This window comes from Schistocerca cancellata, chromosome 4 (genome assembly GCF_023864275.1).
Source record: "Schistocerca cancellata isolate TAMUIC-IGC-003103 chromosome 4, iqSchCanc2.1, whole genome shotgun sequence".
Lineage (NCBI taxonomy): Eukaryota > Metazoa > Arthropoda > Insecta > Orthoptera > Acrididae > Schistocerca > Schistocerca cancellata.
The window spans coordinates 440,016,770-440,160,948 of NC_064629.1; the positions used below are offsets into that span (position 1 = coordinate 440,016,770).

A 144,179-nucleotide genomic window follows, 5' to 3' on the forward strand; every position below is an offset into this window, starting at 1 on the left:
CTGAAGGGAAAGAATATGTATGCGTGTACAAAACAGAAATGACGGAATTAGAAATGTGCTACGTGTAACGTAAATCGGAAAGGCACCGGTAAGCACCAACATAAACCCCTAATTCATTAAGTATGCGACTCTTCCCGGCCGCGTCGGAGATTTTCACCGCTCGGTGACTGAGTGTTATATTCTCCTTATCCTCGTACCGTCATTACTGACACGAAAAAGCCGCCTAGCTGGTGGAACATGAGAAGTCTTCAGCTCATGTAAATTCGTACCAAGGTACGAATTCAAACTGCTGTATATTCTGAGTTTCCAAAACAAACACTGTCGTTTCTTATTTTCACTATTAAAATTGTCGTATAGGCACGAACCTGAAGCAAAACATTAAAAAAAAGGATTATGCATCTCCTCTCATGTAACACTGAGAGTATTATTGGGGCATCTCTTTATTCAGTACTAGATATAAAATATTTTCTAAAAAATGGTTCAAATGGTTCTGAGCACTATGGGACTCAACAGCTGAGGTCATTAGTCCCCTAGAACTTAGAACTAGTTAAACCTAACTAACCTAATGACATCAGAAACATCCATGCCCGAGGCAGGATTCGAACCTGCGACCGTAGCGGTCTCGCGGTTCCAGGCTGCAGCGCCTTTAACCGCACGGCCACTTCGGCCGGCAAAATATTTTCTAAAAGAATAACACAAAGATTTGCAGCAATTTTAGAAAATATTTTGTTCGAGGAGCAAGCTATGGTTCAGGAATTATCTTTATTCAAGTACTAATCTTCAGGTAATACGTCTGCCAGCAGACAAATAATTGAAAAGTATGTGGAATTTAATAGATAAACGCATCTGCTATTTGTTGACTGCGTGAAAACCTTTGATAAGCTAGATAAGAGAATGTTGTGGGAAATATTAGACGGGAAATGCGTACCATAGCACGTACTGACAGTAATTCAGCAGATGCACGAAGACTGCAAAAGTGTCATTGCCAGAAAGGAGAACGTTAAAGTAACAACAAATTTAGGGTAATGGGAAGGATGCAGTTTGCTACCAATACTTTTTAATATGTATGCTGATGATATGTTGAGATAAATGCTAAAATAAATACAGTTTTACACCCATAACTTTTACCGAAGACGTTATCTAATAACAACAATATGTACTGATGACTAGCTTCTTATAGCTGACAGCGAGGACACCTTTACAAAAGATTTAAAAAAAAATTAAGTAATACAATCTCGACCTAAAAGACAAAAGTCATGGCATTTAATGGTCAAGATCACGTTTCAAGAAAAATTAAAATAAACGACGACAACATAGAGAGAATGAATGAATTCAGCTTCTTGTGAAATAGTGTCTCCTACACAAACGAAAAAGACATACCGAAAAAATCGAAAGATTCAAGTATGTTAATGGGACCATATACACAACAGCGAATGAAAGATAAAGGAAGAAAGCCTTATAAGTATGTACAGAGCACTGACAGTACTATCTATACTTTATGGCAGTGAGACTTGGACAACATTGTTTAGCATCTAATCCGATCTGATCCATTAGAAATGGTTTCTGAAAACCTGTGACTGTGAAAACAATAGGTTTTCTTATAAATAATTTTATAAATAATTTTTTCCAAATACAGTTTTCAACAATCTACCTGCTGAAAAACTGCATATTGGCTTCTGTCTCTGGCTCTTCGGCCGACGTTTGTTTGGTGGTTTTTCTGACGTTTCGCCACCAGAGTAGCTGGCATTATCAAAAACTTCACCCTCAATTGCTGGCGGTGGACTGGAGTCAACATCGCGGACGCAGATTGTATGTACCTGGTGCTCCAACGACCAAGGGCTTTTCCTTGGTCATTTCCGGTGCGGTTCTCCTCTTGCTACCTACAACGGACGTTCGCTGGAACACAGGAATGCAGGATCAGTCCACCTTGAGGCTTTCTTCTTCCTTGTTGAAGGTATTCTCATGTTTGTAATTTCTGTAGCTTCTCTGAACAACCGGGTGTGATAGCTCTTCTCTACAACCAGAACTTCTGTGCCGCCGAATTTTAGTATGAGCTCGCCCTCACACACTGCGTGCTCTGTTTGCCACGGTTGATTTCTCCACCTAGCCCAACATGCATTGCCACTTATGTCCTGTGATACTGGCGTTGACTGATCGTCCAGTGATTCCAGCATAAAGCGCATGTGCATGGTATGCGGTATATCCCGACAAATATGTGGGTCCCTTTTCTCCTTTTCCGACCTGAGACAATCTTTAATCTTCTCTGTCGGTTTATCAATAACATTCACGTCGCGTTCGCGCAATATATGGCTGATTCTGTCCGTCAGTCTGGATGATGGCAGAAAGGCCGCGCCCAACATTTCTTTTTCCGATGAATAATTTCGCCAGCTCTGTCCATGCCTGATATCTTGTGGTAGGACACTGCACCAGGTGCATGAAAACTACTACAACAATCAGTTTCTGTTTATCGTCGGATCACTACTGCTGTCGGAACCCATTGCTTCGTTTCTGCAATATACATTATTGTAACCTGTTGCGTGATAAAGTTTCAAGGATTGTTTTCACATTATGGTAAGTAAAGTTTAATATCGGTAACAATTACTTTGTTGCGTGATAAAGTTTCAAGGATTGTTTTCACATTATGGTAAGTAAAGTTTAATATCGGTAACAATTACTTTTTAAATAAAGAAAAAATATAAATATAAAACAGGAAACGCTGTTTATAGCACATAACAGCCCACAAAACGGAAGTGGGAAACCCATTTACCATCATAGTTTTAATACCTTACAAAGGTGTCGTGGTGATATATGTATCACCATAGCTTTTGGTCCTAAATCACAAAAATAAAATTAGCAAAAAATAAATATAGTCAGTTGATCACAATTCTAATAGGATTGCAAAATCTTTTTTTCGTTGAGTTGCTGCAAAAATTGCGTCCGTGGAAGGGTCATTCCTCTTTTCTAGCTCGGGTAGTGATTTGACGGTTTGTGCAAGTATCGGACCGTATGTGCCGGTTTTAGATATATGCTGTGTTCCAGGTGCTCACCATCCTTTGTGATCAGTAAGGGTAGCTGTTTGTTCTTTTCTACTTCCATCGCAAATTTTATGTTGGCATGGAGGCTGTTTAAGTGTCTTAGGAATTCACCGAGCTGTTCCTCACCGTGGCTCCACAAAACGAAGGTATCGTCGACGTTTCTGTACCACACCTTAGGTTTACAGGGTGCCAAGACGAGTGTCTGTGCTTCGCAATGTTACATGAAGAGGTTGGCCACCACTGAACTAAGAGGACTACCCATGGCAACTCCTCCAAGTTGTTTGTAGAAGTTACCATTCCACGTATAATAGCTCGAGGTGAGACATACATGAAAGAGCTTGGTAATGTCTTGCGGGTAAATGGAACCGATGTGCTCCAGAGGGTCACTGACTGGCACTTTGATAAACAAAGAAACAACATAAAAGCTGACCAGGGCATGGTCTGGTCCAAGTTTTAGTTTCTTTAGCTACTCAACGAAATATCCTGCGTCCTGTATGTGTATGTCAGTGTTCCCCACATGCGCCTGGAGCAGAGAAGCCAAGTGTTTTGCTAGTTTATGAGCCGGTGTGCCAGGAGCGCTAATAGTCGGTCTTAATGGAACATTATTCGTATGGGTCTTTGGTGATCCATCCAGCCAATGTGGTAGTGCTTCTGAATTGCTCAGGTACCTCTGTATGTCTGCAGAGAGAGAAGACGCCTTGAATAACCGATCCGTATTCCGTGTGATCCGCTGCCTCGGCTCTGCCCTTAGTTTCTGTACGTCGTCGGATCTAATAGGTTCCGGATCTTCTGCTCATAATCTTCGGTCTTCATTACGATGGTTGCATTTGCCTTATTGGCAGGCAGTGCCAATATACTCTTGTTGGTGTTAAGACTCTTTACAGCTTGTACCTCTTCTTTCAGGTTGCAAGCTTGTGGTTTTACTCAGCGCAGTATCCTGATTGTTTCAGTGCGTATTTCCTCAGCTATTTCTCAAGGAAGGGTCGAACTAGTCGCTTCGGTATTAGCAATGATGCCCTCCATAGGTACAGTTCTCGGGATGTTAGCGAAATTTCCTCCATTTTGAAGGACAGACTATTCCTCTTCGGTCAGTTGTTGCCCTGTGAGGTTGATCATTGTGTGTGACGTGTCGGGTATCACCTTGGCAATCTGCTTACGGCATCTTGCAAACTTTGTCTTCTGTCGCTCAGTGCAGCGCTCAAGTTCGTTCTGCATGTTTCATTGAGTGATGCTGTCGATCTTATCCTAGTCATCTCATTGTTATAAAGAAGTTCACGAAATATAAGCGCCTATTCGCCACCGCCCAAGCACATCGTATCTACGACAGAATGGGACTAGCTTTTCCTCCTGAGCGAATTCATGCAAACGGAGACACTTGGCAAGAACGGCTGAGGAACGTTTGGATATTTTCTATCAACAAAGTAGCAGAACTGACGTTGGTAACGGAAGAAACGAATCTGATGCACCCTAAGAAAGACAGACACGTTTAACATGTACAACCATTGCAGACTTTGGAAATTGTAGCTTCATAGGTGAAGTAATTTCAATTACTTGATACAGACCTTGATACCAGATGACGAATTTCTTCATTTTTCCTTTTGGGGTGTATGGGCTTACTAATGTCGCCCACTGTCCTACACAGTAATAAGGTAGCTATGCATTTAGCTACCCCACTCGTTCCTGACATATTGGCTTTTTGCACCTGCTTCCACATCTCTCATAATGCCCTTGGGACACTCCACACTGGCTCGCCTTTCTTCCTCACTTTTGGTTTGATTACCTTAAACTGTGACGGCATTTTTCAGCCATATATTACTTTGCATAGTGACTTGCCTGCGCTTTCATGGATCTTAGAATTATAAACTGTGACAACATATGGCAATAGGGTATCGTAATCCTTGTGATGATTATTCTGCGAGTAGCTTAGCATTTTTCTTATTGTCTGATGCATTTTCTCTGTTCTTTCGTTCACCTGAGGATGCAATGCACTTGTTCTAAACTTATGAGCACACAATATATCCATTCTGACATAAAATTGTTGCCGTGATGCAAATTAACGTTTCCAGAACACAAAACTTCGGCAACCAATTATTCACTATTGCAAGTTGCATTCCTATGATTTCTACTAGGTTTATGGATAACTTCAACATCAAATTCGCTTAGCTCCAACACCTACCACATTAATCTACTAGATGGATCCTTTAACCTTAATAACCATTTCAGAGCCAGATGAACCATTACTGAAGTAAACTTTTTACCATATAGACAATACTGTAAATACGTCATGCCATATATGAGGCTCAGTATTTCCTTCTATGTAGGAGAATAAATTTTATATGCTTCATTTAACTGATTTGATGCAAAGGCGACCTTATGATCACTCCCCTCGCCTGCATCTTGACTTGAAACTCAATGCAACACATGATTACTTGCATCACATGATTTGGAAGGCCAAGATTGCACTAATACCAAATTGTTAAGGCTTTGATGGTCATTTGTTGACAAACTGCCTGCTGGCCTCGGTTTCGGGTTCTTGGGCCAACGTTTGTTTGATGATTTTCCTGACGTTTCGCCCCCACGAGTGGCTGGCTTTGTCAAAGCATCACCCTCAATTAATGGTGGTGGACTTGTGTCGAGCTCATGGCCGCAGTTTACATGTTGCTGGAGAGCCAACGTCCAAGGGCTTATCCTCGGTCATTTACGGGTCGATTCTCTTGTTGCCATCTGCAACGGACGTTTGCTGCAGCACACGAATGCAGGATCCGTTCACCTTGAGGCTTTCTTCTGTCTTATTGAAGCTATTCTCATGTGTGTGTATTTCTATAGCTTCTCTGAACAACCGGTGTGATAGCTTTTCTCTATAGCCAGAACTTCCGTGTAGGCGAATTTTACTATGAGGTCGGCTTACACAGCGCGTGCTCTGCCACTGCAAATTCTCCATCTGCCCCAGTCTGCAAAGCTGCTTATGTTCAGTGATCCTGGTGTTGATTGATCGTCCAGTCATTTCAACACAAATTTTTTCCCATGTGTATGGTATGCGGTATATCCCCCGCATGCTAGCAGAAGTGCCGCAACACGACGTGGTATGGACTCAACTAATGTCTGAAGTGGTGCTGGAGGGAACTGACTCCATGAATCCTCTTCTGAACAGCACGTTGCAAGGCATCCCAGGTATGAACAATAATTCTCATGTCTGGGGAGTTTGGTGGCCAGCGGAGGCGTTTAAACTCAGAAGAGTGTTCCTGGAGCCACTATGTAGCAATTCTGGACGTGTGGGGTGTCGCATTTTTCTGCTGGAATTGTCAAAATCCGCCGGAATGCGCAATGGACGTGAATGGATGCAGCTGATCAGACAGGACGCTTACGTACGTGTCACCTGTCAGAGCCGTATCTAGACGTATCAGGGGTCCCATATTACTCCAGCTTCACATGCCTCACACTAATTACATGACTTCCACCAGCTTGAACAATCCCCTGCTAACAGGCAGTATCCATGGATTCGTGAGATTGTCTCCATACCCGTACGCATCCATCCGCTCGATGCAATTTGAAACGAGACTCCTCCGAAGTTGCAACATGTTTCCAGTCATCAACAGTCCATTGTCAGTGTTGACATGCCCAGGCAAGACTTAAAGCCCCGAGTCATGCAGTCATCAATAGTACATGAGTGGGCCTTCGGCTCCGAAAGCCCATATCGATGATGTTTCGTTGAATGGTTCGCACGCTGACACTCTTTAATGGCCCAGCATTGAAATCTGCAGAAATTTGCGGAATGGTTGCACTTCAGTCACGTTGAATGATACTTTCCAGTCTTTGTTGGTCCCATTCTTGCTGGATCGTATTCCGGCCACAGCGATGTCAGAAATTTGATGTTCTACCGGATTGCTGATGTTCACGGTACACTCGTGAAATGGTCGTACGGGAAATTCCTCACTTCGTCGCTACCTCGGAGATGCTGTGTCCCATCGCTCTTGCACCGACTATAACACCACGTTAACACACACTTAAATCTTGATAACCTGTAATTGTAGCAGCAGTAACCGATCCAAGAACTGCGCCAGACACTTGTTATCTTATATAGGCGTTGTCGAATGCAGGGCTTTTTCTTGCCTACTTACATACCTCTGTATTTGAATAGGCATGCCTATAGCACTGTCTTTGGTGCTTCAGTGTATTTCCTACTTACAGAATTGTGTTACGTCTGCGGTCTTGAATTTTTGGTCGGCAGCCTAGTTTTTAATACTAAGCTGTGAATGGCTGGAATAAAGGGGGTGAGGAAGGGGATGGGAGGTGGAGTGGAGCATTGGAGCAGAGGGGAGGGGCTGGGGAGGTGGAAGGGGTATTGCTTGATAATGTCACACATAGGAGTGAAGATGTCACTGATGACATCACTAATGAGAGTGATGGCATTAGATCAGTTACCTCGGTCATGTTGTGATACCTATTTTGACCTGTTTTGTTCAAAATGGCTCTGAGCACTATGGGACTCAACTGCTGTGGTCATCAGTCCCCTAGAACTTAGAACTACTTAAACCTAACTAACCTAAGGACATCACACACACCCATGCCCGAGGCAGGATTCGAACCTGCGACCGTAGCAGCAGCGCGGTTCCGGACTGGAGCGCCTAGAACCGCACGGCCACCGCGGCTGGCTACCTGTTTTGTATATGTATCGTTATTTCTATGTCAGTTTGTAGTACTGCTTATGTATAATGTTGTATCTGTCATGGAAATTCTTTGACTATGTATACATGTTTCAGTTATGTGGATCTTTTAAACGATGTTGTTTAAAATGAGCTTTTGAATTTGAATAACACTGAAATAATTGTTATGTAATGCGCTGTAAATGACTTGGTCCATAGTTAGTGAACATAGGGTTGAATGTAAAAGATGTGGGGAAGCCCCACAGCTACGGAAGTAGCCTGGCGGAGTGGAAAAGGTGTGGTTGGTGCGCAGGTGGCAACTCGTCCTTTGTGATGAGTAAGGAGTCTGGGCTGAGCAGTGCTGTGGTTAACACTTCTCTAGCAGAAGCGGATCATTGTGGCTCCTATTCCTGGAGTTTTGAGGCAAAAGAGCTTAAGGGCAGAATTTAGGGGCCGCGGGTGCTGCATTATATAATTCCGACGCCAAGAAGATATGTAACAGGGCGAGACCAACAGTATTGCTATGACTGCATCGCCGCCAGGTTGATAGCCACTGCAAATTATGCAACCAGTGCCACCAGCCTTCCACTAAATTGTTTATATTTGGCACTCAGTAAATGGACTAGGTAGCTGTGAAATTTTGTTGATTTTATAGTATTAATTGTGGTGTTGCTGAAAACTCTGTCTTACACCCGTGATTATTCCAAATAAAAAACCTGGATAGGAATCCTATCCTAGTAAATTTAATTCCGAGTGTCCTAGTTTCTTATGAGAAATTGGTTGATCTTCAATTTAATGTTGAGTTATCATTTGCACAGTGAATTATAATTTTGAGTAGGTCAATAGACTGTTTATGGAAGCACATTTGTTATTTAAAGAGTTATAGTTTATTGTGATTTACTTAATTAATAACTAATGATAATAATACTTACCATTTCTAATACATACTGCTGTAGTCTTGTTAATCAGCATGGTTCTTCAAACCATGAAAGTTTAAGGGTCTTCATACACAAGGCTAGTTAGTTAATGAGGCAATGCAAAGGCTCCTTCAGAGCCAGTGTAATTAGATTTGCATTCTGTTTACTTGCTTAAATCCGAGTTTAAGAAAGAAATATTTACTGTGTTATCTATTCTAACGCAAGCTGGTTTATGCACAGGATCAGAGACTCTGTATTAAGCAATGAAGTTATAGGTTGTGATGATTATCAGACGCCCAGATTTAAATTCAGAATCATTTCAAGGGTAATTGGTTTTATAAACTTTTACACCTAGTTCATTTAAGGTATATGTTGTTGAGAGGCATCTGTTACTGTTTACTATCTCATTAGCCATTTCTTACTAGCCAATTTATCTGCAAGGTTAGATTACTGTGTTGTAGTATGAGCAGTTGTAAGGAAAGAGTTTAGTCTGTGAGTGTGTGTGTGTGTGTGTGTGTGTGTGTGTGTGTGTGTGTGTGTGAAGGAAAGTTAGGTTAGCCTTAGCACTGCCTTCTGTTTTATCATTTTTCTTGACACAAGAATGCCTAATTAGGTTGCGATCGGTTTTAGTACGTAATGTTACAACTTGCTTTTGTACTGGAAGGACGTCTGTTATTGACCCACCGTTTACTGTTGCTTCCACTTTGCTGGAAGATTTTGGAAACGAATCCCAGTTTCATTTTTCTGTTTCCATTAGGTTATCTCACGGTCACATCTCAAACATTCCTCGCAGAGGTATAACGCTAGCATCGATTGTAGATTAAGGTGGTCGGTGGTGCCGTTACATTGTGACACCACAAGTGTTAACAAGATGAGGCAGAATGCCCAAGGCATAACTACTTTCGTGTTTTCCCATTATTCTGCATATAATGCGTATCAGTATTTTGCAACCACGACTCTTAAACTGATGGTTTGTTAATATTCAAACCAGTCAGCAACTGCCTTCTTTATAGTTGGAATTCTTACGTTCTTGGTTCAAGTGGCTCTGAGCACTATGGGACTTAACATCTGAGGTCATCAGTCCCCTAGGACTTGGAACTACTTAAACCTAACTTAAGGACATCACACACATCCATTCCCCAGGCAGGATTCGAACCTGCCACCTTAGCAGTCACGCGGTTCCGGACTGAAGCGACTAGAACCTCTTGGCCACAGCGGCCGGCTATTACGTTCTGCTACACATTTGAAGGTATTTCGCCTGCCTCATACATCATACATATCATGTTGCATAGTCGTGTCATAGATGGCCCATTTAAGGATCTCAATAATTCTGAGGGAGTATCGTCTACTCCAGGGTCATGTTTTGAATTAGATCTTTCAGTGCTCTGTCAAATTCTATTCACAGTACCAATTTTCAACTCTTTCTTACGTACCTCCTTTTTCATAGCTACAATATTGTTTTCATATTTGTTTTCATTGCCTAGCTGTTGTTTCAACAATTCAACATTCCCATGTTTGCCTAGCACTGACATGTAATCTGAGCTCCTGATATTCGCACAGCTACTTGTCCGAAACTTTTCCTATAGACTATCTATATCTCTACATAGTCACATATATTTCTATAGCCTTGAAATTATATTCTAGCCATTCCCACTATGCCACAACTCACCAGATGAGCGTACGTAAGTAGCAGGGGGATTGCGGCGCTAGCGCAATTTTGATATCAAATAGATACGCAAATTAAGTAACTGATCGATTAATCTCCCTCTGACCCTACCCAGCCCCACACCTGGATGGCGTCATGTGTTTTTTCTGAACCTGCAGGTGGGCTACCATCTCATCCCCCTCCCCCTCTCCCCCACCAACCCTATTGTCGGGAATTTCGAATTTTGGCGGGAGTTTGGAATTTTGGCGGAAATTTCTTTGTCCCACGGCTGTGATGACGTCCCAACCCACCCCCCAACCCGGGAATCGGCGGGAAATTAAAAATAGCGGTACGCTTCCTGGGACTCGAACCCTGATCCTCCTGAAAGGAAAATCCAATTCCACTCCCCTAGCACAATTATATCATCAGAGCAAAAATACGACCGTGAGCTTAAGGCCCATGGTGCGTGGTCTGACCAAGGCACAAACGCAAAGTTCTTACTGAAATTTGACTAAATTATGAAATTAAACCCCCTTATGGGGGTTTGGTGGTAATCTCACACCAGATTTCAACATCTGGACTTTATTATTAGCAGTTTTGAGATATTCTGATACCTTCGTTAACATTACCAAAATCGAGAGCTGCGTTTCCAGGTATGTCCAGCGCCGCTACCCAGGAACAAGAGCGGCTGCGAACACCTCGCATATCGTAGTTCGTTCAAAAGGTGGTGGAGGGGATGGTTCGCCAACCTGACACAGCCAATACTCGTGTCTTCGCGACCTCTCTGACCTGACTTGCACACTATCTTTGCCAAACTTGTTCGCGTTTAGGGGTTGGTACTATCCTACCACAGAACCACTCTACTCATCCAATGCTACGACCTCTGACCAAAGCTTTCTGCTATTTCACATTATATCTCCTTCATACAGTCCAAGGTCGCATAAGGGAAAGGATGCAAGGAAACGTGGCACACACGAAACAAAAATAAATAATTAAATAAACACCGCTTGGCCCATTCTCTACTGCTTGTTACTCACAGACGTACTTCTGCAGAGTAAAAACACTCTCGCTATCATTCTCCTGTGCCGGAATTTATTGAGAAAAATATGGAATGGGACAAGAAATGGCTCTGAGCACTATGCGACTTAACTTCTGAGGTCATCAGTCGCCTAGAACTTAGAACTAATTAAACCTAACTAACCTAAGGACATCAAACACATCCATGCCCGAGGCAGGATTCGAACCTGCGACCTCAGCGGTCGCTCGGCTCCAGACTGTAGCGCCTAGAACCGCACGGCCACTCCTGCCGGCTCGGACAACAAGTTCCGTTTCAAAACTACCAGTCAAATTACACATTCCTGGACATAACTACTGCGGACCTGGAACAAAACTTAATAAATGCTTGGCACGCGTTGATGAGGGGATAAATCTACTCGACGAAGCGTGTATGGAACACGACATCGCTTACGCAGCAAATAAAGATCGTCATACCACCGATCGAATTTTAGCTGATAAAGCTAAGACAATACGTACGAAAGGGATATTGGTATAGGTTAACGCACTGCAGCATTTTCAGCTGAAAAAACTATGTGTGGTAAAGTTAAGTTAGGCTTGGGCGTGAAGAAGTTCAGCTAAGCTACGAACGCTGCACGTAGGGCGCCAAGGAGCGTTGTATGCAGCTAAAAGCGCCCTGAAGCAGAAAGAAGAGAGAAAAAAAAGATCAATTAAATCACCCAGTGTTCTACCAATACCCAAGACGTCGGGTGGAATTATTCCCTTCTTCATTCCTGCCCTTGCCGGTCTCTCAGTGGTTGATTCACTGGGTGGGGGTGCTAGGGCTATTGCCAGGACAGTCAAGAACGCACAAAACTCTCAGGAGCAACTTCAGGAGGCATGAAGACATAACCGCACGACTGAGGCAGCAGACAACGGAATAGGGCTATACTTGAAACCATATAAGAAAGGACTAGGTGTCTTCAAAACCAAGGCCCCCTAGCAGTCCTACCAGACAGGGCGCTTACAAATACAGATCTACTATTTCGACTCATTCGGCGACCTGCGACCCCAAGAAGAATTTCAACGATACTTCACAGGCAGAAGACATGTGTTATAGAATTTTCGACGCTACCAAGACTTTAATACACTCCTGTGTGGTCATCTATGCATCATGTCGCTCCTGACGTTTACGAATGATGCATTAGGACGGGTATTAAGCACCCACCTACCGGTCGATGTTTGGATGCAATGTTGTACACTCTGACTTTAAAAGAACGATCGTCTGTACTACGTGCGAATTACTTCCCACCAATTGATTTAAGCGTTGGAGATTGGAGCATCTCGCTGATTGGACTGGAGACATTCAGAACCATCCCAAGTATCACAAAGGCTAACAATAAACTGCATCTGGAAATTATTGGTAAAAACGAAATTGTGGAAGCTGAACCTGGTGCATGCAATGTTGACGGTTTAAACGAAGTTTTAAAACAGTCTGGAAAAACGATTGAGCTCTGTGCAAACATCAGTACACTTAAATTTGAAATAAGGACGGTGAATGCATCGATTGACTGTAAGCAAAAAGGTTCAATAGGCCCACTACTGGATTTCACAAAGGGACTTATTTTGAAGACGGATCCCAATAAATTTTACAAATCTGATCAGACAGTGGATATTGTCCCTGTCAGTACAATCCGTGTTGAGTATAACATCACAACGAACTCATATCTCAACGATAGATTGGTTTATTCAATTTACGGATTCTTCTCATCAGTTGGAACAGGGTATAAGATTGTTGAGACTCCTGCCAACGCTAAATACCTTCCAGTGGCAGTTCAGACACTGGACTACCTGGAGCTGCGTATTGTGGATCAGAATTATCAACTTGTTGACTTTCACGGTGAGGAAATCATTGTGCTACTACATCTAAGACAATATGGGCGTAAGATATAAAACCAGGCACACAGCGCACAGCACCGCACTTTGCAGCAGAACGTGCGAACTACGAGTTTATTAAATCAGGAGACTTGAAACCTCGCAATGACGCCGTCGCTCAATATATCTCACCCAGTGGAATATGATGAGCGAATCATACTCCAGGAATACTTCTCGCATAAACCTTATGCTTCAGCGGTATTTAACAAGAACACACCTGCGGGTGTCCTGTCATCCAGCACCAAGACGCTTTAACTCTTCCATGCAAGAGTTTCATATATTTGGATGGATCCTTTAAGAAAAAGGATGGTAGTCATACAGTGGGATCAAAGTTTACACGTAATGCCTTGGCATTCCTGTTCCAGGAAATACGCTATGGGGTAGAGATTGAGCTCACACGTTATGATATCATAGCATCAATGCTTAAAACATATGTCTCATCATCACCCTCTAATTTGAATGGCTTAGAAAACGCAGAATGGTTCATAGACGAGCCTGCGGCAGAACAGCCCGCCGGGGTGGCCGAGCGGTTCTAGGCGCTACAGTCTGGAACCGCGCGACCGCTACGGTCGCAGGTTCGAATCCTGCCTCGGGCATGGATGTGTGTGATGTCCTTAGGTTAGTTAGGTTTAAGTAGTTCTAAGTTCTAGGGGACTGATGACCTCAGTAGTTAAATCCCATAGTGCTCAGAGCCATTTGAACCTTTTTTTTTTTTTTTTTTTTTGCGGCAGTACAGCAGAAGAGTACCACCTATTTACTATATGCATACCTCTAAAAATGCATATAGGGTACTTGAGGACATGCAGTGGATTATTATGAATGCTAAACAGGAGCTTATTCTGGTACGGAGCGCAACGGATAGAAGCTCATACATTCAAGGAGCTCAAGAAGAGAATCAGATCATCATCAATAAAATTGTATGGAAAATGCCGCACATCACTGTGGCGGACGAGGAGCGTTTCAAGGTTTTAAAAGTTCTGAATACCGGTACATATCTGCCTTTAACTTTCTGCTCATTGTAAGCTTTTGAGTACTAGTGCTATCGACAGCGATCAGACAAACATGGGCTATTAGAACATCAGTGCAGCTGTAAACACCAAGATTCATCACACTTGCATTCCAGACCAATAGAAGGTGGAATTTAGCAAATGATTCCACAGTATTTGACAACTGTAATTTAACTAATGCTAGAGTCTTCTTGAATTCCGAATTCCGTACGTATGTATGCAAGGTTCCGTGCTTCTTACTATGAAGGTGTTGAAGAGGAAGGCTGCGTACTCAGTCCACGGAAATCGAAGGAGCAGGCACCAGCCATCGTGATAGACTGTTTTAAGTAGAATGAGATAATTAAATCAGGACCAATAGATGTACGAATCGAATTTGAATCCTTATCAAATTTCCAATAACACATTGCAGTCTATGCTCTAGTTCTACATGGCAGTGTGATTAACTATTGCCCACTTACTGGTGTTATGCAGCGTACTGTATAAATGATGAAGTGCTGTGGCATGCCCAAAGCATTTCACAATGACAATTTGCAATGTGAACGCCGTTGCCGACATTCAAGGTTTCCATGATGATGAGTGTAGACAATTCACATTTAAAAATGTTGCACTCATAGTATACACAGAACATGCTGTTGTAATAGAGACATTCTCAACAAGAATTGCATCACCAAGGCCTTTCAAGGGCGTGAACTGTGTTACAGCACGGAGGAGTGTAAAGTGGCTAACACGTTTCTTTCATGGACTCTACTGGGACGATTTGAATCCTTATCAAATTTCCAATAACACCTTGCAGTCTATGCTCTAGTTCTACATGACAGTGTGATTAACTATTGGCCACTTACTGGTGTTATGCAGCGTACTGTATAAATGATGAAGTGCTGTGGCATGCCCAAAGCATTTCACAATGACAATTTGCAATGTGAACGCCGTTGCCGACATTCAAGGTTTCCATGATGATGAGTGTAGACAATTCACATTTAAAAATGTTGCACTCATAGTATACACAGAACATGCTGTTGTAATAGAGACATTCTCAACAAGAATTGCATCACCAAGGCCTTTCAATGATGATGATGATGATGTTTGGTTTGTGGGGCGCTCAACTGCGTGGTTATCAGCGCCCGTACAATTATCCAATCTTTGCTCAGTCCAATTTCGCCACTTTCCCGGATGATGATGAAATGATGAGGACAACACAAACACCCAGTCATCTCGAGGCAGGTGGAAATCCCTGACCCCGCCGGGAATCGAACGGCCTTTCAAGGGCGTGAACTGTGTTACAGCACGGAGGAGTGTAAAGTGGCTAACACGTTTCTTTCATGGTCTCTACTGGGACGATCCTGGTATACCTTATAAAGAAGTGATGACGTCACTTCGAATATTCGATCATCGTGAGACCATCATCTATGTCAAAGGCGAGGAGAAGATCACATGGATGCAGCGAATCTTCAAGTCTGCATCTATTCAAGATTTGGAATTCTACGGGTGTCCTGCTATCCGTAAGCTCAAGAAGAAGAAGATGTGCGAAAATAGTGCAGTATCTGCTTATGAAAATGTACAATTACTTTTAAATTGGATTAATGAAAATAAATGCAGTTTCTACCTCACATTCTGTGTTTTTATTTCTTTCTACCTAGCTCCTACTTAGATAGTAAGTAGCTTTGCCCAGATCCTATGTCTGTGGCTTTGTTCAAGCACAGAAGATACAATTTCAGCCATGTTTGTTATGTGTCTTTGGAAGCGGACACGAATACGGACCGCCGTGCAGCACGATAGGCGAAATACCATGCAATCGTTTGCCTCCATCTTGAACGTCACGTCCCCCATGCTTTAAACTAATATCTTGTGCATCTTGCACAGCCTTTATATACATCTGGATGTTGTGAAGCAACAACAAAGATGTACGGTAACGAATAATAATTTTTTATTTGGACATAAAAACTCACAGTAGTAATACAGCTTTACATCCACAAATTTTGTTGTTTTTACAATACACGAAGTAATACTGATTTTAAATTCACAGTCCCTGTTACTATTTGAATTATTTTTATTTGCAGTTCTTGATTTTAAAAATAATAGTACTGACTGAAAAAAAACTTTACATTGCAGTACTAATTACAGCTATTGCAGAGCTATAATTCTTCTCACGCTAATACTACTAATACTGAAAGTCCACCCAAACACAAGACTTAATTTATACTTTGAACTGGGCGACTCCAAACATTTCCCACCTCAATCAGCTGAAATAATTTAATAATAAAATGAGGCGGTTGGCTCTAAAATGTTCATCCCAAACATAATGCTTATATATTCGTGCCTAGATATTATGCTACTTATTCAGAAAAAAGCAGAATATATTTATACACAGGTATACATATTTGCACAGGCGTCCACACTCAAACGCACTCACATGCATACACACAGACATACATAAGCACTCACACATGCAGGCACGCCATACATCACACATACAATATTTAAACTACGATAAAAGGGCCATACTATTAGGTACAAGCTCTCACTCAGCCAGTCACTCTCTCTCTCTCTCTCTCTCTCTCTCTCTCTCTCTCTCTCTCATTCACACCATCAGAGTTCTCCATCCCCTCTCCCGCTTGAAGTGAATAGTGTGAGTAGGGGAGGGTTTCAATCCCATCATCAGAAATGGCTCTTTTAACGTGAAGAGGTGATAATCTGGCTTTAGACTGCAACACAGTGTACACCTCATGACCTCGCAATCGAATACTAGTATGCTGTGCCAAATGCGGAGGTTGCGGCGGAGCACCGCGAACGCCACTGTACAGGTACTGCAAGTAGTCTTCGACCGTGAGGACACGTGATGCCGCATGTCGCACACTCTTAGCCCACCTCTGGCTCCATCTATTGTACGATATGCATACATTTTATATCTTAGACCCACAAACTCCACAATCGGTAAACCGTTGGCCTCTTCTTTCATTAAGTCGATAACCTTCTTGTCCTGAGGAACAATAACGTAAGGATTATCGGCTGCGTATCCCGATACGTCGAATACATTACCGTGACACATGATTACTTCATATGGATCACAGTTCTTCACCCAATACATGAAGCTATCTGTATCCATATAAAGTAACTATGGTTCCACGAAATGAGTTTTAGCAAACTCATAGTGGAAGCAGTCCATGTGGAGTTTGGGAGTTTGGGGATGTCCAGTACACACATACCAAAATAAATTGGTTTTGTAAATTCTACTGAAACCTTCGACATCTCCACAGCAACAAATTTCTCATTGAAAATAATGACCTGCTTAAAATTTGGTCTAGCGATGCACTTTCTGACACCACACGACCCGTCCCATTTGGTCCTAATCAAAATACCGCATTCATATCTTACATTCTGTCTGGTTTTACTGAAAATGAAATTATTCATCTATTTTTAAAAATCTTTTTCGAAATCACTAGTCGCGCCCGCCCTCTTTTCGGTATTTTATTCAATATACTCCTTCAACAAGGTGGAATGATTGAAGGAGATAGCCCAGGTGATTCTACCTAGCTCCATTCCTAACCTGAGACACTGATGGAGATTATGATAATGAATTACACATACCTCTGCTTGAGTCCAACAGAGATCATCAGTTTAGTGATAATGATTCCTTGCGGAACTTGTTGTTCTGGACATAATGTCAAATACCTTGTCATTTCAAGAAAACTAACAGTATATATGAGATCTGACTCCACCACATACCCTACATCAGAATCAACTGCCAGACTCAATATTTTTTCACCTAATCCCTCTAATTCGTTTTCGGGCACCCACTGAAACCCACCACCCAGCAATGGCTGCATTATGGTGTGCCCATATAAGGCATTCAAATCTAAATACAGAATATAAGTTGAATCGAGGGATACGTTGAACCCTGCACACATACGTAGGTTATTTGCCTTGGAGTGTCTATGGACACATTGGCAAAGCCTTCCACGGATCCCGCCCTCAAAGAAAATAAGTATATCAGCATCAGTCAAAAGTTCGTTGCTGCACCTCCTTTTCTTGAGTATTGCATCCAAGGACAACTCAGGTGCCATGTAATAAAAGATGGTGTCCAGAGAGTATGTGGCCATGCATACCCTCCATAAATTTTCAGAAACATCCACAAGCAACTGCACGTCGGTGTCCACGTATAGTCTTGCGTATTCACCAAAATTTAGAATTTTGAATTCCCGCCAGACATTCACGGCATGCTCATAATCTGTACTAGTCATGGCATCGCTTGTGAGAGTACTGGTAAATGGAGAGATGTTGGGTAGCCTGCTTCCATCGAGTTTCGCCTTACTATCCAGATACTCATAAGGGAAAAATCCTTTCCTAGCCACAAACTGAAACTTTTCCTCATTGGGGTATGCAGATCGGGTGATATGCATATCCTCCTGAGGTAGAGTTTCAACGAGTTTCTGCAGTGTAGCCTGCATAAAACGTAGCGTGTCAAGGAAGCGGAGCGTAATTTTTGGCGTCATTCGTTTGGAGAATGAAATATACTTCTCAACACTCTCAGGCAGGACACTGACCTGACTTTTCTCCCAATCGAAGTTAACCAATTGTTCAACTAGAAAGTGAGCGTCTTACCCACGTAAATTATGGAAGAAAACGGGTATGTGCCATGATAACTGATACCTCAAATTGCATGCTCTGTGAGCTGCACTGCGGAACTTTTCCGTTAGATAACAATGACCTCTATGGGGAGTTCCAGCTTTTCTATCTAACGGCAGCCCACAAATATGACAGTTAACCGCATCATTATATAACTTTTTATCTTCCTCTGACTCGGTCATGGGGAAGTTGGTGCTGTAAAGCCCATCATCACCCCCCGAGAGTTTTTCAAGTTCAGTGAGCAACCAAACCACAGGAATATCCCCGACATAAGACTTGAACATACGAACATGCAAGTTGGTGTGCCACTGCATGCGGTACATGCTTTTGCGTGAAGGTGGTATGTGAAGCTAAGGGGTTCTCTTCACAGCAGGTGATAGGGGCAAGGAGACATTCTAAGTCTGTGTATACAACAAACAGATATCGTTCCTGGTGGTGACCATTCTTGAATTTAATGAGCTCGTTTTCTTCTGCAGGCACAACAACACGTACCGGTTCCTTGGATTCACAGTCCTCTAGATGCGTTTTTAAATACTTTTCTTCTGAAAAGGTGTTTAGAATCCTAAAGCAAATGTGTTTTTTATGTTCATGTTTCGACAATTGGCTTTAAAGTAGGCGGGCCATGTCTTTGATCCATATGTAATGCTGGTTATCACCTTCAGGGAAGAGCAACATGTTTACACGAATATCACGCTCACCTGCATATTTCGAAAAATGGAATAGTGCATCTAAAGGATGCTTGTCCTGCTCGTTTGGCTTGCTTTTCTGATTCTTCTTCAGGCCATAAACATGAACTGATATTCTGGGATTTTGTGTCTCAAATTTTGGTATGTCCTGAATCTTTACAGGGAACTCAATACGGTCAAAGTTATAACATCCATGAATGTTAACATCTATTCCATATCGAGATGTGCCCTCTGGATTTTGTTTAATTTTTCTTTCACAAGCCAGGACTGACCATCCAAAAGAAGTGTTATACTTTGCATTTTGAATGTTAATACATACATGCCTATTCTTAATATCCTCAGGGAGTTTGCTATAACTAAACAGTCCATTTAAGGGACCGTAGACACGAATATGGATGTCGAGATGTGGTATTTAGCTGAGTGCTTTAGCTGATCCTATCATTTCCATCTCGGAAAACCAGGCCAATATAGCACCCAAGGTGGATTCACTATGCCACTTGGCTATTGATGGACTCCAAAGCCATTAACACCCCAGTTGTAGTGCAAGTTTTCTCCTCAGCAGCTCCCTGCAGTTTGGGTGGGTGAGTCAACTCACTGCAGAGTAGTGCTCTGAAGAGCTCTGTCTCCAGCACTGGGAGGCATGCTTCTAGAAACCTGACTGGGTTGCGATACTCCCCCAACCGGATCCTCAATTCCATTAAATGAGATACTCCCTTCAAAGGCCCTAGCAACCGTTAAATATTCTAGAGGGCTCATGACACCGCCAATCTGATGTCCTTCACTATCAGGATGGGATAGAGCACTACCAGAGCCGCAGGTTCATTATCATTAATACCACAACTAGGAGACGACTGCGTCCAGCCGGTGGATGACAGCATTGGGGGCGTGGCGCTTTCAGGTTGTGGCGAGGGTGCCCATTAATGCTGTAGCATATTGAAACCTACACCATCATCAACCTGTCGGGTGGGAGATCGTTGCTCTGACTGAACCACACACAGTCGCCAGAGGGTATACAGTGGTTCAGGAGCTGGTACTGGAGCAGCTGTGGGCACATCTCGCACAGCAATGAGTGGCACTTTGCACAGCGGTGCATGCTGCTAGGGTGCATTTTTGATATCTGCCCCCACAACCACCACTCAAGGTGCACATACCACAGCAAGCTGTTGTTGTGGCAGTGTTGGTGGCACCTTTGTGACATGAATAACAGAAAAAATTAAACACAATGCTCAAGATTTTTTGAAATATATGCTGTAAACAAACAATAACAATTAAGTACATAAGCATTCCAAAATAACAATTATATGCTGTAACGATAATGGTCACATTATAATCACCTTTTACACTCTGGATTCCAGGACTGAGCAGTTCAGACGATCTTCCTGGTAGTTCTCCCACCTAGTCAAATATCTCCAACTCCTGTTCCAGAATGGAGAAATCGCATTGCCTTTCAGGAGCCACCATCCCACACTCTGACTCAGGCATTTCATCCTTGCCAGAAATGTGGTCCTTATGGAGCCACCGATCCATCTCATCAAAGTCGTTTACAACAAGATATTGATTGTCAGAAAAAACAACAAGAAAGTTTGTACTGAATTTGACTACAGTGAGATATTGCTTATACATAACTACGAAAAAATTAAATAAGTAGATTAAATAAATAAAAATTTCGTACCAGATGAAATTGGTAACTCCTGATCATCATTTTCGACGCATACCCCTACTAGAATCTCATTTTCCTCTTGATCTGCAGCATCATCTACAACAATGAGTAATATATACCTCGCAAAACTATATACAATGAAAAAAAGTCTAATGGCTATTTATTAGAACTGTACTTACGTTCTGCTGCATTTCAGTCTGCAACAGCAGCTCAATGTTCATCGGATACTGCTCTAATGCTGCAACAGTGAGGTCAAAAGTTTTATAAACACTTGTTACGATCTGAATACATCAAGAGCTGTTTTGAGAACATGTTAACTATCACACAGAATTTGGAGATGTAATTACATGATGTTAGCATAAACTCTTCCAGCTGCTGCTGCTCTAATGCTAGAACAACAGTAGAAATGTTATAAACACTTGTTACAATTTTAATACTTTAAGAGATACTGTCACACACAGAATTTTGAGATGTACTTACATGATGGTAGCACAAACTCCTCCGCTTGCTGGAGACTTTCAGCTTCCAGCTGGCGTTCTAGTTCTAACAAAATTTCGGAAATGAATGTTGTGATGGTAATGAAAAAGAACTTTTATAACCATTTGTTTCCAAAATGTATAACAATTTCGAAAAATTTGATTACTGTCGCAGTTTGAACTCATAATGTTTTTTTTTTATAAACTCTTACATGGAAATTGCCCCAAATTTGGCCTTTCCCACTAGCACTAGCGCTGGCATCACTGCTGGCTGACCATTTCATATTGTAAGAATTACACTGACACAACTGGGCAGCCGGCCGCTGTGGCCTAGCGGTTCTAGGCGCTTCAGTCTGGAACCGCGCTGCTGCTACAGTCGCAAGTTCGAATCCTGCCTTGGGCATGGATGTGCGTGATGTCCTTAGGTTAGTTAGGTTTAAGTAGTTCTAAGTCTAGGGGACTGATGACCTCAGATGTTAAGTCCCATAGTGCTTAGAGCCATTTGAACAATTAGGCACTGTCAAAGACTGATGATTATTGTAGTTGGAGTTGCGTTTCATATACCTTCAGACTTCACCCTCTATTTTGCAGAGGACCAACAGGAACAAAGAGGGCCAACCAGTAGATTACAACTTGACTTATTTTTTTCTTCAACCAAGCTTGGTGCAGGCGTTTGAGGAAAAAATTGCACCTGTGGGGAGAGGATAAAATCTAAGAAAAATATCCTTTGTTTGCTGGTAAGTGGCACCTTTCATGTCAAACTGCCTGCAGCAGGCCAGAAGACAGGGGTAGGCAGCCGTCATGGATGCGGCCTTGCTGGGAAGGGCCCGAGCCCGCAAGATTAGGTGACACCTGCTACCTGTTGTGGGTGGGATGGGGGAGGGGGGGCTGGGGGCGCAGAGGCAGCTACAACAGTATTGGACTAGCCTGGCAGCGCACCGCGGAGTGTCTTATTGACTTGCAATCGCACTATAAAAAGCAATGAAGCTATCGAAAGTTAAACGAGAGTATCCCTGTCCTTTGAAATGCAAAGCAAGGAAGCGATTGGAAGTCAAACAAGAGTATCCGTGTCCTATTAAATGCAAATTACGTCCTTCCCAGAGCATAATTCTCCAATTTCCCATCCTATGAATTGTTTCATTCTTTCGATTTCTACCATCTATTTCGGTTTTAAAAACAATTTCTGTGAACAATTTCTGTTAATTTTATGTCCTCTGAACTGACAATTGAACTGTACAGCGAAAATTCGGAATTGGTGCCAAAATTCGAAATTCTCTCCAATACGGTAGGTAGGAGAGGGGAGGAGGGGGCGGGTGGAGAGGGGGAGGGGGCTGGGGCCCACGTGCAAACTGGAAAAAAAAGTTGAAATGTGTGTGAAATCTTATGGGACTCAACTGCTAAGGTCATCAGTCCCTAAGCTTACACACTACTTAACCTAAATTATCCTAAGGACAAACACACACACCCATGCCCAAGGGAGGACTCGAACCTCCGCTGGGACCAGCCACACTGTGCAGGCTGAGGAAAACACATGACATCGTCAAGGGGCGGGGGTGGGAGTGGCTGGGGGGACTAATTGATCAATTTCATTAATTTGCATATCAATTTTATATCAAAATTGCACCAGCACTGCCATCTCCCTACTACTTACATAATTCATACAGGAACATAATCGAAAACGATAGTTTTTGCGCTCAGTGTGTTATGATGGGGGGAGCCATAATGTTGTATGGGTGTACTGACCTCGAAATTTTTTTAACCTGGTTCACTCAGTGGTCAACGTTATTATGACACCTCACTGCTTCCCCATGTGCATCTTTTCGGGATGGTATTTAGCCCTGAATTTATTTAACGAATGACAGTGCGCCAACCCATCGAATAGTGCAGGTGCAGGATCCCTTGGCAGGAGAGGATATCGGCGAATGGACTGGTCTGCCCGTTCCCTAGACGTAAATCCCATTGAGCACGAGTGGGGTGCCTTGGGGAGATGTATTGCGGCACCACCGTCTATATTTTGTCAACTGTGCTGGCAGAGGAATGGAGAGCTCTACCCCAAAAACTCCTTACCAACCTTGTATCCAACATGGGAACACGTTGCAGAGCATGCATTGTCGTCCATGGTGATCACTCAACCTGTTAAGAAGCAAACCGGCCCTTTGTATTGTCCAGGGGACAATTATAAATCTTGGCGACTTCTTTGAATAAAAGCGTCGTTTCTGTTTGTCTCATTACGCACTTCTTTCAGTTACTTTCTGTGCTGCACTGTAGCAGTTCTGTCTTTGGAAGGTCCAAGTTTCAATGAGGTATGTTACTTTTAATTGATATGGCATGTGAAAGTTACTTTCGTCCTTCAGTTTAGCGCACCAATGAAATACATTATCTCCACTGCATTTTAGGAGTAATTTAGTCCCTCGGATTTAGTCGCAAAAGCTTCGCTAGTGTATCAAGTAGGATATTTATTAGTCTATTCGATGTCTCTGGCTGTAGTATTCCATTCGACTTGGAACCAATGGGCCACGATCAGTTATGGGGACAATGTTGCATTTTGTGTGCTTCGTTGAAATTCCGAAAACAATAAAGGCTCAATCTCCTCTGCCAGTCGCTTTAATGGTCAAAATACAACCTCTGATCTTAGATGACAGGCAGCTATTGTTCTAACGTCTGACTCTTACTGTAGCTAGTTGAACCCAACGATACGCAGCAGGAAAGGAGAGGTAGTTGGAATTGTGGAAAGAGGCCAAAATGAGCGGCTGTCAGTTACACTAGAACACATATAAATTTAATTATTTGGCCAAACATTACAGAACAAATCCTTGAACTTAGTTATCGGCTGAATACGACACACTATCTTATGCCTTAAGGGCACAACCAATACAATTTTAAAAAAAACGGCTAAAAGCCATTAACTCAAAATTCAGACGCCAAAGAGAATATTTAGAAGGCAGAAGTCCTCGCGTCAAGTAAGTTCTATAATTTGGCTGAAGGCCCAGAAATTTAACACTTAAAAAGCAACAACCTTAATTTAAAGACGGCTGAAGGCCCATGATTTAAAACTCAAGGTAAAATTAAATAAAAAAAAACACAAGGCCGAAGGCCTTATCTTCAATTAGTCTTAAGGCCCCAAACAGTCTGATGCTCGAAAGACAAAGACCCTTAATTTAAAAACGGCTGAAGGCCCCATGACTTAAAACTCTAGGTAAAATACACTATTGGCCATTAAAATTGCTACACCACGAAGATGACGTGCTACAGACACGAAATTTAACCGACAGGAAGAAGATGCTGTGATATACAAATGATTAGCTTTTCAGAGCATTCACACAAGGTTGGCGCCGGTGGCGACACCTACAACGTGCTGACACGAGGAAAGTTTCCAACCGATTTCTCAAACACAAACAGCAGTTGACCGGCATTGCCTGGTGAAACGTTGTTGTGATGCCTCGTGTAAGGAGGAGAAATGCGTACCATCACGTTTCCGACTTTGATAAAGGTCGGATTTTAGCCTATCGCGATTGCGGTTTATCGTATTGCGACACGTCGCTGCTCGCGTTGGTCGAGATCCAATGACTGTTACCAGAATATTGAATCGGTGGGTTCAGGAGGGTAATACGGAACGCCGTGCTGGATCCCAACGGCCTCGTATCACTAGCAGTCGAGATGACAGGCATCTTATACGCACGGCTGTAACGGATCGTGCAGCCACGTTTCGATCCCTGAGTCAACAGATGGGGACGTTTGCAAGACAACAACCATCTGCACGAACAGTTCGACAACGTTTGTAGCAGCATGGACTATCAGCTCGGAGACCGTGGCTGCGGTTACCCTTGACGCTGCATCACAGATAAGAGCGCCTGCGATGGTGTACTCAACGACGAACTTGGGTGCACGAACGGCAAAACGTCATTTTTTCGGATGAATCCAAGTTTTGTTTACAGCATCATGATGGTCGCATCTGTGTTTGGCAACATCGCGGTGAACGCACATTGGTAGCGTGTATCCGTCATCGCCATACTGCCGTATCACCCGGCGTGATGGTATGGGGTGCGATTAGTTACAGGTCTCGGACACCTCTTGTTCGTATTGACGGCACTTTAAACAGTGGACTTTATATTTAAGATGTTTTACGACCCGTGGCTCTACCTTCATTCGATCCCTGCGAAACCCTACATTTCAGCAGGATAATACACGACCGCATGTTGCAGGTCCTGTACGGGCCTTTCTGGATACAGAAAATGTTCGACTACTACACTGGCCAGCATATTCTCCAGATCTCTCACCAATTGAAAACGTCTGGTCAATAGTGTCTGAGCAACTGGCTCGTCACAATACGCCAGTCACTACTCTTGATGAACTGTGGTATCGTGTTGAAGCTGCATGGGCAGCTGTACTTGTACACGCCATCCAAGCTCTGTTTGACTCAATGCCCAGGCGTATCAAGGTCGTTATTACGGCCAGAGGTCTTTGTTCTGGGTACTGATTTCTCAGGATCTATGCACCCAAATTGCGTGAAAATGTAATCACATGTCAGTTCTAGTATAATGTATTTGTCCAAGGAATACCCATTTATCATCTGCATTTCCTCTTGGTGTAGCAATTTTAATGGCCAGTAGTGTAAATTTAAACAACAGAGCCTTATCTTAAATTAGGCTGAAGGCCCAAAAAAATCTAACACTTGACAAGCAAGGAACTTTAATTTTAAAGCGGCTGAAGGCTTCAGCTTTAATTCAAAACCATCGGCTATGAGCCATGCAAATACACACAACAGAAAATAAGAAAAGGCAGTGCAGCTAACGGCGCTCTGAAGTTTCGTAGGACAGACAGCACTTGAAATACTAACGTTCACTTAGGTGAGACAGGCAGTCGGCTCAACCATTCTCGATCCGACGACAACCCAACCAACAGACTGTCAACAGACCCACCGACAAGGTAACTTGCGCTCCACTCGACTAAAACACAACCGGGAGTTCAATGCAAACGTAAAAGGCATGGACGCCCACAACCACCCACATTAAGCTGTCGAACTACACACCGTGCTGGACAGCGACAACACGATGAGGAAAGGACACTGCCTAAGTTTACGTCAACGGCCAGGGCAGGTAACCGGAACGTTAACGGCCACAAGGCAGAAAATTCCGCTGGTGCACTTCAATTGCAAATAACCAAATTTTGTTAGACTCCACCGACCAAACCTTCGTCAACTCGAACACATACGGTGTTGCTCATGGGAATGTCCCAACAGCCAACGACGAGAACCAAATGGCACAATCTGTACTGTCTTGACTTGCTCGTAACTTAAATCCAAACTCAACTTTCGTTTCCAGGGTTGCGGTGAGCCACGGACCTCGTAGCAATGGGAACAGCACCACACACTCCAACACTGCGTAGAGACCGCCAGCGGGGCCCGGCCAAACCAAGCCCCGCGATTTCCTCGCTGCTCCACGCCAACCGACCGACTCCTTACACACCAGCATGGAGACAGCACAAAATAACTGAGCAGTCGACATCACAAGCTACACACAATTTCACAAACACTAGAACGAAGAACGCAACCAATGCTAGAAGCAGTGACCGAGCAATGACATGGCCAAACCACGAGTTGAGACACACACCACCCGAACATAAGGGACCGGCGAGCAAATACACGTCGTCCGGTAAGCCGACCAACCGACGATCAACCAAGACCGTCCCCAGTTCAAGACATGTGTGCCGGCGACAGTCGGGCGCGTCATGGTTATCCAAGCCTCACTACTGCTCCAACCTGACCGACTTCCGCCGCGTCCCATCTCTACGACTCCCAGGTCCGAACTGCACTGCAGGCGCGTTCCAACTCGCTGCACGACAGATGTCAACGGGGAACTAATAGCAGTCTGTAAAGATAATACGGCAGGGCTATATTGATCAGCACTGCTGCTGCCGCTCACGGGCAGGCAAAGCAGCAACTCAGTGACAACAGAAATTGAAACTAACATAACGAGGTGGCAGTATGGTAAAAAAAAAGGATGTAAAATAAGAGATGGCGCGAATACGAGCCACACATGGCTCACCCAGTTCACCCAATGGCTGCAGAAACAGCCTTTTCAACATGTTGAATGAGGCTTCCAGCCACACACACTGAGTGCTCTAGGTGAGCCTTCCTAACCCTTGTGCCATTTTCCCATTGGGTATCAGGTTCCATGTGCGTTCCTGCTTTTGATTCGTAGCATAAATTAAGACGAAAGGCAGGATGATGTTTTGATGGGTTTTCTGTCAAGTATCGTCGTGGGTGTATCCACTTGTAAACAGCGGGTCTTGCAAACAAGGAAGTCTTTCTCTTAGATGTTGTTCTCCTCCCAAGTATTACCGATCCTTCAACAAAGTATGGGCCTCTATTCTAAAAAGGCACACGTGTCTGCAGTGTTAAAGCTGTTGTCACAGCTGTTCATACATAAAAAAAATGGTTCAACTGACTCTGAGCACTATGGGACTTAACTTCTGAGGTCATCAGTCCCCTAGAACTTAGAACTACTTATACCTAACTAACCTAAGGACATCACACACATCCATGCCCGAGGCAGGATTCGAACCTGCGACCGTAGCGGTCGCGCGGTTCCAGACTGTAGTGCGCAGAACCGCTTCATACATCATTACTAGCAACTTGTAAGTTAAGAAGTATGTGTCATAAGGCGACCGGCAATGCATTCCACAAGTGGAATTTGTCGACTAGCGAGGAAAGAGAGTGGCTGTAATACACTCCTGGAAATTGAAATAAGAACACCGTGAATTCATTGTCCCAGGAAGGGGAAACTTTATTGACACATTCCTGGGGTCAGATACATCACATGGTCACACTGACAGAACCACAGGCACATAGACACAGGCAACAGAGCATGCACAATGTCGGCACTAGTACAGTGTATATCCACCTTTCGCAGCAATGCAGGCTGCTATTCTCCCATGGAGACGATCGTAGAGATGCTGGATGTAGTCCTGTGGAACGGCTTGCCATGCCATTTCCACCTGGCGCCTCAGTTGGACCAGCGTTCGTGCTGGACGTGCACACCGCGTGAGACGACGCTTCATCCAGTCCCAAACATGCTCAATGGGGGACAGATCCGGAGATCTTGCTGGCCAGGGTAGTTGACTTACACCTTCTAGAGCAAGTTGGGTGGCACGGGATACATGCGGACGTGCATTGTCCTGTTGGAACAGCAAGTTCCCTTGCCGGTCTAGGAATGGTAGAACGATGGGTTCGATGACGGTTTGGATGTACCGTGCACTATTCAGTGTCCCCTCGACGATCACCAGTGGTGTACGGCCAGTGTAGGAGATCGCTCCCCACACCATGATGCCGGGTGTTGGCCCTGTGTGCCTCGGTCGTATGCAGTCCTGATTGTGGCGCTCACCTGCACGGCGCCAAACACGCATACGACCATCATTGGCACCAAAGCAGAAGCGACTCTCATCGCTGAAGACGACACGTCTCCATTCGTCCCTCCATTCACGCCTGTCGCGACACCACTGGAGGCGGGCTGCACGATGTTGGGGCGTGAGCGGAAGACGACCTAACGGTGTGCGGGACCGTAGCCCAGCTTCATGGAGACGGTTGCGAATGGTCCTCGCCGATACCCCAGGAGCAACAGTGTCCCTAATTTGCTGGGAAGTGGCGGTGCGGTCCCCTACGGCACTGCGTAGGATCCTACGGTCTTGGCGTGCATCCGTGCGTCGCTGCGGTCCGGTCCCAGGTCGACGGGCACGTGCACCTTCCGCCGACCACTGGCGACAACATCGATGTACTGTGGAGACCTCACGCCCCACGTGTTGAGCAATTCGGCGGTACGTCCACCCGGCCTCCCGCATGCCCACTATACGCCCTCGCTCAAAGTCCGTCAACTGCACATACGGTTCACGTCCACGCTGTCGCGGCATGCTAGCAGTGTTCAAGACTGCGATGGAGCTCCGTATGCCACGGCAAACTGGCTGACACTGACGGCGGCGGTGCACAAATGCTGCGCAGCTAGCGCCATTCGACGGCCAACACCGCGGTTCCTGGTGTGTCCGCTGTGCCGTGCGTGTGATCATTGCTTGTACAGCCCTCTCGCAGTGTCCGGAGCAAGTATGGTGGGTCTGACACACCGGTGTCAATGTGTTCTTTTTTCCATTTCCAGGAGTGTAGTTCAGTAATAGTTTATGGAAGTTTGAAGAAACGGAAGGTAAGGACGTCAACTTGACATCGAGGTAATTAGAAATGGTTTTAATATTAATATTATTTTTATTGATTGATTGGTATAGTTTTGATCGTTGAAAGTTTAGATTTCACACCCATGCGGAGACAAAAATACCCTGGTTGAGGGATGGTGGAAAGTGAGAGACTGAGAGCTTGGAACAACTGTAAGTGGCAAACATATTACTGCATTCCTTGAAATGGAGTTGCAGCTCTGAACTAAATTGGCAGGAAGGAGAGCAAGATGAGAGATTAGGGTTTAGTGTCTTCTAAACATTAAGAACATTATGGGCGAGGAGAAGCTAGGAGCGGAATCAATGTCGGCTGTGTCCTTTTCAAGGGAACCATTATAGTAACCGGAATACGACACGATCGGGAGATATTGGCGACCGGTCGAGAGCGTAGAAAGGTGAGTAGCCACAACCCACCAAGGACAAAGAACAAAGCACAACGACAACGACAACGGTGGGCGAACAACAGGACAACAAGACGGAATGACAAGTCCTGAGTGTAAACCAAATCGCGAACTTAGGCGTAGCAATATGTGAAGCTAAAGCAACGTTGCGTACAACGACCGATACGTAGGCGCTGTCGGAACACGACTGAGATCTGGACCCCGCCGCTGTTGACGGGTGGCGATAGGCTGGCGGCCCGCGCCCTGCGCTGAGGTTTGGACAGCAGCGCACGCTAATAAACACAACAAAAAAGTTTCGCATCACCCCGGTTCCCAGAACTCCTGAAGATAGACGTTGACTGTGGATATTGTATCACAGTCCCTTTAACTGTTCAGAGATGTCACTAAACACGCCCAAAGATGTAAACAACCATGCATGAACAACACCTGTTAGAGGGAGGGGTCCGAGAGCCGATCAGTTCCAGTCATTCCACCAGGGAAAAGGTATACGGCTCGTGTTGACTGTAGTTCAACAACGCCTGGACGGTCAATACTGCGTTTCGATCGCGTCCGCGTTGTTACTTTGTACCAGGAAGGGCTCTCAACATGGGAAGTGTCCATGCGTCTCGGAGTGAAGCAAAGCGATGTTGTTCGGACATGGAGGAGATATAGAGAGACAGGAACTGTCGATGACATGCCTCGCTCCGGCCGCCCAAGGGCTGCTATTGCAGTGAATGACCGCTACCTACGTATTATGGCTCTGAGGAACCGTGACAGGAACTCCACCATTTTGAATAATACTTTTCGTGCAGCCGCAGGATGTTATGTTTCGACTCAAACTGTGCGTAATAGGCTGCATGATGCGCAACTTCAGTCCCGACGTCCAAGGCGAGGTCAATCTTTGCAACCACAACACCATGCAGCGCGGTACAGATGGGCCCAAAAACATGCCGAATGGACCACTCAGGATTGTCATCACGTTCTCTTCACCGATGAGTGTCGCATATGCCTTCAACCAGACAATCGTCGGAGACGTGTTTGGAGGCAACCCGGTCAGGCTGAATGCCTGAGACACACTGTCCAGCGAGTGCACCAAGGTGGAGGTTCTCTGCTGTTTTGGGGTGGCATTATGTGGGGCCGACTCATGCCGCTGGTGGTCATGGAAGGCGCCGTAACGGCTGTACGATACGTGAATGCCGTCCTCCGTCCGATAGTGCAACCATATCGGCAGCGTACTGGCGGTGCATTGGTCTTCATGGACGACAATTCGCACCCCCGTCGTGCACATCTTCAGGATAACGACATCGCTCGACTAGAGAGGCCAGCATGTTCTTCAGACATGAACCCTATCCAACGTGCGTGGGATAGATTAAAAAGGGCTGTTTATGGTCCTCGTGACCAACCAACCACTCTGAGGGATCTACGCCGAATCGCTCTTGAGGAATGGGGCAATCTGTATCAACATTGCCTTGATGAACCTATGGATAATATGACACGACGAATACAGGCATGCATCAATGCAAGAGGACGTGCTACTGGGTAATAGAGATACCGGTGTGTACATCAGTCTGGACCACCACCTCTGAAGGTCTCGCTGTATGATGGTACAACATCAAACGTGTGGTTTTCATGTGCAATAGCAAGGGCGCAAATGATGTTTATGTTGATCTCCATTCCAATTTTCTGCACAGGTTCCGGAACTCTCGGAACTGAGGTGATGCAAAACTTTTTTTCTATGTGTGTATGAGGAGCGCCGCCTAGCGGCTGGCGTCTTGGTTCACGTATTGTGGCGGGCTTTCAGATTTGTCGGCCCGGTATACCAGAATTATCATCATCATTATCATCATTATTATCACCATCATCATCATCATCATCATCACCATCAACATCCTCATCGCCTTCGTAAGGTATCGGACACTCCGTTTTCCTCAAATTGAGAATCAAGCTCATTCACAGGCGTTCATCATGTCTCCAACCAGTGTGTTTGTAAAGTAAAGCCTTTTTCGACGTCTTTTCGTCTCCCGTTCGTAATAACTCCTCGTCCCAACTGCAATTTTGTTCTACCTTTCATTCTACCTTTCTTTGTATTAGATATCTTTAATTCGCATAATGAAAAATGAATTAGTCACCCCCTCGAAAAGTAATTCTAATACCGTGTAGCGCCGCCTCCAGTCATGATAAGGGCTTGAATTCGGTAAGAAAGAGTCCACGAGTTTCTTGATGCGTCAGATATCCAGCTCAAGACACTCGCACATCCCGTAAAGCAACTAAATTGCGGGAGCGATGTTGATTGCTACGTTTGACCCGCTTTTCCAAACAGTTCCAGGTATTTTATATGAGATTAAGATCCAGTGACTTACTGGGCCAGTCAAGATGCGATAAGGTGCCTGAGTTTTCATCAAACCAGTAGCGTATCCGTACAGCCACGTGCACATGGGTGTTGTCATTTTGGAAGACAGAAGTTTGCACAGCATAGTCATCATGTTTATGTAGAAGAAAGGGCAACACCTGAGTACCGATAATGTTGAGATAAACATCCTAGTAAATGTTTATGATAACCTGAAGGCATGGGCTCAAGCCACGGTACGAAAAACATCTTCCGAACCTCACAGAACAATTTCCAGTCTGAACTGCACCCTCCAAACATTGCTGATTGAAGGTCTCATTGGACGTCCCGTGCTGTATCAATTGTAAAGGCATAAAACTCGTCGGACCACACTACACACCACCACTGTTTGTTATTTGGTCCATTGAATACGTGCAGATTTATGTGCTGCTGTCTGCAATGACCATTGGCGAGGTAGCCGGTTCAATTTGGCCACTGCATGCTGTTTCGCAGCGTGAGCTTGGAAACTGATTGGGCTGGACGTATATTGATTGCTAGCAGTAATTCGTCTCGGATTTGAAAATGGCTCTGAGCACTATGGGACTCAACATCTTAGGTCATAAGTCCCCTAGAACTTAGAACTACTTAAACCTAACTAACCTAAGGACATCACACACACCCATGCCCAAGGCAGGATTCGAACCTGCGACCGTAGCAGTCCTGCGGTTCCGGACTGCAGCGCCCGAACCGCTAGACCACCGCGGCCGGCGTCCGGATTTGAAACCTATTGTATATGACAAGGAGTGTCATTCATCTTCAGTCTTAGTCAGTTACGATCTTCATACAACCACTGTTATTACACAGTGTTACATGGCTGTGAGTGCTTGGACAGTCCGCTTTAGTACACAAAAATATCGGACAATCTCATTCACGGCGCGGTCAACGGTCGCATTGAAATACGATTGCTCCTTTCACCGATTTTTTCACGACTCATCGTACCGCGGTGATTCCATACAACCACCTGCCACGTGGAGGGTCACGTGATCGCCTGGTACTAGTTATACACCATCGACAGAGTGGTTATAACTAAACTTTCGCTACTTGAGTTAGTGTAGCAGGAAAGCTATTTTACGTATGGTTAGCCAACTTAATAGGAATGACGCTTAGTCTGTGTGCTCCAGGATTTGCGTCGTTAGTAGCGTTAGTGTCATGACTTGCCGTTAGGCACCGGTACTCTTACGGGGACGTATAGGAAACTCAGACCTCCAGGATCAAGGGCAAGCAGTGTGAATGGCAAACGTTACTGTGATCTGCTTCGCCAACACGTGATCCCTGCCCTACGCGAGAGAGGTACTTAGACGACTCAACTGTTTTGATACACGATCGAGCTCCACCTCACGCTGGACGTTAGGTCACTCTGCTACTTCTAACACATTTGGAGAAAACCGAATCATTGGCCGATCATTCCAAACTGCGTGGCCGCCAAGATAACTAGATTTGAACCCGAGTGATTTCTGACACTGTGGGGTTACCTGAAGGACAGGGTTTATCAGTGGTACACTAACACATGTTGGATGTTGAAGATGAGCATAGCGAGAAAGGTAGACAACGTCACATGTGGATGTTTTGGGCACCAGTAGTGCGGTTTCAGACTGTTATCGATACAGATGATCGTCACACTGAGCAACGTTTCTAACCTGGAACGTGCACATGGTACGCAATTAACAAATGTAAGCCTCTGATTTGGAAATTAAAATGTGTTTGTTTCATTGGTTTATTCGTTATTTCTCTTCCACATGTCCTTATAAATGTTTCCACGAAGTTTCATTGTCCTACGATCACTCGCTTTCCATGAAGGCCCTCTCAACTAGGGAAAGTTTAATTATAACCACCCTGCACGTCAGTCCAATGCGACCAAATTGCTCTTTTAACGGGGCGATTAAAATTTTATCCGGTGAGCTTATTAGTCACTCACTGAAGTAAGATTTTACGCTTTATAGTGAGTTTAGCACTCTACTTAGTTCTTTTGTCCGGAAGTGTATTCCTCCGTTACACAGCCGTTTTATCGGTGCCCTCGCGCTTCTTATTACATATATACTGTGTGTGTGTGTGTGTGTGTGTGTGTGTGTGTGTGTGTGTGTGTGTGTGTCTGTAAATAAGTGAAAACAGAGAAAAATAAATCCATTTGGACAAATTTTGAAGCAAACTTCCCTCAGATATATTTCTAACAAATTACCCTGTGACAGTACGTTTTTTTATATTAATTTTTGTTTATGCACATTCCAATTTGTAGCCGCGTCGCTTCCCTTCACACTTTTTTTCCTCATACTGCCTTAAGCTACCATCATTTAGAGTTACACCAGTGAGTTACTCAGTGCTCATGATAAAATTTCAGTTCAAACAGCACATCACAAATCCTTGTCCCAATCTTGTACGTTAGTTTTCTTTTTTAAGAATTGTTTGCCAGTACGTGCTAATCTCGAAAGACAATCGACTCGGCTTTAACACGTGAGTCGGCTGAGAGCACGTGCTGGCGCACGTAAGACGACGGAGAGGAGTCGGGATTAGGCGCCGGCATGTGACACTGGGCGCCAAGTACATAAGTGCCGGCACCTTGAGCCCGCCGGGAGTCCATCGCAAACGTCGCGGCGCGGAAGATGTCCATCAAGAATAATTACGGCTCGCCCACGACGCAAGATGCGGAGGCACGGCCACATGGCGACCAACCGACCGCGTTCAAAGTCTACCGCCGGCGATGGGTCATCCTTGCCATCTTCATATTGTTCTCCATGTGCAACACGTGGCAGTGGATACAATACGCAATAGTTGGAAACTTGATACAAAAATACTACAATGTTAGCAGCTACGCCGTCGATTGGACTTCAGTGATTTTTATGTTGGCCTACATTCCATTTGTATTTCCGGCATCCGCCTTCATCAAGCAGAAGGTAAGCGTAATTTCGATTTGGCTTCCGATAGTTTCATCTGTTTATTTATATTTAATCCAATACGCCTCCTCTTCAATGACAAGTGGTGATGGAACAGATCATTAAACTCCTAAAACTTAAAATAATTAGAAATATAAAACTACTGAACAATGAAATGCCAAAATGAAAATAGTAAACGACGTAGTAATAAATCAGTATAAGATTTTTCCTGTTTTAGAAAGGTTAATAATGCGAAAGGTCTCGTCCATGGCCTCTCCATAGGAACCACCCCTGAATTAATATAGAGTGATCTGGGAAAATTGCGTTCAACTTAGATCAGCGTAGCTGGGTCACGAAATAAGCCTTATTCCTTTTTCCAAGAAAGAGTTTCCATTTTCCACTTCAGTTTGGTGTGCTACAAACCCAAGAACAATCGAGCAGACGTGAAGAACTCGTATATGCATTTCAGGGAACTACAGTCATCGTACCACAATTAATTAAACCTCACGTTTTTCGTCAAGGTATAGGTGGTGTTGGTCAGGAGAGAAGTTTTTATTTTGACTCTGAAAACTTGTGATTTGTCATTAACAGTCTTCTGTACATGCAAAAATCTACTGAAAATGTTCGTTGAATAATGCTACACACTTTGTTGATTAGTACTTGGATGTGGTTGTAAATTAAAAATCGTTCTTCATTCATATCTTTAATTATGTTGATGAGTTGGGAAATCAAGTGCCAGTATGAACAGTAACTTAAAAGTTTATCTTCTTATTCATTTTTGTGCAAATGACATTTCAAAGCTAAATGTGGTTTCGCTCAGTAATATCTTCAGTGGGATATGAATGGATGAAAACAGGGAAATGAGCATGTTAACGTTCTGTTATTTTCATAACACTGCATAATATGCAGTACATAAATTAGTAAATTTGTCTGAAGAGATGTGGAACATGATTTCAGTGCCAAGTTGTATTCAACATACTAGTGAAAAATGTTTAATTCCATTTTTAGTACCGATATTCATCCTGCTTATTCACTATTGTTGGGTCTATGTCGAGAATAGTACAGAATTTTGTCCGAGCTGGAGAACCGTCCATTTATTAAAAAAGTCACCATAAGTTTTGTATTAATAGCATTTGTCATCCCTCATGTAGAGGCTTCTTCACAGCAGATTTAAAATGGCTGAAACATCCAGATCACACACTATTAAGACACAAAAAATGCGGTTAAAGATTTTATGTGCACAATTAGGACGTCCTTAAAATATACAAAATGCCCGTGTTGTTTGCGCAGCACGGTCGATTTTATCTTAGACATGAAATGGTTTGGTTTGGAACAAGTTATGTCAACACAGAATATGATTACTTCAGAGCAGCTTAAGATGACATAACGCGATGTGTGGTTGTGTAAGTAACAATGAAACGAAGTGAATATCATTATTAGTGCGAAGATAATATTATTATTGCGAAACTAATTTCAGCACAACAGGTTACAGGTGGATAACTCCTAGCAGCAAGGGGCCTCCAGAGAGAATCTGAAGACATTCTCTTCTGTATTCACGTCGGGAGATCAATTTTCAAGCACCTAGCGTTGAACTGTTTGATGTTTAAGATATTTTTTAATAAGACAAACTCTTTGTGCCCATACGAATGTTCTTTTAGGGTAAAATGATCGTCCATTTACCTAGTACGAAAGCGGTACGACTATCAGCACAAAAGTTGACGTATGAATTTTGTATAAGTCCTCGTCGTGAGACGTCACCTTCTCTCAGACGATCGCAGTGCCCAATATTCAACCTGTGATAATAGTGAATAAATACAGAAGAAATTTCGACGTCGGCAGCGTTGTTTTGGTCATCAACGCTAACGTTGATTTGATGCAGATGACCATTTCCGTCCTTTGCCACATACACTATTCATTTCAGCATAACTGTTGCGTTCCACATCGTCATTGAACTTCCATATCTAGGCCTGCTCCTGCCATTCTTTCCTTCCATCATCCATTTAGCTACAGTTTTCATACCAATGCATAATAATTATTTGTTCAGTCATTCCATATCTTCCATTTATTAAGTACATCATTTGATATTTTTATCGATAACTCGTTGCATTAAGTTTTAATTCCCTACTCGATCAATGCATCTGATCTTCGATAGTCTTCTGTAAAACCTATTTTTACAGACTTATGATTATTTCATTTCTGTCTGCCAGTCGCTATTTCGTACCCATACAGAGTTGTGTTCCAAACGTAGCTTTTTGTCACATTTTTCTGATCTCTAAGACTATAGTTTTGGATATTAGCAGCAGTTACTTGCTATACAAATCATTTTTACCTCGTGCAATTCTTTCTGGTATGTCTTTCCTAAATATTCCTTCTTTATCCATACTACATAACAGATAGAAAAATACGTCCTGTTCCTCTACAGTCTCTTTTCCACATTTAATATTTCACAATTCAGAATGTCCACCCCCTACACACACACAGTTACCTTTGTTTTAGTTTCGTTTATGTCTGTTTTATCTACATACGTACTCCGCAAGCCACCATTCGGTGAATGGCGGAGCGTGTTCTGTACCAATGCTAGTCATTCCATTTCCTCTTCCACTCCTAAACAGAGAGGGGAAAAAGCTATTGTCTACACTCTACAGCTACAAGGTGGGCAAAATAAAAGTGCCCCATAAATTTCTTCATGCACAGTAAAATGGACGAACCAACTTACATCATCGGCTTTGAGTGCAAATGATGTAATTTGGGTTGCGTATCTTAAGGTGCATGAAATATACACTCCTGGAAATGGAAAAAAGAACACATTGACACCGGTGTGTCAGACCCACCATACTTGCTCCGGACACTGCGAGAGGGCTGTACAAGCAATGATCACACGCACGGCACAGCGGACACACCAGGAACCGCGGTGTTGGCCGTCGAATGGCGCTAGCTGCGCAGCATTTGTGCACCGCCGCCGTCAGTGTCAGCCAGTTTGCCGTGGCATACGGAGCTCCATCGCAGTCTTTAACACTGGTAGCATGCCGCGACAGCGTGGACGTGAACCGTATGTGCAGTTGACGGACTTTGAGCGAGGGCGTATAGTGGGCATGCGGGAGGCCGGGTGGACGTACCGCCGAATTGCTCAACACGTGGGGCGTGAGGTCTCCACAGTACATCGATGTTGTCGCCAGTGGTCGGCGGAAGGTGCACGTGCCTGTCGACCTGGGACCGGACCGCAGCGACGCACGGATGCACGCCAAGACCGTAGGATTCCCGCAGTGCCGTAAGGGACCGCACCGCCACTTCCCAGCAAATTAGGGACACTGTTGCTCCTGGGGTATCGGCGAGGACCATTCGCAACCGTCTCCATGAAGCTGGGCTACGGTCCCGCACACCGTTAGGCCGTCTTCCGCTCACGCCCCAACGCCTCCAGTGGTGTCGCGACAGGCGTGAATGGAGGGACGAATGGAGACGTGTCGTCTTCAGCGATGAGAGTCGCTTCTGCCTTGGTGCCAATGATGGTCGTATGCGTGTTTGGCGCCGTGCAGGTGAGCGCAACAATCAGGACTGCATACGACCGAGGCACACAGGGCCAACACCCGGCATCATGGTGTGGGGAGCGATCTCCTACACTGGCCGTACACCACTGGTGATCGTCGAGGGGACACTGAATAGTGCACGGTACATCCAAACCGTCATCGAACCCATCGTTCTACCATTCCTAGACCGGCAAGGGAACTTGCTGTTCCAACAGGACAATGTACGTCCGCATGTATCCCGTGCCACCCAACGTGCTCTAGAAGGTGTAAGTCAACTACTCTGGCCAGCAAGATCTCCGGATCTGTCCCCCATTGAGCATGTTTGGGACTGGATGAAGCGTCGTCTCACGCGGTCTGCACGTCCAGCACGAACGCTGGTCCAACTGAGGCGCCAGGTGGAAATGGCATGGCAAGCCGTTCCACAGGACTACATCCAGCATCTCTACGATCGTCTCCATGGGAGAATAGCAGCCTGCATTGCTGCGAAAGGTGGATATACACTGTACTAGTGCCGACATTGTGCATGCTCTGTTGCCTGTGTCTATGTGCCTGTGGTTCTGTCAGTGTGATCATGTGATGTATCTGACCCCAGGAATGTGTCAATAAAGTTTCCCCTTCCTGGGACAATGAATTCACGGTGTTCTTATTTCAATTTCCAGGAGTGTATTCCGGCCAAGTTTTATTTTGGCCACTGTGCATATGCTGCCGTACTAGCCCTGATTTCTTTTATCTTGTCTTAGTCGACCTTACTCCTTACTTGGTGGCAGCAGAATCGTTCTGCTGTCTGCTGCAAATGCCAGATCTCTAAACTTTGTCAACAGTTTTTCATGAAAAGAACGCTTTCTTCGATCCACGGTTGCCATTTGAGTTCACGGAGTATTTCCGTGGCGTGTTGATCACAGCTAGCGGTAATAAATCCAGCAATACGCCTCTGAAATGCTGCAATGTTTTCAGTTAATCCCACCTGGTGGGAAGCCCAAGCACTTGAGCAGTATTCAAGAATGGGTCACAACTCTTCTGTACGTGGGCTGATTCATAGACGAGCTACAACTTCCAAGAATTCTCTCAGCAAACCGAAGTCAGCCATTCGCTTTCCGTACTGCCGACCTTACATAGCCGTCCAGTTTCATGTCGCTTTGTAACGTTACCACTAGATATTTAATCGACGTGGCTATGTCAAACATCACACCGTTCATACTCTATTCCAATATTACAGGATTGTTTTCCCTGCTCATCTGCATGTTGGCGGCACACAACAATACTCGCTGCGACGAGTTTTTAGGTACCTAAATTTGAAGGTATACTGGCTCAAACCACTCATCTAAAATAAATAATATTATGATCTAGGCTCTGTTACTCAGACAACATTTTTCCACATTTAGAGCAAACAATCACTTATCGCATCATTATAGAAATTCTGTTCAAGTCATCTTGGATCCTTCAACAGTCACTCGGAGGCAACACTTTACCGTACACTAGTTCGACCCCGGTAGCTGAGTGGTCAGCGCGACAGAATGTCAACCCTAAGGGCCCGGGTTCAATTACCGGCTGGGTCGGAAATTTTCTCCGCTCAGGAACTGGGTGTTGTGTTGTCCTAATCATCATCATTTCATCCCCATTGACGCACAAGTCGCCTAAATGGCGTCACATCGAAAGACTTGCACCCGACGAACGGTCTACCCGAAGGGAGGTCCTAGTCACACGACCGTACGCTACAGCGTCATTAGGAAACAGTTACAGGCTGCAGGTCACCCAATCCGTCAGATTGTTTTTGCTTGTCTGGAAATGGAGGAAAAAAGGTCCTATGAACATGTGTCCGGAAATACATCAGTACCACGATAAATGGCGCTGACGAATGAAAGTTCCTCTCATCACATGCCATGTCTGTATTATACAGAAGACGATTATGCAGACTGATGATGCTAGTTCTAGTAAAGGTTCCTCAGTCGGTAAAGAGGACTGATGACAGAAATTCCATAATCATGATGGTCTGGTGCAAAATCAGCTATAAAATCCTTCCCACAGAGGGAAATCCGCTCGTGATAATCCTTGCACTCGTTGCAGATGATAGGGAAAGTAGCTGTTGTCGTGAAGTATACATAATCGTACTTTCGCTTACACCATGTTGGCGGGGCACTTGCCTGGGACTTATACTAGGGTTCGTCTCAATATCCTGGAGAACCCGGTTCTCCAAATCTGGTGTACGCACAGTCCGCTGCTTCTCTGCACGTTGATCTGTCTGAAATGACCGATGAGCAGACAAATGTCCAGAAAAAGTTGAAACGTGTGATGTGATTGGGTTCTGTGATGGCACTTGTTTTGGTATAGACGTACTGCCTTTCGAACGTTTCCATCTGCTTGGCTGTACTCAAACACCATCTCGGTTTGTTCCCGACGTGAATTCCGGACCATTCTTCTACTTACAGTACGCTGCGTCAGACACACAGCCTGCAACACACAAAGAACACACTGCAAGTGTTTATAGGACCATTTTTCCTCCATTTCCAGTCAGCAATCCGTCCCTGCAGTTTGTCGATTTTATTAATGTTCATCCTGTATAGAGAACAACAATGTTCCTACCACACCAGCCCTTTAACGGTCTGCAGCTTGGTACTGCGTAAAACACTTTCTGGAAGTCAAGGAATGCGGCACCTGCCTGTTGCCCTTCAGCAATGGTTCACATGATATTTTGCGAGAAGAGGGAAAGCTGAGTTTCGCAAATGCGATGATTTCTAAATTCTGCAGAAAACCGGCGTTAAGAATGTTGGTCTATAATTTTGCGGGTCCGTTCTTTCACCCTTCTTGTATAAAGGAGTCACCTGCATGTATTTCAAGTCGTTTGAGACTTTGCTCTGGGCGAGAGATTCGAGATAAAGGCAGGCTAAATAAGTGGAGAATGCCAAAGAGTACTCTCTGTAAAATCTTGGGATACGCATCAGCTTCCACACGCTCCATTTCATGAAGCACTCAGTTCAATTTCTCTTCACTTTTGGCGACCGCTGTTATGTCAACAGCGTACCATATCATGCTGATTTTCTGGCTGCTACAAGTAACTTCCGCAACGAGACAATTCTTTACTTCTCTGATTACCTCTTCAACACACAAATTACATAGCTATGTTGCCAGTGATCAACCTGACCTTACACTTTCCTTGACTTTGGTGTCATGGACCATTCCGCCAGTGCCTGCTGCTGCAATTCGCCCTTCTATCCAAATAGTTGATACTACCATTTCACGTTATAAAAATCTTTGTCGAACTCCAGAAACGAATGTATGTGTCCATGTTCTTGCTATATATGCCCTCTAATGTTAATTGTAGACCTAAAACAGCTTCTCGGGCGCCTCTGCTTCTCCTGAAACCGAATTTGTCGTCTGGTAATCTACTTTAAATTTTCCAGTTCGTTGTTCCATACAATAACCTATTGAATTATTTGGTTACTGTCCATGAAAAACTGATCCAATTAACAAGTTCATTAATGCGGATGAAAGATTTCTTTGGTGCACAAGCATTGTAGAGCTGTCAGGCGTTGCTGAGGAGCAAAATTCGTACGAGTACGATTAACTCAGTTTCAGCGATGTCATGTTGTGCATGGCTGAGTGTTGCTTCGAGCACTTTTCCAATACAACGGTTGAGACGTGTTAGTTCTTTGTCAACATTGGTTCTGCGTTCCAAGGAAAGAGGACATATTCGTCGTCCTGTTTCCGGTAGTGCCTTACACATGCTTGGTTGGGCCGCTCCATGAAACGAGCAGCCGTTGCTGATGACACGTCGATGGCCGCGATATCACACTCACGCTATCCGACTAGAGCATCAGGAAATGTATATCGCAGGCTGGGCTGCGAGCAAGAATGCCAATCGCCGGCTTCCTCTCACACTTCATGATTACACAGCTTACTTCCGATTATATAGAAAGAGATAAAACTGGACGATGAATGATGCAAAGTTGTATTTAGTGATGAGAGGAGATTTTGCCTTGGTGCCGTTGCTGGTACAGTGGTGTGCAAAACTTAAGGAAGGATGTAACTTCCACATGATATGTCAGTGGTAAGTAACATAATTCGATGAAATTTGGATCATACGTAGAAAGAACTGCTGCAGTAAAGTACAGAAGGTAACTGAAAAAAATAAGCAGACTGACAAATAGAACTGACACTTTTATTCCGTGACAATAATAACACTGAAGTCACAGGGAATTGTGATGGCCCCTGGACATTACAAAAGCCGGTCCATGATCCTTAATGCGATGAATGATCACAATGGACAGCAGTGCATTCTCCACAACGTGCTCCCATGCTGGCCACAAGGTTGGAAAGGAGTCCTTGTGGTATGGTGTTTGATTGCCCAACAAGCGCGGCTGACTAGTGTTGGACGGTAGTTGGAACATATGGACGTGCTGCAGTACGTGTACCCTACGCATATCACACGTGCTCGATGGGATTTGAATCGGGGGAATGGATAGGTCAGCGCCTACGTCGAATATCATCTCGTTCCAATGGGCTCCTCCACCTGCACATTTAGATGCAGTCACTGATTGTCATCCATAACAATGAAGTGAAGCCCGAAGACATACCCGAAAAGACGCACATGGGAAAGGAGTGCAGTGTCACAATAACATTGACCAGTGAGTGTACCGTGTTCAAAAAACTAAATCTTTCATATTGGACAGTGCTGGGTCTGCCATCATATGGCCCTAGGAACAATGTCGAATATGATCGCCTTAGTGGTCCAAGCTTTACGATCTGGGACACACAATGTTGCATGGGCGTAATGACCTTCGAAGTTTTGAACACGGTACGCCTACCGCTCAACGTCACTGCGATGTTGTACTCCTTCTCCATCTGCATCTTTTTCAGAGGTGCCATCGGCCATGACTTCACTTTTTGGACGACAATGCACGAACAGCGCAGTCGGAGGCGTTCATCTACATCTACATTTATATTCCGCAAGCCACCCAACGGTGCGTGGCGGAGGGCACTTTACGCGCCATTGTCATTACCTCCCTTTCCTGTTCCAGTCGCGTATGGTTCGCGGGAAGAACGACTGTTGAAAGCCTCCGTGCGCGCTCTAATCTCTCTAATTTTACATTCGTGATCTCCTCGGGAGGTATAAGTAGGGGGAAGCAATATATTCGATACCTCATCCAGAAGCGCACCCTCACGAAACCTGGCGAGCAAGCTACACCGCGATGCAGAGCGCCTCTCTTGCAGAGTCTGACACTTGAGTTTGTTAAACATCTCCTTAACGCTATCACGGTTACCAAATAACCCTGTGACGAAACGCGCCGCTCTTCTTTGGATCTTCTCTATCTCCTCCGTCAACCCGATCTGGTACGGATCCCACACTGATGAGCAATACTCAAGTATAGGTCGAACGAGTGTTTTGTAAGCCACCTCCTTTGTTGATGGACTACATTTTCTAAGGACTCTCCCAATGAATCTCAACCTGGTACCCGCCTTACCAACAATTAATTTTATATGATCATTCCACTTCAAATCGTTCCGCACGCATACTCCCAGATATTTTACAGAAATAACTGCTACCAGTGTTTGTTCCGCTATCATATAATCATACAATAAAGGATCCTTCTTTCTATGTATTCGCAATACATTACATTTGTCTATGTTAAGGGTCAGTTGCCACTCCCTGCACCAAGTGCCTATCCGCTGCAGATCTTCCTGCATTTCGCGTTCTTGGTAAGAGAGTATATTCAACGAATGGACAGACCTGCCCGTTTCGCCGACTTAAACCCCATCGAACACGTATGGGATGCACTGGGAAGACGTACTGCAGTATCTCCACAGGCACTAACTACCATCCAGGAGTTGTCAACCGCCATGGTGGAGAAATGGAGCGCCAAACAGGACTTCCTTACTCACTTCGTGGCCGTTGCAGTGCATGCATATCCGTCGGTGATGATTATACACCCTTTTGTAATGTCCATGGGACCATTGTAAATAGCAGTGACTTCAGTGTAATTATTGTCTTTGAATAAAAGTGTCATTTCTCTTCGTCTCATTACGTATTTCTTTCAGCTATATTTTGTGCTGTAAAGTAGGAGCTCTTTTTATTTATGGCCCAAGTTTCATCGAGATATGTCACTCGTCAGTGACACATCATGCGTAAGTCGTTGTTGTCAGCCGCGCTGGTTGAGGAATGCAACGCCATACCACAAGGACTCCTTTCAAACCTTGTGGCTACCCTTGTGGCATGGGAGCACGTTATGGAGAATGCACTGCTGTCCACTGTGATCATACATCCCATTAAGGATCATGGTCCAGCTTTTGTAATGTCTAGTGGTCATCATAATCCCTTGTGTCTTCAGCGTTATTATTGTCATTGAATAAAAGTGTCAATTCTATTTGTCTCCCTGCTTATTTTTTTAGTTACCTTTCGCACTTTACTGTAGCAGTTGTTTCTACGAATGGTCCAAGTTTCATCGAATTATGTTACTTACCAGTTTTGCTCGACAGTGTTGTTACAAATATTGCAGCCACGGAGAAAGCGAAACATGAAATAAACAGTTTCCATCTAGATCGCTTAATTTTGCACTTGTTAAATGTAAGATTCTAAATATTTCTTCTCAAATTTGTCTTCGGTTTTAAAAAAACTATGTTAACTCAGTTTTACTCTATCATCACATAAACGTATTAAGAAATGAGTAGGTTCCAGGTATGAGTTAGCGACAATTTTCCTATTCGACTAATTAATCTCCGTCTCCACTTTCTCATAAACTGACCAACAGATTTTTCCAATAGATGGATCTGTGTATTGTATATTTAAAAAACAGGATCTTTCACTGCAAACCTATGTCATAAGCTTAACTTAAACAATAATTCCAATCGCGAAGCCCTTTTAGGTACTGAATATAAGTACAATATGGCCGTTTTTTGTGATGTGGTAACTTTTACATCTACCAGATGTTTCAGAACAATACATTTCTTACTCTTATAATCATTAACGTAGCCGACGTCACTAAGGCATGCCTGTACGACAGTGCTCTATTTGGATGTAGCTGGACTGATTGCTGCTCGTGAAAAAACGTTGAGTGTCTAGCAGGCAAGAGGATAGGTGGAGGTGGGGCACAACCTCAGGTCACCAGACATTACGCGGGGTTCTAAGTTAAATTCAAAATACCTCCACATTGTCTCAGGGAATAAGGACTTGTGACACTATTGATGACCATCCGTCCTTCCGATGGGTGCGTTAAGCTAGACGAACTTGATGTTACTCGAGAGGAGTGGGCTTTTTGCTAGCTCCGGGTTTCATCCTCTCCCTAGTCATTAGCAACATCATCATCATAAACAACAACAACGTCCTACGCGCACTCACTACAGTGTCCTATACACAGCAGTTTACTGTTAAAGACATCTGAAAAGCAAGTCGCCCAAGGGGCGTCTGCTAGAATACTGCACCAAGCCGTACTCCACCCGAATAAGCAAGAAAGAGAAAAAGTTCTGTCATAGACAGAAAGTAAGACATACTTTTGCATCAGTACAAACGAAGATGTCTATCAGAATGAATTTTTGAATCGGGAAGAAACGCAGAGTGAAGTTCCATAGTTTCGTGTGACCACTTACGTAATGGATGAGGCAAATATTAGAGCACAGTTGTGCCTTACATCACTCAGATTCCAGGAATAAAATTCTGGTGGGATTTTTGTGATTAAGACGATGAGATTGCGTGGTGACTCGTATTTCATTGTCTTGTTTACGCGCTGCAGGCGGACTCTTACAACCGCCAGATACGTATGGCTACAGCTCTGCAGTCACATGGAGGAAACACCATCTCTCGAGCGGGTGTCAAGCACAACTCAGAGTCTAGTAACTTCACGTTTTTTCAATGTACAGCTCCAACTTATTTTATCCGTTACTCGCGGTAACAATCAGACGCCGTTTACCATGGACCTAAATAAGTAGTTTCGACAAAACGTTGTACGTGCATGTCGATAAACAAAGAATTAATCTTACCTTCTCTACCCTTGATGCCCTAAGGATAGTATAATTTTTATGAATGCTCAGGTCACATAGACAGTGAATTCTTTTGAGGCCGACAGTTAACTCATTTCAGCGGCAGAAGTCAGCCACAATATGGCTTTAGGAAACATTATAAGCGTAAGTAGGATGTAGTGCATGTAGTACACATTTTTTTTTAGTTCCTAGCATCTCTGCGGTTTTCTACTTAGAATCAAAAGCAAACCATGGAACTGCTGCTTCTTCTTCCTTCTTTTACGTAGCGTTTGTCTAGTGTATCGTGAGATCTGCTCTTTCAGGATATGGTAAATTTAACTTTATTATTTAACTTTGTGGCCAGATGCCCATTAAGACACAACAGCTGTCAAGATAACCTAACAGAGGGAAGTCATGTGTGTCATCCGTCTGTGAATCGTGGAAACTTTGTTCTGTATGTAATCATATTCAACTGTTGGTGTATCGCATTGTCAGAGGTGACTAGCTCAGCGTTTGGCTAAACGAAAGTGGGAAACCACCTAAAAACGACACACAGGCGTGCACGTCTACCAGCCCACGGTTGTTTCTGCCGCGCGAATTCGGTCCAGACCTGTCTCATATTACAGGTCTCACAAGCTAGCGCATTGCGTGTTAAGCACTCGGCACATGGGAAGAAACAGCTAATGTACACATGCATGCAGACAGGATATCCAGCGTCACAAGACACAACGCCGTCGGCACACGGGCGATCTGGTTAACGTGATCTTGCGCTCTCAGTGCTCTCCAACGACAGTTGTCAACCTTATTTGGCCCGCAAACAAAATAGTTTGTTCACGGAAAAGGACGCGCGTAAAATTTCTACGTTAGCTCCATCAAAACCCACATTTCCACACTTCTGATAGAGAATGTACTTATATTTACATAAAATCAAGTATTAAGGAAATTATTTTTATCACCTCCGTAAGAAAGTCACATTACATTTTACGTGACAGTTAAAAATTTAGATACAGCAGGACTCGAACTCTAAATAACCACATATGAAAATTCTTTAACCACCAATATGATGTTTCACGTCTTTTTATTACAACAAATCGTAGCAGTAACGATTCGTTCTCGAGACATTCATTGTGCTAGTGCTTAGAAACAGCATATATTCATGGGATGTAAGGTGTAACATAAAACTCACCGAATATACGCTCTTCTACTGAACGTGACAAATACAATATGGCGTCTTGCTTTCTGCAGATTTCAGGCTTTCTACTTGTGACCTACAGAGCTTTCTTGCTCCCTATTGGTTCTATTCTACGTGACACGTCGCCAAAATATCTCAAACCTCACTTTGAATTTCACGTGACGAAAAGGCTCTTCAACATGAAATAGCATCATTAGGTAGCTCGCCCTGTATTCCGACAGCTTTACGCTATACGAGCAGGTTCATACAGCTGCTACTATAATCATTTAAATGGGAGAAAGAGAAGAAAATGTATATTAATTACATAAAAAATGAAGTCTAGAAATGAAAACTTACTATCTAATTTTTTTCTTTATAGTTATTTCATACCCCTACACCATGTGGGTAGGGGTGGGCTGGCAGCAGCACAGTTCGCCACTCTTCAGCCAAGAGACTGAATAAAATCGCAGGAGAAACAAATATATAAAATATGGGAATAACAGATGAAGTTGATACAAGGAAAGGGGAAACAGAGGAAGTTAAAAAATACAAAAAAGGAGTAGTTTGACAAGGCACGTTCACATAAAATCCATGTATAGATAAAATGACACTGGACTAGGATGTAGCAGATAAACACTGGCGGCATGAAGAGCGCGATTAAAACGGCAGTCACAGTATGAAGGCCACAAGGGACAATAACACTTCAAACACACTGGACTTGAGTGACAAGCACGGGAAGCATCAAAACACGATGGAGAGTAACTGGACTAAAACTCAAAGGACCTGCCAAGGGAGGGAGGCCAAAGAGGAGGGAAACAATAGGGAGAGGAGGGGGGTCGATGGAGGAGGGGGAGCTGGAAGGGACGGAAGGGAAGGGGAGCCAGTAGCACACCAAGTGACAGGAGATGTGGAGGGTGGGGAAGGGAACAGCCCAAGAAGGACCACAAGGACTGGGAAAGGGGGAGCTGGAAGGGATGGAAGGGAAGGGGAGCCAGTAGCACACCAAGTGACAGGAGAGGTGGAGGGTGGGGAAGGGAACAGCCCAAGAAGGAGCACAAGGACTGGGAAAGGGGGAGCTGGAAGGGATGGAAGGGAAGGGGAGCCAGTAGCACACCAAGTGACAGGAGATGTGGAGGGTGGGGAAGGGAACAGCCCAAGAAGGAGCACAAGGACTGGGAAAGGAGGAGTGAGAAAGACAGGGGGTGAGAGGGGGAGCAACAATGAGGGAGAGAAAGACGAGGGAGCCCTCGGAATGAGGGGAGAGAAAGAGGAGGGTCAGAGTTGGAAGGAAGGATAAATATTGGGTTGAAGTCATTATCCAGGACGAGGAGACACCAAACGTTTCTTTGGGAGAGGAGATGGAAGGTGTGGAGATGCAGAAACGGCGGGACACATCGGTAGAGACATGGCAGCAGGCAAGGGGTGGAGAGGAAAGGCGACACCAGCGTGTGAGGGGGATCGAGGTGGAGTTTGGTGAAGCGGATATGGATGTGTTCGAGGAAAAGGAGATGTACGAATGGGATGAGGTCATAGAGGATTCTTATGGGGCACTGGAGGCGGATACAGAAAGTGAGGCAGAGCATATGGTGTTTAAGGATTTGGAGGGCTTTATGTAACTTGGGAGGGGTGGAGACCCAGGTGACTCTGGCGTAAAAGAGGATGGGATAGATAAAGGATTTATAGGTATGAAGGATGGTGGAAGGATGCAATCCCCATGTCCAGCCAGACAGGAGTTTCAGGAAGCAGAGTCTGTTGTGGACTTTGTGTTGGATGGTAAGGAGATGGAGATTCCAGGTAATGTGATGGTCAAGGGTGAGATCTAGGTATTTGAATGTGAGAGTAAGTTTGATATGATGGTCATAGATAGTGATGTAGAACTCATGGAGTTAGAACGAGGAGGTAGTACATCCTATTATGATTGGCCGGCCGCGGTGGCCGAGCGGTTCTAGGCGGTTCAGTCTGGAACCACATGACTGCTACGGTCGCAGGTTCGAATCCTGCCTCGGGCATGGATGTGTGTGATGTCCTTAGGTTAGTTAGATTTAAGTAGTTCTAAATCCCATAGTGCTCAGAGCCATTTGAACCATTTTTTATTATGATTGCCTGGGTTTTTGAAGGACTGATCTGAAGAAGCCACTGGTTGTACCAAGCAGTAAACTGGTCCAGGTCGGTTTGGAGGGAGCGCTAGAACCATTGAAGGTTAGGATAGAGGGCAAGGAAAGTTGTGTCATCAGCATATTGAAGGAGATGGACGGATGGGTGTGGTTTTGGTATATCAGCGGTGTACAGGAGGTAAAGGAGAGGAGAAAGGACAGAGCTCTAGGGCACAGCTGCAGAAGGGTAGAAGGTACAGGAATTGGTATTCTGGATGGTGACAAAGGAAGGACAATGGGAGAGGAAGGTGGCAATGTGATGGATGAAGTTGATAGGAAGGACATAGGTCTGGAGCTTGAAAAGGAGCCCGGAATGCCATACACAGTCGTAGGTGTTCTGTAGGTTGAGGCAAATAAAGTTAGCAGACTAACAGGTGTTAAGTTGGAAGGAGAGGAGATGCGTTTCATATCTAACAAAAAACTTGCGTAATATCTAATTCTAAATGAAAATTATCACCTGAATACATGAGCTCACCCACAGTAAATTCGTTTTCTCACATTATTGTCTCATGCTCCGGTTCTCTGTGACACATGCTGCTGGTTCCCAGGTTTACTACCTGCCTATTATGTACCACACATCTTCTTGCTGTATACACAGTCCCGTCTGATTAATGTGATTATCGCCTATGTTCGACGTAAACGTGCAATAACCACTCATAGACGGCAGATGGCAGCACTAGCAGTGGAAGGTATATAAATCATGTTGGAGGGACACGGAAAACAGTGCAGCAGCTGTTGCTATGGGCAAATGGAGCGATTTATCAGACATCCAAAAGGGCATGATCATCGGAATTCGGGCAAAAAGTTGAAGCATTTCCGAAATGGCAAAGTTTTTAAACTGCTCGGTTGCTGCCGTGGCTAAATTACACTGTGCGTGGCAAAATGATGCTATCCAAAAGCGGCGCTGAGGCCACAGTGGTGTACCACGGGCCATAGATGACAGGGGCTAACCACGGCTGCGGAGATGTGTATGGGCGGATAGATGTGCAACTGTTGAGCGACTGACCTCTCAGAGTAACCACTGGCCTACCAACAGGGTCTTCTCAAAGACCGTTAAGCGAACTTTGGTGCGTATGGGCCTCTCTACAGCAAGCGCGTGGTCCATACATTCATGCTGACTGCTTTTAATAGACGACGAAAACTGAAATTTGCAAACCAGTACCGCAAGTGGGCTTCCACTGAGTGGCACCAGGTAGCCTTTTCAGAAGAATCACATTTTATACTCCATCAGACAGGTGACCGTCAGCGTGTACGGTTCGAAACGTCTGTAAACCAACATCCTGCAACCAGGAGGGAATATTATGATTTGAGGAATGTTTTCGTGGCATTCTCTGAGTGATCTCGTCATTCTGGAAGGCACAATGGATCAACAAAAGTACGCATCTATCCTTGGGTCTGTTTATTTTTCCTCGGCGCGATGACATCTACCAGCAGGTCGATGCGACATGTCACACAGTTCGCAGTGTACGTGTGTGGTTCTAAGGGCAGCAAGATGAGGTTACCGGGCTACCGAATCCTCAGGTTTTAAACCCAACCGATAATCTGTGGGATCGACTCGATCGGATTGTTCTCGCCATGCATCCTCAACCGGGAAACTTATCGCAGCTGGCCACGGCACTGGAGTCGGCTTGGCGCCGCATCCCTGTCGTTACCCTCCAGAACGTCACTGACCCTCTTCCTGCATGTCTCGCGCTGCAAAAGGTGGTTATTCAGACTTTTGACAGGTGTTCACATTAACGTAATTAGGAAGTGTATATTCATTTTCTTGTAATTGTTGTAGTGATAGGAAATGTATCAGGATGCTCGCTTACAAATTTTGTGGACTACCACGTCTTTGTATCACCTTGCGTCCACTAAGATAAGCCCTCACCGGGTCTATGTTTATTGCAACTCTTGAACGCTGCTTCAGAAACTTGACATCGACCTGATGTTTCCACTTACTCTGAAACATGTAGGTTCAAAATGGCTCTGGGCACTATGGGACTTAACTTCTAAGGTCATCAGTCCCTTAGAACTTAGAACTACTTAAACCTAACTAATCTAAGGGCAACATACACATACATGCCCGAGGCAGGAATCGAACCTGCGACCGTGGCGGTCGCGCGGTTCCAGACTGTAGCGCTTAGAACCGCTCGGCCATATCGGCCGGCAAACATGTAGGAAGTGATAATCTAGAGTGGCCCGCAAAGGGTTCTCCGTTTATCGACAACCTTACACGCTGCAAATATTATCCAACCTATTTTATACACTGCCCAATGGAGCATTATTACTTAAAACTTAAATACTATATGCAGTTAATGATATAGGTATTTTTACGTGCCATGAGCTCCTTATTACTTACGAATTGTGTAGTACACTGGACAAAAATGAACACCGTGTTTAACTCATTCATGTGAGGTGTTAACGATTCTCCTGACTCGAAGTGTCGCTCACGATTTTAGGCGTTTTATTACTATTGCTTCCCTTGGACGGTGTCTTCCTAAATGTGTTTCTATGACATACAGTATCACTGGCTCTAGCTATGGTGCCTGGTATCTTCTTGTGGCCAGTCACTAACGACTGTACATTAAACTCTAACCTTCCTTCCTTCGCGTCGGCCTAGTGGCCGATCGGTTCTAGGCGCTACAGTCTGGAACCGCGCGACCGCTACGGTCGCAGGTTCGAATCCTGCCTCAGGCATGGGTGTGTGTGATGTCCTTATGTTAGTTAGGTTTAAGTAGTTCTAAGATCTAGGGGACTGATGACCTCAGCAGTTAAGTCCCATAGTGCTCAGAGCCATTTGAACCTTCCTTCCTTCCTTCTTCCTGTGGCTGCATCTTGTATTGTCAAATACAACCAAACGTCGTACAGTTTGCAACTGTTAATCGATAGACTCTTCTCCTCCTGCAGAGACTCAATGTTCCGCAGGTGTCATCTATAATTAAATCGACACAGCTGACCAATGTACGGGATTCAAACGTCTTTTCCCTCCTAGGAGCACACGTTTTTCATCGCTGGAAGCTGTTATGGATTCGCGTTATTACGGCCACCACGGTAATATTCGATTGCACTATGCGTAGCTATTTGATGAGCTGGCAGTAGTCAGGAAACAATGGAAAAGTATGGTTTAACGCGATGTCGACGATGAGCTCAGTACAGACTAAGCACATTATGGATTGCAAAGGTATACGTCCATTTCCTTTTTAAAAGAACCATTCCGATATTTGTCTTAAACAATTTAGGTAAACCAGAGGAAACATAAATTTGAATAGCTGGACTGGGATTTGAAAGGCCGTCCTCCCGAATGCGTGTCCAGTGTCTTAACCATTGTATCACACTGCACGTAAGTGAGTCAGATGGCTCCCATGCATACCTGGAACCAGTTTGTTTGCAACGACTACTACAGCTATTCAGAGATGCGTGACAGAGGATTCTCACAGTGTTTATGAAGATAGACATGGACCCTCAGATTTTCAGTCGGATTATGATACTCATAATGCGTGACCCTAGGAAGTACTCTGAAGTCTTGATCATGTTCTCCCAACAATTTGCGAACTCTGTTACCCATATGGTGGATGACATTATCCTCTACATGTTTTATATCTTTATTTACTTTAATCCAGATATTGTTAGGAGAATGACCAGTCAGGGAAGTGAATGAGGGAGTCCAAAAGCAGAGGGCACTATACACCTATCTGTCAAAAACTCATTGTATACATCTCTAGAGAGACCAAGGTGCAACGACACCTGACGAACGTAGATGATCTCATGTTACGGTCTGTGAAATAAAAGCACTTCTGCTAATCTTCGGATCAACATCCATCAGTAGTGAATACAAACGATGCATCAGTGCAGAGGTGCAGTGGCTACACTTCAGGCCTAGCACAATACATACAGGCTGCCTCTTAAGTACGGAACACAACATCACAATCAAATTCTGGGACGACCATGTGAACCTCGCACTTGAGAAAGAAAATGCCTTCCTTAGGAAGGATTCTGGGGCAAGCAGCTTCTGTACGAAACAAACGTGCGACACTGGTAACTTTTAGCATTCTGTATTGGTAGTTTGTCGAGAAAATTATCAAGTCAGAATAATTGGTGAAAAAAAATGGCTCTGAGCACTATGGGACTTAACATCTAAGGTCATCAGTCCCCTATAACTTGGAACTACCTAAACCTAACTAACCTAAGGGCATCACACACATCCATGCCCGAGGCAGGATTCGAACCCGCGACCGCAGAGGTCGCGCAGTTCCATGTTTGATGAAATTGCATCTAAAAATAATATAGGAGGTGTCAGGCATTGCCTGACACGATCAGAGGTATTTTCGTGAAGCCGTCAATCATTTGTAGTATACTGAAATTAAATAAATTTTTGGAGGTTGTTGGCGTAGGTAAAAGTTCAACAATTTTGTCACTCCCCCCTCCTACATATTGTGTATGTCAGGTGGGTCCTATTGGTATAATTTAACTACAGTCTACTCTCCATGTCACCAGCAACTAAATTGCCATCCATACAGACTGAGAAACTTCACCTGTAGCCGTAGTTCTTCGGACGCGCTTATGTTTGCTGTATTCGTGACCGTACTGCACGCTGCGTTTGGGCCCCGGTCTACCGTTTATGTTGTGATAATCTCTGGAATTTTTCAGCTCTAGACACTACGACCGATTATTGCAATTCTGAAAGCACTTTATCTTCGTGTATTGCGACATTTTAAGAAAAGCTTAAAATTTTAAAAACTTTTGAAATTCCTAAACTTCTCTCGTTTTCAAATTCTCGTGACGATCACTTGGAGGGCAAGACAGGTTTTAGTGCATGCATCCTTCTTCAAAATAATCACTCGGGTCGCTGGAATTGGGAATAAATCTCAGGCAAATGATCACGTTCATGTACACATGGTGAGTTCGTGAAGTCCTTCATAATGATTTCACATAATGCGGTCGGAATTTCGGATGTGACACTGGCACTATCTTTCATCATTCGGCATTAAAACGAGACTGAAATGGAAGCACTATGTCTTGTTTTAATGAATTCAGTGGAATTTCGGATTACTTCAAGAAAGTCTGTTCCTTAACTGGGTGTGAATTCTCCCCACATCTTTTCTATTTTAAAGACATTTAAACATGAAAATGGGAGTGTCTTTTGTGACCGATTTACTTTACAGGTATTCATGCACCACACAGTGACATACACTTTCATTGACCTTCAGTCAAATATTTTATCGGTTTTATCGTAGCGAGCCATACAAGGAGTTACTTTTAAAAACGCGAGGTCTTCACTGCACAGTGTATTCTGAGAACATAGACTTTGCTTCACAACTCGAACGCAAGGACACCAATGATACACTAAAAAACAAATACTGGATCACGTATGGAAGTTGTCAGGTGGTTGCTTACCCTGTGTGACCTTCTTGTCTGGATTATTAGAGGATAAGATAATGGTGGTAATAGTCACCCTCAGTCACGCGGTCTGTGCTGGGTGTGTAAGCGCTTACCTTGCTACCTACAGGGCTTGCGGCTGTCGATCGTGGTGGGCGCGGCTATGAACGCTGCGGCGACGTGGCTGAAGGTGCTGGCGGTGGCGCCCGACCGCTTCTGGCTGCTGCTGCTGGCCCAGTCCATTAGCGCCGTGGCGCAGGTCTTCGTGCTCTCCGTGCCGTCCACCGTAGCTTTTGTCTGGTTCGGCGCGGAGGAGGTGTCCACGGCCTGCGCGCTCGGCGTCTTCGGCAACCAGGTGCGTCGTTAGTGTTTAGTTAGTCACTTCATACTAAAAACTGCATAAAGGAAAAACCAAACCGTTTGTGTTGCTATTAGGAAATGGCTACCTTGAAACTATCTTACAAGGTGCAAGCAGTGCATTACGAAAGATGCACTGAAGATACAATGAATATACATATAGTTAGATGTTCCTCAAGGATGAGTTTTAGAGCCACTGTTATTTTCGTGTGGGGGGGGGGGGGGGGTGTCTGTGTGTGCGTATATACACTGAATACACTGGAGCAACAAATCGAAGCGAAAAACACAGTGCATGCATACGAGACATCTATACGCGATTATTCTTTGGACATATCAGGGACAGGTATTTCCTGCACTTCTATGCATTTCTTTCTCCCCAGCTAGCCCTCAGTACACGCTGAGACGATGACACATCAGAAGAACATTGTGTACATGAAGTGCAGAATGTTTCATAAAGATTTATCCTATTTTACAAAACTACATATTTTACATTAATGAAGATAGAAACTTCAAGTGAATTTTAAGTTACGCATAAGATTAAGCAGTTTTATTTTAAAAAAGTACCTGCTTCTACTATGGTACTTCTTTTACGTGCAGGTCTTTTTAATATGTTCTATGTGCCTTCCAACGGACGCACAAATAACATCCAGACGATAGTAGAACTCGACCCATACTTTTGCAAGCATGCTTAGAGTTACTGCACCGAACGTGGTCGTGCAGTGGTTAGCACACTAGACACGCATTCAGGAGGACGGCTGTTCATATCCGCGTCCGGCCAATCAGCTTTAACTTTTCCGTGATTTCCCTAAATCTCTCCAGGCAAATGCCGTACTGATTCTTTCGAAAGGGCCCAGCCGATTTTCTTCCCCATCCTTGAAACATTCCGTCTCTAATGACCTCGATGTCGACAGTCTATTAAACAATAATCTCCCCTCCTTCCTTGCCTTGAAGTTACCGCATTCACTGCAGCTTCTATCTAGCATCGCTGCTCCCTCAAAGTTGTTGGAAGGGGAAGCATATCAACTGAGTCTGTGACGAGACCTGCGACAATTTTGATGCCACTGGAATCCCCTGGTGAACCAGACGTCGCTGCATTGTCTGATACGCAACATCTGACTGGTCCATCTTCACTCCAGAGTGGGTGGCAGACAGTGGTGGGTTCGCGTGTCACTGGGCGGAAGGCGAGCGAGGGAGCAGGCCGTGCGGCTGGCTCCCTACGTCTAAGTAACAGGTACGAGGTGCTACCCAGTGTTGATGATAACTCTGAGCCAGCACGGGATGCCTCTCCTGTTGGGCCAGTGGTCGAGTTTCCTGCCCAGTCCGGACAAGTACAGAGGGTGGGTACGCTAGTCATTGGGAGTTCCAATGTTAGGCGGGTGATAGAGCCCCTCAGGGAAATAGCAGGCAAGGCGGGAAAGAATTCCAGTGTGCATTCGGTATGTTTGCCGGAAGGTCTCATCCGTTATGTGGAGGAGGCCCTGCCGGCGCCTATCGAGCGCACTGGGTGCAACCTGTTGCATGTAGTGGCACATGTCAGCACGAATGACGCCTGTCGCTTGGGTTCTGAGGCTATCCTCGGCTCCTTTCGGTGGCGTCTGTGTGTCTTTATTGGTGGATCATAAAGTGCAATGAATATTCTCCTAAGCATGATAAGGTGGTGGACCTGTAGGAAGAGATGCAGGTATGTTCCTCGAGAGTATATTCAGTGGGAGCATACCTAGTACTTGGGATGACAGAGAAGCTATTAATTAAGCAGCTGATAATGGTATACGCTGATTATATAATGTCTTGAGGAAAATAATAGACTATTAGGCAGAAACATAATGCTTAACCCGAAATTCCTTCTAAACTGCAAAAGATTCTGTCTCTTTTTGAAATATAGGTACCAACTGCAGGATGAAATTAACAAGAGTAAAGAGTAGGACATGAAGTTCCTGAAAAAAATGACATTCCCAAAAAACCTGTTGTGTTAGACAACAGATGTGTTATCACACTGCACCTAGCCACAGTTGCCAATCAGTGTAAACTTCCATCACTCTTCAATAAAGATCAGCTACTGAAGCGCTATTAAAGCTAATGGACGATTTGCTCTATACTATAGACATCTAAGAATAGAAAGCATTTTTCAGGGGCAAAGAGCTTTTAATCCTGATCTAATTAGCTGTTACGCAAGGCGACAAAAGTACAGCTCACGAAAGAATGGATGTCTGTTGCAGCTTGGAGTATCCATTAGCTTCCTAGTGAACCCCCTCGTAGTACGGGATCACGAGAGCGTGGAAGACATTGGATGGGACCTCAAAGTGGCAGCCTACGCCTTCGCTGGTGGATGCACGTTAGTGTTCCTGCTTGCCCTTGCATGTAAGTAACGCCAGCCCGACTAGCAAGTACATTTAAATTTATAATAACATGGGTGCCATTAAAACATTTGTAACATTGTAAACTGTTAGGTAGATGTTGAGAGTTGCTACACATAGCACTCGAATTTCAAAGACATCTTGCATTCTGTAGGTTTCCAGTAGTTTATGAAGAGGAAATACTAAGTTAAATGTATCATGTACTCCACCATAAAGATCGACCGAGGGAGATGGAGGCTTCATTAAGACCAATGGAAACTCTAGTGACAGTTTTTTAGGAGCTCACTTTGGATGAGACTTTTGCAAAGATCGGTTTTTGTGGTCAGGACAACAATGGGAGGCTACGTTAGGTAGTGGTCAGTATGCAAGTGCGACTCTAGGAGCTAATTTATGTAGTGGTGCATTTATTATACTACCAAGCCTGATAATCTCTTTTATATTGATAACGTTTATTAACTATAAACTTTTTCTCTTGAGTGACGCATTTGTAATTAATATGAGGTAAATGGATTAGGTGTGCTAGCTGCAGGAACGTTTTATTTCACTAAACTTCAGCTGATTCAGGCCTACAGATTAACTGATTCAGTTACCCTTTGGAAAACTTATTCTGAAACAATTATCCTCTTTTCGCCATCATTAAAATTAAAAAAGATAATATACCCATTGTTTCATTATTATCTCAAGGTCGCTTTCCCGTCAGTTAGTTACAGAATAATTGCAAGTGGACTTCTACTTATGTGCATTAATAGATGGGTGTTGACAATGTGAGGTCGTGACGATTTGTGGACAGGACAGATTATCTTATGTAGCAGGTGCATGAAGACGGCAGCGAGCTGTGTGTACAGTGGCTGTGTCAAACTAGGGTAGGCATTTAGTGGCTCCAAGTGATGGACATAATTTATGTCCACGACCAAAGTCTAGAGTCATCGCCTAACAAATGTTGAAATATTTTACATCTGCAAAAACAGTACGGTGTCCTAGTAGGATATGTCACACACGACATTCCACTGAAATATGCCATTGTAAAACCATTGCATAAAAAGGGGGATACGTCGGAGGTCAACAACTATCGCCCAATCTCTCTTCTGACAGCTCTATCAAAAATTTTTGAGAAAGTAATGTATTCAAGAGTAGCCTCCCATATTTGTAAAAATAAAGTACTAACAAAATGTCAGTTTGGTTTTCAGAAAGGCTTTTCAACAGAAAATGCTATATACGCTTTCACTGATCAAATATTAAATGCTCTGAATAACCGGACATCACCCATTGGTATTTTTTGTGATCTCTCAAAGGCCTTTGATTGTGTAAATCATGGAATTCTTTTGGATAAGCTAAATCATTATGGTTTGAGGGGGCAGTGCACAAATGGTTTTAAAAAAATGGTTCAAATGGCTCTGAGCACTATGGGACTCAACTGCTGTGGTCATAAGTCCCCTAGAACTTAGAACTACTTAAACCTAACTAACCTAAGGACATCACACACATCCATGCCCGAGGCAGGATTCGAACCTGCGACCGTAGCGCTCGTGCGGTTCCAGACTGTAGCGCCTTTAACCGCTCGCCCACTCCGGCCGGCACAAATAGTTTAATTCATACTTAACTGGAAGAATGCAGAAAGTTTAAATAAGTGGTTCATGTAATGTTAAAACAACAGCTGATTGCTCAAACTGGGGGGGCTATCAAGTACGGGGTCCCACAGGGTTTGGTCTTAGGTCCTTTACTGTTATTGATATACATTAATGACTTACCATTCCACATTGATGAAGATGCAAAGTTAGTTCTTTTTGCTGATGATACAAGTATAGTAATAACATCCAAAAACCAAGAACTAAGTGATGTAATTGTAAATGATGTTTTTCACAAAATTACTAAGTGGTTCTCAGCAAACGGTCTCTCTTTAAATTTTGATAAAACACAGTATATACAGTTCCGTACAGTAAATGGCACAACTCCAGTAATAAATATAGACTTTGAACAGAAGTCTGTAGCTAAGGTAGAATTTTAAAAAATTTTGAGTGTGTCCATTGATGAGAGGTTAAACTGGAAGCAACACATTGGTGGTCTGCTGAAACGTCTGAGTTCAGCTACATATGCTATTAGGGTTTTTGCAAATTTTGGTGATAATAATCTCAGTAAATTAGCTTACTGTGCCTACTTTCATTCACTGTTTTCGTATGGCATCATATTCTGGGGTAATTCATCGTAGAGCAGAAAAGTACTCATTGCTCAAAAGCGTGTAATCAGAATAATTGCTGGAGCCCACCCACGGTCATCCTGCAGACATCTATTTAAGGATCTAGGGATCCTCACAGTAACCTCACAGTATATACATTCACTTATGAAATGTTTTGTTAATAATCCAACCCAGTTCAAAAGTAATAGCAGTGTGCACAGCTATAACACCAGAAGAAAGGATGATCTTCACTATGCAGGGTTAAATCTGACTTTGGCACAGAAAGTGGTAAATTATGCTGCCACAAAAGTCTTTGGTCACCTACCAAACAGCATCAAAAGCCTGACAGATAGCCAACCAACATTTAAAAATTATTAAAAGAATTTCTAGATGACAACTCCTTCTACCCATTGGCTGAATTTTTAGATATAAATTAAGGGAGGGAAAGAAAAAGAAAACCAACTTAAACATTAGTGTCATGCAATATTTTGTTTAATGTAATATCTTGTACAGACATCTTTTATTAACCTGACACGTTCCACATCATTACGAAGTGTCGTATTCATGATCTATGGAACAAGTATTAATCTAATCTAAACTAATCTAATCAAGCTGTTCTTTGGGAATGTCCCTACATTTTATTGGATAATTTGTATTCTGAGTTCCGCCATTGAATTTATTTTTTAGGAACTTCCTTGCTTTTGCGTAATGACCTTCTTCCCTGTGTGAGGAAACACACAATCAGCAAATACGCTCATTTCAAAAAGCATATTAGTCTTGTGTAATGTTTAATTTCTGTGATATCTGCAAACTCCGTGTCCTGTTGGGTCAAAAATTTTGTCAGAGTCCTTGGACTGTCTTATCCATTGTAATATTAGTGTACTGGCGTACAGGTAAAAAAGTAATAAGCACCTATTCGATTCACAGGCTACTTTGGTAGTATTCTCCAGAAGGCGACTGCAACGTCATTGCCTGGTGAGTCCCTCTGCTTCCCATGCCTGTGACTCAGTTGGCTTGGTGCCCCTTCAAACAGACATGCAGACATGTTAAGACTCGTATTTGAGGCACTCGTGGTTCAAATTCCGGTGTGGCCGACTAAATTTAGCTTTTATGACTTCTCTAAATCACTTGAGAGGAATGCTGGAATGATTCCTTAAAACAAGACCAAGTGCTTTGTCCAGTCCTAGCTTGCGCTCCGTCGTTGATGACGTTGACGTCGATGGGACGATACAGACTGACCTTCCTTCCTTTATCAGAGCGGCTGAGATTCTGCACTTGGCACATTGGATGGCTGTACAGACAGCCTAGTGATGTGTACAGTGGTAGAGAAGCTACACTGCAGAATCACAGTTGACCTCATTGCGGCATTATCATCCATATGTCAAGCACCTCTGTGACACAGAAGAAGCATCTAAAACGAAAGCATATGGTTGTACAGCGTCTAAGATTCAACAAACTACAACGACCGCACAATTTCTGATTCGACTATGGATTTCGTCTCGATACATACCATAGTACGTAAATACATAATACATTCATGAAAAATTAAGTTACAGACTGCTGATTTGTCGGAGAGAGAACGTTTGTGTAGCTGCAGAGAATGTAATGGTTCCACGTATCACGTGACTGGGATGTCAAAAGACGTTATACTGGGTATTTGTGTGACAGATGGGCGAAATATGGGCAAGATGTGCTATACCAAAGCATTTCCTTGTTGCGATATAGTGGGTAGCTGATGCACGGCATACTCTAATTCCGATCTCGCACAGACACGAGACCTTTCACGTGCAACCGTGTCAACGGTCTTAAATGAGTACCTCCATTCGTGTAAAACAGCTTGCGTCGTATAAAGTAGCCTGGACCGACCAATGCCGAAGATACAGGGTGCTGTCGACTATCGCGGGTCGCAACAACGGTTTGACATGCAGCAGTATCGAACATCAGTCGCCAGTTCGAAGATGAGAGATCTGCCACATCTGGCTGCAACAACGGCTCTTATCCGGCTGGACATCAAGTCGATCCTTCTTTCCCGAAAATATTTTCCGGCCTTTGTTTTCTCCCTGTAACGTAATGCTTCTCAGGATGTTCTGAGTCATGAAGAGATGCGGCGCGTTGCCGCAAGAGATCCATTTCCCACTTAAGATTACTTTCTGTGGTACACAAGAATTGCTGATGATAGTAACAGTACTAGTTTACCCCCACCCAGAAGGAGGAACTTATCCCAGTTTTCATAACTAACAATAAGACAGCATCAAACCACATAAAGTCAAAAAATCTAACAAGTACAAAATATGTTATCACAGCTGTGCTGTTCAAAAACCAGCGACACTGTGATTTGCTGGAGTCCTCTAAAACAGCAGAAAATACCAAATTTAACGGAAGGGTAACAGATTAAGCTTATCCACTATAGATGTTTATTCAATATAAAACAGAAAACTGCGACAAATAATTTGCTTAAAATACACGTTTATCCCATAAACCTGTTCTGAACTTTTCAGGCTCATCTTCAGATGGTGCACATGGAAGCTACATGACTATTTCACAGCGTGATACTGGGTAATGGCTCTGTGACAAGAAGAAACAGTAATACACACATCAAAAAAATTTTTGCGTCACCTCGGTTCCGAGAGTTCCAGAACCTGTACAGAAAACTGGAATAGAGATCATCATAAACATCATTTCCGCCCTTTTTATTGCTCATGAAAACCACAAATTGCATATTGTACCACCATACAGCGAGACCTTCAGAGGTGGAGGTCCAGATTGCTGTACACACCGGTACCTCTAATACCCAGTAGCACGTCCTCTTGCATTGATGCATTCCTGTATTCGTTGTGGCATACTATCCACAAGTTCATCAAGGCACTGTTGGTCCAGATTGTCCCACTCCTCAACGGCGATTCGGCGTAGATCCCTCAGAGTGGTTGGTGGGTCAATTCGTCCATAAACAGCCCTTTTCAATCTGTCCTAGGCATGTTCGATAGGGTTCATGTCTGGAGAACATGCTGGCCACTCTAGTCGAGCGATGTCGTTATCCTGAAGGAAGACATTCACAATATGTGCACGATGGGGGCACGAATTGTATTCCGAGAAGACGAATGCCTCGTCAATATGCTGCCTATGTGGTTGAACTATCGGTCGGAGGATGGCATTCACGTATCGTATAGCCGTTACGGCGCCTTCTATGACTACCAGCGGCGTAAGTCGGCCCTACATAATACCACCCCAAAACAGCAGGGAACCGCCTCCTTGTTGCACTCGCTGGACAGTGCGTTGAGCCTCACCGTCTTCTCTCCAAACACATCTCCGACGATTGTCTAGTTAAAGTCATAGGCGACACTCATCGGTGAAGAGAACGTGATGCCAATCCTGAGCCGTCCATTCAGCATGTTGTTGGGCCCATTTGTACTGCGCTGCATAGTATCGTGTTTGCAAAGATGGACCTCGCCATGGACGTCGGGAGCATCATGCAGCATGCAGTATGCCCATCATGCAACCTATTGCGCACAGTTTGAGTCGTAACACGAAAAGCATTATTCAACATCGTGGCGTTGCTGTCAGGGTTCCTCCGAGTCATAATCCGTTGGTAGCGGTCATCCACTGCAGTAGTAGCCCTTGAGCAGCCTGAGCGAGACATGTCATCGACAGTTCTTGTCTCTCTCTGGATCTTCTACATGTCCGAACAACATCGCTTTGCTTCACTCCGAGACGCCTAGGCACATCCCTTTTTGAGATCCCTTCCTGGCACGAAATAACAATGCGGCGCGATCGAACCGGGCTATTGACCGTCTAGGCATGGTTGAACTACAGACAACACGAGCCGTGTTCTTCCTTTCTGGTGGAATGACTGGAACTGATCGGCTGTCGGACCCCCTCCGTCTAATAGGCGCTGCTCTTGCATGGTTGTTTACATCTTTGGGCGTGTTTAGTGACATCTCTGAACAGTCAAAGGGACTGTGTCTGTGATGCAATATCCACCGTCAACGTCTGTCTTCAGGAGTTCTGGGAACCGGGGTGATGCAAAACTTGTTTGATGTGTGGATTTTAATATATCGCCATGAGTAATGTTGATATGGTATTTGTAGTCAAAAATTAATTCTGTACTTACTGCGACAGTATGGGCGCCTTTGTAATTAGTATCCATCTAGCAGCTTCCATTACAGATCATTTATTTTTCACTAGATATGAATATATATACAGATTGTCACAATACATTTCCAACATCTAGCATGTAATGTACAACTGGCGCTTGTTACAAAGATCCCTCCCTTTACAACCTATACATCCTAACTACATTTATGTCTATGTCACTAACCTGCCAAAGAATACATCTTGTACTATGGAGATAAATATTCAAGCCTTCTATTGTTAAAATAATTTAATACTCATATACATATTATCATGTTAGGTGCAATAAACCGAATTTGGTTTTATATTAAAATATTTTTCTATCTTGTTACAACAGAACCAGCACCTAGCATCACGTTATGAAATGTTCATTTAACTTCCGTGTACACAATCTGAATACCGGCCTGAAAAGTTTAAGAAAACTGGTTTATGAAATAATCGAATATTTTGAAGAAGTTACTGGCTTCAGTTTACTGTATTTGTGTAGAAGGAAGACAGTTGTTATTCTGAGAGCAAAACATGGCAGTTGGAGTAACCAAGTTGGTAGAATGGCACCAGATGCAATGGAAGGTCATTGGTAGAACAGCATCAGATCAAACTCAGACAGCTGGTTAGATGTTCGTCCCATTGTTCACAGTGAGTGGCAATAATAGCTAAATATAAATGGTTCAAATGTGTGTGAAATCTTATGGGACTTAACTGCTAAGGTCATCAGTCCCTAAGCTTACACACTACTTAACCTAAATTATCCTAAGGACAAACACACACCCATGCCCGAGGGAGGACTCGAACCTCCGAAGGGATCAGCCGCACAATTCATGACTGCAGCGCCTCAGACCGCTCGACTAATCCCACGCGGCAGCTAAATACAGATACGGAGCCTCTCTAAAATAGTAAAAGGGCTTGACGACCGACGTGTTAGGCTGAGAGATCTGAGAAATAGAACCGCAACCCCGTAAACTACGCTGTGCTCACCTTCAGGATTGGTGATATGATCAACTACTGTCTACAGAAATCTTCATGACTATGGCGTGTATGCGGTGAATTATCTTCATTGAAAGGGTCGTTTACAGTGGCCACGTAAACATAACCACGCGACTTCAGAACAATAAGCGACGGTACTCTTCTCGGTTTAGCGTGTAAAGTGATGGTGAATTTTGACTTGTTGCGAGAGTGGAGCACATAATTATCCAAAAGGCATCCGTGAAAGGAATGTTTTCGGACGTGACATGATCTGTTTGTGGAGTGCCATGCGTATTGGTTAAGCGAAATTTTTCAGCTATGGGAAGACGACTAGTTGATCACGAGGAAAAACCAAAGAACGCCGGGGCAGATTGGTCTGGAACGAGGATACAATTTCACAGCGAAGGAATGAAATAAACGTGGGCACAAATTAAGGTCAAATGACGTTTCCAAGTACTTTGTGCAGCTCTAAATAGGTTCATTTGCATAAAAAATATGTAGGTCCCCGATTAGACTAGTATATCTTCCCGCGTGGAGCTGTAACTGCTCAGATATGCAGAGATAGTGTCTTTTTGCATATGTACGTCCGTATGTCAGTGAAAACGCTGATGCCATTATCCTTGAACGCGACAACGCTATGCGACATATATTTTCCTTGGTGAATGGCTTCATCAACAAACAATTTAGTGAATAGAGTGGCGAGCTCGACCTCTGGATTCGGAATAAATGGAATAGAGGATCCTCAGTGTTGTTGATCGGTCAGCCCTCAGCTGCTGATAATATTATATTGAGTCAGCTTTTTATTTTTGTCTTTGTAGAACTGAATAAGTGGTATTTAAATTTATTCAGATGCGTTTCTCCTCGGTTTACTGAATCATCAAACACATATATTCTACAGGTGGCCACACTGCAAAAACTAAATATAATAGCATGTGGAAAGGTATGTATACAGTTTGTATTGCTGGAATGACAAATATTTTTAGTGGTTGAGGCAGAGGAACAGGTCACCTATAACATAACATCAAAACATACTCTGACTTACAAAACATACCTCATCAGCGAGAAAGAGCCGGGGCCCGACTTTTTATATATTATCCTTATAATGGAACAATAACTATATCAAAAGTCCTGCATTTAAACGAAAACGTGCAGTGATTTCATAACAATGAAGACACCTCAACATATAGCGGCGACCCGCATTTGGTAAAATGTAAAGTACATTTATTCCATTGCACATAGTCACAAGCTAAAAATAATTAGTATAATGAATAGTACAACTTCAGCACGCTCTCAGATGGCATGTTACTGCTTGCAGTGCACTTCTCCAAAGTTTTGCAGAACCGAGTGCAGCTTTACAAAGAGTGGGAAATTTATTTACTATAGAGCTCGCTCATGAAAGTTAACAGCACAACAATTCAGGCTGAATGTGGTTTACTAATGCACGGAGTAACAACACTCTATGGCCTTGAAAGATCCACTTTGAATACTTCAAAATATTCTATGTTTGAAGATAAATTTTAATTTAGAATTGTGGTTTTACTTTCATTTATGCCGTCTTATGTGCTCTACAATACATTTTGGTTAAGTTTCATCGCATGCGAAGTACGAAATTTTGAGTTATTATTTACGGAAACCTGCAAGTAATTAAAATCACAATGTGGAGTTAAAACACAAACCTGATAACCATAGCTCCGTACGTGCCCAGTAGAGTGGCTATCATTGCTAATATTTCCAGAGCAACGTGGTGTATTTGTAACGGCAGTGATTAACTGATGAGCACTGAGTGGTAGTACATCAGAAGTATGAATTTAGAAGCAAGTGAATCATTGATAGTTACCACCACAACAAAATGGGAGTAATAAAAGCTAAGCATCAAGAAAGAGATGTTCATCGTATGAAGGGTGTTGGGCACGATTGGACACTATCACTACATTTTCGCTACGCTTTTGTCGAAGAAGTAACGAAGGAAGTCAAAAAAGATTCAGACCACAAAAACATGAAGAGGGAACTGCAACCTATGACTAACCGATGACGCAGTCCTGTACTAGAGGAGGGATATCGTAATCGATTGAATGAGCTGGTAAGGTAACTTGGCAGTCTTTCGGTTAAAGGTAAACAATTTAAGACATAGTAGACAGTGTTTAAATCGCATAATTGGGGTGATGGTAAAAGAAGCAGAAGTTATAATCTATCTAGGAATCTAAACCACAAAAAAAGAATAACAGAAGTAGATTCCTATAGGCAAAGAAACCTTACTTTCACAAATGCACGTTACCAGTACAAAATATCTACATGGAATTAAAGAAAACATTTCTGAGACTGTAGATCTGGAGTACAGGGTTACTCGCAACTAAAATATTGCATATGGGGAAACTGGCTAGGAATAGACTGGAAGCATTTATTATTATTACTACAAAGGGAGCTGGAATGAAGCAATGAGATAAAGGACGAAACGAAGATGTACCACTAAGAACTAAATAAGAATAAATTTATCAGAAGCACTTATAAGAAGAAAAGGCTGGCTCTAACACATTTTGGATAACTTAGTTTGCCAAAAAAAAAAAAAAAGAAAGAAAGAAAAAAGCTCTGAGCACTATGGGACTTAACATCTGAGGTCATCAGTCCCCTAGAAACTTAGAACTACTTAAACCTAACTAACCTAAGGACATCACACACATCCATGCCCGAGGCAGGATTCGAACCTGCGACCGTAGCAGTCGCGAAGTTCCGGACTGAAGCGCCTAGAACCGCTTGGTCACCGCGGCCGGCTTTAGTTTGTCAGTGGAAGGGGAAAATCATTGTGAGAGACAAAGATTAAAATACATGAAACGGATTACTGAGGATGTTGCATGTAACAGATATGAAGATATCTAATGTGTGCTACAAATGGGAAGTGGTGGAGAATCACGTCAGTCACACTAAGATAATTGAAACAGAAAACAGGGATATTTGTGCCGTTTAGACCCACGTCGTTTTGCAAGACTTCCTTCCTATTTCATTAAATAAGTGTTTTTCATGTGTATTTCAGCTTCGTCCAATGCGTGTGAGATATTCAAGGACGTATACGACGGCAGGAGACTTGAACAACAAAGAATGTTTTACTTCTCGCTTGTGACAAGCTAACCATTTCATGAAACTGTCGAGATAAGCCTCCATGATTGCTTTATGAAGTTCCTGGCAGACATTCCCCCGAAGGTCTTCTACATCTGTGTATCTACTCGACAAGAAGTTATGATGCTCATGGAGCAGAATAAGTTGTAATGCGGTTGGGCAAATTGTTTGGAACACCGACTCTGAATGCTTCCGAAGGCTCCATAATCTTCCTTATCTTGACGTCATTCTTCTTGCTCGAAATATACTTTGGAGGCCACAATATCGCTCTGCGGTCTATCTGTCGTAACGGTTCTCAAAATATACTTTCCATTGTTTTACGCGATGACTATGGCCTTGGACTGGCGTTCGAGAAGAGCAGAGTTCAGAACCCCTACCTGACATTTGTATTTAGGCAAGGAGTTACAGAAAATGTCGGAATGCTTACTCGAAAGCTCTACAACTTACTTCGTTCCGAGAGTACCCTTTAGGTATTAACAATATTCTTCTCCTTGTAAGACGTTTTCTATAGAGTGAAGCGGAATGCATGGTTATCACACAAATATCGAACACCGTGATAGTGGACGGTGATATTAACGATTAAGGTCAAGAGCGTAACCAATATCGCACTTGAAATGAAAAACCTAGGCAGGCTTGTAATATTTCTATCCGTTCCTGGAAAGTAATCTCGGTTATTGCTGGCAGCAATCAAGTCAGATAGTGGAAACATGAATATACAAAAGTTGTGGTGAGGTCAGTTTCTCAAGGAATATGTTCAACTTCGTGGACGTGTCCCGGGAATTATGAGGTGTGTCAACCCTAAAGACGCAAAAGGTAGCTCTGTGAACGTCTCAGGGTATGAAACATAACTATATGGCATGTGTGACACTTTCATAGTAAACTGGACAATTCAGCTTCTTTAGCAGACGACATTGCTACGAGAAAGAAGAAGCGTCGATGTATGTGAATAAACATTGCATATTACTTGCCTCCGAAAAGATGAAACGGATGCGGAACACTGCTATTTTTATACGTATCTTAATAGTAAAACGAATTCTGTGGTATATAAAGGACCTCATTGCAACGATTACCTCGGAAAGCTAGAGTGAATGCAACTCCCTAAATTACCACGTCTGTGGCTGTAGGTGGCAGACCTTGCAGGCATTCGGATGCAGCAACTTACGAAGTTCCCTCAGGCAGCTTAACGCGGTTTCCGATTGTAACTGCGACTGGGACCTGCTGCTTGACGTATCTCTACTGAAAGGAAAGAATCACGTGTTCTTCCTTCGTACAAACGCGTACAGCCACTCGTCAACAATTACGATTTTCACACAGAAACCGTTTTCACAATGTTTGCTTGAACGTTTTGTTGTATAGTTTCCTTCGTGTTAGTTTTCGATACTGTTATTATACACTCTGTATTTTAGTGATGAACAGCTGATTAAAGAAGAAATACATGGTAAATATGACCCAGGTTACGCAAACTATAACCGCATCCTTCACAGTCAAAATGACTGTAGGTTTTTTCTGCGTTATTGTATTAATCATATTGAGTTACGAAATAAGAAGTGATTATAAATGAGTAGCTTAGAATCCTCTGCTGAACTTACGTAGAATATATTGCCTATTTAAGGCCACAGAAACATGGTCTTTTCCGAATGCACTTCCGACTAAAAATTGATTCTGGCAGCTGAAGTCAGAGGTTTCTGTTCATCCTGCCTGTTGCGTTTCCTTGTGGTGATATTTCCATAGGAACTTTCATCCACGAACACATATTTCTTTATTTCTAACCGAGATCCTTTATTTCGCCACATTAATGGCTGAATTTCCAAAAACACTGAAACACATATTTTTTAATTTCTAACCGAGAAATCAAATACCAATTTTAATAGATGTAGCTTTTAGTAGTTCTTTAATAATGATTTATTTAAAAAAAAGTCCACACACTATTTCACAACCTTAGGGATTGGATTACCAAAAATGCTGAAACTTATTTTTTTTACTTCTGACTGAGAGGCCTAATATCAATTTTCATAGGTATAGCTTCAAAATTGCCTTTAAGCGAAATATTTTCGAAATCCTTTCAACCCCGATTTTCTTTATCCCCATAAGGGTGAAATTCCTAAAACTTCCTTCTTAAATGATGCTTACAGTATAACTTTAACACCCTCAGCAAACTTCAAGTTTCTCTCCGTAGCCTTTTGGTCTTGGTGATGATGAGTCAGTGAATTAGGCATGACATTTCCTTTTACATATAATTATATTTTTATTGCAAGTGATTATCTATATTCTACTTGCAAGGAATACAGGTACACGAAAAACTTCGTCATTTGTAAAAATATTTGCCTGTTTATATATCAAAACAACACTAAACGAATTGCATCATACATAAGGAGTGCTGTGCCACGGCCTCCTGCAGATTTACCGGTTGTTCGCTTGAAAATAATTCGAAAGTAGAGAACGTTTTCCATTTGTAACACTTGTGGCAAAGCATTGCTCTCATCAAAAACACTATACCTACAACGAGACAACAAATTCGCTATTCCCAAGACGACACCTGGAGGAAAAGTTTCCAAATTGCTAGCGAGAAGGTTGCTGACAAGACGCTCACCTAGAACACTCTTCTGTAGCAGTGTCGCCAACGGATGCGTATGCAGTGCTTCTCTGCCCGAATATAAACAGTAGGAATCTAAATAACGAAAAAAAGTAATCATGGAGTTTGGCCACGAAGGGAAGGAAACATTGTGGCATATGCTTCCTGATCAACATGCGAAACCCCCGCTCTGCCTCCCTCTCTCTCGGTATTAAAAGAGCATGAGAAACGATGCTAGTTAATTGTCTATCTAGATCTCTCCCCTGTGAACCACGCCAAATAACCGTGCGAAATTCAAAGATACGGTAAATTCCTGAGTTTATTAGCACAAGTTGATTTCGTTAAAACTTTGCGAAGTAATTTATTAAAAGTTACTCCAAATACAACGACAACAATAAACACGAACAAGAAAAACTGAAGTGACTTATGGTTGGCAAAGTCCAAGAAGGGAAGCACGTGACAGTAAGTTCAGCTCTCGAACCCATTCAATTTTAACTGAATCAAATCCGCGACTCGACACTAGTGATTGCATTCATACTTGGAATATAAATAAAGTTGTGGAGCTGTGCCTGCCACAGTAGCCAGGTAGAACCTAACTGAAATTGTTAAAGGTTCGCAAATTCTTAGCGACCTATACCGCTGGTGTTGCCCGTAAATCTCACCATCACTGAAGTGTGAAGGCGCTGGCTTCGGGAAATACTGATGGCTTGCTAAGCGCGGCTGCGTAGACACTTCTGCTGCATCGCCCTCGGACGAGTTCTGACACAATAGTATGCTAGAGAAGTTTCCACCTAGAGCGTCGTGACCGCGAAGTGCCCCAGCTGCGTGCGGAACCCAAAGTATCTCTACCGAGTGTACGACGCGAAGTGACTTGGTGCAAACAGATGCCGAAGTGTCCCCTCTGGAAGCAGAACCTGAAGTCACTCTGCACAGAGCAAAATCCAAAGTGAAGATAAAATCGCAGAGCGCGTCATTACTGAGGACGTTTCCCGCGTCTCAAGCAGAAAGTAACATTTTTGTTCCGCCAATGAAAAGTTTGAGCAGACGCCACTGTACTCCCAACTAGGTAGGAAAGTTCGCCTCCGTAGCGTAGCGATAGCGTTTCCACCTACCACACAAGGGGCTCGGGTACGATTCCCGGCAGGGGACTGGGTGTTGTGTGTCTTTCATCATAATTGACAAGCAAGTAGTCGAAGTGGCGTAAACTAAAAAGGACTTGTCATACGGCGGCTAAACTCCCCCGCATGGGGCCTCCCGGCCAACAATGCCACACGATCATTTCATTTTTAGGTAGGAAAAATGCCGCCCTTCCTGTTAAGTGTACAGAAGCCCCTCTACCAAAAACTTACGCGTAAATAATACTCCATACAATCCAGAAGTCTTATATTTGGCGCCTTTTAAGTGTTGTTTTTTAGCGTAGGAACGTATAAAGAGAAAAAAGAAAAGTGAAAAATGTTGAGTTAGATGCTGAACAGGCGGCGAAGCCTGTGTCCGTCATTTCGAGGGACTGCTCGTGTCTTAGAAAGCTTTTAGATCGATATCTCCCCTGGAAAGTGTACGTGAGCGACAATGCCGAGCTCTTTCCGATTTAAACTATTACTAAGTGCAAGGCGGCAACTGTCTACAGCAAAACGCGTCCGCGACGGAGACGCTGCATCTGTTGGATGACATCAAAACGGAAACTGAATGGACTGGGGCGGTGACGGTCAGGCATTTTATGACTTCGGAGATGCCACCCCGTAGTGAGTCACCGACCCAAAAAAATAGGGTAATTGCCAACTTACTTGCAGGAGCAAGGTCCAAAGCCTACCTGCTGTCATGTAGTGAACTGACCAAGTATTTTGCTGGCAGAAGTTTCACTTTATGGCTCTGTCCCAACAGTGGGAAAAGCGGTTCTCATTTTGTTCCTATATGCCGTTTTGAGTAAACTAACAACTCTAAAAATGACCGCCTCGGTTGCTGCGTGGTAGCTGGTATGGTTCATGACATAGAAAACCTTTGGTTCGCATTGTAAGCTGGTAATACCCTTTGACTTGTAAGGTACTATATTTCTACATCTCTACAACCTCTGGACGGTGTGTGTTGTCGTTTCGTGTTTCTGTGGCACATAATGACGAAAAAGTATGTACATGACGTCAGTCAGGATTCTTTTAGCTCGACCACCTTACAAATAACTTTGTTATTGTTTTAACATATATAACTGAAGTGCTATATTACAACAAAAAGTAGCAAATTATACCTTATTTGCATCGAAATGAAGTCCAAAACAGACGCTTTGCTACACCCAGCCAATGACATTGGAAGTAAATAAAAGTGGCTGTCACACATAATTAGTTTAATTTTTCTTCTATAGACCTCTGTAGATTGAAGACCCAGATTCTCGGAAGGTTCTATGAACAGCGATAAATTTCTTCCAGTTACAATGACGCCTGTTTTGAAAGTTTTCTATTTCTATTCATTCGATTTTCGGGGTACAACATGCTGTTGCATCACACATTATGAGCCTTGAGTAAAAGTTCCTTTAATGACCATATTCAACAATCAGATACAGACAATAAACGTTGGTAAACCACATCGTGGACACATCACAGACTATTATGCATTGATTTTCAGCATCCTAAGGCCGATAGTCATGAAACGTTGGCAGTTTACGAAGACGTGCCTCGCATGCATAACTCATGAAAGACCACGAAAAGCCGGCCGGGGTGGCCGAGCGGTTCTAGGCGCTACAGTCTGGAACCGCGCGACCGCTACGGTCGCAGTTTCGAATCCTGCCTCGGGCATGGATGTGTGTGATGTCCTTAAGTTAGTTAGGTTTAAGTAGTTCTAAGTTCTAGGGGACTGCTGACCTCAGATGTTAAGTCCCATAGTGCTCAGAGCCACTTGAACCATTTTGAACCACGAAAAAGGTAAAATATTCATTTCCGGCTATTGTTTCTTAATCTTAGAATGCTCAATTTAGGATCTTCTACAGTCTGTATATTTTTAAACCTACAGGTTTGGCGTAACATATATAACGTTAAATCGTTGGTATTTTAATATCAGTGTACACTTGAGTTATGAGATGTCAGTATGCCGCAGCATACACGTAGATATGATCATGATGTTTTGAGATAAGGAACCAATGATCGGAAAAGAATATTGTAGGCTGTATGAGAATGTGAATGAACAATGCAGTTGTAATGTGTCCACGGCGGAGTTCACCACTGTATATAGTTAATAACTGGGTGTTGAAAATGAAGAATTAATCGCTATAGGAACTTCCAAACATGCATTTAATGTATGCTGCAGCTGTATGTAGAACCTGGGAAGCATAACGAACGTGAAGAGAGAAGCTTTGAAATAGGCGTCAACCTAATTATCTAGAAATTTAGCGCCTTTGACAGAAACTTATGAGTAGCTAATAGTTAAGAAAAGTTCGAAAAATATATGAGTTTATCTTCTTGCGCGAAAAATGTACAGTGCGAAGAGCATAATGCGAAAGACACTGGTGGAGCACTATTTACACCCCTGTCTGGAAAATCAGTCATATAAGAAATCGAGCAAAATGATTTTGAATCCAAAGTTTTGTCAATGGATTACGCAGTTGTAATACATGCAATGAAATCGTCAGTCATCACTTCGAACCCATGCTATGATCATACGTTATTCCTGTAAGGTGTAGGAACTTTATGTCAATAAAAATTAAGTATTCATGATTTGCATTTTTCTGCTACCAGTCACGTTTATTTATTTTATGTTAAATTAACCTAAAATAAATAAAAGGGATTCCTAGAAGAAAAATACAAATAATTCTTCTGCGCTGTGCTATTGTGTCTGAACGTGGCCATGACCACTTTGTGAATGAAGATGCGCGATTTGTTGGTGTCGACGCAGACTATACTATGTGTCTACAAGGAATGGTTTGCCACACGTCACCGTGTAACATGGCATAAGAACACTAGTCGTAAAAAGATCACAAGCGACAGGAAATGGAGATGGCTGTGACGACTCGTCAATGACAACCCGTCAGAAATGGATGGTGTCTGTGAATGCTCGTCCAACTCAACAAGTTCCCGAGCGAACATGGAGAGAGCAAACTGCATGCAGTAGATATTTAGAGTCGAGTACCTCGCAAAGACAATTTTTCACAGCGGCACGTAAAATTAGACTTCTTCGATTAACCAAACTACATGGAAACTGGACAGGTATGGGGCGGTCACACGAGTTGTCATTTTGCCTTAATTTCAGATTACACAAGGCATCGAGTATGGTGTCGTCCAGAGGTCGCAGTGCCACATTAAAGTCGTGAATCGATACAACAGACATTAGCGAGTGCTCGCTGCAATCAGCAACAACATATGGGAGGCGCTCCTGAAGATCACGTCTCTTCCCTGGTACTGCAGCGCCCTCACACTGAGGTCAATATAGTGCTGAGCGTGCAAAAGCTCTGCCCAGTTCGAGACCTCACATAGAGCAGTCAGCATCATAGTATAGGACCACGAGTAGTTATGATTTAAGATGAACTTTTAGTGTTGTTAATGTTGAACTTTGTACCTCATGATAGTTTGCTATTTAGCGCGTCGAGTGGTGCTTTGCTAGTTCATGACAGTTGTAAATTTTCCAGTACTGTTGTGGCAAAGGGGTGTGTCAAGTTAAGTGAATCTTTTATTCAGCAATGTAATAAAGTGTTCTAGTATTTCACGTGTTCTAGTCTGATGAGCCTTCTCCCATAGCAATAAAGAATCCACAGTTGTGGCCAGATGAAAGTAGTCACAGCTTCGCGTGCTCATAACATCGAGTGGACCGATGTGCCAAAGAGGCTTTTCACCTCGAGTATATAGAGGGTGTAGTTCACGGCGGAGATGGTTCTGATATGTTTTGGGGTTGTTTATTGTTGCATGACTTGGAACCGCTCATTCAGGTTAACGTGGACATGAACCACAACGGTTTATTTCAACATTCTCGTGACCAAGTGTTTTTCTTCTTCATGTTTATGATGCGTGCACTGTGGACACTTGGGCCTTCCAAGTTTACTACACCAGTGTTCACAGGGCTGCATTATACATATGTGGTTTGATGAACACTCAGGCACACCATTGCACCTCGACAAGCCCGCTAAATCATGCAATCGTAATCCTATAGAAAATATCTGGGACTACCTGGAACAGGCAGTGAAATATAGTAGTCAGCCTCTCCGCAGTGAGGTAGTTCTGTGGAATCTAGTCATCAGTGAGTGACTTCAGCGGGATAGGACATACACGAACAAAATTGTGGCCGTACTGCAACCTTTACCGAGGGCAGAGGCGCGGTTTCATGGTATTAGCTTCATGTTTCCTCGGGTGACTATCTTGTTTGTGGCGCTTAGTTTTCCAGGACAAGCCGAAGACGCCGCCGAGCGCGGCCATGGCGGCGCGGGAGGAAGTTCCTGCGGGGGAGGAGGGCCCCGATCTGAGCACGATGGCCGTTGTTCGCCGCCTGATGCGCTCTGTGCCCTTCCTGCTCGTCGTGCTCTCCTTCAGCCTCGTCCTACTTGCCTTCAACGCCATCGCCACGCTACTCAATCCGCTCATCCTCAAGTACTTTCCGGTAAGTCCCCTACAGTTCACTCACTCCCTGCGCTGCTCCCACTCCCGCCCGAACACACCGGCTGAAATCAGGTAGCATCATGTTGTTTCCAGATTGAATAGTTCACTCTGCAGCGGTGTCCTGAAATTTCCATTTCCTCACGGGACTCGGACCCGGAAACTTGTCTTTGTGGAGCAATCTTATTACCGACCGAGCTAACCAGGCACAATTCACGACCTGCTTTCACTGCCTTACTACCTCTCTCGTACCTTCCAAACGTCACAAGAGAGGGTGGGATAAGAGTCTCTTGTCCAAGCCTAACATTAGCATCCGACATTTTCACCTGCCACACACAATGTTTCCGTAGCTTAATTTTTGTTAATGTGCCGTTAGGTTGCGGTTGTTGCTTTGCATTAAGCACGAATATGCAACTGAACTACTGCTCTGTGTCTTAAGTAGCTGAGGCCTTAAACTCTTAACTTGTTTTTCTAAATGTAATTTACATGTGATATTGTCTGCAGAGAAGCTGTATTATATGTTAACCAATTTAAAGAATTTAATTTTTAACAGAATTGTCTTGCTTTTTCTAGGGCGGAGAGGCATTTGCTGGACGCGTTGGACTGCTTTTCGTAGTCTCAGGAACTGTTGGTGGGGTCATCAGCGGATATATTTTGGATAAAACACACAAATTCAAGTACGTATTTACTGTCAGCATCGATCTACATTACTGGTTATGTACGCAAATCGCTACACTGATCAGCCAAACCATTATAAACCACACTCGTAATAGCGTGGTTGCCACACAGAACCGCTTCACTTCGTCACAGGACGAATCTCAAAATTCTTAGTTTGTAGCTAGGTGGTGGCAAGTGTCCACGGACACATTACACGCACGCTATTTACATACTTCGGATAACTCTCGAAGACATCGCCATTGCGTTCAGTAAGTCTGGTGTCTGGCTAGTTTGGCGGTGTGGATCTCACCTGAAACTCCTCGGCCTGGGCCTCTAACCATAGTAGTATAGTTCTTGACTTTTTAGGCGGAGACGTTATTCTCCTGGAAGAAAACACAATATTCATTGGGGGATACGCTTGATTAGTACTGATATTGAACTAGTTCACTGTTTTCGTAGTGTCTTGGAACGACTGTAGGCAATTGTCTCCCTTGGGACAACTCTGCAACCATCGGACCATGTATTATCATGGTCAAAAGTATCCGAACTACCTGAATTGCATTTCTCCTGATTCGCATGCAGCCCACATAACGTAACTGTCTTGCAGATCTTCTAATCTCTTTTCGGTACAATCGCTTGACTGCACAAAATGGTTACCACAAATAACCACTATAAAACATTACTCTGTATTGCAATAACTCCAGGTGTAAATCAATACCACGTAACTAAAAATATCAGAACACCCGAGACAGTCCTTAACGCTTGTATACACACATTTATTACAAGAAGTGACATTTCTAAACTTTTACAACTCTCATTAGTATCTGACTCAAACAATGCCAGCAACTCTTGAAACATCAATTATTCCGTAATCCGTACTCAAAACTACATTGTTTTGTGAATAAGACATTTTCAAGAATATCTGGACTTCCAAATCTCTGTGATTACCCGAAATATTCTTGCTCTCTCTAAGGTTTGCCAACCACTTATTAACCATCGTTCACTAAGAGAGAACTTCTGCATAAACTGAATAATGAACTAACCAGTTACAAAAACCATGATTAACAACGTCACATGTTCCATCAAAACTTCACTATCAACAACGTATCACCAGTAATTTCACTATCTTCATGGTGGCACGTTAATCTATGTACGATTGTTGCTCAGAAAATAATGCACCACATTTTTTTTTCTCAGCCGAAAACAATGCCACGAATGCGAAACGTCACGTAAGAATTATTTGAAGGCTCCCGAGTGAGCTCACCAAGTTTCCGTCACATCCGACAGATAGCGTAGCTGCAGGATAGTTTCAAAATCGTGTCTGCAGGTGATGTACATTACAAGCAACGTGCCGTCATTGAATTTATCACTGCAGATAACGAAACTGTGGGGAATATTCACAAGCGCTTGTGCAAAGTCTATGGAGCATCTGCTGTCGACAGAAGTACAGTTAGTCACTAGGCACGGAGTGTGAGGTCATCAGAAGGCGCTCCGGCGGAGCTCCACGATTTGCAGCGGTCGGGGAGATCATCCACAACAGTCACACCTGACATGTTGCAGCGAGCTGCTGATGTCATTCGCCATTAAAGGATGCCATTCATGGAACACATATTGAGGACGATGAGGAGGTGATTGACACAGTGAAGCACTGGCTCCACCGCCAGGACAAGGATTGTTGCCGGCAGGGCACACATGCCCTTGTTTCGCGCCGGAGGAAGGCCATAGAACTGGACGTGTGTGTAAATAAAACACCATTCTTTCGTGTGTGTAATTCTCATTATGTTCAGTAAGGAACTGTTGAAGAAAAAATATGCGGTGCATTACTTTCTGGCCAACCCTCGTATAGTTCAAAACACACCTATCGCACTTGTTATCTAACACAAAGTGTCATAAAAAAGTTATTAAGGAGCATGTAGCTGTGGACATGTTTGAACTTTAAATGACATGATGAACTGTTTTGTTCTGGATATGGAGTGAGACCCAATACTAACTAAGCAAAATATTCGTACCTGACCGAGATTCGATCACATCACTGAACGTCATTGATGACTAGCTTTAAAGAGACTGATATAATATGTTTTTAGCCAGTATTGGTTAGCATATCTGAACTTTAAATTACACAACGGAAAGTTTTGTAATGGATCGAGACAAATATCCAGAAACTGTTAACTAACGAGGAAAGATGTTAAACATGGTTTCAGTCCCAAATAACAAACCTGAAATGACGCAATGTTTGTGTTTGATGGCGATTCGAACCCAGCACCGAGTCCGATTGTTATGTAAGCACAGTCATTTTCCAGATATCGAATTTTCTTAGCAGTAGCCAGATTTTTGGAACTGCAATGACGATAAAAATAAATAATATATTCTTCCCCGGGATTCGAACCCGGAATCTATGGCCGTTGTTTTGAGCCACGAATGGACATTAAATGTAGATTTTTTTCACAAGAAGCGAGATGAACGCATGTTTGAACTGGAAGTGACATGACGAAGAGTACAGTGATGACTGGGAGTCGAACGCCACACATATCATCGTTTACTACACGCGAAGACACGTTAACTATCGAATTCTTTTTCACCAGTGTCTAGGAGTGGCATGTTTCAAGATGGAATGACGTGACGAAAAGATCTGTGTCTCTCTGTGAGTCGACTTTCTCTTTATCTGGTTGCTTTTCGCTAGAAGCTTCTGATATCTAAAATATAATTATCTGTTTATCTCAGTACCAGAGTAACCATTTCTTCTGAAAGCAATTTTTAAACGATTGAGCTCTTCCTCCAATTACTGTGGCTCACATATTTTTCCAGTCCAGTACACAAACGTATTAATTACTCCTGTTTTGTGCTCGGGAGGATGCTGACTACAATTTTTGTGGAGGTATCTGTCAATATAGAGGGCTAGCTTTAGGTCTTGTAGCCTAAAATTCCGCCAGTTCTCCCATTTATTTGTGCTGCCGTTCTCAAACGTATCCGGAAGATCTGAATTGCGTTCTATCAAATTTGCATGCAACGCACATAGTGTAGCTTCCTTGAAGGCACTCTGTTCTCTTTTCGGTACAGTACTATAGAAAACCAGTACTTTGTTCTGTATGAAAGAGAGAGATGCAAATCAGTACCACAAAATGCAAATATCAGTAAGAACGTTATTACAGATTATACAGTCTTTAAATGTTTTAAACTCAAATTTATTACAATAAATGGCATTTAAAAAGACTGTTCTCACATTAAATTACATGACGAAAATTTTTGTATTGGTCCATGACCCGGGACTCTTATCCAGAGACTGTTGTCCCAGTTAACCAACCACAAATTAGCTTACATATACTTTCAGTCATTGGTAACAATGTGTGAGCATGTTAAATCTTGAAATGACATGATGCAAGTTGCGGATTGTTGACTTGTCACAATTAAATATTAGACATAGACTTTTTCCCCCAGTACTGAGTTCACAAACTGAAAGGACGAGACAAAAAAAATTTGCCTTACTGGTATTCGATCTCTCACTTGCCGGCATTCATTCTCTGGCCACGAATAGACGTTAAATATCGCTTTCTCTCACCGTTGTGAGATGTGTATGTCTCTGAAACGGAATTAATGTCACAAAAGTTCGGCGCTGACTGGAAGTCTAATCCCACACCTATCATTGTTCTTGACTACACACAAAGGGACGTTAACTACCGAATTATTTTTCACTCTTAGCTAGGAGTGACATGTTTGAAACTGAAATGATGTAGCGAAAAGCTCTGTGTTCGACTGAATGTCGAAACAGGCACCTATGGTTATGGTTGACAAAGCACAGGAAACGTTAAAAGTCATAATAATTTTTCACCTGCTGTTTGATGTACATATGGTATAGCTTGAAATGATATGAGGAAAACTTTTGTACTGGACGACCTGGGAGACCTGTATAGAGGCTCTGGACCTTCCTGTTACATTGGTTTCTTTCTGTCTTAAGCAGTCTGCAAACTGGAAGCCTCATTCAACAGACACCTTTCACTTTTACTGACAAAGCATAACCAGCTGTTAGATTGTAATCGTTATGGGTAGATAATACTTCCTTTGGGTTTTATAGACTGAATGTCAGTTTCCCTTACGGATGACATATTCGAGACGTTATTGTCAGAATTTTGTGTTCCTTGTTCCACATTCCCAACAAATTTGCTTTTCCTTCCGTATTATCAGAATCTGGAATCCAACCTGCGCTCCAATCACTCATTTGTTTCATTTACTTCACAGCTTTTTGTGTCCTATTTTTCGGTCATGCTGGAAGGTTTCCTTCCACAGTTTGCTTCTCTGGTTTAAAACTATATTTTATTCACAACTTGCAAAACCCCGTATGCGTAAGTGAATTCACTTGAAACTCAATGCCGAATTTAATTTACATGACTGATTTACTAACACTATAAATTTTTTAGGCCCTAGCAGTGAATCTTAAGGTGAGGGACTGACATAATATTTATCACTGAAAAAAATAAATGTGATGGTAAACTCATGATTTAAATGCACTCTATGGTTTATTACAAACAACTTTTAAAAATATGAAGCTTTCAAAACAACTGTGAAATTATCAAAGTTACAATGACATACTTTCCGATGAGAATTAAAAAACTAAGACTATCAGTTGGCAAAGTTACTCTATGGGGTGGAGTTGCTTAATAATCTCTTATCTAACTCTCCGGAATGTATCGCAGCCTCACTGTATCACGATTACAATGACTGTTGGTGTGAACCAAAAACTGAAGAATCCCCAAGATTTGAGGATGCTCTGACGAACATGAGACAGTGGAACCTATCATGAATCTGAACTCCAAACTCTTGCTCGTCTAATATTCCAAAGCTGTAACACGCTCACTATAATGTTGGAGTAATACGAACAGAGTGGAGACACCGCACCTCACTGTCATGCAGCTCACCATCATAATCGATCGTCTGAGACTCGAATATTGGACTTCCAGAAGGCTCCGCCACATGAGAGAGTAGCCTCCAGAGCACGGATCTGTTCACCTCCAAGCCCCGCCTCGAAGTCCCTACTTTTCAGTTCCGTAAAAAGCTGCTTTATCCCTTCTTGCTGCCAGTAAAATGCGACCAACAATCCTCTCAAAATTTACTACAGCCCTCCAATGGCGTACTTGTCTCTTTAACAAAGTATACTACCGAGAAAAGGTGAAACGTGAACAGGGCAAGGAACTGAATTTCCTCCCCTCTTCTTTAAAAAAACTTCCCACTAAGTGTTACGTCGTGCAGTCGCCACTTCTATCACACCACCAGCTTACCTTCATATTACAGGTAATGAGAAATGTTAAAAAACTGTCCATAGGGCTAGCTGCTTACTCGGTCCAACTTCTAAACCTTTATTAGGTCAGAGATGTTTCACCATCTTTTATTGTAAAGCCGGGAGCTGTTTATCTGCTGAAGTATTTCTACTTCCAGCTGAGAAAGTTCCGTCCTCCAGAATGAGTGCTTTTATTTCAGTCATCCACAGTGGACCCATATTGCAAACTACACAATGGATCCCGCACGAGCAGGAAGCGACTTTAGCTTCGACAAGGCGAGGCTGCTTTACTTGTTGCTCTCCTGCCCTCAATTCTAGGAAGGACGTTTCATACAGAATCTACGACTAATCTCATATCCTATGTTGTGAATTACACTGAAGAGCCAAAGAAACTGGCACACCTGCCTAATATTGTGTAGGACCTCCGCGAGCACGCAGAAGTTCCGCAACACGACGTGGCTCAAAATGGTTCAAATGGCTCTGAGCACTATGGGACTCAACATCTTAGGTCATAAGTCCCCTAGAACTTAGAACTACTTAAACCTAACTAACCTAAGGACATCACACACACCCATGCCCGAGGCAGGATTCGAACCTGCGACCGTAGCAGTCCCGCGGTTCCGGACTGCAGCGCCAGAACCGCTAGACCGCCGCGGCCGGCCACGACGTGGCAGGGCCTTGACTAATGTCTGAAGTAGTGCTGGAGGGAGCTGACACCATGAATCCTGCACGGCTGTCCATAATCCGTAAGGGTACGAGGGGTGGAGATCTCTTCTGAACAGCGCGTTGCAAGGCATCCCAGACATGCTCAATAAAGTTAATGTCTGGAGCGTCTGGTGGCCATCGGAAGTGTCTAAACTCAGAAGAGTGTTCTTGGAACCATTCTGTAGCAATTCTGGACGTGTGGGGTGTCGCATTGTCCTGCTGGAATTGCCCAAGACCGTCGGAATGCACAATGGACATGAGTGGATGCAGGTGATAAGACAGGATATGGGACCCCAATACATCTAGATACGACTCTGACAGGTGACACATTTGTAAAAACGTGTCACCTGTCAGAGTCGTATCTAGATGTATTGGGGTCCCATATCACTCCTACTGCACATGCCCCACACCATTACAGAGCTTCCACCAGCTTGAACACTCCCCTTCTGACACGCAGGGTCCACAGATTCATGAGGTTGTCTCCATAGCCATACATATCCATCCGCTCAATACAATTTGAATCAATCCAGTCAGGCAACATGTTTCCACTTATCAACATTCCAATGTCGGTGTCGATGGGCCCAGGCGGGGTATAAAGCTTTGTGTCATGCAGTCATCAAGGGTACACGAGTGAGTCTTTGGCCCCGAAAGCCATTGTCGATGACGTTTCGTTGAATGGTTCGCACGCTGACAGTTATTGATGGCCCAGCGTTGAAATCTGCAGCATTTTGCGGAATGGTTGCACTTCTGTCACGTTGAACGATTCTCTTCAGTCGTCGTTGGTCCATTTCATACAGGATGTTTTTCCGGCCGCAGTGATGTCGGAGATTTGATGTTTTACCGTATTCCTGATATTCACGGTAGAGTCGTGAAATGGTAGTGTGGGAAAATCCCCATTTCATCGCTACCTCGGAGATGCTGTGCCCATCGCTCGTGCGCCGACTATGGCATCACGCTTAAACTCTCTTAAATCTTGGTAACCTACCGTTGTAGCAGCAGTAACCAATCTGACAAATGCGCCAGACACTTGTTGTCTTATATTGCCGACGGCAGCGCCGTATTCTGCCTGTTTCCATATCTCTGTATTTGAATATGCAAGCCTATACCAGTTTCTTTGGCGCTTCAGTGTATATGTTAACGATCACTATGGCAATAAGAGCATACTGCAAGCAGTACCGGCTTGTTAGCTAAGTAGTAACACAGCTGCTTGGTGAAGATACGTCATCTATTGGTTCTAATCGCGCTAGAGACCTCCACAATTTTTCAACTTTCTACTCGTCTTACCAAGCTACAAGGTTCCAGATTGAAAAGCATTAAATGAATCTTAAATTTTCCATCTTAATTCTCCTCACCATTTTATTTAGTATCCCCTAGACGTACAGGTGAGAAGTATAAGAAATTGCGGCATTGCACCTTTATTAAAGCTTTGTCCCCTTATACCAACATAATTTTTAGTTTCTTATGAATACACAATTGGATTGATTTATGTGTGGCATTGAATAATTTGTGAACTGGGTTTCTTCTTGGGTCTACTGTCACTGCCAGATTTACATATTTTCATGGTAGTTCCAAAACACTTCTCTGGCAGGGCACAGGGCTCACGTAGACACAGACCATACCGAAGTCAGAAGTACATACTATCTCACTAATCCATTAAGGTTTGGACAGGCTCGTATTACAGACATTATTTGTTTTATTAAATTTGACTTCTGTTGTGAGGTTCTCTTGTAAGTTGCGATTCAATAATAATAGAACTCTTCATAATTCTATAATGTTTCTCGTCTGTCTATTGAACAGATTTTATACTACTTCTGTTTTGTTTATTAGATAACAGAAAAACTAAAGAGAGAAATTAATCTTCAAAAATATATTCTCTCACATTAAATAAAGAAGTCTTATGATGCACAGAAGTTTTTGGATTCTCTACTTGTAGAAAGCTATTCCTGTTGAGATTAAGATAACGTCAATCCAAGTTTAAAGTGCATATTCTTCCACAAAGAAATTTTATTGAGAATTGTTCGATAAGGAGCAAGAAAGGTAAACATTTAAGGGTGCTAAGTTAGAAGAAATGTGTTATAGGGATTGCTTTCCAGTCAAGTTCCTGCATAGCTTCTTTTGTGAAAAAAGAAGAGTGTAGACAAGTGTTCTCGTTCAGTAGCAACACCTTATGTCGTTTCGTTGTTCGTTTTTATTATATGGCCACCGCAAGGCGTCTTTATTATTGGCAACAGATGCCAGCTGAGACGGGCACAGCTCCGGGATGTAGTTCATAACATAATACACCTTCCTAGCGCCACCAATATGTGTACTCACACTGACCTTTGATGCAAATATTTTTTGCTAGGGCCGACCATTATTTTCATTTAATGAAGTTAACGCACAGTGCGTCTTGGCGGGATTTGAAATTCCGTGTGCTGTGCAGGCTGCAAATTAGAAATTCACCTACCTCAGAACGGCGTCTTCTCGATGTCCCTTCACTCGGCAACGTAGATACTTACAAGATGATGCAAAAGCAGCGTTGATAAGAAACACCATCTAATATCTACAGTTACTGAGGTCGCACAACTCTAATAATGAAATAAAGTTCTGTAGGAAAACTGTCAATAAAAACTTTATCGGGCAGTAAGATAATGGACTGGCTTCTGGAAAATAATGTCCGAAATTTCCACACAAAGATGTTTATTTGTTCTTATAACCAAAGAAACGGTACTATTCAGTCTACATTTAAACTATTGGTTATTTTCGTCAAGTTCACAATTCATACACTCATTTGGCACGCACAGCATTCAGAAATCTGTCCAAATCCGACCCGAGTTAAACAACATTTCCACATTCATTAATTTCACCACTAACATGGGTTATTACGTTCGGTCCTTCTGGTGGATTTGAAAAAAGAAATTGCTCGTCAAAAATGCTCAGTGGTTGAATACTGAAACATGCCACGCGGATACTATGAAGACCAAATTTTCACACGCCAATATCATTCCAACAATACAATTCTAAAACTTCCAAACTTAACATAACTGTCCGTAACTACATCAGCGTTAGTCACGACACGTATCAAATGCGAGGAACTCAGTATTCCTTCATATTACACATTATTGTGACTCGCACTAGTAACATGACCGTATGCATTCAAAGCTAGCGAGAGACTCCTTCTTGTGGCCTCACTCCCAGTATAACTCTCAGGTAACGAGCAGGAACCGTCTCAATTCTGATTGGCTAACCATACTCGCTGCCAATCAGAATGCTTGCTCATGATCATACTCGCGGCAAAACTGGCCTGCACCAATCCTTACATACAGACGCATCTAGGTCATTCTGATGTGCAAATATTAAAGTAATGTTTAATAAATAAAACGAAAAGGCAACAAATCTGGAAATTTCTTTAGATAGAGATAATACTCCAGCTGACTTTCTGGCTGTTCTGTTAAAATAGCAATCACACCTAGAAATATGTCATCAGCGAAGTGGGTAAACTCCCTATGAACATTTTCCCACGACAGGCTTGCATTAACTCTTGCAGGTTTCTTAAGGCGGTATATAATGCAACATTAAAATTCGACGAATGTCTCACGTACACACTCTCATTCATTCACATATACTCCCACAACAATCCTAGACACCTATAATAATTTTGTCTGATTTTTATATTACGAAAACGAAAAATAAAGTTTTAATATGAAAATCTCAATTAATTATTTCTGCACCCTGTGAGTTCTGTTTATGTTTTCAGATAATACCAAAAGATGAACTATTATATTTCCAAAGTGAATTTAGTTTCCTAAGTGTTGGTTTTTTACTTTTTTAGCGATTTTTTATCTCTGAAACTATGATTGTTATAAAGCTGAAATTTGGATACAATCTTCTCCTGAATGACAAAAGGCAGTATATCGTTTTTGAAAATAATTGAATAATATTTAATATCATTTATTTAGGTTCTTATAGGTGGTAAATGTACGCGTGCAGTAAGAGACATTGGATAGCTTTTCCACGGCAGGTAGTGACAGAAGGCGTGTCTCCCGGTTAGGCCGGCAGATGTCAGCCCCCGAAGTTACACGCAGCTAGCTATTCTAAAACAAACGTTCGCTCGGAACACACTTTCGACACTACAACAGTAATTCAAATTCCCGTCTGGTTATCCTGTTTTATGTTCTCTGTGATTTCCTTAGTATTTACTGGAATCTTTTCTTTGAAAGATACAGTCGATATCCTCCTCCTTCTTCGTTGCCAATTGTAGCTTCTGCTTCGTCTGTAATGACTTCGTCTTCGACGTAGTGCTTAACTATAATAATCTTTCCTTCTTTTTCCCCCAACATTGTCTATTGAAAGGAACTGTCTCACCAAGGTTAAATGGTCGCAGTTGATCACATTTGTCAATAACAGGGTGGATCCTAGTAGTAAACAGTAAAAATTCCCTTCATCAAACTCCCATTGGTCTTCTTGAATGTGTCAAATAATTCACGTCGATAGGATCGTACTTGAAAGGAGAAACATAGGTTGTGACGTGATTTTTTTCGATACACTTACCCCAAACATGATAAAAATATTTCTAGCTGCCTCCGCTGCCTGCATCTCTCCTTTAAAACGAAGGAGAACAAAATGTCACAAGTGTTAAGAAAACGGAGTGTGGAATGAAAAAAAGTTTAATAATGAAAAAATGTTTCTTATAACCTTCACCTGTACAATATTCAATAAGTCACGCAAGAACAATTACAGAACCTTAAATAAAGTTGTTATATATGCTTACAGCAACCTGTGTGATAAAACACCAAACAAAATCACCAAGAACTTATGCACCATGTGATAAAACACCAAAAAAAAAAAAAAATCACCAAGAACTTATGCACCAATCTACTTTTTTTCAGGAAGATTTTGTCTACAATGGCAAAAACGTAATACAGTATTCTTCATGTTTCATGCTGCAGAAACCATGATGACAACGCCTACACAATTGTATCAGAAGAAATGCGTTTTACAAAGTAACGACATCAATGCCCTCCATATTTCGGCTTTGCATCTATATTGCACCACGTTTTACACTAGACACTAATACATACAGCACCACAGCACCACCACAGCAATATTTCCTGTAGAAATTTTCGCATCGTACCGTGCTGCCAGTTCGTGCAGATGCCTTTACATGATTTTGTTTCAGTGATTACAAAATCAAGTCGAAGTACTCTTTGGGTATCCGAGGCAGCGATGAATGGCGATGTGGCAAAACAAGGAAACTGTTTTGATAGGTCTGTATATCACTTCAGGGTGTCAAAGTCCAGTTCAAATGGTTCAAATGGCTCTGAGCACTATGGGACTTAACTTCTGAGGTCATCAGTCCCCTAGAACTTAGAACTACTTAAACCTAACTAACCTAAGGACATCACACACATCCATGTCCGAGGCAGGATTTGAACCTGCGACCGTAGCGGTCACGCGGTTCCAAACTGAAGCGCTTAGAACCGCACGGCCACACCGGCCGGCTCAAAGTCCAGTGTGGAGCATCTTTGGTACGACAGAAAACAGTAAACTAGCGCTATATTTACTTGCAGAGATGCTTCTCGTACTTAAGGGTTGCGTTCGAGTCTCACGTCAGGCAAGCTATTTTAACAAGCAGGAACAGACACTCCTAACCTGTGATAACGCCAACTGAACAACGTAGGTTTGCGCTGTGGTTCCAAATCCACCTTAAACATTACGTCCCTTGGTTATCGACTGGAGGGGAGTCAGTGTAGGCTGGGTCATGACAGAGACAGAAATCGAATCAAGGTTTCTTGGACCAGAAATTTTGTTTCATTTATGGACGAATCGTCGTGTAATGTCACAGGGCAATTATTTTTTGTTGTATTTGAACTCGAGGTTTTGAAAATATTGGTCCTGGATTGGTATTAAAATTCAGATTTACCTTTCATGGGATTTGACCCCTTCGGGATGATACAGTTCCATCGTTTCAGTGTTTCTCCAAGGGTCCAAACTCTTCAAGGTCTCCACGAAAAGCTCATGTCTAGATGGAATCCTAGTCCTGCACAAGCAAACTATAGCTGAAAAATAATAAAATGGCTCTGAGCACTATCGGACTTAGCGTCTGAGGTCATCAGTCCCCTAGAACTTAGAGCTACTTAAACCTAACTAATCTAAGGACATCACACACATCCATGCCCGAGGCAGGATTCGAACCTGCGACCGTAGCGGTCGCGGTTCCAGACTGTAGCGCCTAGAACCGCTCGGCCAACCCGGCCGTCTGAAAAATAATAACGATTTTTAACATCTCCCCGTGCATTGTCAACAACAACAACTGGTGCTTGTTTTGGCTCCCAGTGCAACACAGAACTTATCTTGAAATCATTCCAGATTCAAATATACCACTCCTAGTTACTGGTGAATATCGTCTCATCGTGAGTAGTCAACGACGATGATATGTGCGGGTTCTACTCCCAGGCAACACAGAACTTTTCGTCTCGTTATTTTCAGTTTAAATGCCCGCATCTCGTGGTCGTGCGGTAGCGTTCTCGCTTCCCACGCCCGGGTTCCCGGGTTCGATTCCCGGCGGGGTCAGGGATTTTCTCTGCCTCGTGATGGCTGGGTGTTGTGTGCTGTCCTTAGGTTAGTTAGGTTTAAGTAGTTCTAAGTTCTAGGGGACTGATGACCGTAGCAGTTAAGTCCCATAGTGCTCAGAGCCATTTGAACCATTTTTTTTTCAGTTTAAATGTACGCACATCTCTCTGCTGGTGAAAAGCCTGGTATTTAACGTATAATCGTGGCTAGAAAACAAAAGTGATAGGTGCCAGTTTCGAATTCCGGTAAGGTTATACTTTTTCGTCTCGTCATTTCTGTTTCAGTCATCTAACTACTGATGAAAAATATCGTTAGCCTGCTTTTGACTGTGCTTAGTTAACAGTCGATTAGGTGCTGGCTTCGAATCGCCACCCAACACAAACTTTAAGTCACATTGTTTCAAGTTTAAATATTCACATACTTTGTTACTTGTGACTGAAACCTTATCCAAGATATTGTGTTGTTGGTTAAAAAAGACAATAACTGCTTGATTGGAGACCCGGGCTCCATTCCAGCACAAAAATTATTGTCATGGAACTGAAAGGTGAAACTTGTTTTCTAGACGTGTCGTTTATTGTAATAAATTTGAGTTACAAGCCTCTTGTAATGTGTTTCCTGATATTTGCATTGCCATGGCATTAATTTGCATCTGAACTGATTGCCATACAGAGCAATGTTCTCCGGTGGTCTCTAAAGAGGTTAGAACACGTGCAAGCAAGTCACGTTATATTCCTTGCATGCAAATCAGGCGGAATGCAATTCAGGTCGTTCGGATACTTTTGAGCGTGATAGTACATCCAAAAGTGAAATTTGTCTCTCTTTCTCTTTTTCCATTGATAACTTCTTTTAGAACTCATATCACTAAGAAAATTTAGAAATTCGGATAGTTTATTTTATCGATGAGTCCATGAGACGAAAGCGTCATCAAAGAACCGAAACCAAAAAGTGGGCTTCTTCTTGGCCGTCTAAAGGACTACTTTTTCAAATTTCTTCATGCAGAAATTCGTTACAACAGCGTTGAGGTATTCCCCATAGGCAAGTTACCTGTTTGCTCATTCCATTCGATTTCCGTAGTACTCATTTTACGCGATCGTCCCATTTCATAGCACATCCTTTTCTTTGTATTGTCCCTAAATACTTACACGATGTGTCGTCCTCAAGATGTTCATCCCTAATCTTGTAATCAGATACTAACATGCTCTTTCTCTTTGTTGCATCAATTTTCTTACATTTATTTACATACAAGGAAAACTGCCATTCATTACACCAAGTGAAAACGCTTTCCAAGCCTTTCTGCGTTTCCTTACGTTCCCCCAACGACGATACAATTCGGCAGTTTCCAGTTGCTAAAGTTTCAATTTGAAAATTAACTAACTTGCAGCGTCTACGGATGTCTCCCGTAGTTGGAGATGAAAGTTTAGATACAGAACATGCCTTAGAACAGGCCTAATGTCCATAAAACTATTGTCAACAAGCACATATTTCTGTTATTGGAATAAGTTCCATCGTACAGCTGGTGATACTATCTGCATATTCGTCAGTGTGGCATGCTGCATGCAGAAGCTTTAGCATTATGTTGGGCATAGTCAGGCCACCTCACTCGATAGAGATCGAGAGAATCTGCCGACTTGCAGTAGCAGACAAGACACAGTGTGATATGTGGTGACACCATAACTACAGTAAGGCTCTTGAAACACGAACAGCTGGCCTTCCAGTTTCTACTATGTGAAAGGTATCCTGCAGGGTTAGTCTTGGGCCCTCAGCACCTCAGCATCGTTTTCTCTTCTTCAACTCTTTGGATCTGGAAGGATAGCAATGGCGGCACATTGTAGTTCGAACTTGATGCAAGTGGTGACCGTGCATTTCCATGCTGCAGCAGGTTCTATAATATTTCGGCGGTATTTCTAGGTTTCACATCCCAAACGGTAGACGATACACCAAGCTGCACTTCTGTGTCTGTCCTTGGCTTTTCAGCTGATGGTATTTAAATTGTATTTTCAGTCTTCCGTTAGCGTCAGTAGTCTCAGAATTTTTTCGTTCTGCATCATTGCTGGGGAACTAGTCAGACACAAAGCCGAATCCTACACGTGGCTGCACAGATATTAGCCAAGGGCCCCTACTTGATTGTTACTGGTAGAATTTCCAAAGTATCGTAATACGTTCTTCATACAGTAGGTTAGTAGGAAACCGAAAGTATACTTTACTTGTGCAGGAAGAATGACATTTTATCATACTTACTCCTTGTTTGATGAACGCATTAGTTTTTCCGGGCCCAGATTGGAACATTGAGTGGTACCTGAGTCTCACATTCGATTTCCATAAGCTTTTTCTTTTTATTCTTGTTGATAATTTGAGTTCTGAATGACGACTGCGTTACTCTTCCAACAAAGACTGCCAGCTGGTTCTTACTGAAAACAAGAGTGGTAGCACCGTTAACAAACCAAAAGTCGAGAATGAATGTTTCCTCTGTAGCTAAGTATGCACTGATATGAAACTTCCTGTCTGATTAAAACTTTGAGCCAGACTGGACTTGAATCTAGGACCTCTGCCTTTCGTACGCAAGTGCTCTGCCAGCTAAGCTACCCAATCACGATTCACGACCCGTCCTCACAGCTTTACTTCCGCCAGAACCTCATGTCCTATCCTACCAAATTTCACAGAAGTTCTACTGCAAGTTTCGCAGTAGAACCTCTGTGAAATTTGGAAGGTGGGAGATGAGGTACTGACGGAAATAAAGCTATGACAAAGGGTCGTGAGTCGTGCTTTGGTAGTACAGAGCACTTGCCTGTTAAAAGTAAAGGTCCAGGGTTCGAGTCCCAGTCCGGTACACACTTTTCATCTGCCAGGAAGATTCGAACACCAAGTAGTTAATTTTTCTTCCATCAATCTATACAACACCAGTCAGCCCTTCTAGTGCTGTCCTTTATGACATACCACGAATAGCTGTTGTATAGTTGCTGATTCAACGTATAATCATACTTGATGCGCTTTGATACTTGTATAAATTTAGATGAATCACAATACATTTTTACCACAGCAGATAGTTTCACAAAACACCTCTGAGTCAAATTTCAAATTCAACAGAATGCAATATAACAGAATTCGTTTTGGAAATACAGGGGTTTCCGCAGCAATGTGAAATCAGCATCTTCATTTATGTGTACAATTGACAGAAATTTGAAGTCATCCAAAAGGTTCAGTAGGACGGAGAGTATTACAAGAAACGAGCAATGAATTTTCCCCCTCGTCCAGGTTGCCAACGGTAAAATACGTCATTAATACCTGTTGTTGTGGTCTTCAGTCCAGAGACTGGTTTGATGCAGCTCTCCATGCTATCTTATCATGTGCAAGCTTCTTCATCTCCGAGTAACTACTGCAACCTAAATTCTTCTGTATCTGCTTAGTGTATTCATCTCTTGGTGTACCTCTACGGTTTCTACCGTCTACGATTCCCTCCAATACTAAACTAGTGATCCCTTGGTGTCTCAAAACGTGCCCTACCAACTTGTCCCTTCTTTTAGTCACGTTGTGCCACAATTTCCTCTTCTCCCCAATTCTTTTCAGTGCCTTCTTATTGGTTACGTGATCTACCCATCTAATCCTCAGCATTCGTCTGTAGCACCACATTTCGAAAGCTTCTCTTCTCTTCTTGTCTAAACTATTTATTGTCCATGTTTCACTTCCATACATGGCTACACTCCCTACAAATACTTTCAGAAAAGACTTCCTGACGCTTAAATCTATACTCGATGTTAACAAATTTCTCTTCTTCAGAAACTCTTTCCTTGCCATAGCTGGACTACATTTTATATCCTCTCTATTTCGACCATCATCAGCTATTTTACTCCTCAAATCGCAAAACTCATCTACTACTTCAAGTGTCTCATTTCCTAATCTAATTCTCTCAGCATCACCTGACTTCATTCGACCACATTCCATTGTCCTCGTTTTGCTTTTGTTGATGTTCATCGTATATGCTCCTTTCAAGACACTGTCCATTCCGTTCAAATGCTCGTCCAAGTCCTTTGCTGTCTATTACAGTATTACAATGTCATCGACAAACCTCTACGTTTTTATTTCTTCTTCATGGGTTTTAAATCCTACTCCAAATTTTTCTTTGGTTTCCTTTGCTGCTTGCTCCGTATGCAGAGTGAATAACATCGAGGATAGACTAAAGTCCTGTCTCACTCCTTTCTCAACCACTGCTTCCCTTTCATGCTCCTCAATTCTTATAACTGCCATCTGGTTTCTGTCAAGTTGTAAATAGCCTTTCGCTTTCTGTATTTTATCCCTACCACCTACAGAATTTTAAAGAGTATCCAGTCAACACTGTCAAAAGCTTTCTCCTAGACTACAAATGCTAGAAATGTAGGTTTGCCTCTCCTTAATCTGTCTTCTAAGATAAGTCGTAGGGTCAGTATTGCCTCGCGTGTTCCAACATTTCTACGGAATCCAAACTGATCTTCCCCAGGTTCGGTTTCTACCAGTTTTTCCATTCGTCTGTAAAGAATTCGTGTTAGTATTTTGCAGCCATGATTTATTAAACTGATTGTTCGGTAATTTTCACACATGCCGACATCTGCTTTCTCTGTAATTGGAATTATTATATTCTTCTTGAAGTCTGAGGGTATTTCGCCTGTCTCATACATCTTTCTTACTAGATGATAGAGTTTTGTCATGGGTGGCTCTCCCAAGGCTATAAGTAGCTCTAATGGTATGTTGTCTATTCCTGGGCCAATTTTTCCTTAGGTCTTGCAGTGCTTTGTCAAATTCTTCACGCAGTATGTCTCCCAACTCATGCTCATCTACGTCGTCTTCCATTTCCATAAAATTGTCCTCAAGTACATCGCCCTTGTATAGACTCTCTATATACTCCTTCCATCTTTCTGCTTTCCCGTCTTTGCTTGGATCTGGTTTTCTATCTGAGTTTTTGATATTCATAGAGGTGGTTATCTTTTCTCCGAAAGTCTCTTTAATTTTCCTGTAGACAGTATGTATCTTACTCCTAGTGATATAGGCCTCTACTTCCTTACATTTGTCTTCTAGCCATCCTTACTTAGCCATTTGGCACTTCCTGACGATATCATTTTTTAGGTATTTGTATTCCTTTTCGCCTGCTTCATTTACTGTATTTTAATATTTTCTCGTCTCATCAATTAAATTCTAAATGTCTTCTGTTACCCAAGGATTTTTACTAGTCCTCGTCCTATTACCTATTTGATCCTCTGCAGCCCTCACTATTTCATCTCTCAAAGCTATCCATTCTTCTTCTACTGTATTTCTTTCACCTGTATTTGTCAATCGTTCCCTAATGCTCTCTCTGGAAATCTCTACAACTTCTGGTTCTTTCAGTTTATCCAGGTCTCATCTTCTTAAAATCCTACCGTTTTGCAGTTTCCTCAGTTTTGATATAGAGTTCATAACCAATAAATTGTGGTCAGAATCCACATCTTCCCCTGGAAATGTCTTACAATTTAAAACCTGGTTTCTAAATCTCTTTCTTATCATTACATAATCAATCTGAAATCTTCCAGTGTCTCCAGGCTTCTTCCACGTATACAACCTCTTTTCATGATTCTTAAGCCAAGTGTTAGCTATGATTAAGTTATGCTCTGTGCAAAATTCTATCAGGCAGCTTACTCTTTCATTCCTGACCCCCAGTCCATATTCAACTACTATTTTTCCTTCTCTTCCTTTCCCTACTATCGAATTCCAGTCACCCATGACTATTAAATTTTCGTCTCCCTTAAGTGTCTGAATAATTTCTTTTATCGCATCATATATTTCTTCAATCTCTTCATCATCTGCGGAGATAATTAGCATATAAACTTCTACTACTGTGGTAGGCGTGGGCTTCGTATCTACCTTGGCTACAATAATGGGTTCACTATGCTGTTCGTAGTAGCTTACCCGCACTCCTATTTTTTTATTCATTATTTAACCTACTCCTGCATTACCCCTATTTGATTTTGTATTTATAACCCTGTATTCATCTGACCAGAAGTCGTGTTCCTCCTGCCACCGAACTTCACTAATTCCCACTATATCTAACTTTATCCCATCCATTTCCCTTTTTAAATTTTTTTAACCTACGTGGCCGATTAAGAATCTGACATTCCACGCTCCGATTCTTAGAACGCCGGTTTTCTATGTCCTGATAACGATGTCCTCCTGAGATCCGAATGGAGGACTATTTTACCTCCGTAATATTTAACCATACAGTAGAGCTGCATGCCCTCGGGAAAAATTACGGCTGTAGTTTCCCCTGCCTTTCAGCCGTTCGCAGTACCAGCACAACAAGCTCGTTTTGGTTAATGTTACAAGCCAGATCAGTCAATCATCCAGACTGTTGCCCCTTTAACTACTGAAAAGTCTGCTGCCCCTCTTCAGGAACAACACGTTTGTCTGGCCTCTCAACAGATACCCTCCGTAGTGGTTACACCTATGGTACGGCTATCTGTATCGCTGAGGCACGCATGCCTCCCCACCAACGGCAAGGTCGATGGTTTATTGGGGGGGAGGGGGTATTAATACCTACAGAAACATATTCTGGCAACAGTTACTATTTTGACTTTTTTCCACGTTGAATGACCCGTAAATTGAGAAAGTCTATTTGCACAAGTGTTCATATTTCTTGGAAATGGTGTTGGAAGTGGTGTTGAAATACTGTATACTTTTCATCTTTCGATTATTGTAAGCCTCAAAACGGGAATTGGTTAAGAAAGATATTTTTTACGAGTTACATACAATTTTAATTGTTTCTTTCGACAGTTTGTAATATAAACTATTTTCTTTCTTTTTTGTTCTCGGCAGACTAGAATCTGAGTGTTTATGAATGGTACTGTATCATAAGGCATTCCTTGGCACTTGACATCGTTGTGGAGAACCATTTGCTGGGAAGCAGTCTACTAAAGAACAACTGGATGGCCATTCATCTAAATCTATCTTGGTATCAAAAGCCACCAACTACGATTGTGACTGAAGTATAATAACAATTATAATAGCTACTGCGGAAGGTGACCACACAAACAAACCTTCTGGCGATGTTTGTGTCTTCACATATAGCCACCGTCCATAGGCACGATCACAGATGGACAACTGAAATGGGCGAAATAACCCCTTAAAAATATTAGATATTTGTGTTGTCGATGCTTTACGAAACAACTATCTGCTAAAGAGCTGTAATGGCACAGCAACGCGTGCAACAAATGGCCGTGATATCACAACACGTGGTTTAGTGTGCCTTCAGTTAATGTCGTGAAATAATTTGGCGCCGTCTTTTCGGCACTGCGCCTGCATTCTGGTGGATCGTGAGTCATTTACACCTACATCTAATCTACATCGTTACTTTGCAAATCACACTTAAGTGCTGGCAGAGGATTCATTGAATCATCTTCACACTAATTCTCTATTGTTCCACACCCATATCTTTCCGTGCGAGCTCTGATTTCTCTTATTTTATTATGATGTTCGCCTCTCCCAATGTAGGCATCATTTTTCAGCCATCCGGATTTAGGGAATCCTTGGTGCAAGTAAATAAGTGATACTAACTCACATGAATACACGAAATATAATCGCCATATCGCGAATGTGGACAACCTTCAGCTGTATAATGGAATGACTAGAACGAAAATTTGTGCTGGACCGGGACTCGAACCCTTACCAGTTTTTTTTAATTAAAATTTGTGCCGCGGCCGGGACTCGAACCCGGATCTTCTTGCTTGCTTTTTTATTATTAAAGAACCATATGAAGAACATAAGCACAAAAACAAAATAATGAAGTACTGGAACTGTTTCCATACAAATTATGTCCTACAATAGACGAAAGAATACATTTCGAAGCTTATAAAACATAACAAAAATTGTAAACTGACAATAGCATCTTCAGTACAGACAGAGACATAGAACTAAAACGCAAACATATTAAAGAGAATTACAAAAAAATAAAATATAATTGACTGTCTTAACTAGAATTGTAGTTCTGTCAATTGATTCACAACCGTCCAAACTCTTCACAGAAAGCCATTTGGAGCATACAAACTAATAACAAAGACTGGCACAGGCAACATAAATTACGGAAAAGGTCACAATGAAGTTAATAAACACCGTTGAGAGGTTGGGAGAAATCCAGGGAACAGGTGTATCCCCTTATTTGTTGTGTATTTTGTCCGCTACATCGTCGTGTATGTGATTTTTGCCCTTACCGATGTCGAGAATTACCCTACGCCTTGTTTTTCAAAAATTATGTCTAACATGTTACCAAACATCGTCCTGACATTTGGGTAACGTTTCATCTTCCAATGTGCTGTCCTCATATAAGCCTCGATACTAATGAGATTATCTTCACTATTGTGGACGACGGTATATGTCACACACTGCCCTAACAACCACATCACGGTGTTGGTCTGGATAGCGGGAAAATGTTTCATGTCCGGTCAGAGCAGGATGTCGTTGCAGTGGCTGGCTGGGGTGCTTCGGGTTATCAGGCCCAGCCTCTGCTGCATCCATTTCCAGTTAATGATATGACCGCCATAAGTGAAGCGATGGCGTAATGTGTGGACCAGACCACAGCGGACGCATTTATCACTGTCACACAAGCCGATTCTATGCAACCTTTCATTAGTGGGGATAACATCGTTTACCATTATATACCATGTGGATGCCACCTCAGCAGTGTGGACGGTTAAACTGATGTTGTCCCAAACTGCTTTCCAATGAATACTCGGGTATTTAAGTTTCATGGGATTCCGGACCATTGGAGATGTCCATCTTTTTAATAACAGGTGCGTCGTCGGTAAATCCTGCGTGAGATAGTTTCCATCTATGTCGCTTACTTCAAGAAAAAACTGCTTGACATGTCGTAGTTTGTATTGCATTTTACCTGCATCAATGGGTGGGTTCATATCGGTGGGTTGTAAGGTTCGGAGGAGCCAACTGGTTACGCTGAGAAGTTCCTTGTGCAACAAGTGGGTGATTCGTTTAATATATAACGCCGTACACTTTCGGTTAATGTCAGGCATATTGAGTCCGCCGGCCTGTCTGGAAGACGTCAGCGTGGTGTATTTCATTTTAAACAGACGCCCTTGCTAGATAAATCTATTAGAGACTTTGTGTTTGGCCTGCACCTTGGGGACTGGAAATATTTGGGCCTTATAGTACGCTTTACTGAATATATAGCTGCTGGGAGTCGTATGCGTTGGAGAATGTCAACTAACCGCCAATTGTTTTCATAGATGGCCCCTTGCATTTTATTGGTGACCTGCTTCCAATTTTTTGCATTCATTTTTAGCGGGCATTTGTCAATAACCATCCCCAGAGTGTTGTGGGCTTCGACACGCTTCGCCCAAGGTACAATAACTGCGTCGAATCCCCGGAAGCTGACAAAGGTGCATTTATCGGCGTTGATTTTAGCACCGGAAACAAGACAGTACTCGTCTACCGCGGTCTTGAGGGTTGATACTTAACGCTGGGTGCGCGGGGCGCACGATACTCTTTAAAGCCTGTACTATGGTAAGTTGACGGGCTTCCCCTTATGAGAAAGGATTTTGGTATAGATATTGAGCGCGTGTACCTGCATGGAGGCAAATCAGACTTACATCCACTCTGTAATAACAATGATACGTCAAGCAAGTTCGAAATGCAACTACACGTTAGTACGGACAAGAAACAACCCAGAAGATGCTACCAATTTGTTAATAATACGGTCGCCAGCCTAATTAGGCATTAACTGAGTTTCTTCCCTGTACGTTCATGCAACACAACACGTAGTAGCACTGCATAATATGGTAAATTTTAGAACCAGAAAATCTATTGAACTGATAATTTCACTTTCTGTACTGATAAGGATAAACCATAATTACATAACACTACACTATAATGTTTACTACAAAACTTCGTACTGTCTATTGATCAGATTAAAATCGGGCATAAGTTACCCTAGAAATAGCACTTTCGAATCACACACACAATGTCAATTTTGATAAAGATAAAACACTGATAAATTTTGGTTTTTACATTTACTTTAACTTTGCTGGTCAAATTAGTTTAGAACACTTCAGAATTCAAATGAATAAAAAAAGGGGGGGGACCCTGAAACTGTTATGATCACTGTATTAAAAAATTTGATTACTGAAATCATTATGGGCTCAAGATTTCCAATATATGAGTTACTACTCTTTCATCTTATTTCCTGCTCATTTAAATACCATTATATCTGTCTCGAAATAATTAAACTTCATTACTAAATCAATATCAGAATTATCTTCCAACTTTGTCAGACCTCCGTTAGTCATCTATTGGTTCATTAACCAAAACAGTTCTTTAAACATCATTCTAACATAGCTAGGTCTGCAGGTAATTATTACTAACACAAACTTTAATTCTTCATTTCGGGACACTCGGATTGCACAACATTTGGAAAGGACCCTATCTAGGTTAGTTGTGAGGATAATTAAATGATAGGACAGTTCTGGTAAAATTCAAGTTGTTATTGAACAGTATGGAACGAAAGTAACACTGGTCCACACGAATACAGTACTAAAAGTTTCAACCTGTTCGTGTCGATGCGGCGGTTGGCGCGCGCCAAGATGGCGAGGCACAGAGCACACATACAACCACAGCTATGGCTCTTGATGTATCGGCACTTTACTTCTTCTTAGAGTCGCAATACTTTTCCATATAGTGCCTATGGAATTTTGCCATGCTGTATAGACGTCGGAACGGCATATCCGAGGCTCAATGAAACTACGTCTTCCAGGAGAGCCTCCTCGATCCAGAACGTGTTGCTCAGACCAATGCCCAACTCCGAGTACCACTGCTGAGCCCGTTATGCCGTGCAGCGCCCGTGCGCATTTTCCCGCGCTCGCCTGACATCCACCTTTTACCGCTCCCTTACAGACAGGGTATTCACCCGAAGTTTTACATTCTACATATTCTAACACATTGCCTACGTATGGACCAGACGCACAGTTACAATTTTAAACATGCTACAACAGTTTCAACATTTGTTACCTTTCAATTCTATTAGAAAATTGCTTGAAATTTGACATAAACATTAATATTCACATTGAAATTTGTTTACAGTTTTCTTAACACAATGACATGAAACAAAAAAGAGATGAAATCAGAATATCAATTGCACTAATTTATCGAAAATCAGAAGAAAAAATATTATATGTACAATAGTACAGCGTTGGTGTTGTAACAATACGTCTCTGTCGTTGCGCAGTAACACTCCGATGTCGTTGGGGCTGGAGTAGCTGTACGGGGTACTCGTAGCTGACGCGGTCAAATGCCTTGCAAAAGTCGATAAACAGCCATGCGAGATTCATGTTAGTAACTGACGCTGTGGCTATTACATATCTATATTCCTAAAGGGGCGTCATAATAGTGCGACCATGATTGATGGTTGTTAATCACTTGCTTCATTAATTGAGACAATCTGCTGCTGAGTGCTCTGGCAAAGGTTTTGTAATCAAAATTGAGTAAAGTAATCGGTCGGAAGTTATCTAAGGAAGCCGGCCGCGGTGGCCGTGCGGTTCTAGGCGCTGCAGCCCGGAACCGCGGGACTGCTACGGTCGCAGGTTTGAATCCTGCCTCGGGCATGGATGTGTGTGATGTCCTTAGGTTAGTTAGGTTTAAGTAGTTCTAAGTTCTAGGGGACTGATTACCTAAGATGTTAAGTCCCATAGCGCCCAGAGCCATTTTTTTCGTTATATAAGGTTTTTCGGTGTTTGCTTTTTGGTATCAATACAATTCGATCTTCCTTCATTTCGGCCGGCACGTCACTCCCTAGCATCACTTCAATGAGGACATCTGTAAATGCGTGTGCGATTATGAGCCAGAAACGCACATAAAATTCCCTTGGCAATTCACCAGGGCCTGGGGATTTATTCGATGGTGAGGCAGAAATCAGTTCAAGGTCTTCGTCTGGAGCAAAATCGTGTACGACCGCCGAGTTCTCAGCAGGCGTGACCACGGGGGGCAGAGTACGCACGATCTCGCCACCGACATCACCATGTGTCTCGCATTGCGAGTACAGATTCGTGAAGTACCGGTAACTGCAGTAAGAATATCACTCTGTCGGGTCAAACGGAGTCCATCATCTGTGTCCAGCTCCCCGATAAAAGCTCGCTTGCGATTGGCACGATGTTTTATGAGGTGATACAGCGATGCAAGTTTGTCCTATTGAAGCGTTTTTGCTTTAGATCTGATATTCAGTCCTTCAAGCTGCGTTCGCTTTATGACAATAAGCTTCGCCTTCATTTGTTTGATGGTCGCCAGCTGCTTGTTGGTTGGCGACATAGACGCATACAACTCTCGCAGAACTGTCGCAAAAATCAATCGTGCATTTGACATCTTGTGCCCGTTGCCAACTGTGGGTTTTTAATGTTAATCGCATTTTCCGTTTGACCACAACATTCCACCAGGCTATCTTGCTGGGATATCTACAGCATTGCTTGAGACAATCCGCCCATGTCGTGGAGATGACATCTCGTAGCGCGGCATCGGCGAGAGTAGAAACATTTCGGCTCCACGGAATTCTATGCCATTTAGTATGCTGTTTGGCCAGATTTATGCTGACACAGAGGGTGCAGTGGTCAGAGAAACTAGCCGGAATGACATCGGCGTCCAGAACATGTTGGCAAATGTTCTCAGAGTTGTACAAACGATCTAGACGGCTATATGCAGTGGAGGTCAGGTACGTGTACTTTACTAGGGTAGGAAATTTTAGATCTCACGCATCCTTCAGCTGCAGGTGATGCACCAGATCATGTACTTCCCTACAGTAATTAAGTTAGCTCTTTCTGATTTTAGAGTCGTCTCAGATGGAGCATAGATATTGACGATGGTGACACCAAAAATTAGGCAAGCTATGCCTCTACCGGAGCCCAAAATTGCTCACTAGGATTCCGTCTCGTGATAGAATGGCCGTACCTGTATCCTCGTCCGGCGCAATGTTTACGATTGTTGCAACTCCTGATACATGAAAACTTAAGATAGACACTCTAACATTCTGCGTGGTGTCTGTTTGTTCTAAGTCGCGTCTCCCTACCACTTTCGCGCAACGACGCTCTGAGCGTGATTTTTAGGGAATTGACTAGTTTGAACCTGGGACCTGTTGCTGGTAAGGAGACGCCAGACTACACATGACATGTAGAGTTCAGAAGGGTTCAGTGAGACTAGCGATGATATAATCAAATACTTAATGATTTCAGCGTCAGCTCCACTGCATTCCCTGTAAAGGAATCTTAATACTAACTAAATTTAGTAGAAGGGGTTCAAGGCTCTCCTATTTTTAGTTAGCTGGTAATTTAACTTCGAAAAAGCAGTTAAGTTTACCATTGGAAATTTTATTCTACTCACAAAACATTGTTTATAAATTGCAGTATTGATAAAAGGAAATATTATAATACAGGATGATAAAAACCAACTTCGTCCAACAAAAATGTGAACGAATATTCCCTGAATGGGTTTCCAAGTCCTATAATGGATCGAAGGATAACCTATGCCATATCACATCTATAATCTGGGTTTAAATTAAGTTTCATAAAAGAGACAACTTCCAAAAATGGTTTACAGTGACCCTCAATCATCTTTAATTACTTATTTAACTTGTCGTAAATTACAGTGGCTGATGTGGCTTCTCAATAACTATATAACAGAAAAATCATCGCATTTTAGATTTTAACTTCAAGTAGCAAACGTGAATACCATGAAGTTTAATTGACGATCGACACTAGTATTACATAAAAAGGGGATGTAACAGATGCGACTTCTGCAGTTCTGAGTGAAGCCTTATGCGCTCTTATGCGGCATCGCGTGCGTTCATTACCTTGTCGGTGGTTAGGCAGCGTCACGGGCGGCTGGCGGCGCAGCTCCACACACCTCGCCACCACGGTAGGAACTCTCCCGAACTTATCCTTACTGCTGGTTACCGAAGTTGGTTTAAGAAAAAGGTATCTGGCTGTGTTTTCAACTGACCAGTTAGCATCTCAATGTTAACCTTAAGCTCCGCCTACAAATATTCTGTCTATCCAGTGAGAAACGTTATACTTTTTGTGGTGGGGCAATGTTTTTAATGTTTGCTACGTAACTGAGACGCGTATAGTCTCACGCTAAAACTTGCAGCTGGTGTGGCCCATTTACTGTAAGATCTATACTGTCCTTCTGGAGGGCTCTTTTAACATGGGCTGGGGGATGGACCTCTTGGCGGTCGGCTGGCGATGTGGGTGTCCTATTGTCCCGCTCTTATCGTAGGGCCTTCTAGCCTACATGGCTCTACTCTCGGCTTCTGTTCTCGTTTCTCCCTTCGGAACTGCGTCTGTTTCACGGTGGGAACGTATGACATGCATTTAGATGTTCTTGTGTTAGTCTGTGGTATTCCATTTGCTCACTCGTTGATCGTATTACTTTGGTTAATTTAATGTCAGCATTTATTTGGAGCTATGTGACATATTGCCGGATTTGCTATCATGACAGGGTTTTCATGGAAGGTGTTGGATTTGCCTGACACCTTACAACACTTCCTGTAACAGAACTATATCAGCTTCGGACTCATAGCTAAACTGCCGTAGCATTGCTAATTTTAGATCTGTCCTAACCCTATTACTGTTCAGGGACAAAAACTTATAAGCTTTTTGTTTATTAAACTGCCCAGCCAAGTCAATATCAATCGCCTTCATACTGCGATACACAGGTACACTGCGCCGCCAGCGACGACGGTAACCACGTCGCAGAGGCATTGCTGTGGCACGTTAACACAAGTGAACGTAGCAAGCCAACGCCCAGCGAGACACCCAGAGCTATGCGTCCGCACTCCTCGACGTTCGCAGAGCGAATGAAGCTCCGTGCTGCGGCTCAGCTGGACCCCAGTAGCGCTTATCGCACCAGAACTTCCGGTCGCCACGCGCTAGCACAGCGCCAGCGCGCCTTATCAGTCCCGACTGGCGCGACCGGAAGTGAATTATAGTGCAACACGGGCCTAGTAATACTAGGGCCCGTGTTGCCCGGCAGCCTCGTCCAGCGGCTAAGTCCCGCAACACGTGTGGGTATTGGGAAGTGTTGGAAGCCCAGCCGATCTCACTGTCGGATTCCGAACCTACATCCGCAGGTTTTGTACCAGTTTTCGCGCAGACTTTACTTTTTGACTTACTTCTAGCCACAGAGTCATTTCGTTTAACTTTATTTTGCCGTCGTAGAGTCGTCCGAAGTGTCATAGAAGACGGCGGAGCGACTCATGGCTGTAAGCAGTATGTGAAAGTCCTTGTTTCGGAACGGGTGACGGCAAGTCCGAAGGAGCGTCTTTAGTAGGCTCAATGTGTTTGTTTGGAGCAGCACTGGCTGTTTGTATACAGCTTTCCGGTTCCTCGCGTTGTTTGGAAGCAGTTCCGAGGTGGTGGGTGTCTATGTTATGCTCTACACCGCGTGCATCATCCTCTGTGTTTACGATTGTCAGTTGACTGACTTCCGCCTCTTGTATGTTGACACCTATGGCGAGTGGAGAAGCGGCATCGCAATGGATTGCTGTAAACACTAGACTGCACTCGTATTGACAGTTTCTGCGACGGGAGTTTCGATGTGAATTTGGCGGTTCGTAACTGAGCCGTCCGACATATGCGTGTCCTGTGTGGAGGCCCGCGTCTCCGCGTTATCGGTCTGATTTTTTACGGCCTGCTCACCGGAGCCACTACCGGCACTAGTACGGCGCCGTTCGTTACCGAGAGATAATGGGACGCCTGCGGCTAAGGGGGGACTGGTCACGGTTTCTGAGGTAAGGGTGGGAAGGTGCGTTTCCCGAGATCGTTGTCCTCGGACACAGACGCACTTGGTTGCAAGTCAATCACAGAAAGCGTCTGATTTTAAGTTACGACATCAGCTAATGATAACCTCGGTCGTTGTTGCAGATTGTTTCGAAGTACGAAAACGCGCCTCATAAATGGCCACTCTTGTTACAGATAAAACAAGTGTCTACTTGTCCATCGTAAATGACATGAGCCTTAAAAAACCTTAAAAAATAACCGCAAACCATTATATAGGACGAGATATTTACTTTAATGGCCATGTCAACTGAGCGAACACCACTATAACATTGGAGTTTGTGACGACTCGACCATTTTTCATTTCTAATCTGTCGGATGACACCGTATTTGGCAAGGACATCTCTAAGAAAACAGTTCTCAACCTCAGGTGGCAAATTGAACACTCGCACTTGTTTATATTCGATGTAAGCGTTAGTAATTGAAGCGGTACTCACCGACTGATCACGATGTCGGAACTCTGCTTTCCCACCAGTATTCACCAAAATTTTCTCCAGTTGTATCTGATCTAAAAACTTCACAAAGAAACAGTATTTCGCCATGTCATAATATGCTGTGTGGACCTGGTCGGACGTGATGCCGATAATATCTACTATCCAGTCATGGATTTCTAGAGAACTCGGTTGCACATTCCTGGAAGATTTCTCAAATGCAAAACACAGGGTATTCTTACGGGATACACTGGGAACCATAACTGCGCTATATGAGCGGCTGAGACCGCTGTGAGTTAATTAATACGCGTGTGTACGACTGTATTGAAGAAACACTGAGAACATCACAGGTTACAATCCAAGAATTTCTATAAATAAGACTTGCAGCGCTACGACTACGACGAAGTACCGGCACTTCCGGTCGCTGTCACGTCCCAAGCGGAACTGTCACTAGGCTACACGAGCACACGTCATGTCCAGACAAAAACAGGGGAGAACTTTTAATTGAAAGTCGTCTGCCCGTTATCAGAAGATAAATGCTTGCATGTCCGAAGGAACACTGCATTGTACTTCTGAACGTCACAGGCACTGCAATATCATAAATCCCGTAAAGGCAGTTTTGAAAAAGAACGTGCTCGTTTTTCATACAGATCAACATTAGATCTAATTATGAATTCCGCCTCTAATATCCTCGTCATTTAAGCTTCACCCATACCCCGATACTCCGACCTACATTTCATGAGTATTACGGGTCGAAAATTTGGTTAAAGGCAATCGGAATTAATTTAATTTGAGGGCAGAGTTCACATACAGGTAAAAAGGAGACCATTGGGCTAGTACCAACAACATTTCTCTCTTTTTAATTTAGATATAATATGATCATTATTCATTTTAATTGAAAAAGTCGATAGCGATCACGAGCTAAATACATAAATACAGTCACTGTTTATTACCATGCGTTTGAATCCTAACAGTTTCATTTCGCTCTCATACTCATCACTGTTTTTTGCACTATGGCAAGTATCGTTCTGAATTGTTCTCCATGAAAACCACGAAAATTTAGTCTAAACATCGTATGTGAAAATTACTGTTTCTTATTATTCACACGCGGTTGATGACTTTAAGCACTTGAGCCACTATTGAATCAGAACAGTATTTCCTTAAAAACCTGATCACCCAATTACTAATTAATATTCATGTTCTCATGACGTTCCCTCGGCTGTATTCATCACCTATATTAATCTCACATTTCATGTTCAGTACTATTCCGTGTAATACCTTTGCTCAAATTTCTAACTGCCTCCACCCGACTCCAACGACTCACTCGCATGTAACCACACGAGCAATCGAATCAAAAACCTTCCATTGAAAACACTACAGTTGTTACAGAACTGTTATAGCTACTGTCCGTCAGGTTACCAGAAAATATGGCCTTCGTAAATATGGTACATTTTCAGTTAACAATGGGAAGGTAAACCTCTACCTTCTTCCCTTAGCCTATCGCAGCGACAACAAACAAAAATTTAGGTGAGGCACTATAATCCTATCTGGTATCGTTCTGTTTCAGCAGACACAGTGTCTTTCTGAAATGACTGCGATTTCGCACATTACCCTGTAGACTTCTTGAGTATTTTTGCGGGGCGATAATACGTCTTCTTTGCGTTTACAGGTCTGCACTAAAAGTGGATTGATTTCGCACATTACCCTGTAGACTTCTTGAGAATTTTTGCGAGGCGATAATACGTCTTCTTTGCGTTTACAGATCTGCACTAAAAGTGGATTACGTAGATATTCAGTGAAAATAAAACTGCTAGAATGTGTCTTTGGCTCTATATCTGGAATACACTATCGAAATTCTTTCTATAAATTCGTGGAAGAGACTCTTACTTTAAAAGTGGTTTCTTGCATACTTTAAGGGCAAATCAACTCCAGTGCTATCATAAGCTAGCTATCCGTGGTGATTTACCAACATGCAAGTAACTGTAGTACATCTATCAGTATATACGTCCAGTAGGTTAACTAAATACATATACATGTACAATATAGTATAGTTTACAGTCTGCTTGTGAATCACCGTAACTATTCTTTTAAACAGGGAAACCGCGGTGGTTATGGTTGTAGCCATCTTTGTGAGCATGCTGGTCTTCACATTCACGCTGCCCCTAAGAAACCAAGCTGTCGTCTATGGCGTCCTTTGGTTCATGGGGTAAGTACATTTAAGACTTTTACACTGCGAGACACTGAGTTTATTTGTAATCTCACCTTAAATTTCATTTATGGAAATTTCCACTATAGCGCACTTGCTAATATTTCGACAATATTGTTACTTTATTATAAACAAATTTTAAGTCACTACTGTGCACAATTACGCATTGTCATCTTACGTCCACACTTGGGTGATCTTGTCTGGCTGAAACGTGTCCCAGCAGCGTTGTGTACTGATACTACAATTTCACAGAGAGAGTACCCAAACTTCTAAAATCAAACTTAGCAGAGGTCCTAAACTGAGTACATTGAGATGAGGAACTAATTTTCGGAAACGAATATTTATATTTTATTGAAATAAACACCCTTCACCTTTTAGCAACAGCTTAAGGTCCTAGCAACTGTTCAAAGTGGCGGCCGCTGTTCTGATACATACACTACAAAACGACACATAAAATTTCGCCACAGTTTCTGAGATACCCTACTTCTGTGATGTCAAATGAGATAGAAAGGACGAAAATTATCAACCGGTTCCTACTGAGGTTTCATTCACTAACGATTTCATGGAACCCAACAAGAAAAAATTCATAGGAATGAGTGTCGGCCATCTCGCCTTTCAATTCAATGATGATGGTACGCTGTTCAGGTGCTCGCAGGTGTTAACACGGAAGTAGAATGGTGTTGCAAAAACGTCCTTTTGCGGCCAACAAGTGATAAAGTCTCCAACAACTGTGGTAGCTCGAATGAGCACCAGGTAAATTGCACTATTAGACCGGAGTGACAGCAGATAAGATCCTATTAGTTAATCTGACACGATTACGGCCTAGTGTTTCCTCCTCGGAGCCCGAAATGACAAGTCGCAATAGCATTACGTACACCATGCCAACATGCATGGATTTAGAAAACATCGATCATGTGAAACTGTATATGCGCATTTCTCACATGACATTCGGAAAGTCATGGATCAGGGAAGTCAGGTAGACGTAGTATTTCTCCATTTCCGAAAAGCATTTGACTCAGTGCCTAATCTACGCTTATTATCAAAAGTACGAGTGTATGAGATATCAACCAAAATTTGTGTCTGGATTGAGAATTTCTTGTCAGGGAGGACACAGCATGTTATCTTGAATAGGAAGTCATCTATAGGCGTAGAAGCAACTTCTGGTGTGCCCCAGAGAAGTTTGTTGGGACCCTTGATGATCATGTTGTATATTAATGACCTTGCACAAATTATTAATAGTAATCTCTGACTTTTCGCTTATGATGCAGGTGTCTATAATAAAGTACTGCCAGAAAAAAAGCTCCACAAATATTCAGTCAGATCTAGATAAGGTTTCAAACTGGTGCAAAGGTTGGCAATTTGCTTTAAATGTTGTGAAATATAAAACTTTTGCTCTTCACAAAGGGAGACATCGTAGCATCCTATGACTACAATATTACTGAGTCACAGTTAGAACCGGTTAGGTAATACAAATACGTTTAACAACTTTTAGGTGTAGGGAATGGAACGATCAGATACGGTCAGTCGTAAATAAAGCAGGTGGCAGACTTCGGTTCATTGGTAGAGTCCTCGGGAAATTTAATCAGTCTACAAAGGATATTACTTCAAAACACTCGTGTGACTCATCCTAGCTTATGGTTCAAGTGTGTGGGACCCATACCAAATAGGACTAACAGGGATTATTGAACGAGTACAAAGAAGGGCGGCACGAATGATCACAAGTTTTAATGATCCACGGTAGAGCCTCACGAAAATGTTGAAAAACTTGAATTGGCAGATTATTGAAGATACACACATATTATTCCGTGAAAATCTACTTCAAAAATTTCAGGAATCAGTATTAAAAGGAGAGTCTAGAGATGATCTTGAGCCCCTTACATATGGCTCCCATAGGGACCTTGAAGACAAAATTAGGCTAATTACATCTCACACAGAGGCATTTAAGCAATCATTCTTCTCGCGCTCCATACACGATTGGAACGGGAACATGGGGTACCATACTACGTACCCGCTGCCACGCACATCAAAGAGATTTACATAATATGCATGTAGAAGCAGATGTGGAGTCCTACTGGGCCACACTCAAGTTCATCTCCGGAAACGGACCTTCAGTTCGAGTACAGAATGTAGCGTCCAGTTCCTGATAATCCATTGGCTCTAGAAACACAAAGAATTGTCCATGGTCATCAGTCCGTCTGGTATAAAAGTTAAGCTTAGTTTGATTCAAAAGATCAGTGGACTGAGCTTTGGCACAAATACGTCGCCTAATATGTAAGTCTAAATACATTCTGCGAGCCATGGTACAGAGTATGACAGAGGTTACTTGGTAACAATATTAGCCACTCTGTGTATAGTTCGATTCGTGTACGGAGGGAGGGAAAAATGACTGTGTGTGTGTGTGTGTGTGTGTGTGTGTGTGTGTGTGTGTCATAGCATGCGCCCTTCCCCTTTCTCTCTCTCTCTCTCTCTCTCTCTCTCTCACACACACACACACACTGTGTTCTCAGCATCTCTACGTAGCATTTATGGTGGAAGCAATTGAATTGATGCACAACTACTCCAATCACAAGCCAAAAGGGTTTAGCGAGAACAATAGCACCCTTCCTTCGTGCAGGATGGGGCGAATAAAAGTGTCCCGGACGAGTGGATATGATTGGACGTGAATGTACGCATATAACCACACCCCGTGACGCGCACACCACGTGTACGCTAGTTACGTGATTCACACCGGTTCAGAACGTAGTGCATGCTGTGTCAGTGTGAGTGAAACAGTGCAAAGGGGACGATGGTACTCACAGTAGATTAAGGGGTGTTCGTTGGGGAAGGTTACGTGACAACAGACCGGTGGAAACGGTGTGGTCGGTTGTTTGCTGAGAAGTTCAATGATATTAAAGGTCAAAGAGTGTCATGCAACGCTTAGACCGGAAATGGCGTCAGACATAATTTGTTTTGAACAAGTCAATAAAACATTCCGAAATGTGCCTGCATGCCAGAAAATGTGTCTGCAGTTCACCAGAAAATGCTTCAGATTTCTACCAAATCAACCCGACGCCTGCCGCAAGAGACCGGCATATCACGGCGAGTATGCGGACGAATAGTCCACCTGGACTTGTTCTCAAGGCCACTTATTTGTCCCACCCTGTGTATATGCTATACCGAATGTTACAGTGTCAGCTCGGCGTCTATGAATGCCTTTGGCACATTTCGTGAAGTATACTTCGTGTAGATGTCAACGACTGGTGCAGTACACCAAACCATTAGCATTAGGGTGTTGTAAACAGTTTCATTAACCGATGCACATCATGTCCTAGAATCTTGCCAATAAGTGTAACTCTTACCAACCAGGAAAGTACTTGGGCTAGAACAAACACAAATACACCAAAATCGTGTGAGAAATAATTTAAAGGTCTCTTATGGCACTAGTGATACTCCCGCATCTGCAAAACACTGCAGTCGTCCGTTAGAAGCCTCTGCGTATGCCATGCCGCATTGCACACTGACGTGCCGGTACGCCAGTCGGGACCAGTAGGGACGGTGCAGTGTGCCTCTGAAGTTGCGTTTTGTGACATTATTTGTGTATTGAAGCGTCAGATGGCTCGGCGATTGGTAATCAATCCTGCTAATGTATTGCGATTGATTGAGATGAAGTTACGAAGAACCCTTCTTCGTGAAGATGGTATTGGTGTAGAAGACGAATAATTCGCATGATTTCTGGTATCTATTATAGTGCAGAAATATAAGCATAAGTTAGAAACAGATACTATAGTAACACTAACACATAATTATGATGATAGGGATGATAATGACGAACAATTCATTGCAAAAAAAATGGTTCAAATGGTTCTGAGCACTATGGGACTTAACTTCTAAGGTCATCAGTCCCCTAGAACTTAGAACTACTTAAACCTAACTAACCTAAGGACATCACACACATCCATGCCCGAGGCAGGATTCGAACCTGCGACCGCAGCGGCCGCGTGGTTCCAGACTGTAGCGCCTTTAACCGCTTGGCCACCAAGGCCGGCAACTCATTGCAAACGGTAGTGCTACGGCAAGTGCGGGAAGAGGCGATGTAAGCAGTGACAGAGAATATCAACCGTCTCCTAAGAAGAAGGTTAAATTTGCAAGGATCATCACGGCGTTTGATGACAACACACTGGAGAACATGTGCGATGATTATTACGTAAGAGGTTTCGACACATACGACAAGCTTCTGAAAAGATACGCTAAACTGAAGTCTAAAAGGAATAGTAAAAACATACTGGATTACGTGGCAAAGAAAAGAGAAGGAAATACAGTTTTAAAAGGAAATAATACACTGCTGTTCAAGACCATCAAGGAGCGTGTAATGGCGAAATTCGATGAAGCGCGAGAATGCGGTTCCGCCGTTCATTATTGGCATTTACAACATTGGGCATTGGACGTAGCCAGAAATCTCGGGTGTACAAACTTTACAGCTTCACTTGGATTTATTACTAATTTGAAAAAGGAGTTTAGGATAACATCACGCCGTATCACTATGCTCCAAGCACGAAAAGATAAGGATGACGAAGAACAGCTGATTGAAAGAGCTCAAACATTTGTTGCTGACGTCAGTGAGCATATCACGAGAGAAAACATCGATATTAGTTCTGTATGGAACTGTGATCAGAGTCAGTTCAACTATGAACTTTCTTGTGACAGAACACTATCCATGAAAGGGGAGAGAAACACTGTCGCGATGTTGCAATCAGTTAACTGTGCAACACATAGTTACACGATAGATGTTGCTTTATCAATGGACGGAAGATTGGCAGACAAACTCTATATTTGCTTCCAAGAATCCAGTGGAAAGTTTGGACCCCGCGTGTCAAGGGAAATAGAAACGCGGTGCCCTCCAAATGTCGTCGTCGATGCAAGTGTGAGTGGGAAGATGACGAAACAACATCTGAAGACGTTTTTTCTGTCAGTTTTGAATCCACATTTGTCGAGAAAGCCATTAGTACTCTGTGACTCCTGGTCTGGACATAAGGATGAACGAGTACTACTGGAAGCATCTGGCGGAAAACATGTAGATTTAAAAATCATTCCGCCTAAAACTACGAGATATGCACAACCTCTGGATGTGTATTTCTTCAGGCAATATAAAATATATGCCAAGAGAATAACACACTTGATTAAACTACGTTCCAGTAATATGCAGCCGAAATTGCACGACAGATTCTTTATCATGAATATGCATTCTGTCATTTACAATTAGTTATCTGCGGGAGTATACAGACCAATGCTTCGTTGTGCGTGGCAAACGCTGGCTACGATATTGGTGAACCAGTGAACAACTTCAAAAGTGTCATTGGCGTGGCGTTCAACACTGATATAGAATGTGCAAATACGCCATGCGACCAAATTGCATTTCTTCACTGTGCGTTTTGCAGTCATTCGTATTGCTCGGAGCATTTTATTGACATTCCGCATTTACATTTATAGTTAAGATTGCTGCATTGCGTATGGCGTCTACAATTACATCTACAGTGATATCTAGAGCATGACTGCAGAGTTTTGCAGAAAAACGACACCCACCAGCACATTCAGAGGTACATAATGGTCCTGTAACCAAACGTTCATACAGATCTGTTTGTTCGAGCCCAAGTACTTTCCTGGTAAGTCTAACTCTTACATACTTTTTCCGCCCTACTGATTCTACCTGTTCATATTGCTGCGTACTATTAACCCTAAATATTTAGACGATGTGGTACGCCGTAGAAGTTTACCACTAATGGTATAATCCGTCACTATCAAAGTCTTCTCTTGTTTATGCGCATTAGGATGCAGTCATCGACACTTAAAGTTATCGAACATTCGTTTCACCAAGTGTAATTCGTTTTGCATTTTAATACAACTATACTCTCCCTGGATACTGTATCCTCACCAGTAAATAAAGGCGCCACCACTACTGGTTGACTCGACTGTAAGTGTCACGTCAGTGGTAGGTCTTGGGCTCTGTACATGAGAAGAAGGCAAAAGGAAGAATTTTGTGTCCATTCCCCAAATCAACACGTTTGAGGTGCTGTTTCCCACTGAAACTGAAACTGAGGCGTTGCGGCACACTTCGTCTCTTGGGGGGCCTGCTGTGTCCCATGTCTGGGGAAACCAAGAGCAAAAAGATTTCGTCAGTTAATCCTCGACACTCTGAACGTAAGGAAAATAATGGTCTCTTAGAAAAATGACAGAAAGGGATAAGAAGGTTCACCATGTGCGATCAGTTTTATTTGTCCGAGGGCTTCATTTAACATGTTGAAACGGCATTTTCAGCTGCCACTATGAGAACAGTATGTAACGTGCCGCAGATTTTAGAGCACAATGGAACAAATTATACATGTTGTCTGGGCTCTGAGGTCATACCTGAATTATTTCAGTTACATAAAAGATTCAGAAAGCCTGCCTTGCTCACGGAATTCTAACGAAGCTCATAATCTGCATCGTTGTTCCAGAACTGATTGTGCGCCCTGATTCTGAGTCGATTGGTAGGCTTGAACTAGAGGTTTGCAAAATAAGGGGTGAGAAAATTAGGGTTCTCCTAGCTGAATGTTTGAGGGGTGCATACAATGTTTCGAGCCCAGATAGTGGTAGCTGCAGGTGACACCGAAGTGGTGATGTAGGACTCAAAGAAATATCCCACACAGATCAAACATTTAAAATCTTAGTGATCAACTGTCGAAGCGTTGGCGACAAAATGCCAGGTTTGCAGCGCTCCTAGAAATCACATTATTATGGGTACAGACAGCTGGCTAAAACACTAAATTGAGAGTAGTGATATTTGTAGGGGGAATCTGAGTGTATACTGAAAAGACAGTTTTGTGGAAAATGGAAATTGCGTATTTGCTGTAGTAGACAATAAACTCAAATCTAACGAGATAAACATTGAAGTTTCATCCGAGACAGTTTAAGCAAGAGTCAATATTAAGGGTGGACAAAGGCGTATAATTCGGTCATTCTATCGACAGCTCGACTCAATTTCAGATGTAAATTTTAAAGAAAACCTCATCTCACTAAAACAAATGTTCTCCAATAATACTGCATAATTAGAGGAGACGTTAGTCATATAACAGTCGATTGGGGTAATTATAATATCGTTTAACTGGTGGGCGTGACAAACCATCTTGTAAACAAATATTAATTGACTTCTCAGAAAATTACTAAGAACAAATAGTTTGGAATCCCACTCTTAAGGGTAATATAGTAGATCAAATGGCAACACACAGAACTGAACTCTTTGAGAAAGTCCACACTGAAAGTGCTTTCAGTGACCATGGGGCAGTAGTAGCAACAATGATAACGAAAGTGCAAACAGCCACTAAAGCCAGTAGAAAGATATACATATTCAGTAAACGAGATAAGGAGGCAGTAGCCATATGGTCACCCCTGCCTGCATGCATCCAACCAGTGCATTACCATCACATAAACTACGGCTCAAATACAGGAATGCCGTTGCGTCACCCATCTGTGCGTCACCCCTCTGTGCCCATAGGCACCCAGCTATCCGCAGGCGCGCAGGATTAGACGAGCGGTCTAAGGCGGTGCGGTCATCGACTGTGCGGCTGGTCCCGGCGGAGGTTCGAGTCTTCCCTCGGGCATGGATGTGTGTGTTTGTCCTTAGGATAATTTAGGTTAAATAGTGTGTAAGCTTAGGTACTGATGACCTTAGCAGTTAAGTCCCATAAGATTTCACACACATTTGAACATTTTTACCCGCAGGCGGGCACTCAAGCTGGAAGAGCCAAGTCTAATTGGCCATATACTAGAATCAAAGTCCCCTCCGGTCATCCAGATTTCCCCCGTGATTTCCATTAACAGTTAAGTTTAATTCCAGAACAGTTCCTTTGAAATGGACATGACCAGTTTTCTTCCTCATCTTTGTCCTACATGAGTTTGTGCTTCACCTACAGTGTTCTCATCGTCCAGACGATGTTAATCCTCAGTCTTCCATCCTTTACGTTATACAGATTGTCAAAGCAAAACAGCCTCCGTAACACAAATATATTCAACTGAGAATCTTGTCCACACTTATTAGGACCTGGATCACCAACTGTTAGTTAAGACTGTGCCGCTAATGATTAAACATTCGACAAGACGTTTCTTATAGACCTTAATTCTTTTTGCGGATGGGGTGTTTTGGAGAAGCATATGTTGGAGATGCAGTGTGTTCTGTTGACAGGATGAGTGCTGGCGGCTACTTCCCGGTGAGTATGGAGTTCGTGGCCGAACTGACGTACCCAGAGCCCGAGAGCACTGCCGAGGCCTTTCTCATGGCGGTGATGATGGGCACCAGCTCCGTTGGCACTGTGCTCTACGGCTGGATGGTCAACGTCACCGGCGACCTGTGGGCAAACGTGATGCTCAACGTGATCATGTTCTCCGCCATCGTGGTCACCGCCTTGATTAAACCTGACCTGCGCCGCTTCAAGATGTCGCTGGCAACCAACGCTCCCGAGGCGGTGCACATGCTGGCGACCGTGGGTGACTCCCGCAAGAACAGCGTCAAAAGTGACGCCCATCACTGACACCTGCCACGTGGGGACACCTGGCGGTGCAAAAGTAGTTGGTCCTTGTCGCAGGCAGCACATTCTAGACTGGAAAAACGTGAGAAGAATAGAAATGATGGAGGCTAACGTTTGCGCCGAATGAAGTCAGTTTGTATTGCGTGCACTGCAACCGAAGACTTTGTAGTGTTCGGGCCTACAGAGTGACACATATGTGAAGGGAACATTTTCCCCGTTTCTGGCTCAGATTGTAAATGGCACCTGCAGGCGGGTGTCTGAATACATGTGTTACTAGACACAACAGGAGTTCGCAACAGATTCGTGTCTATACGATGTGAATCTGCACTGTTTACTTAGTGACGTGACATTTCGAGTTAACCTCAATTTCGATGTAGTAACTGACATAAAGACAGTACTGTATCTAGTACTGCCTCTTCTTCTGTTGCAATCGACACAAAAATAAATAATGCTGTTTTATTTACAAGAGAAGACAAATTATTTTAATTGTAAAAGTCATATGTAATTTCATGAAAAATTCCTTAATGAGAACAAGGTAAGCGCCAAGAAATAGAAATGTACTTTCTCAGTCACTACATTATGTTCGAGATCGGAAACTAATTATATGCAAATTGTTTCCATCATCTTTGTCTTTTACTGTATCTATTACATATTGTACTGGTACACATCAGCAAACATTAATATCTATATACTCTAGCACCGTTTTGGGCTATGTTAGTTAGCTAGCTAGGTGGCATAGTGGTTAAGAAACGCAGTTCAGATCCTCGATCGGCCGTCCAACTTATCATTTGCGTGTTTTTCCACAAGTTCTTGATGCTAATACCAGAATGGGGACTCAAACTTTCTCCAAAGTTGTTAAGTTCTAGTTTGTTGTGCTATGTCTCTAATGACCACGTCGCCGACGAGACGGTAAACCCCAGTCTTACATCATTTTATGTACAGGTGGTGTGATCCTTCCTTCTGATTTAAAGTAAAAAAATGTATCATGGTACATAAGTCTCGTAGTCTGTATCTGAAACTGTTTACTTGCAAAAATACACGCATCGTGCACATGAATCTTTATTAACGTGAAGGATGACCACAGCGCTGCAGTAGGTGTTGCCCTTCCAAGAATTGTGTGCCCTTCTGCTGTCCGACATGTAAAGTGACTTAGCCAGTCAGTTATAGTGGGACCTACTAGTTGACATGGAATCTGAACTACGATACTATTTGACATTTTTCATCTCCTGAAAGGTTCACCATAATTAAAGCCATTTTAAGCAGAAGAAAAATGCTAGAAATCACTATATCTATTGTGGATACCGAACTGCAACTGTGATTTAAATTGGCAAGTTTTGTGGGTATAGTACGTATTATTTTAATAACATTTATTGTAGTGTACTAACATTTAGTTTCCAAGCCACTATAGGCTCATCTTCAGATGGAGGTGTTAGAGGAACATTGTCTGGACCACGTGTAGCTAGACTCTATGATCGTAGTGACTGTGATGCCTCATGATGCCTATAACGCTTTCATCCCGATAATGTACATTTTTCAGGTTACACACACACACACACACACACACACACACACTCATACACACACACGCACGCACGCACGCGCGCAAACACAGACACACAAGCGCGCCAGCGAGGACATGCGAATGTACTGTACTATGTAGCTGCACCTGTTTTTTTTTCCTCATTCACAGTAAAAACATACTTTGAGCTTCTCAATCACTTTGCAGCACATAGTCAAACCTGCTGGACAAGGACCGCTAGCGGCTTGAGTCTTATTCTGCTATAATACGTTCTACCAACCTCTTGTGAGCGCTTTGCCTACTATGTGCACTGCACTTCCGTAGAACTTTCTTAACTAACGAAAATCTACCATTCACCATCACATCATTTTTTAAACTATGAGACAAGATTCAGAACTTTGCTACTAATCTTAGAATGAGATATCATCGTATTTTTTCTGTTGTAGGAGAAGGAAGAAGAGATTAGTGTTTAACTTCCTGTCGACAACGAAGTCATTAGAGACGGAGCAGGAGCTCGGATTAGGGAAGGCTGGGGAAGGATATCTGCCGTGCCCTTTCAAAGGAACCACTCCGGGATTTGCCTGAAGCGATTTAGGGAAATCAAGGAAAACCTAAATCTCGATGGCCGGACACTGGTTTGAACTACACGCATACTGTAGAATATGAGCTAGATAAAAACAAATGTATTGTATTTGAGAAAACATGTCTAGCCTTTCAGACAACTTAACATTTTGCATAAAATCCTTTCTGTGATTGAAACAAGCACATCTACTGTGTAGCATGACCGTATCCTTCGACGATCAGCTACATAAAACTGAAGCGTGTCCACGCGCCCAGGCTGTGTCCAACGTACCAAGTATGGTGATTCGACAGAAAAAAGGCTGGGAGCTCTTTTGCAGTACTGTTCTGCAACGTGTCGCATCTTTCTTGAATTTCAGTAAGCGCAAAAATACGACTGCGCGGAAAGAAGCGATGTGATTTTCCTTTAACAGCGTGACAACCAAACATGTTATGAAGCGATATAAGACGGGTAAATTACAGACGAATTTCCCTAACGGCGGTTTGCTGCAGATTTGTTGAACATATTCTCAGTTCGATATAATAAAATTTCATGAGGCCGAGAAGCTTGAGTCCACGAATCAGCAAAGTTTTGGAAAGAATTGCTACGGTGAAACTCAGCTTGCCATTTTCTCACATGACATATGAGTACTACGGATGAAGGAAAACAGGTAGATTCCATGTTTCCAGATTTCCAGAAAGCATTTGACATGGTGTCCCCCAGCAAACTGTTAATGAAGGTGTTGTGGGTTGGCAGGAGAGCCAACACCGGGGGTAATAGAGGAAGCCGAAAGGCACGCGTTTTAGCTCACGCAGGCTGGCGTGAGGTCTGGAACAGGACAAGGAAATTAGACTTTACAAAAACGGACGTAGCTGGTGGAATACTTAACTTTAATCCATTAATGATGAGCGTCGCTCTTGACGGTACCAGATGACTGTATCAATAGTAACTGGTAATGGCGCCTTGCTAGGTCGTAGCAAATGACGTAGCTGAAGGCTATGCTAACTATCGTCTCGGCAAATGAGAGCGTATTTTGTCAGTGAACCATCGCTAGCAAAGTCGGTTGTACAACTGGGGTGAGTGCTAGGAAGTCTCTCTAGACCTGCCGTGTGGTGGCGCTCGGTCTGCAATCACTGATAGTGGCGACACGCGGGTCCGACGTATACTAACTGACCGCGGCCGATTTAGAGGCTACCACCTAGCAAGTGTGGTGTCTGGCGGTGACACCACAAAAGGTACGAGCATATGGAATAGATTCCCAGATACGCGAGTGGGTCGAAGATTTCTTAATTAATAGATCCCAATATGTTGTTCTTTACGGCGGGTGTTCGTCAGAGAGAAGGGAATCGTCAGGAGCACGCCAGGGAAGTGTAATAGGACCGCTGTTACTTTCTATACACATAAAAATCTGGCGGGCAGGGAGGGCAGCAATTTGCGGTTGTTTGCTTGCTGATAATGCTGTGGTTTAGGGGACGATGTCGAAGTCGAGTGACTATAAGAGGATACAAGATGACTTAGACAAAATTTCTTTGGATATGGTGGAAGGCAGTTAGCTCTAAATGTAGAAAAATGTAAGTTGATGTGGATGACTACGAAAAACAAACCCGTTATGTTCGGGTACAAAATTAGTAGTGTCCTAGTTAACACAGTCATTCCGTTTAAATATCTGGACGTATCGTTGGAAAGCGATATGAAATAGAATGAGCATGTAAGGATTGTTGTTACGGAAGAGAAATAGTTGACCTTGGCTTTTTGGGAGAATTTGAGGAAAGTGTGATTCATCTATAAAGGAGACAGCGTATAGCATGCTAGTATGACATATTCTTGAGTACAGCGCGAATGTATGGGATCCATACCAGGTCGAATTAAAGGAAGACATTGAAGCATTTCAGTGGCTGGCTGTCAGATTTGTTACCGGTAGGTTCGAACATCACGTAAGTGTTACGGAGATGTTCCAGGAACTCGAATAGGAGTCCCTGGAGGGAAGTCGACGTTCTTTTCGAGGAACACTATTGAGAAAATTTAGAGACCCAGTATTTCAAACTGATTGCATAATGATTCTGTTGTCACCAACATACATTTCGCGTTAGTACAACGAAGATAAGGTACGACAAATTACGGCTCATACGGGGGCATAGAGACAGTCGTTTTTCCCTCACTCTATTTTCGAGTGTAACAGGAAAGCAATCACTAGTAGCAGTACAGAGTATCCTCTGTCAGGCATCGTACGATGGTTTACGGAGTATTATGTAGATGTAGATTACTAAAAGATGTAATTTTTCATTGTGTCCGTCCATGTCATGCTATAACCGCCCAGCCTTGCGGTTTAACCAAGTAATATCCACTTATTTCTAGAAGCGTACTAGAATTCTGTAATGAACATAAAGTTGGTACTCCCGTCTGATCCAACCGTTTGGAAACAATCGATGAAGACAAGTTGTGGTGTGTTGTGCACTATGAACTTGACAGACAGAAATGATAGATGATGCACGCGAATAACAGAGAGAACCATCGGGTGAGATGACGCAGTGTTTAGCACACTGCTCGCACTCGGAAGGCGTGTAGTTCAAACCCGCGTCCGGCGATCCAGATTTAGGTTTCCTGTTATTTCCCTAATTGGCTCCACGCAGATGCAGGGATGGTTCCTTTAATAGGGCATGGCTGATTTCCTGCCCCATCCTTGACACAATCCGAGCTCGTGCTCCCTCATGTCGACGGGACGTTGAACCCATTCTTCCTTCCTTTCTCAATAGTACGCGCGACATTTTCGATTTTGTTTTTTATGTTTTCAGAAAACATTCGCTTTTAAAATTTACTGTAAATGTTTTATTACATTTTATAATTTTTTTTCGTTTTTAAGACATAATTAACGTTTTTATGCTACATGTAACCGTTTACACAGGCCAGCGTGAGCCAGGATGGGCCCTGAGGAACGAGTCAGTGTGTCCTCTGACTTGACTACTAAAAGTACATATCTTTCTTAACACTTTTCAAGGTCTATAAGTGGGCTTGACACAGCAATGTTGACAAAAGAAGCACTGTTTTTATTGCACAGTATATTTTTTAAATATAACAATAGTATATGCGAATTCTAACAAGACTGTTGGTGAGGTTTCTGATGCATCGATTGAATTAAAATGCTCATAATCGATATTGACTACTTTCCGATCACTAACACCTTTAGGCAGAAAACAGCACTGTGTATACTGGATGTAAGATGCCAATAAATGATTTCAAAATAAATTGCACATAACATTTCAGCGATCATTATATAGGCGTATCGTTTTCTGCTCTCGAAGATGTAGATGTGCTAAACAGTGTTTTCAGCTAGTTCACGTCAGTTGCAGTTAATTCCCGTCGATGTCATTTGATTTCTATCGATTTAAGTAGTCTCATCAGCCAGCTTGCCGAGAGTTTTCTTAAAGTGTGCATGTAGTAAGTGCACAGCAACTCACACTATAGAAGAGAATGGGGGACATACGGCCTACACTATAATCCATAGTAAGATTTTGCAATCTACAGTACGAGGAATTATATTATCCCAACGGTCGGGCTACGCCTTCAGTCAACTTGACAACAGTACTTCGAGGAAAGGTAATAATAGACGACGACATGCATAAGCCAGCCGCGGTGGCCGAGCGGTTCTAGGCGCTTCAGTCCGAAACCGCGGGACTGCTACTGTCGCAGGTTCGAATCCCGCCTCGGGCATGATGTGTGTGATGTCCTTAGGTTAGTTAGGTTTAAGTAGTCCTAAGTTCTAGGGGACTGATGACCTCAGATGTTAAGTCACATAGTACTCAGAGCCATTTGAACCATTTTTGACATGCATAAAAGAGAGGCTTTTTTCGCGCTTCCCTTTGTTGCGCTTCCCTTTGTTGCTAAAAAGTGCAGAAGGGGGAAGACTCAAAAGGGAAAGAAACTTACTCTCCATTCTTATTCAAAAAATGGTTCAAGTGGCCCCAAGCACTATGGGACTTAACATCTGAGGTCATCAGTCCCCTAGACTTAGAACTATTTAAACCTAACTAACCTAAGGGCATCACGCACATCCATGCCCGAGGCAGGATTCGAACCTGAGACCGTAGCAGCAGCGCGGTTCCGGACTGAAGCGCCTGGAACCGCTCGGCCACAGAGGCCGGCCCCCATTCTTATTACTTTGTAACAGAGAAGGTAGTATTCTTCGTGTCATAAATTGAAACTGCTATAGGAAAACTCGCCTTTCTTACACTCACACTCAAAATTGTCGAATTAGTGCCTGCTATCCACGCCTCTTTGAGCATTCTAGTCCTTGGGGTAGTAACTGCGCCCTCCTGTGTCCCTACCCTCTCCCATCAGTCTTGCGTAGACGTAACGATTCTCTATATATGGTATTCAAGTTCTACATGGTATGTGATACAAGAAATAAAAATGTTGTCCTGTGAAGTCGTAGCAGAAACTTGCCATCTATGTTAAAGAGTGCTATTATCAACCTTGCAATTCGACACCAATTCAGCCTGGTAGGTGCTCTAGCGCCTGAAATTAGGCAAACCATCCCAAGGGGCGTCGAAGGGGTCGCCTAAGCCTCAGACCCTAGAGCAGCTGCCAGGCTGATTTAGTGTCGATATTTCCATAGGTACTCTTTTTAACGTGCTGTACAAAGGTACGGAGGGTGTTGCCAAACTGGGAGCCTTAGAGGGGCCCTTTGCCGTTCTATTCATGCGCATGTTAATGTTGCACTCCTGCGTGATCCACCACTGGAGGGCGGAAAACACGAGGGCTGAAAATGCTTGGAATCATGTTCAAATTTCGTTGAATGGTTTTCAACCGTTCCTAGTGTTTCCAATCCGTACGCGAAGGAAAAAATTGCGGTCGCGCTGCACTCTAAAGGCGTGCGATCACGTTCGGTGAGGATGTAGCTCCACAATGTCCTTATAAAAGGGATGAAACGTCCGAGAGTGTCAGCAGTATCAAAGGTTATCAAGAACGTCTTCCTGTTGCTCATTGCACTGCGAACTGTCGTTTCAAACAGCGAAATGTGTGGGAAATAACTTCGCAGAAAAAGGGGTGATTTCATTGACGTCCTTCCCCTCCTCCCCGCGAGGCCCTTGCGTGTCGATTCTCAGCGGAGTTGTGTCTGAATTGTTTTCCTCGGTCACCCATAAGAAAATCACGTAATTTCAACAGTGGGACGCGGTTCTGACCTCCATCGCAGAGACGTCAAAGGAAGGGATGAAATGTAAGAGGGTCTGTGACGGGCTTCTCATCGTGTAACACGTCCGCGGTGGCGTTGACAGAAATTGCAGTGAACTTTCATGCCAATATGACATCCTTAACCCGCCTTACAGCGCACGTGATCTTCCGACCTGTCGCCTTTTGTTGTCGTGTGACGACACATTGCTGTTTGAAGCGTCGGCTAGCCCGACGGTGACGTCGCAGAACGCTACGTTTTTGCAACATTACAGAGGAAGGCTGTAAGCACTTTTGACCCAAATTTCAAAATTATACTCCCTAATGCCAGTCAATTATGAGGTTTCGAAAAAGTGATCCTGTAATTTTGTTGCGCATTGTAGTTAAGCTAATCCTTTAGAGATAGAATAGCACAGTTGGACGCGAACTACTGTATGTTAATATTCCACTGTTTTAAGGTAATTCGAGGCTTTGGTGTTTAACTTGTTAGTTCGAATTTCTGCCCTGCTAATAGATCAAGACATGTGCTCCTTCAATATTTCTACGTTGCTAATTTTTTTAATAAATTACATCAGGGAAGACGACTAGAGAGGAAGCAACAGGGTGAGTTACATAAAACGAGTCATTACTAACCTTGCAACAATCCACAAATTTATCCGTATGGCAGTGACCCTCTTAGGATATTTTTCTCTGGGAAAAGCTAAAAGCCACTACTTACGAGTACATACCGACGACACCAAGTGATATGAAACGACTTGTTACAGCAGTCATCGCTGAAATTTCTGATGAAATGCGAGAAAATGTACGTCAGCCTCTACGTGACGGACTAGTACCTTGTACACAAGATGGTGGTCGGCATTTTGAACTCCACCTTTAAAAGCCAATTCCCTTTCATTTTCAGAATAAAAAGCGTTTGTTTGATCACTTTTTCACTTACTTTTCTGCAGATGCGTGAAGCAGACAAGTGCTGGTATTTACAATCTTCATTCTGCGGTTGCTCGTTATTATGCCAAGGTGAAGTCGGAGTAAAGAGGCCACTCTAAAAGAAATTTAATTTTTACCAAACCATGGTTATTGATAGGTGCTTTCCACTTACATATTTTGAAACTGCAAATTAAGGTACCACACTGAATAGTTACTGTAACTGTAAGATGGAAGTCAAGGGGCGGAACGATTGATTGAGTGTTAGGAGGCCGTTACTTTTCATATATATTTATTTAAAGAAACTAAGACACTCTAAACATTAATAAAATTCAACACGCAATAGTGTTTGAACTCATTGATTAACAACAGTTACCCATAATTTAAAAAACACCACAGTAAACAAAATCTCTATTAAAAAACAGACCTGCAGGCTTCAGGCTCCTCAACATACCCAAATGTTAGATAAGAAAATATTCCAACTATTAAGTGAAAACTGGTACCTTCATGAAAAATCTCCAGTTGACAATAAGAAAATTTACACAAAGTCCTCCCAGACATGACTTGGCGACTTCTGCACAATCAAACATAATAACAGTACAAAACGTGACAGAGGAACAGCTCCTCTATGTTGTTGTTGTTGTTGTCTTCAGTCCTGAGACTGGTTTGATGCAGTTCTCCGTGCTACTCTATCTTGTGCAAGCTTCTTCATCTCCCAGTACTTACTGCAACCTACATCCTTTTGAATCTGCTTAGCGTATTCATCTCTTGGTCTCCCTCTACGATTTTTACCCTCCACGCTGCCCTCCAATACTAAATTGGTGATACCTTCATGCCTCAGAACATGTCCTACCAACCGGTCCCTTCTTCTTGTCGAGTTGTGCCACAAACTCCTCTTCTCCCCAATTCTATTCAATACCTCCTCATTAGTTATGTGATATACCCATCTAATCTTCAGCATTCTTCTGTAGCACCACATTTCGAAAGCTTCTATTCTCTTCTTGTCCAAGCTATTTATCGTCCATGTGTCACTTCCATACATGACTACACTCCATACAAATACTTTCAGAAACGACTTCCTGACACTTAAATCTATACTCGATGTTAACAAATTTCTCTTCTTCGGAAACGGTTTCCTTGCCATTGCCAGTCTACATTTTATATCTTCTCTACTTCGACCATCATCAGTTATTTTGCTCCACAAATAGAAAAACTCCTTTGCTACTTTAAGTTTCTCATTCCCTAATCTAATTCCCACAGCATCACCCGACTTAATTCGACTACATTCCATTATGCTCGTTTTGCCTTTGTTGGTGTTCATCGTATATCCTCCTTTCAAGACACTGTCAATTCCGTTCAACTGCTCTTCCAGGTCCTTTGCTGTCTCTGACACAATTACAATGTCATCGGCGAACCTCAAAGTTTTTATTTCTTCTCCGTGGACTTTAATATCTACTCCGAATTTTTGTTTTGTTTCCTTTACTGCTTGCTCAATATACAGATTGAATAACATCGGGGAGAGGCTACAACCCTGTCTCACTCCCTTCCCAACCGCTGCTTCCCTTTCATGCCCCTCGACTCTTATAACTGCCATCTGGTTTCTGTACGAATTGTAAATAGCCTTTCGCTCCCTGTATTTTACCCCTGCCACCTTTAGAATTTGAAAGAGAGTATTCCAGTCAACATTGTGAAAAGCCTTCTCTAGGTCTACAAATGCTAGAAACGTAGGTTTGCCTTTCCTTAATCTAGCTTCTAAGATAAGTCGTAGGGTCAGTATTGCCTCACGTGTTCCAACATTTCTGCGGAATCCAAACTGATCTTCGCCGAGGTCGGCTTCTACCAGTTTTTCGATTCGTCTGTAAAGAATTCGCGTTAGTATTTTGCAGCTGTGACTTGTTAAACTGATAGTTCGGTAATTTTCACATCTGTTAACACCTGCTTTCTTTGGGATTGGAATATTACATTCTTCTTGAAGTCTGAGGGTATTTCACCTGTCTCATACATCTTGCTCACCAGATGGTAGAGTTTTGTCAGGACTGGCTCTCCCAAGGCCGTCAGTAGTTCCAATGGAATGTTGTCCTCTCCCGGGGCCTTGTTTCGACTCAAGTCTTTCAGTGCTCTGTCACTCTCTTCACGCAGTATCGTATCTCCTATTTCATCTTCATCTACATCCTCTTCCATTTCCATAATATTGTCCTCAAGTACATCGCCCTTGTATAGACCCTCTACATACTCCTTCCACCGTTCTGCTTTCCCTTCTTTGCTTAGAACTGGGTTTCCATCTGACCTCTTGACATTCATACAAGTGGTTCTCTTTTCTCCAAAGGTCTCTTTAATTTTCCTGTAGGCAGTATCTATCTTACCCCTAGTGAGATAAGCCTCTACATCCTCACATATGTCCTCTAGCCATCCCTGCTTAGCCATCTTACACTTCCTGTCAATCTCATTTTTGAGACGTTTGCGTTCCTTTTTGCCTGCTTCATTTACTTCGTTTTTATATTTTCTCCTTTCATCAATTAAATTCAATATTTCTTCTGTTACCCATGGATTTCTACTAGCCCTCGTCTTTTTACCTACTTGATCCTCTGCTGCCTTCACTACTTCATCCCTTAGAGCTACCCATTCTTCTTCTACTGTATTTCTTTCCCCCATTCCTGTCAATTGTGCCCTTATGCTGTCCCTGAAACTCTGTACAACCTCTGGTTCTTTCAGTTTATCCAGGCCCCATCCCCTTAAATTCCCACATTATTGCAGTTTCTTCAGTTTTAATCTACAGTTCATAACCAATAGATCGTGGTCAGAGTCCACATCTGCCCCTGGAAATGTCTTACAATTTAAAACCTGTTTCCTAAATCTCTGTCTTACCATTATATAATCTATCTGAAACCTGTCAGTACCTCCAGGCTTCTTCCATGTATACAACCTTCTTTTATGATTCTTGAACCAAGTGTTAGCTATGATTAAGTTATGCTCTGTGCAAAATTCTACCAGACGGCTTCCTCTTTCATTTCTCTCCCCCAATCCATATTCACCCACTATGCTTCCTTCTCTCCCTTTTCCTACTCTCGAATTCCAGTCACCCATGACTATTAAATTTTCGTCTCCCTTCACTACCTGAATAATTTCTTTTATCTCATCACACATTTCTTCAATTTCTTCATCATCTGCAGAGCTAGTTGGCATATAAACTTGTACTACTGTAGTAGGCAAGGGCTTCGTGTCTATCTTGGCCAAAATAATGCGTTCACTATGTTGTTGGTAGTAGCTTACCCGCACTCCTATTTTTTTATTCATTATTAAACCTACTCCTGCATTACCCTTATTTGATTTTGTATTTAAAACCCTGTATTCACCTGACCAGAAGTCGTGTTCCTCCTGCCACCGAACTTCACTAATTCCCACTATATCTAACTTCAACCCATCCATTTCCCTTTTTAAATTTTCTAACCTACCTGCCCGATTAAGGGATCTGACATTCCACGCTCCGATCCATAGAACGCCAGTTTTCTTTCTCCTGATAACGACGTCCTCCTGAGTAGTCCCGGCCCGGAGATCCGAATAGGGGACTATTTTACCTCCGGAATATTTTACCTAAGAGGGCGCCATCATCATTTAACCATACAGTAGAGCTGCATGCCCTCGGGAAAAGTTACGGCTGTAGTTTCCCCTTGCTTTCAGCCGTTTGCAGTACCAGCACAGCAAGGCTGTTTTGGTTAGTGTTACAAGGCCAGATCAGTCAATCATCCAGACTGTTGCCTCTGCAACTACTGAAAAGGCTGCTGCCCCTCTTCACGAACCACACGTTTGTCTGGCCTCTCAACAGATACCCCTCCGTTGTAGTTGCACCTACGGTACGGCCATCTGTATCGCTGAGGCACGCAAGCCTCCCCACCAACGACAAGGTCCATGGTTCATGGGGGTAGGTCCTCTGTGTTAAAGTCGCCCATTCTGTATTTCCATTCAACGATACCATTAACCGCACTTCATAAAAGACAGAATAGCATGTAATTGTGGTGCATTAAAGTTAATTCTTCAAGAGAAATAATAACATTATCATTGAACAAAATAAATATTGCAAACAGGCACATATAAAAAAAACAGTTTACTACAACTGTTAAAGAAATGAAGCAACATGTCTTGCCTTCTATTACTGTGTTGCTGCTGAGTCAAATACTTCCATACGAAGTCAGTCTTTCCTCTTGGTTCTTGCTTCTCCCGTCAGTAATGGTTATCTCACACAAATCTGCTTTCGTGCTTGCGGGACAACACAGTGCAATAAAATGCGACCTGTAACAAACCAGAGTTAATAACCTGCAGGAACAATGTTGACAGGTAGTCAGTTCCACAGTCATCCACAAGGCCACTTCGCTGGAAGCGCTATAAGCACTATAAGTGATTTACTGTGACACTGTACTGTGTATGGTGAGGGTAGGGGGAGGCGGTTGTTACACATGCCTCATGACGACAGTTTGCAGGAGGTCGAGCGGTCAGGATCTGAGAGTGGACATCCAGGGCTGCCGTTAAGTGACAGAACAGGAAATTAGGTGCAATAAAGAGAATATATTTCAATGTATGGCATACAAGGGGCGCGCATAGTGTCGTAAGTTGCTAGATTTACTCCAGTCTAGGAGGTCGACCAATTAATTGAAATGGGCAATGGAAGGGGAAACGGTTCATGTTAACTTATGTTGGTGGCCGGTCGGAAAAGCAGAGGCTCTGCCTTCCGAAAAGACGTCTGTCCTGTTCGAAGTGCAGCTTACAAGAGAGAGAGGCAACTGTGTTCCGCACCGCAGAACACTCCAGCGTCCACACACGTGACCTGTATCCCACGCACGCTATTGGCTAAAACCAATGGCGTGAATTCGCTAGCAGTTTTAGCAGAGGTCTCAGGGCGTATCTTATCACCAGCTTTAACTGGACAGACCTGCCTCGGTTTTGAAAGCCAGGCACCTTGTGTCACGTACGCACAGCGTAAGTTGTTCTAGAAGTAAATTTATAAAGATTTGACTGGGCCTTTGAATAAATTTTTTAAACCAATTTCCTGAAATACTCCGTGACTGGCTGCCACCATGTACAATACTGCGACCAATACCAGTCTCCCCTATCAGAAACACTTAGCACCCTGTAACGGAACTGAAATGATGGTGGGCTGACAGTAATTTGGAGCCCGCGCGTCGGAAACGGGCGCGCTTGTGTGAGACTGCCAGGGAGTGCACCCTGATGCCATCTATTGGCGAAACTGGGAATTAGCGCTGCCTGTCAGACAATGCACTAAGCTCTCAGAGTCAAATGTATTCTTTTTCTTGGTAATTATAAGTTATTACTGTATAATTTAATGTTATAAAGCGCTAGTAGTAAATTATTATGACTGGTATGGACTCCAGGGTAGTAAATATAAATATTCTTAAATACTAAATGATTTCGGTAAAAAGGTGGTAGGGGAACGCCCCCACTCTTGGTGATACGAGCGTAGCTAGGGGTAGCTGGAGACACAGGGACTGAACAATGGAATGGCCTGGGGAGTGTTGACGTGATCGGACGTGCGTAACTGTGCTCATGCAAAAGTGATTGTGCAACAGCGAAGAGGCGAATATCGTCGCCGTTTTTGGAGTAAAACGCGACGAATGGTTGTTGAAGCCGCCTTTATGCCACTGGGGCTGATTGTAAGAGTTCCTGTGCCCAGATTTTATGGCGGACGTGCAGTAGCTTATACGAGTGCTACAGCTCATAGTTCCAGCCGCCATTAAGGGCATGAGGCGTGAAGAGCTGCGTTAGCCACATGCATCTCACCACCAGCACCAACACGTCTACCCAAGGCAAGACTGCTTGCAATTGTTAAGTCGAACTTTGTATACATGTAAAAGGAGAATACCAGTTTTCTTTTATGCAAGTGCAGAGGACAGAATATAGTAATGAGTAAAATTACGACGCATGTTGTTCATTGTAAAGTGTAGTAACCTCAAACATAGTATAGTGAAATCAGACTGAGGCCACCATCGCCTCTTTCATTTACAATTCTTTTGGTTGTAGAATACTTTAGCGTATAAGAATGTTGAAAAGAGCAATGGTCACACCAGAATGAGTCGCCTATTTACAGTTACTTAAATTTTTCTGAGCAACCTTTCAAGTAAAGTCACTTAACTAATTCTGTATCAATGGTCCAAAGAGTAATATCCAAAATCATTAAATAAGTTGAAGGATAGAATTTTGTTAACCGAAGTTGCATAACCTGTCTTGGTAGTAATTACCAAGCCAACTCACAGAAATTGAGAGAGTATTTGCTTTGTAGAATCATCTAGAATGATCAGAAATAGTAATATTCAGAATTAAGTTTAAATTCAACTCAAGCCATTTCACTTTGAAACGAGCCCAAAAATTGATTTATTCTTTTGCTCCTTCAGAGCTGGCGACCGTAGTTATAAGTATTTTCAGGAGGATTCGACGGTAAGTCTGCTGCTCTCGTCGTGCTGATAGGATTATCCACTGCTGCTAGCAGTGGTGATTGGATACATAAGCTCACTACCAAGTTAAGTGGGTCAGGTAGGCAGTGTTACCATGTGAACTGTAGGGCACTGTAGGCCGTGGATCGAACCCGTTCAATCATCACAGCTCTTAGGGAAATAGTCCGGTTAGGAGTGTACTAATCATTAGGTAAATACTGGCGAGTAACGGTCAAAAATGTATACGCAAGTGAATTTAGCAAGGTCCACGTAGCACCTAGTTAATGTGGTGCAATGGCGAGGGTAGGAGTGGAGTAAAAGTGAGCTGAGCTTGTGGCAGCTGTGCTGGATTCAAATATTAACTACGTGAATTCACTACTGCCTCTTACCATTGGGACTGAGCTATTTACAGTTAAAATACGTAGCAGTAAGCGCAAAGGCGTGACAGCTACAAGTCCGTATTGGTTTTATACATACGGAATTGGGAAGTGGGTCATTCCGTCAGTGGAGGGGGTTAAAACAACCGAGTCAGTGGAGAACATACCCCATTTACTGATGGAAAGATTCAGCGGTTCGGTCGCAACCCTCAGCGGAATTGCCTATCCCCTTGGAAATAATCACAGCTTGGACATATAATCCACAATGCATGTCAAACGTGGCCACCCGAGTTCGTCCAGGCCGCCACGGTAACTACCCTCGAGGCACACCGTCTCACCGCCCTCCTCGTCTCGTTGCATGCCCCACGCGCGCCAACGAGACTGCTGAAATCGAATAGCCGCGTCCTCTGTCGGAGTCGGACATGAACTCGATGCCTGCCGTAGATGTAGTCGCGAGTCGCAAGCGGCACCAGTGCCGACTCGACACATTTCAACTAAGAAGTTATGTAATGAGCAGGACCTATATGCATTTTTCTGAAGCCTTACATAGTGGCTACTTATCGCTGTCTAACGGGGTGAAGTGGCCAGTGAGGGTATACATACTCAGAAAGTGGACAGCAACCGTCTTCCGACTGAAGCAACGCTACCGGCTTGACGTCTTCCTGTAAATGTAAAGCTTGGATGAATTATATGAGAATGCAGGGCTTCTCCGCGAATCTCGATGATAAAATCTTCTCGGGTTGACAGCCGAGTCAGTGTGTTATTTTCCAGCAACGTTTCAGCAAGTTTCTTACTTGCCATCTTCAGAACATGACAAGTAAGAAACTTGCTGAAACGTTGCTGGAAAACAACACATTGACTCGGCTGTCAACCCGAGAAGATTTTATCTACTTGGATGAATTGTTTGCGGTTTTATCCACACTATAAATATTACAAGCGGGATGAAATTGTTTTTCTTGGACTGTTTTAAGGATATCAAAAATCTAGTCTACATTGACATTGTTAAAAGCTTGTCCTCTAGCCGACTAGTATTACGGTCTTTGCCGGCTATCTCCGACTGTTTGTTAACACGATGCGGCACTTTGTTCCAGTACACCAACTAGAATGCTGTTCTCCATAGGTTGTTCACTGTAAAAACATAAAATTCTTTTACCATTTCAAAAACTTAATCAGGGATTTCTTGTTCCTTTCGAACACACTCCACGAGCTTTCTATAATCTTCTTACTACTTGATAAATCTCCATTTTCTCCTAGCACTACTCTTTTCAGCGTATTAAGTGGAATTACTTTTCTGCTGTAGAAGCCTCAAATGGCTCTGAGCACTATGGGACTTAACATCTGAGGTCATCAGTCTCCTAGACTTAGAACTACTTAAACCTAACTAACCTAAGGACATCACACACATCCATGCCCGAGGCAGGATTCGAACCTGCGACCGTAGCAGCAGCGCGGTTCCGCACTGAAGCGCTTAGAACCGCTCGGCCACAGCGGCCTGTAGAAGCCTCAGTCGCATTGTCCAACGCCAAGTTTATATTTCTGACTTCTGGACATATTTACTAGGCATCTTGATGCCGTGCTATCTGAAAGAATACCAAGGGGCTGGAGCACACCGTTTTCTATATTACAGAACAGAGATGGTTTTAAATAACCTTAGTTAATAAATTCAAAGTCTCCGGAATAAGGTACAATGAAGGGTGGTAGTTTAGTATGTAAGAGGATTGGGAAATCTGTCTGTGGTATGATGTGTGATGTGTGAAAGTAGTAACGGACGCTTATTCGAGTAAAAGGAGTAAAAATGTACTGTATGAAAGCGTGGCGTCTGTTCTTTCGGACATAAACTGAAGGAGGAAGGGGGAGAAATGAAAGGGACTACTGATATCAGCTGTATCAGGACTTCTTGCGACATCAGGGGCGAGGAGTGAAGATGTGTTCGGGACCAGCATTCGAACCTGGGATCTCCCGCTTACCAGGCAGCTGTGCTAACCTCTGCGTCACCCGGACATTGTTTCTATCGTCATTGCGCGGTCAGTCTCGGCAAGCCTTTCGAACATGTCTGAAAGAACAGACGCCACGCATTCATAGAACTGATTCGCCTCGATGGGCAATGGACCCACCACATTCAGTGCGGATGCACAATTACGTCCGACCTCCTGCGGAAATCTCGAAGTTGTGAGCATGGAGGACATGGACGGGGACGCCCGAGCGGCGTGCCCGCGTAGTCCACGCAGTGACGAGAAACGTTGTTCCCGGTGGCGTAGTGGTTAACGCTACTGACTCGCAAGCTGGAAATCCTGGTCCGGCACACATTTTCACTCGTCGCCGCTGATGCCGCATTAAGTTCTGATGTAGCTGGGATTTCTTCCCCTCCTCCTTCAATTTACAGAACAAAAATGAACTGCAACGCTAGACTAGCGACTTTTCCCGATCGGACGCCATGTCTGAATTAATGGCTCACAGATGAAACTATAATACCGAATGAAACAACAAAAAACTACTTTTGTAACCCAAAAGTATTGTTTAAACACTGATGTAAAGAGTGTTATTCTATGTTTAAGTGAAGTAACAAGAGTAGTGTAAATGACTTATCATACAACAGACGGCTGAAAATCAGAAAAAAATTAATAAAAAGTAATAGAAGACGCTTGCTCTGTCAAACACACGGACAGCAATCATGGTGCATATTAGAACTAGTCTGACCACTTTTCGACGGGAATCAACACTGTTCAGAGCAAAAAATATGCACTGGCCACTTTTCCCGCCCTGACCGTTTTACCCAACGTTCTCCTACTTGACTACTGAAAAAATAAAACCATTGACGTACGAATTTACTCCCGTTTCATTTTGTTAGTACCAATGGATATTGTTCCATTAAAAATGTGACTCTTTAAAGTAAATACACTTTCTAGTGATTATTAACACGTTTGTGTGCGCTTCTGGTGATGCAGTTAAGACAGGCTACCCTAAACGTCTGCAGAACGAGTAAATGTATCTAGGTGCGGTTTTCATTAAGTTATAACGGACAATGTGGCTTATTTCTGGTGTAAGCAAGAAATTTATAACGTTTGTAGCTGCCGAATTACGAAACTGTTTTTCGGTTTTCTTGTCAACTGTAAACATTTCACGGTGATGTTGGAAAGAGACTTCGAAGAGAACCTGAACGATATAAAATGTTGATCAAACTGTAACAAGCCATTGGCTCATCGTCTGAAGAAGAGGTTCCAAAAAAGTCTTCCGTATTGTACCAAATACAAGCATACAAGTAACTGCGGTATTAGACAGTAAACCGAGGTGGAGATCTGGTCAGGGTGGCAGCACCGACGTGTGTACGGTCGAGAAACAGGAACGGGAGGCAGTAGTAGCGCACACTACAGTATTCTCACAAGTGGAGCGCTGTCACGTGTCTCACGTCTATAAGCCAATGTCCTGACTGTACTTCTCGCAGTGACTAGTCATGGTGTAGTGCGTTTCAAACCACACTTCTTCTGAATAAAACTCTGGCCGCTTTAACTGAAATACTTCGTTGTTTCCTAAAACCTTGATGTAGTATAGCCGTTTGCAACTATGTCGTCTCGTTCGCAACGTGACGGTTCGTTTATTCTGCCACCTTCAAAACCTAATCCCATAGAGCAGACAGAATAAATTTTCTCAGAATTTCCTTGATAGCCTCTAAGTCGAGCTCTGTGCGACAATCTGTAAAGTCTTCTTGAAGTTGGTCATAATATCTTAAAAACTGCTGAACAATAACGTATTAATCCACTTCGTCAAGCGCATATTTATTGCGTGTACTTAGTTGCTTTTCCTTTGAGACAGATATTTGCCAGTGTCTCTCATGTGATAATTTGCACTCACCTTTAACATTTTCCTATGTCATTTCTATTCTCTACACTCCCAGACCTTTCCTCTGTACATTTAATGATGTTAACAGCAAGACATCGCGGCTGCTTGTGGAAACTTTTTCGTGGTCACTTTACAAGCTTGCATTGCAAGATGACAAAGTGCACAATTTTGCATTGGATCACGACCGTGCCTAGTCACGTGATTAAGTTTGTTATTGCTGTTGCTGGGTCTACGGTTCAAATTGTTAAGCATTAAGGTTTATGTGTTTATCAGTGCGTTTTATGCCCATCAGTCTGTGCTCTGCTATTGTAGCGACTAGGCAGCTTCCTCGTGAAGCTTGCTGACTTTTAAAATGTATACGACAGCTGAAAGCGGGGTTTTTGATTTTGCTTTACTGTGAATGTCACCAAATTGCAGTTAAAGCAGCGGTGCAGTTGCATGCAATAACGTATCCTGATCGTGCCAAGCCCTCGCAATCTTTCTCCGTGCCGGCCGCTGTGGCCGTGCGGTTCTAGGTGCTTCAGTCTGGAACCGCGTGACCGCTACGGTCGCAGGTTCGAATCCTGCCTCGGGCATGGATGTGTGTGATGTCCTTAGGTTAGTTAGGTTTAATTAGTTCTAAGTTCTAGGCGACTGATGACCTCAGAAGTTATGTCGCCTAGTGCTCGGAGCCATTTTTTTCTTTCTACGTAAACACTATAAAAATTTCGAGAAACGGGTACTGTGAAGAATAAGATACACTAGTTAATGAAAAAATTGTAACTATCATTTTATCAGTGGTAATACACAACCCACTGTCACTTCGAGGCGACTTGATTGTGGTATGGTATCAGTCAAAGGTGTGTTCTGCGATTACTACGTTCGAACACATTCGTCTTTTCCACTTTTCGCTCGACAGCAGCTTCATGGCAATGACTTTCAAAACCCGTTACAGTTCTCGAATGGTGTTTATGAAAACTGTAAAGCGATATGGTGTCTCTATAAAGTATTTTGTTTACAGATGAAGTATCGTCTACAACCAAAGCCAAGTCAATCTTCGCAATATGCACTGCGCCTCTGCTGAAAATCCACATGAGATAGAAAAGTAGGTAAACTACGACCTTGGCTTGTCAACTTCTGGTGCGGGCTTTTCAAGAATCGCATCATTGATCCCTGTTTGCCTGTTGGAACACTAAATAACTATAGTTCCTCAGTTATATACTGCCACAATAACTGCGGACATCCCACTGTAAACTAAACAATCCATGTGGTAGCAACTTGATGAATGTTGCGCCCATTCAGCAAAGATAATTACAGGCATTCCAAACAGAGTATTTGGAGATCGTTGTAGCGGTCGCTCGCGAAACGCAAAATAACCTGCACGCTCACCAGGCTTAGCACTTCAGGACTATTGCCTGCAACGAAATTAACCGTACAAGTGTACACTAGAGTCAATCTGACCCTAAAGATTTTTGTTTGTTATTGTGCATACTCCATCGGACATACACAGCCCGCTGCCAGCAATGCAAATTCAGCACTGTGTGACACCTATTAGAGGACGGACGTTCAGACTTGTGAGATAATATTCTTTGATTAATTTGGCAGAAATATTTTTTAAAGGGTCACTGTGACCTTGGAGTACACATTGTGTAACTGTTCTGTCTCTGAGTATAAAGTATATTTATGTGAAAATGGCACTTAGAAATGATATTTTACTAACGGAAGATGATAAACGGGAAGTATTTTTAGAAGAACTTAGTCGTTAAAGTGGCGTAAGTGACTTTCCTGATGAAAGTGATTCTAAAGCTGATGATTGTGCAACAGTTATGGACAATCGTGAAACTGACCATTCTGCCGAATTTTCGGACAGCAATGAAGAAAATGTAGGGCGTGCATAATTAAAACTCCAGTCTCAAAACGCTGTAGAAAAAAGAACCACAGATCAGAATGACATCAAATATGACCAGCATCTTATTGAAGCTAAGGGAAACGTCATGGAAAAAAAATTGACGACAACTTGACCAACAGATGGTGCTGTAAGCGTCAGAATATGCACACCAACGGGCACGCGGCAAACGGCTGTTTCTCAGTTTGCGTCCGAGACGCTCAACTTGACTGTCTACATGAAGGATAAAAAAAAAAAAAAAAAAAAAAAGGCTCTGAGCACTGTGGGACTTAACATCTATGGTCATCAGTCCCCTACAACTTAGAACTACTTAAACCTAACTAACCTAAGGACAGCACACAACACCCAGTCATCACGAGGCAGAGAAAATCCCTGACCCCGCCGGGAATCGAACCCGGGAACCCGGGCGCGGGAAGCGAGAACGCTACCGCACGACCACGAGCTGCGGACTACATGAAGGATCGCTCATTGCTGGTGAAGCTCTTTTACATCCTGCATCGTTGTCCATAAAAATCATCCATGTTCAGAAGTTGCTTCCTGCTGACCTACCAGCAATTCAGGCGTTCGCTCTGGAATTTCTTGCTCACATGGAAGTGAAGAATTAATGGCCATGGAACATTCTGTGGACAGACGTAGCTCATTTCAAAGTCCAAGGACATACGAGGTGCGACAATAAAGTAATGAGACTGATGTGAAAAAAATGTTGCTTACCGTTTTAGTCAAGTTTAGTTTTGTCCCCTTCAAAGTATTTCCCTTCTGATTGCACACACTTTTTCCAGCGCTTCTACCATTGATGGTAATATTTCTGGAACTCATCTTCTGTAATATCCTCCAAGACCCTCGTCACAGCTTTTGGGACATCTCGTGTTGTTTGAAAATGGTGTCCCTTGACCGCCGTTTTGACTCTTGGAAATAGAAAAAAGTCGCACAGAGCGATATCTGGGCAATAAGGTAGCTGTGGTAGTAGTGAAATTTGTTTTGAGATTAAAAATTCCTGTACTGACAGAGCAGTATGGGACGGCGCATTATCGTGATGCAGAATCCAATTATCAGCAATGTTGGCACGGACACGAAGAAGTCTTTTACAAAGTCTTTCTAAAATTTCTTTGTAGTAATATTGGTTAACTGTTTGTCCAGGAGCCACCCACTACTTATGAACAATTCCCTTGGAATCAAAGAGTTTGACAGTCGTCCACTGCGGTCTTCACCTTCAACATTCGTTCTGCCTTCACTAAACATTTTATGCCTACGAAAAACTTGAGCTCTTGACATAACCTCCTCTCCAAAAGCCTTCTGAAGCTTACCGTAAGTTGTCGTCGCGCTTTCATTCAATTTAACGAAAAAAGCAATGGCATATCGTTGGACAATATTATGCGGACGAGAGACACAAACACGTGTTAACTTACTACAGCACAACTCACGACTCAGCAGTTGCATCGATGTCCCACTTGGACTAGAAGCAGCTTATAGACCAAGGTCAAAGAAATTGTGCCTACGCAAGCCTGCAGGGTTGTCTCATTACCTTATTGTCACACCTCATATCAATACGCAGAATTGCAGAATATGATCAATGGAAAATCCGCACGCCCATCACCCCGTTCCACTTTATTCTGCAAAGGTGAATGTGTGGTGCAAGTCGTAGGGCCGTGATTTTTCGAGGAGATGAGTCCTGTGGGTCATATTACCTGTACTGTCACTAATAAACTCTGTGAGTGCTTTTGTTCACCAACGTTATTCCAACCCTTCAACAGCATGGATGAATGAGTAGGATCATTTTTAAGCCAGATGGGTCTCCTCCGCACATTGCACAGCCAGTGAAAGGGCTGCTGCAGAGACATTTTGGAGATGCTAGAATTATCAGTCATTATTTTCCTACAGCCTGGCCGTCCAGATCACCTGGTCTTACCTGTGTGATTTTTGCCTGTGGGGTTATCTGAAAGATGTTGTGTTCAGTGCTCCAGCTACAAACGTAGCTAAACTGAAGGCACGCATAGCGCAACGCATTCTGAACGTGACCCGCGAGTCACTCCTATATGCTGCGGAACGTGTTGTTTCTCGATTGCAGTTTTTGGCAGAATCCGGCGGACAGCACACTGAACATTTCTTGCGCCAGTCTCGTGACAGTTAAAAGCCAATGTCATTTTGATTTTTATGACGTTTTTGGCCCAGGGACAATTAAAAACCGATGTCATTTTCCTTTTTATGCGATTTTTGGCACCAGGAAAAGTGAAAGCTGTTGTAAATTTGCGTTTTACGCTATTTTTGGCGTCAGAACAATTAAAACTGATTTTTTTCCATTTGATGTGGTATAACTTTGCCGTGCTGGGTCGACTTACCTAACTAACAGAGCCACAACTGTTAACTACCGATCTTGTGCAGTCGTGCACATTGAACAGTACAGATGTTGTAATGTGCAGCTCAAACCATAACCGTCATATTGCAGTTCATCTGTCATTTGTAGTCGACCAGATTAACGTTAAGACGATTACAGCGCCAACTACTGGTAAAATTTACGTTAATTTTTTAAAAATTTAATGACGTTTCCCCCTGCGTGATTAATGTACTGTTCTAATTCGAAGTCATTCTAAGCAATGGTTCTCTTTCTACAGCGTTTTGAAACTGGAACTTTAATTACACACACCCTGTACATCACAGAGGTGAAATAGAATGTGTTTTCTATATGAGAGTCCAGTTTCCTTAAAAATATTCAATATTCAGGCAATTTATCCAGCAAGCAACTGAGGGTCATTGCGTTCCTCGTGTACAGTTATGTGACAGTTTCAGGAGTTTACAGGACTGGAGTTAAGATAAAACGACTCCTGAGGACATGAAGTGTGGTATAACTCTGGCCAATGCTGCAATCAGTCCAGATGAAATACTACGTGCAGCGTTGTTTGTCTGGCGTAGCCTTATTCCGTGTATCAGTGCCCAAGATCCTCAGTCTGAGCACTTGATACGAGAGTCATAAGAATAAACACTTTAACTTTAACTGAGTTACCTGTTTTCTTACATTTGGTACAATTCTTTATGGCACGTGTTGTCCTGACGACGAGACACGGTTTACAGCGCTGCTACATGGTTATTATTTGATCAAGTTCCATACAAATTATGCCGTGGAAATCATCTTTGAAGACACTTTCAAAGGACACTGACAAAAGTTACATTAAAATACCACCGTCACTTTCATAATTCGGTCGTTATAAAAGTAAAAAATAACTTCCGTATGTCAGAAATTTCAGCACATTGTTCGCTGACACTTGACCAAAACCGCACCTCGATGTATTTAATTTTGATGGCTTGTCTCATTAGCTATCTCACGCTGTGTGTGAATATGTTTCCCTACTCTGCTACGTAGCCAGTACATCTCGCGTAGAATGTCTTACTAAGATAATTATGACTTCTTCAAGGGTATCACGTGCATGGTCACCTATATAGCTTTTTAAAGATGAGGACAAAAAACGGAGACGTCAGTATTTAATCCACTGACACATGATCGTTTAACAACACCGAGAGCTCAGAATTTCGTTTTTTCCTCCCAAGATGGGTAGCATCAAAGCAAAGAGTAGTTTCAGTTGTAGTGTGTGCGTGTGTGTGTGTGTGTGTGTGTGTAAGAGAGAGAGAGAGAGAGAGACTGTGTGCGTGAGTGCATGTGCGTGCATGTGTGTATGTGTGCGTGTAAATAAACGAGTGAGATAGTGGGCAGCTGTTTGTACACAGATCAGGGTGAGCTTTCGTCACAATCGGTTGTGAATGACTTAGGCTCAAATGCGACCTTGTTTGTCGGTGGAAGATAGCTCCGGGTAAACTGCAGCAGCAGCAGCTCTAGCGTGCTTGAAGCATTAGCTTCAGCAGCAGTTGCTGCTGATGCTGCTGCTGAAGCTAACGCTTCAAGCACGCTAGAGTCGTTTTTTTTAGCAGCTTCACTGAGTAGAGACAGAAAATTTAAACATCTTCGCACGGAAACCATTCAGAGATTACAAATCTACTACTGTTATATTTAATGACTCCTGTTATATAAGCAGCAAAATTTTACCTTCAGAGCTTTCAATAAAGCTCTGAAGCCATTGTCGCAGAGGTATCTGGTTAGAGTTGTGAAGGTAGGTTCAATCTTGGCGGTTCGTTTTGAATACTATGAAGCTTTTTTGACAATCCTCATCGTTCCCAAATTGCAAAGGACTTATCACGTTGCTGTCAAGACTACAGCGAACTGAATGGCTTACTTACCCTTTCAGCGCGCTTAGAAGCGCCATATCGTTAATTGGGCGGCCCCTCCCGCCGGAGGTTCTAGTCTTCCCTCGGGCGTGGGTATGTGTTGTATTGTCCATAGTGTAAGTTAGTTTAAGTAGTACGTAATTCTAGGGACCAATGACCTCAGCAGTTAGGAATACATACAGATTTGAACATTTTGAAATTACCCTTGTTTGCTAAAAATCAGCAATATTGCATTGAATATCTTATGGAACAGCGTCATATAAAATAGTCACTCCTATATAATAAGCTGGAGGCATCCTCCCCATCATTCACAAAGCACTACATGTAACGCGACCTGTTACTTTTCCAATTTTTATCGGTATTTTCAATTATTCATTATGCTGGTGGGGTGTCAGGTGGCATTGCCTACAGCCCACATTTCTTAAAAACTGTACAACTGTATACAGTATCAAAAGACGCTCAGAAAGAGAATTCAAACATATATAATGCTATTATGCTTATGGCGAAGTTCATGATATGCAGATGCACGCTAGTGGTGGATGGGTGATTGCTAGTAGTAAATGTGGATGAACTGCTGCATGCCACGGGTATCAGCGATTGTGGTGGGAAGGTTGAAAGAAGAACTGGATGTGGGAGTTACGGAAGTTAAGGTTGGCATTTGAATTCAAAGGACGCAAGTCCATACACTGCGGTTTCTACTGTACGGTGAACTGCTCTGTGCCGTGCCTAGCTCTGATGCTTCACGTGTTCAGGCTAACAAGGAGACCAAACGGCAATCAGATTTTTGTATTTTCTTTATATTTGTAGTATGTGAAGTTCAGACCTAAGATATCAATTGACCTAAGCAGTTGATTGCAACTTGCAGAAATTCTCAAAAAAATCGAATCTGAAGCTCTCCAAATGTCTTTAGCTGCCCAAACAGAGGTAGATTTTCGAATTGCTGGATGGTTCTGTGATGCTTGTCTGCTATGCATGTGGTGGAGGGTGAATTTCTGTACATTGTAAGTCTTAAAACAAAGGATCATGTTTCACGAATATTTCACTGAAAAGTAAAATTCTGAAACATAAAAAATTAATTCATAATATTTTAATTTAAAAAATCTTTGTTAATAATCTTTTGTAAAATATGAGTTACGTAATTTATATTTGAAATTGTCAAAGCTTCACCCTCCATTGCCGGTGGTGAACTGGAGCCGAGCTCGCGGCCGCAGACTATATGTACCTGGCGCGCCAACGTCCGAGGGCTTCTCCGCGGTCATTTCCGGTGCGGTTCTCCTCTTGCTACCTGCGACGGTCGTTCGCTGCAGTACGGGAAGCCAGGATCTGTTTACCTTAAGGCTTTCCTCTTTCTTGTTCAAACTGTTCGCGTGCTTTTGTATTTCTACAGCTTCTCTGAACAAGCGCGTGTGATAGTGCTTCTCTACAGCCAGAACTTCCGTGTCGGCGAATTTTATTACACGGAAATTCTGGCTGTAGAGAAGCACTATCACACGCGCTTGTTCAGAGAAGCTGTAGAAATACAAAAGCACGCGAACAGTTTGAACAAGAAAGAGGAAAGCCGTCGCAGGTAGCAAGAGGAGAACCGCACCGGAAATGACCGCGGAGAAGCCCTAGGACGTTGGCGCGCCAGGTACATATAGTTCGCGGCCGCGAGCTCGGCTCCAGTTCACCACCGGCAATGGAGGGTGAAGCTTTGACAATGCCATCCACTCGTGTTGGCGAAACGTCAGAAAAATCATTAGATGAACTCGGCCGAAGAACCCGAGACAGAAGCCAATAGGCAGTTTGTCATCTGTTTTTCACTTTGTACGATTTTTTGGACTACAGCTTCTTCTGACTCACTTTTGAAAGAAATGTTTGCTGAAAATATCTGAATTTTTAGTATGCAATAGGATAATATTTTAGCCTCATAGCAAACGCCCCAGTTGTCATAATTTGTCATGCTCTTTGCAAATCTCATCATTAGTCAAGCATGTGCACATGATTCATGAATGTTGTATTTAAAAATTATGATTGGGTGTAACTTACTGTTCACTACATTTTGTAGCATATCTTAAGAGCATATGAAATGTACCTGAGGATTCAAAGAAGATTTAATCTTGGCAAGGTACTGACCTATATCTCCATTCATGAATGAGTGGATGTGAAGTAAAAGTATTAGTACTATGTTCTGTATCATGTCAGTGGCAGACAGCGTCAGCTGCAGAACAACTGTTGGCTTCTGCTCCCCACAGGTGATTATTTAT

At 43.0% G+C, this 144,179-nt stretch overlaps 1 protein-coding gene across 1 annotated transcript; it reads left to right on the forward strand.

The window, feature by feature from the left end:
• Nucleotides 1-35,197: 35,197 nt before the first annotated feature.
• LOC126184240 (feline leukemia virus subgroup C receptor-related protein 2-like) lies at nt 35,198-117,473 on the forward strand. Its single transcript, XM_049926610.1, has 7 exons — nt 35,198-35,488; nt 55,751-55,975; nt 58,194-58,335; nt 76,626-76,846; nt 77,416-77,519; nt 108,370-108,480; nt 116,675-117,473. Exons 1-7 carry the CDS (start codon nt 35,198-35,200, stop codon nt 117,018-117,020), a joined length of 1,440 nt encoding a protein of 479 aa, XP_049782567.1. The 3' UTR covers nt 117,021-117,473.
• Nucleotides 117,474-144,179: the final 26,706 nt, after the last annotated feature.

Bases quoted from the DNA above. Each gene is read 5' to 3' on its own strand.
- LOC126184240 (XM_049926610.1), top strand. From the start codon at position 35,198: ATGTCCATCAAGAATAATTACGGCTCGCCCACGACGCAAGATGCGGAG. The intron at 58,336-76,625 runs GTAAGTAACGCC...TGTGGCGCTTAG, and splicing joins GTTCCTGCTTGCCCTTGCAT to TTTTCCAGGACAAGCCGAAG. The intron at 76,847-77,415 runs GTAAGTCCCCTA...TGCTTTTTCTAG, and splicing joins TCATCCTCAAGTACTTTCCG to GGCGGAGAGGCATTTGCTGG.